General features: G+C 40.3%; 1 protein-coding gene and 1 long non-coding RNA gene across 3 annotated transcripts; one reads left to right on the plus strand and one right to left on the minus strand.

Moving 5' to 3' along the window:
* Window positions 1-14,455: 14,455 nt before the first annotated feature.
* Window positions 14,456-75,126, minus strand: grm3 (glutamate receptor, metabotropic 3). 2 transcript variants are annotated; one of them, XM_067420135.1, is made up of 6 exons: window positions 74,974-75,126; window positions 52,665-53,275; window positions 46,727-47,600; window positions 26,778-27,853; window positions 24,428-24,605; window positions 14,456-20,788 (listed from the first exon to the last, which is right to left on the minus strand). In XM_067420135.1, the coding sequence occupies exons 2-6, from the start codon at window positions 53,118-53,120 to the stop codon at window positions 20,712-20,714; spliced, it is 2,661 nt and encodes an 886-aa protein (XP_067276236.1). In that variant the 5' UTR covers window positions 53,121-53,275; window positions 74,974-75,126; the 3' UTR covers window positions 14,456-20,711. The 2 variants fall into 2 exon arrangements, with proteins under 2 accessions (XP_067276236.1, XP_067276235.1); XM_067420134.1 differs by having other exon boundaries at window positions 52,665-53,278.
* Window positions 24,594-57,397, plus strand: LOC137043734 (uncharacterized). The gene is made up of 4 exons (XR_010898565.1): window positions 24,594-24,730; window positions 24,843-25,008; window positions 38,123-38,288; window positions 56,704-57,397. It is a non-coding gene; the product is annotated as an uncharacterized lncRNA (long non-coding RNA).
* Window positions 75,127-144,179: the final 69,053 nt, after the last annotated feature.

Raw genomic sequence — 144,179 nt, forward strand, 5'->3', positions numbered from 1 at the left:
GCCTCAGAATAATTATTATATCGTTAAGATAAACGATAACTCCTGGTTTAAGTCTGGCTTAGCTAACCAAAGACTTGAGACCTAAAACATTTGAATCAGAGATGCTGAAAACCGTCAGCCATAGTGATAAATGTCTATTGGAGTCCATGTAAAATGCGTGAATAGGCAGACGGAAAATTCCTGCGTTCACCCGTTTTGTTACGCGTGCATCTAGAGCACCAGTCATTTGTAAATGATTTGCAAGAGCCAGTAAAGTGCAGAACGCGAGGGCGACTCAAGAATTGCAACGCCGCTTGCAAACCGCCAGAGGGCGACTCAAGAATTGCAACGCCGCTTGCAAACCGCCAGAGGGCGACTCAAGAATTGCAACGCCGCTTGCAGCACGCCGGAGGGCGACTCTAGAACCAGACAAAGCCATCTGGTGAGCATTTCCGCCTAACTAACTCTAGTCTAGGGCGGGCGCAACAGCGCCATCGTGTGGATAAATTCGGATAGTTTCACTCTCCGTTATTTGATTCTGCCTTAACAAAATAAGTTTGAGCCTATAAATTGTTTATTGCTTACTGTTGTACACAGTTTCATTTATACAATTTTTCTAGCAACAACCAAGTCTCCTTTCTCGCTGATTAAACACCCTTATTCGAATTTGAAGTTTAAAAAGAAACATAACTTCCTCTAACCCAAAGTGAAATTAGGTTTAAGTCACAGACAGTCAAATTGGAAGGAAGGACGCCACCGTGTGGCTATACCCTGTTAAGTCAGCGCAACACTAAATCCCTACTCCCTTTCTGATTAATTCTTTTATTTGGATAACTCCCACTTAGAGATTAATCATTATAGGATAAGATTTTTGATTGGCTTTCTTTTATTTGATTTTCCTTACAGGCTTATTTAAATTTCATTTAAACTTGCTTTGAATTTAATTTGAATTAAGATGAGCTTCTAATTTTTTTTTTTTTTTTTTAATTTTATTTATTTATTTATTTTTTTATAATTTTATTTTTAATTTTTAATTTTTAATTTTAATTAATTTTTTTAATTAAAAATTATTATTATTATTTTATTTTTATTTTATTTTATTTATTTTTATTTTTCTCTCTGCAAAAGTTTTCTTTTCCCCTCCCATTGGGAATAAAGCTCAGTCTGGTAATTACAAACGGTATCAAAAGTGCTTTTGTTTTATCATTACTTGACAGAAACTTTTGCCTTTTTCTAAATTGCTCTTGATATATAATCTTCCACTTAAGCGACCTCAATCCACCCCGGATGAGCTAAATGGGATAACCCATAGTACAAGCCGAATTTTAGTATATCTTGAGCATTTAGCCAATTAATTTCCCTAACACTCCCGGCGCGCACGCTGACATTCCTTTCATTACAGACCAATTCATCTTGTGTTTGTTTCCACTGTGCTCTTTCCTATCCTCACTGTTGGACTATCACGATTGTGTTTCTTTCAGTTCACCAAGAGACCCCAAGGAGAATTAGATAGTCCCGGGACAACCGAGCAGCAGTTCACCAAGTGACCCCCCAGGGCTACCGCCCACCTAATTGTCTAATTTGTCTAATTATCTAACTGTCTACATCAGTTAGCCAAAATTCCCAGCTATCCGTACAATAGCTCGTCAGCTTAGAACAAGCTTGCATTGGCTCTCTCTCTGTGTGTGTGTGTGTGCTGTGTTTCTCTCGTCCGCAGTAATGTCCCGTGCCCCCAGCCCTGCCGTCCCGTGGGACCGCCTAACGACATGGCTGGAAGCGCTAACGGCCACCAGTCAAGGAAGTCTGGAGCAGCCGAGCCAGGAGCAACTGGACACCGAGCTAGACCAGCTGATGACACACGACCCCACGCACAGCTACTCCAACAAGGAAGTGGCCAAGATCCTCGGAAGCCTCGCCCACGTCCTCATCGCACAGGCACGTCTAAGCAAAGGGAGCTACGACAACCTGGAACAGGAGGCAGCAACGCTAAAGCTTCAAGCCAAGGAGGCCCGGAGAGACCAAGCCCTCACCCAGCTTCGTCTAGATCAGCTTCTAGACACAGAGAAAGACGACGAAACAGACAAAGAACAAAGACAAGAAATAGAAAGACTTCAGGAGACCCTGAAGGAGCTCCGTCGTGACACCGACCGACGAGTACAGTCAGAGAAAGACGCCAGGAAAAACCTCAACGAAAAGCTTCGGCGTGGCGAATCCCTCCTGGAGAGAGCCACTGATGAACTTAAAGACAGAGACATTAAAGCTAAAGTCTATGCAAAACATTTGCAGTCGGCACAAGCCGAGATCGACGAGCTCATCCAGCAAAGACACGAGCTCAAAAATGAACTTGACATGGTGCAAAGAGAACTGAGACAATCATATATAGTGCAACGTTACCGGAAGGGGGAAACACACAACACACAGTTTCCCCTGACCAGTTACTCCGCACATTTTAGCCACGAAGCAAGAGCTACGAGGGGGGGCGACAGCCCCCTGTTTAAAAGATCACCCGCCAGTCTCCACGAATCCCCGTCAGCAGCAAAGGAAAGGACGCCCTTCCAGGAAGTCAAGGTCAACAGCCACGAAGCTTCAAAGAACCTTGACAAGCTGGCCAGAAATATTCCTACCTTCAGCCCAGACCCGGCAGGAGGACACGACGTCCACGCATACTTAAAAGACATAGACTTTTACTTGCAAACTGTCGCTCACGCGAACAACTGGGACAGACTGTACCTGCTCAGGGCCACGTCTAATCGTGACGTACGCAGCTTTCTGGATCGACAACCAGAGGCCATCAAAGCGGACTACTGGCATCTACGACAAGCTCTAATTCGTGAGTACTCCGACCCCGAGTCAGACCAGGGGTTCATCACTGCCATGGACCTTAAGCAAGCTCGACGTGAGACCTCACAGAACTTTTATAACAGACTGCGACGTGCCTACTTCGGGACACGTAACGACCCAGGCATGGAGGAGGACATCAACTTCAAAACTCTTTTCCTCCGAAACCTGCACCCTACCATCAGTTACCACCTGGGGGTGCTGGCGTGCCCGCGCAGCATGGACACGCAACAGTTAAGAGACTTGGCTCACAAAGCTTACGTCAAACAGAAAACCATTTCTGAAAAGACTGTAAAACAGCCCACCATCTGCCCTGTCTCTGTGCACCACCCAGAGCTAACCCTAGAGGGTGCCAAACAGAACCACAGGTACCGACCCCTCAACAGAGAGTCCAAACCACTCCAAGCCAGCAGAGGGCAGCGTGGTCATAAGGGTGACCGTCCATGGTACCAGAGCGATCGCTCTGAAGGATCCTGGGACCCGCCTCGCCCAGAAAGCCAGCGAAGAGGCCACTCTCGACGGGACAATGGTAGGCCCAGACCTGAACCCACGTCTGGCAAAGAAAGTGTAGCTGCTTCTGAAGTTACAGAGCTCATAAAGATCCTGAAAGAGCTCCTCCGACAGAAACCTCACAAGGAAGACAAGAAGGACGGACCAGGTACAGCACGACTAGACATGATACCTGAAATCAACCTTCCCGCCCTTCCTGCAACTGAATCATCCACCCTGAACAATGTCCCCCAACCACGGACTAGTGTAATAACTGTTGCACCCCCACACGTCAGCAGCACACCCACACGACAGCTGACAGCAACAGCCTCTAATCAAGACAGCAACATGGGGCAGCCCAGCGTACCAAAAAGCGCTGTTTTGATTGTTTGCACGCATAATGAGACACCTGACACATATCCAGACGGCTTATCAAGCAACACACAGGTCCCCACACCAAGACTCCTGGGAAACCTAATCGAGATGGGGATGGCTCGAAAACTCTATCTGACTATCACTATGGAAAGGGAATTTAAGCTCGAAGCCCTAGTTGACACTGGCTCTGACCTCACGCTTATATCCGCCCAACTGTTTGAAAGACTCAGATTTGAAGCACAGAGGAAAAATCGCACCCTTAACCTTCACACTTGTAAGCTAAATGTGCAGTCGTATAGCCAAAACGACATCCAGCTCAAGCACGTAGCTTCCATCCACCTGACAATTGGACCTATGAGGCTGATACACCCAGTCTATATCTCCCCTATGAACACTTATCCGTTTCTCATCGGAAAAGACCTGCTGGACCGCTTCGAACCCGTACTGGACTTCAAACAGCTGAAAGTCTGGGCTCAAGTGCGTGACCCTCTCCCCCTTCAGACACACACATCGTCTGAGCAAGACTGTCAAGTCACAGAGGTCACGAGAACTCCCACAGAGCCAGACTGCCATGTCACAAAGGCCACGGGACCCCCTGCAGCACACTGTGACAACACAGCCTCAGCCCCAAAACCAAGTTCAAGTCCGCTACTTTGCACATTTCAGCTATCCAAAGACTCTGATGCCTTCTGCCCCCAGGTCATGAATGACCTACAGCTGAATGACATTGTCACAACGAACAGTATCCCTGCACTGTGGGCAGACAACTCAACAAAAAGTCTACCACTGTGCAATACAATCAGTAAAAACACACCACACGGCAACATGTGGGCACCCCCGCACCCCACATCCAGCCCCATTGTTGCAGTGCTAACCCACAGCAAGCGATCGACACCGGCTACAATGCCGGCCTTGCAGCTGCTATCGCTAACTCCGCAAATTTCCAACAACGATATTGCGGATATACAAACCTCTGACACTGCAATAAAGACAATTCTTGACCACCTCTCAGACCCCTCCAACCACCCTATCACTGACTCTGAGCTCATTGATGACTCTAGCCACAAGCATCTACATAACTCCAGACACATGATGCGTATTATGGACAACATTCTCTGGTGTGCACCCGATGGCAGCACAGCGCCACAGCTTGTAGTGCCACGGTCGCAAAGGGGGGTGATGCTAATGTACGCCCACAGCACACCATGTGCTGGACACCACGGCACCAGAGCCACGTATGACACACTGAAACAGGTGGCATATGGGCCTGGGATGCATCAAGATGCGGCAGAGTATGTTAGAGAATGGCTAGTTCGCTGCCAGTTCCAACCAGCAAACCCGAACCACAGAGCCCCACTGCAACACAGAGGGACCACGTTCCCATGGTCAAACCTACAAATCGACCGGGTAGAACCCCTGCCCAGGTCCACAAAAGGCAAAAAGTACTTTCTCACAGTGGTGTGCCAGTTTACCAAGTGGGTGGAGTGTCAACCAGCACCCAACGACACCGCCCAGACCACGGCATACCACCTGATGAATCACATCTTTTTCCTGTCAAGATTGCCACTGAGAATCAACTCAGACAGAGGCATCCACTTCACTACTGAGGCCATGCAACAGATCTGGAAATGCCTAAGAAACGCGGCCGTGATCATGCTCCTGTGCCTCCAGACAATCAGAGGCCAGCCACCACCAGACATCATCACACCGGGTCCAGCCTCGGGCATCGTACTGAGAGAGCAACCTGGACTGCTGATCACCAACTGCAAATGAATCCTTAAAAGAAAGACGTACTCTCCTGAACTTCACATCAGCAGCGCAAGCTCCTCCAGCCCTGCACACAAACGCAAAAGGGGGGAGGAGCCCAAGCCCTCTGCCTAACCTTACACCAGCTTCAAGAACCTTCTCCTCCAACACCAGTTAGTCACCTTGTAGGCAATACTGCCAAGCCCCACACTATGTCATGCATGTGATTTGAGAAAGAAGGCCTTTAACGAACACAAGGCCGCCTCTGAAGGGATTCTCAAAACCCCAATGACTTTGAACTTTGAAACAGAGAAACCAAAGTGGATCACCAGAAGGCACCCAGCCTGGCCACAATGCGAGGCACGCTCTGGAAAAGTTCCTAGTCAGCATAAGACATAAAAGTGTCAAGATACACAGTCCATCTTCCTAGGCAGGAGACCTAAAGGACTGACTGGCCATTGCGAGGAACATGGTTCCACCCAGGGCTGCAGAAAGCCCACAGCACACCTGCACCACACAAACGGACTTCTGGATGACAGGTGACGCACCGTCAGGGCACCTGCTGCCTCGACACCTGCTGCACAAGCACAGAGACCTGAACTGGCTACTGTCTGCCTTATCTGCCGTGGAACGACCATCACTTCAGGAGACACAAACAACTGGAGCCTAACATGGCTATGGTGTGTCTGATCTTCCTGAATCTTTGATATCGCTCGTTGTTGTCCATAGGAGGGACAACAACTAGCGAAAGGGGGGATTATGTAGCGACTCAGGCGAATCAAACACACAATCGCCAGTTACATTTAACAAATATGTTTTGAAAGTTGTGCTCACTAGCAGACCTTCCCCCAACACAGCAGAGGGAGATTCTTCAGTCACCCTGGAAACCATCTGATAAGGTGTTTTATGGCCGGAAAGAATGTGGCCACATGAAGTCTTATACACAAAGAGTTTAAGACACAGAGCTTTTGCCTCAAATTATAGACAAACCATCTATAAATGAACATGCACCCCAGGACATTATATGTAAACACATAACTGTCTTGTAAAATGTTTATTCTGTATGGTATTTTGCATCTTTTTGTCTGTGTCTTAACAAAGTACTAGTTCAGATAACCTCATATATGTCATGTCTCCTATCAAATTAATGCTCACTTCACGACTTACACTTCCATGTATATCACTTATTCAGAAAATGCAGTGTGTGTTTGTTGCATTAATTATAGTATGAAGACTCAGAGACCCACTGAGTCAAACTTTCAGAAAAAAAGAGCTATAAATCTGCTGAGGAATTTCCCGCCGGGAAACCCCAACACTCTCATTGGTTAAGTCTAACCCTGGAGGGTGGGACTACGGCCAGACCATAAAAGGAGGACCTCGGATGCCCTCCCTCACTCTCTTACGCTCTTGTTCTCTTACTCCGCTCTCTTCACTTCTCCTCTATCTCCCTGTGGGAGCCAACACCCACAGGGGGGGGGGGCTGGCACTTAAGCCATGCCACCAATGCAGGCCCTCCAAGCAGGCCTCATCTCTTCCAAAAATCTTCTCTTCTACAATCCGATCTTCAAGAACACGAAGCCTCGCTAAAGCAAACAGCCGCTTCCCTCCCAACCTCGGAAAGGACCGCCGGACACGCAGGACATTTGAACTCGGAACGCACGCGCACACAAGCGAGAAGCCAAAACGAAACCAAAAAGAATGCAAGTATTCTTATTCTTACTGCTGTAAAGAGGGTGTGTTATTTTCCCGTTGGGATAAATTAACTCTGTGAAGGTCGTATTTGGTGAACTGAAGGAAAGTTGTTGCTTACCCTCCCCCCCTCACTCTCTTTGTCTCTCTCTCTCTCTCTTTTATCTCTCTCTAATTTCAGTCTATTCATTATTCTCTTTTATGTATTCTTTCGTTAATATCTATACTTCTACTCTCTTGATGCATATTTAGTATGTACTTTCTGTGTGAATTGTAGTGTTATTTTTAGTCTGTGTTTATTAAACCTTCAAAAGACATTTAATGAGTTGAATCTGTTATTCTGCCACATACACGAAGTCAATGAAACTTGCGATCTAAACGTTACCTAACTGCTTATGCTACTATGTTAGTAAAGTAAACTGTATGACCATTTGAAATATTGAACTTATCCTGATCAGTAAAGTTAATGTTTCTTATGCGCTCGTAAAGCAGTAATCCCTTTATTGAGAATTGATTTGAAAAGTCTATAACTAATTTGCAGGACAAACTTAGTAGGATAATTTCAAGAAATTTCATAAAGGGTTACTTGTATTTAATTAAACAATTTTCCCTATCGGAAAATTTTAATACGTAATGAACAACTGATAAATTATATTCATAAATTCATGAATATTGAATATTAAATCCCTTTTGAGTTAATTATTCCCCGAGACATTAAACTCATGAGTCGTTGTTGTTACAAGAACATGGATTGATCATGCCCTGTGCAGGCTGGTGGTGGCGGTGTAATGGTGTGGGGGATGTTTTCTTAGCACACTTTAGGCCCCTTAGTGCCAATTGGGCATTGTTTAAATGCCAGGGCCTACCTGAGCATTGTTTCTGACCATGTCCATCCCTTTATGACCACCATGTACCCATCCTCTGATGGCTACTTCCAGCAGGATAATGCACCATGTCACAAAGTCACGTCACCATGAATCATTTCAAATTGTTTTTTTTAACATGACAATGAGTTCACTGTACTAAAATGGCCCCCACAGTCACCAGTTCTCAACCCAATAGAGCATATTTGGGATGTGGTGGAACGGGAGCTTCATGTCCTGAATGTGCATCCCACAAATCTCCATCAACTGCAAGATGCTATCCTATCAATATGTGCCAACATTTCTAAAGAATGCTTTCAGCACCTTGTTGAATCAATGCCAGGTAGGGCAGTAATAAAGTAAAGGCAGTTCTGAAGGTTAAAGGGGGTCAATTACAGTATTAGTATGGTGTTCCTAATAATCTTTTGGTGAGTGTTTATTGTCTTTTTAGAGTTGATTTGAATACTGTTTGCATCACTGAATCATAATTTTCCTGTTTATCACTGTTAACTTGCTTAACAGTGAAACAATCTGTATCGTATAAAGCTGTATAGTAATAAAGGTGACTCGACTTTACTTAATTTTAGTATTTCACCGTATGTTCTCAACTTGAGTGTTTGTATATTTTAATATTTTGTAATAATCTTCTTATACAATTCAATGATTTATACATTCACAAGTTTTATATTGTGATGTCATGGCTGATTTGATTACATCATTTGCAGTGCTTCATGGGATGAGAAGTTCCCATGATGGGAAGTTTTTGTCTTATATCATGATATGAGTAATTTTATTTCACGATAACGACACTATATGCCAAAAGTTTTGGGACGCCTGCCTTTACATGCACATGAACTTTAATGACATCCTATTTTTAATCTGTAGGAAACAATATGGAGTTGGCCCACCCTTTTCAGTGATAACAGCTTCAACTCTGCTGGGAACAAGGTTTGCCATTCTTCTAGAAGCGCATTTGTGAGGTCAGGCACTGATGTTGGACGAGAAGTCCTGGTTCACAGTTTCCTCTCGAATTCATCCCAACGGTGTTCTATCGGGTTGAGGTCAGGACTCTGTGCAGGCCAGTCAAGTTCCTCCACACCAAACTCTTTCTCTTCTTTCTCAACTATTCATGTTCACTTAAGACATAACTGTCAGTTTACTTATACATGTGTGAAAAGTTACGTATATTTACGTGTATGTCTAAGAGTCCCATTAGGCGGCAAAAAGCACTCAGTTCAGTACTCACGCGCTCTATGAGCAGTGACTTCGTGTCGCGCGTTTCTCAGACAGCACTGAGCACTGAGAAACAGTCTCCCAGAGAGTGCATAAACTGAAATGAGTTGTCTTCCGCTGCTAATTGCATTTCAATGGGTTTAAATCACCTGTTTTTGAAATGCAGCGTTAAAAACTAATGGTTTTGTGAACGCACAGCATCGTCACATGAGCGTAACTGTGATAGACACCGCCGCTTGACACGTTTCTAGCAATATATCGCCCACCCCTATCGCCTTGTTTGATTGATTTATTTTTTTGCCATTCTATTGTAAATTTGGTTGTCTTTCAATTTTGCATTATTTTGGTTGATAAAAGGCAAGGAAAACGACAAAAAAGTGGTCCATACTGCATATGTTTTGTGCAATATTTTAATCGCCTTCTAGTCGAAAATATCGCCTTCAATCAAAATGTGGCCTTTTACAGGTCCTTCTAAAAAAAATTAGCATATAGTGATAAAGTTTATTATTTTTCATAATGTAATGATAAAAATGTAACTTTCATATATTTTAGATTTATTGCACTCCAACTGAAATATTTTTTGATCTTTAATTGTTTTAATACTGATGATTTTGGCATACAGCTCATGAAAACCCCAAATTCCTATCTCAAAAAATTAGCATATCATGAAAAGGTTCTCTAAACGCGCTATTAACCTACTCATCTGAATCAACTAATTAACTCTAAACACCTGCAAAAGATTCCTGAGGCTTTTAAAAACTCCCAGCCTGGTTCATTACTCAAAACCGCAATCATGGGTAAGACTGCCGACCCGACCCTGTCCAGAAGGCCATCATTGACACCCTCAAGCGAGAGGGTAAGACAAAGAAAGACATTTCTGAACAAATCGGCTGTTCCCAGAGTGCTGTATCATGGCACCTCAGTGGGAAGTCTGTGGGAAGGAAAAAGTGTGGCAAAAAACACCACAACGAGAAGAGGTGACCGGACCCTGAGGAACATTGTGGATAAAGGACCGATTCCAGACCTTGGGGGACCTGCGGAAGCAGTGGACTGAGTCTGGAGTAGAAACATCCAGAGCCACCGTGCACAGGCGTGTGCAGGAAATGGGCTACAGGTGCCGCATTCCCCAGGTCAAGCCACTTCGGGCTACAGAGAAGCAGCACTGGACTGTTGCTCAGTGGTTCCAAAGTACTTTTTTTGGATGAAAGCAAATTTTGCATGTCATTCAGAAATAAAGGTGCCAGAGTCTGGAGGAAGATTGGGGAGAAGGAAATGCCAAAATGCCTGAAGTCCAGTGTCAAGTACCCACAGTCAGTGATGGTCTGGGGTGCCATGTCAGCTGCTGGTGTTGGTCCACTGTGTTTTATCAAGGGCAGGGTCAATGCAGCTAGCTATCAGGAGATTTTGGAGCACTTCATGCTTCCATCTGCTGAAAAGCTTTATGGAGATGAAGATTTCGTTTTTCAGCACGACCTGGCACCTGCTCACAGTGCCAAAACCACTAAATGGTTTACTGACCATGGTATACTGTGCTCAATTGGCCTGCCAACTCTCCTAACCTGAACCCCATAGAGAATCTGTGGGATATTGTGAAGAGAAAGTTGAGAGACGCAAGACCCAACACTCTGGATGAGCTTAAGGCCGCTATCGAAGCATCCTGGGCCTCCATAACACCTCGGCAGTGCCACAGGCTGATCGCCTCCATGCCACGCCGCATTGAAGCAGTCATTTCTGCAAAAAGATTCCTGACCAAGTATTGAGTGCATAACTGCATATAATTAAATGAAGGTTGACTTTTTTTGTATTAAAAACACTTTTCTTTTATTGGTTGGATGAAATATGCTAATTTTTTGGAGATAGGGATTTGGGGTTTTCATGAGCTGTATGCCAAAATCATCAGTATTAAAACAATAAAAGACCTGAAATATTTCAGTTGGTGTGCAATGAATCTAAAATATATGAAAGTTTATTTTTTATCATTACATTATGGAAAATAATGAACTTTATCACAATATGCTAGTTTTTTTAGAAGGACCTGTATATCCAATTAAAATTTAATGGACTGGTCTACTTTTTAATTGTTTATTTATTTATTTATTTTAAAAAATGTATTGTGCTTAATATGAATATGACAAGCTAAGTAAAGATTGTTCTCTAACGATTCTGTTTCACAGAAAGAAAAAAAACAGCATACAGGTTTATCATGACAGAGAGAAGACGATCACAGAATTGTCATTTTTGGGTGAACTATCGCTTAAAGTAATGCTGCAGCGGTGCAGCAAACGCTTTGTACGCTCCTCATTAGTTCTCTCACTATATCCGAATGTCATCTCACTTTCTTTTATTCTGACTCTCACTCATTCCTGTGATTCCTCGTCTCCCAAGGCTTCAGAAATATTGTTGTAGGTGGAAGAGTTTGTGTCTAACCTGGAAAAGTGCAGCCGTTCTGATATCTCCCATAAAAGCCTTGACTCTGTGCCACAGCCATTAGAATTCCACTGAGGACAGAAGAAGGGTGATGTGTACAATTCACCAAAAAAACTCCCTCACTATCTCTATCCCTCAGCCATCACTTTACCTCTAGTTCTCATGCTCTCATTCATGCCGTTCTCTCTCTCTTTCTCTCACCTGTCCTCTCTCTCCTCAGGCGAACTTATGTGGCTGATAAAAGGAAGGGTTTTCAAAGGCTTCAGCACTTCAGCACTTCCGATGTATTATTCTGGCCAGAAAATCCCTGGCAAAAATTGCATTCCATTTTCCCTACTCATAATCTCTTCTACTTCATCCTCTTTAGAAAGCCAGAAGCCAGCTGATTGGATGTCAGCAGAATAATTTAGTAGAAGAGAGAACACACAGGGAAGTTTTTTTTATTGGGGAGGAAATGCTCGTCTTTGTGAGACATCTGAATCCATCACAGACACTGACACAGAAAGCGTTGAGAAGGTATGCCAATGTATGTGTGAAGTGCGATAGATTTACTGTTATCCCACAACCCCAAAATGAGGAAGAAAAACGACAATTCATCATTTAGTTGGTTTATTGTGATGTCATAATGTCCTTTTTTATTGCACAATGCACCATGGGTACTGTTCTATTGCTTTGTGTTCAAACCGAAAAAAGTTCAGTGAATTCCCGAAGTACGTTTCACACATTTATACTCTTTTACAGATTTTAAGGAGAGTTTTTAGTGAAAAAACTTGTTAACCTTTACACACAACTTTGAATTCACCCCAAATTGTTCTTGATACATCCAATGAACATGCCGTTTCAGAAAAACAGATTGAAAAATGTATATGGGATTGACAAATGTACTGTGTTTACTAACAGATGTGACTCTAAATTAGCCTGTACGTACAACGGAAAACAAAAATCAATCCCATTTTCAAACTAGCAGGCCTGTGTGGAATCAGTTCCAGAATTCACCGTATTGGAACGCATGTCCTTCACAAAGTAATAAACACCCTTTCTGTGTTCATTTATTGAATATTTTGGCTAATTTCAGAATGCTTTCCACGTCCAATAAAATGTAATCCGCAATACATCATCTCAGTGTAACACTTTATATATATTTTTTTTTGTTTAAAAAAAGTACTCTATTTGGGCCTGGTCTTGAGTTAACCTAGTAAACATCAAGACTTATTTGGATTATGTATGTATTATTTAGATTTAGTATTTATTCTAAATACACTAAACAAAATTATTAAAACAACACTTGTTTTTGCCCCTATTTTTCATGAGCTAAACACAACAATCTAAGACTTTTTCTATGTACGCAAAAGGCCTATTTCTCTCAAATATTGTTAACACATCTGTCTAAATCTGTGTTAGTGAGCACTTCTCCTTTGCCGAGATAAGCCATCCACCTCACAGGTATGGCATATCAAGATGCTGATTTGACCGCATGATTAATCGCACAGGCGTGCCTTGGGCTTGTCACAATAAAAGGCCACTCTAAAACCACTATTTTCCTCACACAGTGCAACACATCTCCTTCGCATAGAGTTGATCAGGTTGTTTATTGTGGCCTGTAGAATGTTGGTCCACATTCCTTTTTAATGGATGTCTGAAGTTGCTGGATATTGGCGGGAACTGGAACACGCTGTCATATACGCTGATCCAGAGTATCCCAAACATGTGCAATGGGCAAAGGAGAAGTGCTCACTAACACAGATTTAGACAGATTTGTGAACAATATTTCCTTTTGTGTACATAGAAAAAGTATTTTTGACTCATGAAAAATGAGGGCAAAAACAAAAGTGTTGCGTTTATAATTTTGTTCAGTGTATATTTTTTATTAAAATACTTTTGGCTACTACTGCTGCTCTCTCCCCCAGCCCAATTTCATCCTCTGCCCAGACACTTAAAAGGATAGTTCACCCAAAAATGAATATCGTCATCATGTTCTCATCCTCGTGTTAAATCTGTATGACTTTCTTATCTGCAAAACACAAAATAAGCTTGTTTGAAGAATGTTGCGGGGTGTTTCACAAAAGAAAGAAAAGTCATACAGGTTTGGAAAGACATGAGGGTGAGTAAATGATGACAGAACTAAAAATTTTGGGTGAACTATCCCTTTAACAGTGCTTTTATCTAGCACTTTGTTCAAATGCTACACTCTTTGCTAGTTACTGAGTCTGTAAAGTCTATAATTCACACATCAACCGAACTTGCTTTTAATATTTAGATGCCAATCCTGTAAGTGTAAAGTACCGTACTGTTTCCAATTATAAGACAATTTAAAAAATGGGTGCGTCTTATATTCAGGGTCTAGACTTTTACATGCCAATAATACACACACAAAAAGGTGTCACCAAATACGCGTAAAAAACAAATGTGCTAATACTGTCATAGTGTAATGTTAGACTTTTGCGAGCGCAAAAAGAGTTCTTTAAAAACGCAAAAGTCTGTGTGAATGTCATGTTTGCTTGCCTCGCTGATGGATCAAATCTTCCCCAGTACCTAATTTTTAAACGCAAGACGGTACCCAGATTTCAAAGATTTGACTTCTACTGTTAATGAAATTTTGGTTGGCTACATGGTTATCACTACTATGAGAAAGATAGCCTAAGGCCCCGATCAGACAGAACAAGTTTTTTGCCGTGAGAGGCACTTTTTAAAAATAGTTTTCTATTGGCAGTGAGCATTTTCCGTGCCATTTATGCATCCCGGGTGCCTAGCGTTTTAGCCCCCTGCTGCACCTAGTGTTTTTGTAGGAGTGCTCTGAGTGCCTGAAGTGGAAAAAATTAACTCTGAGCACAAAAGCGCCCAACGACATTCACTTTTTTAATCGAATTGGTCCAAAGTTGTCCAGTTGAATTGATGGAAAGGCAGGCCTTCCTAATTCTCCTACTAATACTATGTCCTAAATCTATGTACTCTTTTTGTCAAAAAGTACACACTTTTGAGTGTGTAGCAAAAAAGTAGACAAGCTTTGGGACATATACTTCGTCTTTAACGGACAGCTCTATCTTAGTTATGTGTATCCAGTCACTGTTTAAACTGCACTGCCAATCATCTTGTCACAGTTAAAATCCTCCACATTCAGTTTAATTTAATTTCCTACCGTATCGGATGGAATTGTAGTAGCACGTTAATCTGCCAGACTTGGATATTTCATGCAGAGACTCCCCTCATGTGTTTGCAATTTGAATATGATGTTGTGTTTAAAGTTAATGGCCAAATGTATCATTACAAAAGTTCTCAGTGCTGTTGCAGATGAACTGTAATGTGGATAACACTGAATAAATATCAGGTTCAGGTTAACCAAACGTTTAGCTGATAACAGTACAGACCATAGACCATTAAAAATATGGACGACTCGACATCATCCGTTTCCGCTTGGCAGATTTGAAGCTTTTAGGCAGCCTGCACGGCGCGGACATCTTGGGACCGAGTCTGCGCAGTAGCGATTTCGGGACCGGAGTTGCGCAGTAGAGCGCAGGAAGTAGAGCAGGAAGTACAGCTGCGATATCAAAAGCCCACCCACACTCTCGCAGATGCAGAACAATTAACTTGCATCTTCTTACACTCTTTCCATAAACTCTCATTGTGACCAAGCCTGTAGCACTCATGTAAAAAAACTGAAGCCAACACACCTCAAACGCCCCCAGGCGGTTGGTCCCAGTTTAGCTCATAACTAGCCTGACAAGCCAGACACACATCAAGATTTGGTCTGGAAACTCACCATTGACAGGGCTCAATCCGAGGGGCGGGATAAACGGTTGTCTTTCAAACTCCCTCTGCACGCGATAGGATAGCGCTACAACCAGCCAGAGCAACGTGAAGCAGAGCTCGCTGACAGATTAAACATTCGCCGTATCCGGTCGGCAAAACTCCGAACACATCTTCCCTTTTTAAGAATGACTTCAGTGCCGTTCTTTGTTCTTTTCTCAGAGAAAAGCTTAACTCCAAGTCTTCCAGAGTCGCGGTCAAAGCTGATTTGAAAGACCGCCGTTCGCCAGCTTCTGCGTTTACTAGAAGCACGCAAACGCAACTCTGCCATCATTATGTTAAGCCCCGCCCACCGACTATATACACAATGTGATTGGCCTGACCAGAGTTTGGCGTTTACAGCTCATAACTGTATTGAGAGTTGCTGGACGATACTTGCGGCAGATTAGATTTGCTGCCGCTAGGATGCGTCTAGATTTCTAGGCTAGCTCAAAACCCCAAAACTAAACAATCAAATTTCACATCATATATTTTTTTCCCCCCCAAAATATATGGTTTCTTTCCTTTTAGGCAGTTTTTATCACACTGATTTCATTTCAAGAGTTTGTTTTTTAATTAAGTGTACGTTTTAGTTATTTGATGCTATAAAACCGAAGGTGTGACATTATGACTGACAGCTGAGATCGACAGGCACTAACTGACTTTTTTCGGGAATTTCTGGAGGAGATTGGAGCTTTAGCTTTAATTTCTACATTCCCATGTTTATTTCACACCGACATAATGAATTGTTCTGCATCTGCGAGAGTGTAGACGGGCTTTTGTTATCAGGGATCTACTTCCTGCTCTCTACAGTGCATATTTTAGTCCCGAGATCACTACTGCGCAGACTCTGTCCCAAATCTGTGCAAGATGTCAGCGCCATATTTAGACCTTCGGAGGCCTTACCAGCGTATTTTCTTCAGCGTAAGAGAATTATGTTGCGTCGGTCATATTTTTTCATGGTCTATGGTTGTGACAGTGACAGTAAGACCCGCCTTCTTTGATTTGATTGGTCATTTCAATCATTTTGACATTGATGAGCGCAGAGTCCACTGAGGTAGAGCAGCCAAAAAAATTAATCAGCATACAAATTTTACTTTTTAAATTTGTGGTAACCCCCCCCCCCCAAGCTTTACTCATTCTACACTAAAAGGATAATATAAGACAAATAAAAGTAGAAAATATGAATTATGTTATTTGTATTTATTTATTCATAGCTCAGACAAAATCATTAGCTTTGGTCTGGGTGGTGTCTTATAATTAGGGTCGTCTTATATTTGGAACAATACGGTACTTGCTTTGGTTGCCTAACCTGATTTTCCAAGTGCAACTTTACAATCAGCCAATCAGATTTGAAGGGACAAGTTTACAGTTTATGTCCAGTTTAGGCTTACAGTAAGGGTTTGCTTCTGTATCAGTGTTATTTACCTAACAAATCCCTCTGAATTGAGGGATATCTTATGGGTACGGATAGGGTGAGGGAGAAATACATTTTCAGACAGGAATGTTTTTCCACAATCAACAAAATATGTTGAGCCAGGAAAGCGTCTAAAATTCAAGACATGCGACTTTGGTTATAGTCTCTATTTCACAACCAAACTGTTTATGAAACTCAGCGATTTTAGCACTTCAAACAGGACTGGAAACCGTATTCTGCTGTGGTGTGTGAAGATTTATGTCACACACGAACATTTCTATGAAAGTTATCTTTAAACTTTTCCATGCAGTGACACGTTTAGACACAGCTGGCTGATTCTGCAGTAAGACCCTCGATCCCCACTCTGACTTGAATGAAATTGCTGCAGTGGGTGAGGGAGGCTCGCTCTCGAGTTGTGTTTCTGCGCAGACTGCAGTCTCGCCTCCCTCCTAAACCATTTCTAAGCCACTCAGATGAAACCGCCACATTTGACTTTTTCTTCTTCTCTCAAAAACATTCTTAAAAGAGACTAAGGCTGGAATGAGGACCCCTAGCAACTTAACATGTGGAAAGGGGATGTGTGCAGATTTTGGTATAATGTTACCTCACCACAGCAGTTGCTGCGTATCGTGCTGGAGTTTATGGGGCAGCAAACTGCTTTACATAACCTCATGATGTTTTTCTCCCTACATTCACTACTTAACTTTCATTGTTTCAAATATAGACTGTATCTGCTGTCCTCATGTTGCCCTTTGTTTTGTAGGACCATTTCAAGTATAGTGAGCATTTATACTGTAGATCTCACCAGTGACCACCAGAGTACTGGTTTCCAGGGTGTCACTATGCAGTTGCTATGGCATTTCTACAGTGTCGTGGGTGGTTTTCAGTGTGTTGCTATGCAGTTGTTAAGGTGTTCTAAGTGATTTTAGCATTTTATTTACTATGCAGGTTCTAAGGTGTTCCGGGTGGTTTTTACAATGCCATTGTGCTAGGGTGTTGTAGGTGGTTTCCAGGGTGTTGCTATGCAGTTGCTAATGTGTTCTAAGTGATTTTTAGCATGTTACTTACTATGCAGGTTCTAAGGTGTTCCGGGTGGTTTTTAGAATGCTATTGTGCTAGGGTGTTGTAGGTGGTTTCCAGGGTGTTACTATGCAGCTGTTATGATGTTCTAAGGGGTTTTAAGCATGTTACTTACTATGCAGGATCTAGGGTGTTCTGTATGGTTTTTAGAATGGCTAGGGAATTTCTATGGTGTTGTAGTTGTTTCCACGGTGTTACTATGCAGCAGCTATATATGTTCTAGGTGTTTTGCTTGTAGTTGCAGTTGCAGTTGCTTGGGTGTTCGGGTGGTTTTTAACATTAACCTGCAGTTGCTAGGATATTTTGATCAGTTTCCAGGGCATTGCTATGAAGTTTCTAAGGTGGTCTGAGCATTGTTTACCATGTTACTAGGGTATTTTGGCTTGTTTCCAAGGATTTGCTGTCTGGGTATCTATTTTGATCCATAGATATGGCTTTAATTCTTACTTTAATGTTAGTCCAATGGATGTTTACACACTCTAAAAAATGATGGGTTAAAAACAACCCAAGTTGGGTTGAAAATGGAAAAACCCAGAAATTGGGTTGTTTGAATGGGTCCATTTACTAGGGTTCAAACAACCCAATTTCTGGGTTTGTCCCTTTCCAACCCAACTTGGGTTGTTTTTAACCCAGCAATTTTTATTTTTATTCATTTGCCAGGCACAAATTGTTAATTTTAAGTCTAATTAGGGGTTTGTTGAAAATCCTAACCCTACTTTTCAGCAGAAGTAATCACAAATATGTGGGTAAAAAAAAATAATCATGCATAGTTAAAAAAAAAGCATAAAGTTATATGGGCTTGGCTGCATTTTGATTTTATGTGTGTGTATAGTTTTACTACATCTCTTGTGCTTCTGTGAGCAAATCTGTCTCCATTGGAAGACTAAATCTGTCATTGATTGGTTGTCTTTCTGTTATCTGATTTTATCGCTCCTGCTGTGCATGTTCACCTCCTGTTAACTGACACAAATGATTTCCTTTGCTGCCATGCTGATGAATTATGAATGTTGAGAGCTTTAGCATTTCTAGGTTACTGTTACATGTTTGTTTACTATATCACTGTATGACGGGCCAAGAATGGATGATCCTTATATTACATGATACAGTTTGACACTTGCATTAGGTAACATGATATTGTACAGAATCCCTTGAGGCCAAGCGATGGCCGCAAGCTAAAAACAAACTTTTAACATTTTAGCTCTCCACAAACCGAGCGTCCCTCTTTCTTCCAAACAAACCAACGGAAAAACATAGAAATGTATAAAACTTCTGAAATGTAAAAAAAGATGTCTGTAAAAAAAAGGGCCTGGTCCCCCTCCCGCCAAAAGGCTCTGAGGAACCTCTCGTATTAAAACTATAGGACAAATGATAAGGCACAACAAGCCGATATTGAACAACAGAATACATTATACATTCACTGCATCACAAAGCATCTCCCACATCAGAAACGCAAGCGATTAAGCATTTTTCCACTAAAATGGTGCCGGTGCCAGAGTTGAGGTACACAAAAATTATAAAGCAGCACAACTGTGTTCAGGATTGATAATAATAGGAAATATATTTCTTTAGCAGCAAATCAGCATATTAGAATGATTTCTGAAGGATCATGTGACTCTGAAGACTGGAGTAATGATGCTGAAAATTCTATCACAGGAGTAAATTAGATTTAAAACAGTACTTTTAAATTATAATAATTTCAGTTTTTACTGTATTTTTGATCAAATAAAGACATGTATAAATATGTGTAATGCATATTGCAAATGTGTTTATTTTCAAATATATAGTGTGCATAAATATTTGCAGTAGTTTTTGTAGTTACCCTATTACCCTACTAAACATTACCCTATTTTCTGCTCTCTGACAGTACCGTTTCCTGGTTTGTCATAAGCCGGTTTAAGGTGTAGACGTGGACCCGTTATTTTTTTTTTTCCTTCGGAAAAATCAACTTTTACCCAGTAGAAAACTGCAGGGCGGCAACGGCACCATGATGGTGGAAAAGAGGTATGTGTCAACATTGTAAGATTCACAGTACCTCACACGCTCATCTTCCAGACTTTCCATCCCTGAAGGCTACTCGTCAGAGGCAGTGTAAACATATATAACGTCTCGAAACACTGCATATCTGTGCTGCAACATAAACATGCATCACAGCTATTAACATAATACTTATGAGATGCAGTTAATGTAATATGTTTTCAGATGTCATGACAGTTTACTAAAATGGTGTTGTAGCCTCTGGTATCAAGCCACTGCCTGTAATGAGACGACGTGAAGTTTGAGGCGCGAGCGCTCGCTCACTCGATGGTTTTCCTGCTCTGGACCTCATGACCAGCGTAGACTCTAACACTGTCGACGTGTGCTGTTAAAACCATCAGTTAAGATTCTGTACAAAATGTACAACATAGAAATACATACAGTTTAGATTATTACAATGAGGCCTACAAAAGAAAACGACCACAAATTGTGTCCAGTATTGCAGGCGGAGCCATTTCTGTCAGTCTCTACTGTGGCCCAAGTTTTACATCATCACATCATGGCCGTTTACAACATACATAATAAAACTATCAAAACAACAGTTTCCAAAATCTCTCTATAAAGGATTTTTTTGTTCTTTTGTTTCTCTACAACAATGTCAGTTAATATTTACAACGAGCCCTAAAAATAATTTAATAATAATCATAATCATACACACTTTCTACACATTGTAAGCAGACCTAGTTCTTGGGCAGAGCACAATGTGTGCTGATTGGCTAACAGTCGCTAAGGAGCAGGAGTCTGGAGGAGGGGCGGGGTCACAGAGAGGAAGTGGTGGAGTCAACGATCTCTCTTCCGTTGCACACCGTCGGAACGTACTGGGCAGTCACGGATGCTTAGGAAAGAAAGAGCCAAAAGAGAATTAGAAGGGATGGAAAAGCGTTATATCATGGTAAAAGCATACAGTAGTGGCTAAGAGTGATTTCTGGAGGGGACATTTGTCACAAGTTCGATTAATATTTAAATATGAGGGCAGAACAAAACCCTTAAATTAGCTAAGGTATTTATCAGTCAAAAATATTTGGGAAACTACAGGTACAGGGTTTATTTTGCTATGCAAAAATGCTTACAGTAAAAAGCATATAAAAAGTTATTACTATTTAGTTTGTTCATAATTTCTTTCTATGACAGCTTGGGAAATATAACAAATAAAACTCGAAGCACAACTATGCAATACGCTTAAAAAAATGTTAACACGGTTTTTATAGTATTTAAATGGATCAAAGGATGAAGATGTTCCTAAGCCGGACATTACTTTTGGCCACTGCTATATAATATATCATAAGCGTTATATAATAGTAGTTATATTAGCAAGAAAATAAATCCAAACATGTTTTATATACTATGGAACCATGCAGTAATGCATATTTTTTGATTATCCACTTCTTTTATTTATTTATTAATTTATTACATACTGCAGATTTTTGACATATGGTCGGTATCACTTATCAAGGTATTCCATGCATAATGCGCTAACACTTTATTTTAACGTTCAGGTATTAACGATTAACTAGTTGCTTATTAGCATGCATATTACTAGGATATTTTCTGTTTATTAGTACTTATAAAGCACATAATAATGCCTTATTCTTCAGGACCTTATTCTACATCCCTTAATCCTACCCAACATCTAAACTTAAACACTACAAAAAGTACCTTACTAACTATTAATAAGCAGTAAATTAGGAGTTTATTGAGGCAAAAGTCGTAGTTAATAGTGAATATGTGTTCCCCATACAAAAGTGTTACCAAATTTGCATACTATGTATGCATACTATGTAGACCTTATGTAGCCTCACACCTTTTCAGCACTGCACTTGTTGTGTTCGGTCTTCCAGTTTGTATTTCCACAGTATAAAGGTAAGATCTTACAGATTTATGAATGAACTGCTCATTTTAAAATCTTCTTGCTCTACAGGAATTTGTTATGACATCCGCTTCAAACATTACAATGCTCATGCTATCTTTTGTTAACTCTACAATAAGTAAATCTACTTGACCAGTTAATTAGTCTTCGACGCCATAGAAATATACAGAGCTACCGCAAGAATAATGGAAGTTCAAACACCACATTCTAAAGACGACTGAGCTTTTGTCTCTCTGGCACATAAGGTCTATAGTATAGACTATACCGCAGCAAGCGATAGCACGTTAGAATGCGACTTTGAACACAGTCAGCCACTGATGGCCAACTTCAAAAAGGCACCACAAACTTTTCACAAAGTATACAGAGAACTTCTCCCATTTGATTCTCCTCTCATCACCTCCCTCCCCCTCTCTTCCCTCCTAGTGCGTGACTGTATGTGATCTCTGCTCTGCACGCTGCAGTGTCTTCTCTTCTTTGCAGTGTGTGTCATGTTATTTATTAGACAGATGAAATGTAAATAAAGATGAAACTGTTTACCTGATCTGTTTTTGTGCTTGTGAATAATGCATTAGAGCAGAAACTGTTGTCTGTGCACACATGGGCTTATTACCCGCCATCAGGTGGCAGAACGGCCGATCCCTGCCGCACTTTTCCTCTGTGCTCTTACACAACTGCTCTGTGTGACAATGCTGACATTAAAATCCTCAGTGTAAATTGGCATATCAAAGGGCTATAATCACTACAAACCGCCTGTGTAAGCACTGCAGAAAGTTCAACATTGACAACCAGTTGGGCTTGCGCGTCACTTGTATTTAGAGAAAAAATAAATAGCTTTGAGGCATTTTCTCAACGTATGCCATTTCTATGTTTTTTTGTGTGTGTGTATGTTATAATCACATTAGATCCGCAATGCCATAACCATGATGATGAAATCAACAATAACAAGTCTGGTTGATAACGTTTCTGAGAGGTTGCTATGTTATTGCTGGGTGGTTGCTAGGGTGTTTCAAATTATTACCAGGCCATTGTTAAAGTGTTCTAAGCATAGATATGTATGCATAGAACCCACATTCGACCGCTCTAGACACATCGGCACATCCGCCATCTTGGAACGGTCCAGTGTGTCGTCACTCACAGTAAAGGCCAAAGTATACTTCATTTTTTACACATACGTGAGTCAACGTACAGTGCGCGTGACTTGAATTTCGTCATCAGAAGAGTATGCACGTACTCGCAGTACTTTGTATGCGCAGGTTGCACATGCACATTTAATTTTTTCCCCCAAGCGAAGTATACTTCGCCGAAACAGCCGAGATTCGAAGTCCCGAAGAAATTAGATAACCTTTCACAGGTGAGAATGTTGTTTTGTGTTTTTATATGTATTAACTCAATATATAGAAATTCATTCATGCGTCCAGCTATATAGGTTGCAGACATACAGTCGACTTGCTCTTGAGTGTTCACAGACCGCCTTTGACCCTTCCAATATGGTGGGTGGCTCACATATAGCAAAGACTTATAGACATATACAGAAAGGCGGTTCACATACTACAATGAATGGGAGAGAGTGCAATGCCGAATAAGTTTAAATAAGTCCCTCCTTCTATAGAAAAGAGCTAATCGCCAATTGGTACAGTCATCGCGTCAATGCACCTGCCATCAGAAGCTCCGGTTCCTGTAGAAACAAGTTTGTTTTTTTGAGACGCACTCTTAAGGACTCTGCATGAGTATTAGCTTTGTCCAGCCTGAAAAATGCAGTATTTTGTCATGATTTGAGTGTTTAAAAACAACATTTATGAGACAGTTGTTGTCAAAATAGCATTGGGGATTTTTCAAATATGAAATTTAATCATAAGTCTGCTGAACAGTTTTGGAGAATTTGATGGTTCCCTATTCAAAGAAATAAGACCTGCACTTACATGCCCGAGTGGCATTTCAAACATTGGCCACCGATTGAAATTACTTGTCTTAAAGGGACTTTGCGTATAGTGGCCCAAAGAAACAGCCGCTAATGAGGCGTCTATGTGTATATACACCTATGGTTCTAAGTGAGTTGAAGCCAGTGTCTACTTTATAAATTAACAATATTGGCTTCCTAGACAATTTTTTTTATAGCATCAACACTTCCAATGTCCAGGGCATTATTTGTTTTTCTTTTATGCCCTGGGCCCTTCTCTTGACCCTGGTTTAAGCACTTTGCTAGGGTGTCTAGAGTAGTTTCCAGGCCAGGTGAAAATTTTATGTCTGATTGCTTAGAACAGTAATAAGTAGGTATAAATAATAAACAGTTACTCTGAGAAATAAAAGATAAGACCAATGATGATAGCAGTTTACAGAATTCTGAATAAATCTTTTTTCTCTAAATAGTGGCATGATTTAGAAATATTGTTTTTGGAAGTTTAGTTGAAAAAAAAATGTATTTAGTTAGTTAATTTATTTTTTATCAAAATCCCAATAAGACACTACTGGAGGGGGGGAAAGTATGGATAAATAAAGAAATGTATAAATGAGAGAATACTCTCCTCAGTGTCACACAATTATCTGTATTCTTTGTGTAAATGTTAATATCTAATATACAGTATCTGTCTGTTTGTGTATAGATCTCACCATTGGACGCGTAGCTAGTGGCCGGCCCGCTTACACTGAACCGGTTCATGTTTAACCGATGACTGGTGACGTTCTTCTGAGGCTGGAACATGATGATGTGGACTTTGGGGGCAAACATGCAGCCCAACACCACAAATCCACTCAGACTGACAGATATACACATGGTTGTGGTTTGGACCTGAAAGAAAGAGGACAAAAGCAATTAATTTCTCACCTATCATTGTCTCTATGGTGACTCCCGTTTATTCCAATAATCAGAAGCTATTAGTTGTGACTATCAAGAACCCCTTGGCTAATAAAGAGGTAGGGCACGGGGGTATAATAACAGTGACATTTAGCAAAGTGCTGCGTAAATAGCATTTGATTAGAAGTAGTTGAACGTCTCCCATTAGCAACATAATTTTCCTCTCTCCAGTTTTAGATCTTCGCGTTGTTCCCCGCAGTCCCCCGTCAAGGCGCACCGCTGTGAGTGAAGGGAAGGAGGACGGATATAACGCTAAACTGAACAGGAATCTCTCAACCCCAGGGGAACACAACTCCGTTCCGCTTAAAGAACAATTTCACAGGGAGCTAAATGAACGGTACGATCTGTTTCTGTTAGACCTTTATCTCAATAGGAATTATCAGTGGGTTTAAATAAGTTCCCTACTGCATACATTCGTTTCCTGCTAAAAATACCCAAACCGATTAGCTGTTCCATTAGTCTTGCTCATATTTTCTGCAGTGTAATCAGCGTGAGCAATCTACAAAGATGCCCTTATTCCGTTGTGTTCTCTACGGTTGGTTGGTAGCTCTGATCTCGCGGCTGCATGCATTTGCACTCGGGTTTGATCCTGCCCTTCCACAGGCATCAGCATTGTGGGCGAGCGGTCTCTGAGGGCCGCGTCTCTTGAGCAAAGAGCCTCTCTTCGCACTTCATTGACTGCGGCCTAGTAAGACCCATTTTTGTCCTGCTCCCTGCAAGAATTTCTCCTTGCGTCAGCAGGACATCTACGTCTGGCAATGCTCTTTGTGTACTTCAAGTTTCCAATGGATTCACTCGGTGTGGTGAATGACAGGCTCGGTTATAGACGCGATCAGACACTGTCACATGGAATCACTGAATGTTATATATTTGTTGCATCAACTAGCTATTGAGTTGTCTTTTGAGGCTACGTGTTTGCTGAAGATTTAAATTTGTCAACAGATTTCTATCTGACAGTTCTGCTTACTTGGTGTAATTCCTAATACACGGAACAGCTATCCGAACAGCAGGCATCTTGCAGTCCCACAAGCATGAATACAAGACAACACTGTCTGTTTTGCATGTTAATGGCTTTTTTTCTGGTTCCGCTTTTCAGCACAGATCAGTTTGATTCATTCTCACTAAAGTAGATTAAATCTAGCTGTGTTCAGTTAGCTTCAGGTAATTTAATTTGATTTGAGCAGTTTTTCTGCTTATGTCAGACAGGACTGGGCAAAATACCGTTGTGTTAAAAATGGGTTACTTTTAAATTCATGAGTTGGAATTTTAATTGATTTGCAAGGAAGTTGAATTCATTTTCATCTGTACAGTTACAATTATAGTTGTAATTTAAGTGAAAAGTTAAAGAAAGATGTCCCCTACCCTCAGAATTGGGGCAGAAGTTCCCCAGTCGTATGTTGGTGCTGGTGTTTTTATTAATATAATAATCATTATCAGTAACATTAATCGTTATTATTTAACAATTCCAAAAATTAGATTTGTCATTAAATGATTAATAATGACATTAAATGATATATATATATATAGTATTAAATGAGCACTGTTCCAACAAAGGGTAAGCTATATGTATTTTAAGTCAAGTCAAATAAATCTTATTTAAAATCGTTTAGATCTCTGTAAACCTTTTGTTTTTTGTTTTGTTTTGTTCTTTACTTTCAGACAAGGCTTTGTCAAGCTTTCATTTAAGCTTTATCTTAACGCAACTTAATTTTCTACTTAAAGGGATAGTTCACCCAAAGATGAAAATTAGCCCATGATTTACTCACTCTCAAGTCATATAGGTATGCATGACATTCTTTGTTCAGACTAAGCTCTTCCAGGCTTTATAATGGAAGGGACCAGTTAAGCTAGTCAGATGTAGCATAAGCACGTTATATGACGGACAGATGCACTTTTATGGACTTAAAATACAGAGCAACAATCACTGCTATTATAATGCTTGCAATAACCTTTTAAGGGAAAGATACTTTGACGTTGGTGTCTAAACAACCTAGGAGGCCACTGTCTTTTATTGTATGGGCTTTTGTGCTTTGCAGAAGAAAATAAGTCATACAAGTTTGACAAAACGTGAGTAAATGATAACAGAATTTCACATTTCAAACGCACCCTGTAGTCACTGGAGGTGACGTAGAAGATGGGCAGAAAGGCCAGCCAGATGATGCAGGTGGTGTACATAGTGAATCCGATGAACTTGGCCTCATTGAAGTTCTCCGGACATTTGCGGGTCTTGAATGCGTAGACCGTGCAGAGGACCACCAGAACCACGTTGTAGCTTAGCGAGAGCAGCATGCTAGAGTCCCGTACGTTACACTTCAAAATGACAGTCTGACGTTTCTCTGGCGTGGTGAACCGCCGCGTACCGGGAACTTCCAGCAGTAACCAGACGGACACTAACAAAAGCTGCACTGAGATCAACGACAGACAGATGAACACCTGTGAGCTGGGACTGATGAAGCGCGGTCGCTGAGCCCCGCCTTCCTTCACGCCGCTGAAGATGCGAGCGATGCGATTGGTCTTCGTGAGCAAGGCGGAGTAGCACACAGCGAACGAGGTACCGAGGCCTAACCGCCGCAGCGTGCACACGATAGGCGACGGTTTTGCGATGAATATGAAAGTCATGACGTACGACATGAAGACACCGAGCAGCAGGATGTAACACAGCTCTCGACCGGACGCTTTGACCAGCGGTGTGTCGTTGTGCCGAATGAAAACGATGAAGACCATTAAGGTACAGATGAAGCCAACGCATGCAATTGAGATGGGCCCGATGGCCCAAGCGTCCTCCCACATGATGTAGTCCTCAGGAAGGTCGTAGCATCCGGTAAGGTCAGGACGGGGCCACTGGCCAGGTGCGCAGGGCATGCATGTGAACTCATCTGGCAGGTATTCATAGGGCTCGCAGGGAGTGCAAATCCAGCAGCAGTATTCACCCGCTTGCATCTTCTTCATCTCATTAGGAGCACAAGGGTCGCTGCATTGAGACGTGGGTACGTCCGCTCCTCTTGGCCAGCCGATCAAGCCCTCGTTTAGAGAAAGATTCTCCGCCCACTCTCCGATCTGGATATAAGTGAACTTGTCACTGCCTGGAACTCTCTGGTAGTTGAAGATGTTGTAGCGGCCCATCCCGTCGCCATATGCATCAAATTTTACTTGATTCTCCAAGCCGACAGGGGAAAAGGGAGCTAGAGAGAGAGAGCACAAGAAAGAGGGGGAGAAGTTAATTCACACATATTAAGTGGGATGAAACACATTAACTCAAGAACAGATAGTTTCCCTTTATGAATGTCTTTGGTTATTATCAGTAAGTACATAAACGGCTGCAGGCTCATGAAGCAGGCGAAGAAAAGTATCATCAAATCTCTAAAAAAAAATTATTACACAATGCTCTCCGACTTGCGTGTTTGAGGAGGAATCGGGCTGTATTCTGTCAGGGTTTATGTGCTAGGTATTGGGTTTATCGCTCATATGAAGTCTCCCACACACCTCTGTAGTGTAGCTCGGGGCTCTGGGAGAAAGCGTCCTTGGTCAGCACATTGCAAAATAAGACATGGGCAAATGAGCAGAGAGGAGCTGATGCTTCTGTCTCGAGTTTTTGCCTCAGGGAGAATGATATATTGTGAACCGAGAGAAAAGACGAGAAGAAAATGTCCCTCAAGGGATGATGGTGAAACTGTCACTACTGTTTGTACAAGAGATTATTTTTCAATAGTGGCAAAAGAGAAAAATGAGAATTGAAATTGTGGATTTCTATCTATCTATCTATCTATCTATCTATCTATCTATCTATCTATCTATCTATCTATCTATCTATCTATCTATCTATCTATCTATCTATCTATCTATCTATCTATCTATCTATCTATCTATCTATCTATCTATCTATCTATCTATCTATCTATCTATCTATCTGTCTGTCTGTCTGTCTGTCTGTCTGTCTGTCTGTCAATTTATTTTTTTTATCTTTTGCTCTATCGCTCTGTCCATCTAAAAAGTAATAGTAATAACATGTTATTTCTTTCTTTATGTTATCATTTTTGTCATTTTAATCATATGCAAGTACACAAATAGTTGGCTACAGCCAAACCTGGTGCAGTATGTTTTCTCTGCATGGTGTAATTGCTCAGAGGGTCTCTGGAAGCTTGCTGCTGGATGATGATTCATCAGATAAGGAAAGCAGGTTAGAAGTTATGAACCCCATCATTCAAAAAGATAATGTCAATGTCAACACCCATGCGCTCACAGACCCCCTCACACACATGCAGCTGAGGTGCAATGAAATCCACAAACATCTTGCTGTATTCGAGAACTTCATCGTGCGCTGGATCAAATTAACCTTCTGTGGCCCATAGTTCATTTCTTTGTTGCTCATCTGTTCATTCCACGATTTGATGGCAGGCGACCGACCTCCATAATGTGTAATCATCCCTCATTGGCGGCAGATGCCGAGCACACCCCTGTATTAAATAATCAACATATGGTAACAGGATAACTGTAATATAATTACCCGTTACAAGCACTAATTGCAGCTAATTAGTTTGCGCTGAGCCTCCAAGGATGTGGACACCGTTTGTGGAACAAATATTTTTAATATAGCATTCATAGAAACAATCTGATATATCTGTCTGTCCTTTCCATCGTCCGTCCGTCTGTCTGTCTGTCTCTCTATAGGCCTATCCCTACATCTATCCATCTCATTCATTGATCTTTATACCTATTTTTCTGTCTATCACAAGTCCAGTGATGGATGGATATATATGGGGTTATGATTGAGGGTGAAATAACAGTGATAAATCAATGGGTAGATAGATACCCATTAAATTACTAAAGACTAAATTAATAATATTAGATAATGTATGAATTAGGGGTGTGGCAATTTACCAGTATCGACGATAACCGTGATATTCAAAGCACGAAATATCGACATTGTATTAATTTAGGGAATGGCGATATACCATATTGGTGATAACCACGCTATTTAAAATGAATAGGACTCTTATGATTACATGACAATTTAATAATCCCGAGTCTGATTGGAGCCTGTGTTTCTTTTTCTTTCTCCCTATTACCTGACTGCTGCATAAAAACAGTTGAATGTATAAATGTATTTTTTAATTGGTCATACAATATGATCTGGTCCTCAATTCATTCTCAAAATCTTCTATTCTATGGCAGGATACAAATAAAAATGTAAGAGTTTTTTATTGTACATCGAGCCTTTGATGCCTTGTTTCACTTTTAACTAAAGTTTAACACAAACTTTTAACTAAAAAAGCAACTAAAACTTTTAATGAAAAAAAAAATACACAAAAAACAGTAGGGTTATACATTTATCGGCCATCATATTGTAAGTCTGTCACAACATTAAATAACTGCAGCTTATCAGTGTCGATCACGATATCTCTGTGCATCCCTGACAGATGTTGGCATGTTTTGTCATGGGATGGTTTAGACACAGATGGAGTAAATCAACAAATCAGGCTTGCAGTCTTGACGGTGCCTTAAAATAGCTCAATTGATCTAAACAGATTGCACAAGACCGGCAAGAGCAGTTTAACCTGTGTGAGGAGAGCGTTTCTGTATTACTGCTCGACAAATCACTCAGACTGCTCATGGAGTGGAGGGACATAAACTTACAAACCGACTGAGAGTAAACAAGAATTTATAATGTACATCAAATTCACTGTAGAGAATTCACAGTTGTTTACGGTTGTTTTGACATTTTAAGGCATACAGATCATCAAAGGCATACCTGTAACCAATCAATGTAGCTCAAATCAATGTTGATATCGGGTGTCATGAATACATTTTTTTGAAAGAGAAAAAAAACATTGTAATACCTTAATGGTCCTATATGTAAGACATTGTTCTGCTTGATGAATGCTGATTATTCAATGCCTGTTTCAGCAGGTTATGCCAGTATAGGCGGCGACAAGTGACTGAGTGATCTTTATGAGTGAATCACTGATTCATTTATTCCACCGGTTCTTTTAAAGTTGAAATACATTAAGAGCCTGCTCTCAATGGCGCACTTCATGTGCACTTGTCTTGTGGTCTTAGTACGACTGTCGTGTGCATGTGTCAGTTCCATCCATCTGTGGTCTCCCAATGGTTTACATTATGCCTAGTTCATTATTATGTGATACATTGACCCCCCAAAAAATCCCTGAAACATAATGCAAAGTGAAAATTGGATGAGCTCAGTGCAGATTAATTTCCCAACAATTATTTTTCTTGAATTGGAATGTGTGCAAAGTAATACTGGGCGATTGGAGGATGTCAAGGATGCACTTGATGTATCCTTCAAAATAAGCCAAAACCTTCCAACTGCCTTTCAAGGATTCTTTAAAGTCCCAGTGAACCGGATGTAGCACGTTAGTTTTCTTCATTGCTGTGATGTATTTCCAAGTGAAACAGAATATTGAATAGAGGGCAGGATTTAACTTCAGAGCTCCTCCTCTCCACCTCGCGCTCATAGCTGACTAAAGCTTGGAACATGCTCTGCAAGAACAAATACATTTGTTTGTTTTCTCAGGGTGGCAAGAAAACTGTCAAACTGCCGTCATCTGAGAAGGAAAGCCGTTTCCAGACCGGAAGTTACTTTTCAGATTTTGTTTTAAGATTACAGCAACACATTTTTTTTTCTTCTGTGTATTAACTTTACAGATAAATTGTTCACACTAAGACATGTAACATATGCTAACAAAGTAAATAGGGTCAATTCTGATTTCATGAGAACTTTAAATTGAGACATCCATTGGCAACCAATATATGCAGCCTTTCTACGACGCAGCCTAAATTCATTCAGCAATGGAACTAGTGACATATGTTTATGAGTCATTAAATCATGTACTCTAATGATTCGTTAAAAAACACTGATACATAAAAAAATTGTGTAATGTATAATTGAAATCACACTTAAACATTTTGGAAACACTGTTGCATTCAGCAGAAATCTGCTAGTTTTAACTTGTGCTCTGTCTTTCTGTCACTCTCTCGGGTAATATACACTTGCCAGTTATTCTTTAAGCTCTATGGTGACATTATTTTCCATTTTGACAAAGACACAGAGAACTGGCAATGTGACATCATCTCTGAGCATGAGCCGCTTGACTCTTAGGTATTACAACATGTCAGTCTGGCATCTAAGATGTTTCTAAATTTCAGGTTTTAAAAACAACGTATCTCTGCCGTGCATACCTCTGCAACTGACAGTCGCCATTCAGATACAGCATCCCCGTCAAGCACACACATACACGCATACATGTACATCCGCAAACACAGCGCACAGCTGAGTATGACAGTTTGAATGGCTTGTTCACAGAGAAAGAGAGAGCAGAAAGAAATGATAACAGAGTTGATAGCAGAGGTAGGAGACTACAGTTACTTGACTCGAGTTGCTCATTTAAGGATTTGTGAATTGCTTGACTAAATGAACAAAATGACTTGGACAAATGACTCAGCACTGTACGTGGACTTGTAAATAAATCAACATGACAAATTATTTTACAAAATGATAGTGACAGAACCACTAGCACCGCTCATCAGAGTCTACAAAGTGCACAAACATGCAGATAGATTCCATTTATCGAGTTTCGTTTTCCCTCAGAGTATCTGTTAACAAAATTAAATGTAATTTTAAATACATTTTTGTATTTTTCTTCTTCTTTTTCTTTCGGCTGTTCCCTTAAGGGGTCACCACAGTGAATCATCTGCCTCCATCTATTCGTATCCTCTGTATCCTCTTCTCTCAGACTGACCTGACCTATCACACAACAGACCTGACACTTTTCTCCACCCATTCCAACCTGCCTGCACAAGCTTCTTCACCTCTTTTCCACACTCCCCGTTGCTCTGGACTGTTGACCCTAAGAACTTAAAATCCTGCACATTTTTGTATTTTTATGTACTTCTATTAGTTTATGCTCACCAAGACAGCATTTAAAAATAAAAAAATACATTTGATCATTTTAATACATCCTTTTTTTATAAATTTGGATTTCTTTGCATCATGAGTACTTTCTAAATTGTTATTAATTTAAACATCAAATATTTTTTGTTATATACTTATACTATATATACTATATGTATATGTAAATATATGTTCCCTTTCAGTCGGTCACGTTCAACGTACGTCGGATGTCACCGACGAATTGGGATCACTTCTGGGAGCCCCTATCAGCTTCGAGATGTAGAGAACTGGCCAATGACTATTGGCATGCGTGCTTCGCATATCGCACCCCACCCTGCAGCGCAGGCATAAAGCGGAAGCGATCACAACGCGCTATTGTCATTCACTTTGAAGCCAAACACGGTGTTGATGAAGAAGACTGTTCCTGCTTCAGCAGAGAGAGAAAGAGCGAGAACAACAGAAGATGCTTCTTTGAGTGCTTGGTGAGATGGCACGATCAGCGACGACCGCGAGGTCACTGAGACAGTGATAAACTGCTGTTTTCACAGCACTGTTTGGTATGTTGGTTCGGTGAGTGCATACACAGGGTTGCACTAATCTACTGTGTTTTGCCGCGGTCGTTCCTGGGTGCTTTAGCCCATTTAAAAGAGCAGCGCGTGTGGCACTGCGTCTTTTTCAAGACGTCATTCCACTCGCACTTTTATGGTCCTGACGCAACGAGCCCTCTCGCATAACAATGTTGAGATTGCGTTCATGGGTGATCCATGTTCTCTCAGGAGAACAGGATCACGTCAGCGTTTAGTAACTTACAAATTCATACTTTTTTTCAAATATACTTTTTTATACCGAATTTAAGATTGCACGCAATGAAAAAGTCTCCATCATAATTTGAATCAGCAACAGATGAGGCGAAAAGGACACCTTTTGTAAATGTCCTCCAATCAGTGAATTAGTTCTCTTGTTGCCAGACAGAACTCCTTGCATGGCCAATCACATCAAAGCATGACCAGAGTGAGCTATTTTAATTAATTATGATTTTGAGTTCATACAACTTGAAATCTTAAAGGGGGGGTGAAATGCTGTTTCATGCATACTGAGCTTTTTACACTGTTAAACACTTGGATTCCCATCCTAAACATAGTCAAAGTTTCAAAAACTAATGTTGGACGTTTGATAGAGTATTTCTGTGTCAAAAATACTCCTTCCGGTTTCTCACAAGTTTCGGGGAGTTTTTTTCGAGTATGGGTCTACTTGACGTTAAAAGAACGGAAGGTCCTTGTATGGGCCGTACGGGCTCTTCTCCCGGTAGGGTGCGCGCGCGCGTCACTAGCGCGAGAGAGGAAATGCACGCTGTAAACAGTCTCTCAGCTGCAGATCCAGTCGTCCGTGAACACTAATGTCGGTTATAGTCCGCGCCGCGCTCCACTTCATTCCTCCACTTTGACATTAAGGCGACTTCAACGATTCAGCACAGCATTCCGGGAAGGCAGCGATGCATTTGAACCGATTTGAATGCAGAAATGCTTCAGTCGCATCGCAAAGTGGATCTCCACACTCCAAGAAGTGTGTTTTTGACGGAGCCGTCCCAGCGATAAAGGTTCGGTCCTGGAAGCAGCCGGTAAGTAAAACTGCTTCAAATGTCTGTGCTGTGCTTATCGTCGCGTATGTAAACATCAGTAAACGACACGATCGCGTGCTTCGTCATTCAAATGCACTAACGGACTTCATCGCTGTTCTATGTAACTTATAACGTTACACTACTCTGACGTGCAAAACCGTTTTGCTTGCTACTAAGGTTTGGTCGCATACAATAGTCCATAAACCGAATCATGTCATGTTGACAGGCCTCTAAATACAGTACTTACCACAGAGACGGACGTCCTGCTGTTGCTGCTTCTATTTCAGCCTCCGAATTAGATTCTGGATCATATCTATTAGCTGAGATGGGTTTCTCCACGCTTGAGGACGTCACCGCTTTGCGCATATGTCATTCTTTAGCTCCGCCCACATGATACGCCTCCGGGCGCTCGGTTTTTTCCGGAAAGACTCGGTACAGCCCATATTTCTTTTACAAATATAATAAAACGAAAGACTTTTCGGAGATATGAAGGATGCAATACTACTCTATAGGTACTCAAGATTGACATGAGATGGACTGAAACTGAGTGTTTCACCCCCCCTTTAAGTTTATGTATTTTGTACAATACATAAAAATTCAGGTCTCCAAATGAAAATTTTCAAGTGACTGATCACATCTAAATTTTTCAGTTGGCCGAATTGACTTTCTGTAAATTAAATTGCACCAATTCACAGAATTTAAATTCGGCCAACTGAAAAATGTATAAAGACACAGAATTTAAATTCCGCCAACTGAAAAATTTGTGTGCAATTACTTATTCACAAAAAAGTTCAATTTAATCAAAAATATTTGCTAAAATTACTCAAAAGGAAGACCATGTTAGACCAACTTGAAATTATTAAGTTAGTAGAACTTTTTCTAAAACCTTGAGTATACACTACTTAATCAATTTAATTAATTTGAACGTTCGGGAACAGAGATGCTATCAATGCTTTCCAACATTGCTGTTTACATGACAATAAATCTTCCACAGAACAACAAATACACAAGCTCTTCTTTCTCTTGTGCCTGTTCAATGTGTGTGTGTGTGTGTGTGCGTGTGTGTGTGCGTGTGTGTGTATGTATGTGTTTGTATCTGTGTTAATGGTGGGTGGATGAGCGATGGCTTTGTTTCATAGTGTATTATGTTGTTGTTGTGTGTGTGTGTGTGTGTGTGTGTGTGTGTGTGTGTGTGTGTGTGTGGGGGGGGGGGGTTAAGAATATAAGCAAGGTGAAAACTCTTCTGTATCTTTTTAGTGTCAAAGTGTTTGCTGCTCTGAAAATACACCATTGCTAAAATAATAATCTATTGTCACGAGTAAATATTTACTCCAGATCTGTGAATTTTAGAGGCGGCTAATTAGTTGTGAGTGATCTAGTGGCTACAGATGGAGGTGATGGTTAAATTTCAGCATTCAGTGTGTGTGTTTGGCAATGGTGGGCGGACGAGCAATTGTTTTGTTTCATGGTGTGTGGGTTGAAAGTGTCTGAGAATAGGAAAAACACAAATATCCCATATTGTCTCCCTCTCTCTCTCTCTCTCTCTCTCTCTCTCTCTCTCTCTCTCTCTCTCTCTCTCTCTCTCTCTCTCTCTCTCTCTCTCTCTCTCTCTCTCTCTCACTCTCTCACTCTCTCTAAGGGGTTTGTTCAACCAAAAATGCTCACCCTCATGTCGTTCCAAACCCTTAAGACCTTTAATAATCTTCGGAACACAAATTAAGATTTTTTGATAAAATTCATGAGCTCTTTGACCCCTCCATAGACAGCAATGTAATTAACACGTTCAAGGTCCAGAAAGGTAGTAAAGACATTGTTAAAATAGTCCATGTGACTCCAGTGGTTCAACCTTCATTTTATGAAGCACTAAGAACACTTTTGTCTGCAAAAAAAACTAACAAAAATAACCACTTTTATTCAACAATGTCTTCACGTCTGTGTCAGTCTTCTAAGCTGTTGACGTAGTAAATATAGTCGTGCAGTCTTTCCGAGTTACGTCAGAGCAGCATGCCGGCTTACCATTGGCCGAAGTTGTTCATGTCAGCACCACAACGGCCAACAAACGGCCTAGAAAACACTGACACACACTGACGAGAAGAAATCGTTGAATAAAATCATTATTTTTTGCCCACAAAAGGTATTCTCGTCGCTTCATAAAATGAAAGTTGAACCATAAGAGTCACATGGACTATTTTAAAAATGTCTTTACTACCTTTCTGGGCCTTGAAAGTGTTAAAGGGCTCATGTGTCTAAATGAAAACTATGTAAAATACTTTAATTAAAAATTCACATTAGTATTGTAAGAAAATATCAATTTTACTTGCTCGAAAACAGCTCTGTTTTCACCAAATCATTTCAGTGCATACAGCTTTAAATGATAAATGACCCCGCCCCTCTGTTCTGTGGGCCAGTACGTGGAGTCGTTGCCCTTCACAACAGGAGATGCGAAAGAATGGCTACACGAATCTCCGAGGACACATCTGTGCAACTTAATATCAATTTTAACCGGAGTCAGACCCAGGACAAAATGACAGCACTAACGAAATTCAGCAATTAAGGCTAAACAGGATGTTTCTGATTGGTTGGTTAATGTAATGTTTCTTTGATCTATCTTGATGTACTGGCAGGGTAACGTTAGTGCAGTGAGATACAAATGCTATGTGTTTATTGATTTATTTGTTAGTTCATTGACAGATTGATGTTACACCTAATGCCAATAAAACCTTTTTTTTCTGTAATTTTTTTTTGTGAAAAAGTTTGAAAGTTTGTCAGTTATGCGTTATCTATGCATTGTAATAACTGTTACAACACAATTTTTTTTTTGACAGTAACAGACACAGTTATGAACCATCTACATAATTAAGCTTAGTGTAGTGTTACCACGTCCACATTAACGTTAACAGTTTCCACAATGGCGGACTGTGATGACGACAGCTTGAGCTCACTCAGGGCGGGTCTGAGGTGAAACACGGCTGTCAATCAACAGTCGTGGGAGGGGTGTCCGACCGTGTGAGGCCACACCGTTGAACAGCTCGATTTGAGACAGGAGAAAACATATAAAGAGATTTAAAAAATTCAGTCTCTCGATGTGCAAAACTGATAGAGACATACTCCAAGCGATTTACAGCTGTAATCGCAGCAAAAGGTGGCGCTACAAAGTATTACGTTTTTGGTATTAACAGTATTAACAATTTTTCAGTTTTTGATTTGTTAAAAAAGTTTGAAATATCCAATAAATTTCGTTCCACTTCATGATTGTGTCCCACTTGTTGTTGATTCTTCACAAAAAAAAAAAAAACAGTTTCATTATGTTTGAAGCCTGAAATGTGGCAAAAGGTCGCACAGTTCAAGGGGGCCGAATACTGTCGCAAGGCACTGTGTATATATATATATATATATATATATATATATATATATATATATATATATATATATATATATATATATATATATATATATATATAGATATAGATATAGATATAGATATAGAGAGAGAGAGAGAGAGAGAGAGAGAGAGAGAGAGAGAGAGATTTAGTGTTCACAATCTGTGATGTAATACACCATTCTATCCACATTAATTTTGTGATTGGTAGTTTGGTTGTATATGCCTTTTGTTTTTTAAAATCATTACAAAACCATGCACAAGCCAATATAAGCAAAATCTCCAGCCCGCAGAGCGCTATTTCTGTGCTGCATACAGTTTCTTTAGTGTCTGTCAGATATATTACTTATTAGATAACATTTTGGATAGGATGTTATTAGAAGGTAATAGAAACTTACAAAGCAAGGCAGGTCATACGTTTTTTTTTGAAGGCTAATATCTACAAGTGTTTGTGCTTAGTGTCTCAAAGAGTGTTACTCAATAGAATCCCTGTATTTCTCGATCTTACTTGTTTTTTGTTTTATTCTCCTTCTCTCTGTTGACAGAACACCCCCATGTAACCCTACTGGATTACCTCACCACTTGATGCCATGTGGCGACCTAATTGCTATAGCAACGGCATGTTGCCACAGTGTGTTAGGGTATTCGAGGAGTCAGGCTCTTGGAGATGTGACAGGCTCTTCGCAGCACAGAAACGCTCTGACACAGACGGTAAGGTTTTTACGCAACACCACTGACAAGAGGAGCTGTCTGTGAATAGCACTTTGTGACATCCAGCTAACCGCTTCTAACACTTTTAACATGCAATAAACCATAAACAGTTCCTCCTGGAGGAACATTCAAGGAGGTGGTGGAATAATCTTCAGGGTTGTGGAGTAAATGGTACACCTGATATTAACATCTGTCTTTAAGTGATTCAATCGCAAATGATCAGCTGAGATAGTTGCCATTTACACACTGAGGCATTTCTCAAAATACCTTCTTTTATGTTGCACAGAAAAGTGTTATTTTAGGCTTACAGTTTAATGTCATCATAGTTGGATTATCCTGCTTATACCATGGTCGCTTGCCAGCATTGACAACTCAAAGCTGTTATTGATGTTTGAATTGCAATATTTGACCGGAAGGATAAAACTGATGGATATTTTTGCTTAAAAAGTTGAAACGTTTTCAACTTCTGGCACGAGCAATGGCAGAGATGCGCAACGGAACCCCAATTCTGTTCGGCAACTCATGACGTCACCGATTCAAAGTAAATGACAAGAGTTAACGCCGACGCCCCGTGTGAAAGCACAATTAGACAAAGTAGTGCCTAAAGCCTTGTTCACACCGGGACAATTATTGTATGTTTATCACTGACAACATTTCCATTAAAGGTGCACTATGTAGGATTTTTGCAGTAAAATATCCAAAAACCACTAGGCCAGTGTTCATTTTTTTAATTTAGATTTCTTACAATATCCCAGATGTTTCCAACTAGTTGTAAATTGTGATAAAATTGCTATTTTAACCAAGGAAACAGGACGTCTGAGGGAGTCGCCTGTCAATTAAATCATATCTGTGTTACCCTCTGTTTCCGGATTTATTTGGCAGAAATGCTTTACTCTTAGCAGTGTGAACAAGTGACACAGCAGCTGCTAAGCGAACGCACAGAGTAACGTCATAACATCATTTTAAACACACTTAAATGTATCTAACATGATAAATAGAGCTGAGCTACCATGACCGGAAAAGCGAAAATGGCGCCCGCGACTGTGTCCCGTCTAGACATGTGCCGATTTTCGATAATGCGATTTATCACGATAATGAATATGCACGATATTGTTATCGTGGGCACTTTAAAATATCGTAAATAATAATTTATTAACAATTTATAATTTTTTTATAATGCACTCAAGAATATTTTGCCCCTCAACCGTATAAATGCTCAACACCGCTGTATTCTGCGTCAAAGGGACACGCGCTCAGATATAAACAAGCCCAACGTGCGTTTGCACATGACTGAACCGGTGAAGGAGACGCGCTGCTGAAGTGCCGCTCAGTGACAGCAGAGGGCGCTGACGAACTGCAGAATGCAGCCGGTTACCCCGGAAACCAGCAAACAAAACAAAAAACGCGTGTAGTTTTTAAAACAGCCATTCGTTTTTGTAATCTCAATGTTGTTCATCACAGCACCAAATACTCAATACTTAAAGACTTAATAGGCTATTTATTTTCAAATTTAAACATTTTTATGTTTTAATCTGGACTACAACCCTAATAATTAGAACTGTTCTAATTATTTGTTATTGTTCAGTATAACTTTGAGATACGACTTCATTACTTAACATGTTAATTCATTATTACCAAACTGACAATGAAAAATACTTATAAAGAATTAATCATTCTATGTTAATTTCTTAGTTACTTTTTAATAACATTAAAATCAAAATAACTTTTAATGGACCTAAGATAAAACTAACAATGATCAGTATTTCTTAACTAACATTAACAAAAACATTATACTTTCTGTACCAAATGTAGCTATTGCTCAATCTTAGTGAATGCATTAACTAATGAGACCTTATTGTAATTTGTAAGCCTACCTGTTGTTCTTTATAGCCTAATTCTTTTGCACTTTAATCTGTTCGAAATTTTTACTTTTACAGCTCTGAAAAAAATCAAGAGACCACTTAACATTGATTTCTCAATGAGGGGTCTCTTAATTTTTTTCCAGAGCTGTATATATTTTTGGTGTATTATTGTATTTATTATTTAAACATTCAGTTATTTTTGTTCTTACAAAAATAGTTCTTAAAGCTTTTATGCTATGGCAACACTTTTTTTTGCAACTTATTTAAATATCGTGATAATATCGTATATCGTGATAAAACTTCATCAATTAATCGCAGCATGAAAAATTGATATCGGCACATGCCTAGTCCCGTCATAATAAAATTCCCGTTGCCCGAAAGCCGTGTGTTGCGTAACAATCGGCCCAGTGGCCTTGCTCAGCTCCACAACACTCAGTCCTGCTCTGCTTCAAACTACAGTAATTTTAATGTCCAGAAATCATGTTGATGGATGTGGTTGAGTCCTTTCCTGATTCTTTTCCACCGGCTGTGAGGTGAAGACCACATGTCCCAAGATTCTGAGCTCATTGGCGTCATATAACTACGCCTTTTGTTTTAAAACTTTTTTTTTCCTCTTGCGATAAGTCATTAAAAAAAATGATGCCACGGATGTTGGTAGGTTATTGTATATCCCAGGCACCGAACTAGCCATTATTTTTAATCGGAGATGTAGGCGTTATCCAAGCATTAATGGCAAAGAAAGAACTTGTGTTCTGTCTGACATATGCCGTCATCTTAAAAGAATGGTTGTTTTTACGTATGCCAGGTGACCTGTAAATGCGGAAAAAAATATTTCCTTTGCAATTTTGCAAAAATCTCCTTTTCCGAATTGCCTGAAAAAACACTTCATGTGAGCGTAAAAACTTTTTTGTGATATATGGGGTTTTTGCAAAATTGATGTGGACATATTTTCATAATTCCAGTGGACATATTTTCAATTCGCAATTTCAATTTGGAAACACGGCTAGTGTTAATGTGCACACCGACCAGTGTTGCCACAGTTACTTTGAAAAAGTAATCTGATTACTGATTACTCCTTTAAAAAGTAACTTAGTTACTTTACAGATTACTTGATTTTAAAAGTAACTAAGTTAGATTACAAGTTACTTTATTAGTTGCATTCAGCAGTTGCCGACAACACCGCAGCCGCCTCAACATAGAAATGACAACCGTTTTTGGCAACACACTTTATTGCATTTATGCCTGAGCCTGACGGCCCGACTTTTTTACCCCCCCTTTTTTAGGCTTCTCCTTCGTTTTATATTTATTTTAATAATTAAAATGAACAATGAGATGTGCTTGTGGAAACAACATGAGACCATGATAGCTTGCGCCACTGTCAAGATATGGCTCGCGCAGGGTTAAAGAGTCCGTTTCTTCAGTGCAGCTGCTAGAGTTATGGCGACTAAATGATCTTACCAGTGCTTAGGTCGCTCTCTCTCATATTGCGATCTTTGAATTTGAAATGGGCTGCTGAATAAAATGCTGGAATCTTTTGCTTTGATGTGAACTCCGTTAAATGAGCATATACCGCGGGAATTAAAGATCGGATTTATATTAATTTTGCTGAAGTGTAAGGTAGGCTATTAAACAACCTGCATGTACTTTTTTTTTTTTTTTTTAGATTGTGTAGCCCGTTTCGTTTTTTTGAGCGCCATTGCGAGCAGTAGGATAGCCTATCAGCCTGCCTCAGCTCGTCAAAAATGCCTTTGTGGTGGTATAATTACTAGCCTACTTTGTTTTTAATGTCAAAGTAGTTATATTTCGTTTCGTTTCTTTATTAAGTTCATTTAGAAAAATGTTTAGAGCAATTTTTTGTTTGTTAAATTAAAGTTTTAATTTTTTTATGTGACGACCCAGTGAGTTAACCGCATGTTTAATAGCATAGTCTCTCAAACCAACTCTTGAATTGTCTTGCCTATATAAACTTTAATTTAACAAACAAAAAATTGCTCTGAACATTTTTCTAAATTAGGTTAATAAAGAAACGAAACGAAAAATAACTACTTTGACATTAAAAACAAAACTGAACTATTTTAATGGCTGCAACAATGTAAAAAAATAAAATAAATAAATAAAAAACAGGCTCCAGCCGAACTCGGGCTGAGAATTTTGATAAGCTGTCGGTTTTTACTAAGGAAAATGACTAAAATAGTAACTCACAGTGACTTGGATAATTGTGACTCTGATTACTGGTTTGGAAATAGTAACGCGTTAGATTACTCGTTACTGGAAAAAAGTAGTCAGATTAGAGTAACGCGTTACTATGTAACGCGTTACTGGCATCACTGACACCGACACACAAAACGGCAGGCGTGAATGCATAATTTCGTATGCGCCTTATTCTTTTAATGCCTCGGGTTCGTGTTAAAAACTGCCTGACCATTGAGATTGGTTCCTTTGTTTACATGTGCCTGGAGCTGCTGAAGTTACAGTAAAACATGACTTGGTGGTGGTCTTGCCAAGCACACACTGACGAAGAAGAAGATGCAATGAGGCAAGACGAACGTAGATCTGCTGGTCTCTTTTGTGTCTGAATAAGAGGGAGTTGTTATAGAGAGCAATTGCACATCAAATAGGATTCAATGGTGAGTGTCCACTGAGTCCTATTTGATCTGCAATCAAATCAAAAGCACCATCTATTGTCAGGGAGTGAATCTGCACATTCACTTGGTGCATCGCCGGAGAAAATCACTTGGGTATGAACACAAAGAAGAAAAATGTCTTAAAATGCTGGTGATAAGCGTGCGATAATCGTCCTAGTGTGCACAAGACGTAAAGTTTTAGTAAAAATGTTTTTTTTTTTTTATGTCGTTCGACACCCGTAAGACCTCCGTTCATCTTCGGAACACAAATGAAGATATTTTTGTTGAAATCTGATGGCTCAGACAGGCCTTTATTGACAACTGTGTCATTTCCTCTCTCACCATTCGAACCGCTATAAATCAGCGTATTGATTCATGATGCGGATCGCGTGTCAAACCGCCAAACTCCTGAAATCAAGTGACATTGCCGATCCGAATCCTGAATCGATATGCTAATTCATAACCGTTCAAATCTTTGTTTTGAAATTAGCCCATCACTATATAAGTTGTTCGTTTTTTTTGCACACAAAAACTGTTCTCGTCGCTTCATAAAATTATTGGAGAGCCACTGAATGAGATGGGCTTTGTGACAATGTCTTTAATGCCTTTTATGGGTCTTGAGAGAGGAAATGACATTGGTGTCAAGAAGACCTTTCTGAGCCATCGGATTTCAACAAAAATATCTTAATTTGTGTTCCAAAGATGAACGGAGGTCTTATGGATGTCGAACGACATTAGAGTAAGTAATTAATGACAGAATTTTCATTTTTGGGTAAACTAACCCTTTAAGATTACATTTATTTGAATTAATTATCGAGAGAGAGAGAGAGAGAGAGAGAGAGAGAGAGAGAGAGAGAGAGAGAGAGAGAGAGAGAGAGAGAGAGAGAGAGAGAGAGAGAGATTTGTACCTGTGTCTGTTCAGCACCTTTTTCTCTATTAACAATAAAGCTGTGTTAAATTACTTCACAATAGTGATGTAACCCCCTTGTTGCTGAGAAATATAATGTAGCGATTCCTTAGTGAAGCTATTTTATTACTAAAAGTCCCAGGACAGCATTGATTCGTTTCTGTGCTTCTGCATGTTTGTGTGTGTGATCTCCTCTCTCTGTGTGCGAGTGACGTATATGTGTGTGCGTTTCAATGAAAACAGGGCATTAATATAGAATGGTTATTTAAGTCTAAGGTAGTCTTTGAACTACCTGTGCATTAAATAGTTTTATTGCACAACATCCAGTCATTCAGAAGCGAATATCCAGTCAGACCACGTTATATGTACTTGTATGTGTGTACTAAAATAACAAACTAAAACTGAAATAAAAAAATAAAAAAATGGAAAGAAAAACAATTATTGAGTGCAATTATCCATTTGAATGTCTTACTCAATATATGTGTATGTTACGCATACTGATGCTTAAGAGTACAGTGCCATTAAAAATATTCCACAGAAGAAAGTCAATGGCATGAGGATGAATAAATGCCATTTATCAACTATCCCTTTAATTAACAGACTTTATTCCAAGCTCCCAAATCAATAGGTTTTGGCACAGAGCAAATGTTAATATCAAGTATAAAGGCCTGCCAATAGAGAAAAAGCCTCCTCGTTCTGAAAACCACCAAACCAATGACAAACAGAATCGGGGTTGCACCAAAAGCTGTAGTGTGAAAGCCCCCCTTCTAATGATAGACTCTCCAAAGAAAGCTAGAGAAAGGCCAGCTGTGTGAACTTTGTGAGTCCGAATGCTGGGAAGCGCAGAGGGACTTAATTCTTAACCATAGGGAGGAGAATGTGGACTGTAAATCCTTTTGGGCTCCTCTTCTCATCGCTTCCATCCATCCATCCATCCATCCATCCATCCATCCATCCATCCATCCATCCATCCATCCATCCATCCATCCATCCATCCATCCATCCATCCATCCCAACATCCTTCTTTTGTCTCCAAGCACATCTACAATCATTCTCACTCCACAAGCTCCTCCATTCTGTCTTTTCTGTCTCTCTCTCTACCTCCATCTCCTCTGTCTGTATGATGTTGACAACGGTTTTTCCTCCTTTTCTCCTGCATGGCTTGCCTCCTGCCTCCCTCTCAATCGCCCCAGACAGCAAACCCCACACGTCTTTGATTCTGCGCTTGAAAAATGAAGATGGTGAACTTCAAAGAGAATGTTCTTCTGCTGATGCGTACCAGCCCACTCACCCTCTCTCCCATCATTTTATCTTCCCGATCTTTCTCTCTCTCTCACTCACTCTTTCCATCTGTCTTTGTGTGTTTCTCTCTGTTCTGTGTGTGAAACTAGCATTACATCCTTTTTATACATACACATGCACACGCATGCTGTGGTGGTATAGAGATAGCATCGGATGGTAATACCATGGTATTTTGATATATTCTGTACTATGCAGGTTTTGTGGGGCTATTGTACATGTCGTTTTTTAAATGTAATTTCAGCACGCTGCTAATAAAGCAATTCAGTTTGACAGGTTTAGTATAAAGGGATAGTTCGTCCCCCATATTTATTCAAAGCCATCCTAGGTGTATATGACATTCTTCTTTCAGATGAACACAATTTAAATTATATTAAAATATGTCCTGGGTCTTCCAAGCATTATAATGGCAGTCAATGGCAGCTCAAATTTTGAGTAAGTGTATGAAATCCATCCCAAACTTACTCCACACAACTCTGGGGGATTAATGAAGGTCTTCTGAATCTGAAAAAAATTCCAAATTTTAAAATGTATAAAGTAAATGTCTAGTTTCCGGCGGACCACCTTCAGTATACAACTTACAAAGAAAGTTTAAACGCGTAGGCTTTCACTACGTCCAATGGCAACGCTTTTGCTGTAAGTTGAATACAGAAAGCGACCCGCTTGAGGCTTGATATTTTACTTTAAAACATGTTAAATATGGATATTTTGTTTACAAAACCCCATCGATTCACTTTAAAAGACCTTTATTAACCCCCGGAGCTGTGTGTGAGGAAGGGATTGGGGTTGGGATTGAGGAAGGGATTGAGTACTGTGTGAGTACTCCACACAGCTCCGGGGGTTAATAAAGGCCTTTTAAAGTGAATCGATGGGGTTTTGTAAACAAAATATCCATATTTAACACGTTTTAAAGTAAAATATCAAGCCTCAAGGTTTATGAAGGATGGATGAACTTTTTTGAGCTTCACATTTTGAGCTGCCATTATAATGCTTGGATTAGCCAGGACATTTTTTAATACAACTCCGATTGAGTTTGTCTGAAAGCAGAATGTCATATACACTTAGGATGGCATAAGGGTGTGTAAATTATGGGAAAAAAATGTGTCTATTTATTTATTTGGTCCGTAGTCTTGTAATCAACAAAATATGTACTGGTAATTATTGCAAAATAAGCCCCTTCGTCATGCTATAAGAACACTCTTCTTTAAGTGAGGGTCCTGATTACCCTATCAAGGTTTATTTAGCATCTCTACATTATCCCTCATGTATTTGTTATGCGCCGCGCATGTATAATGTAACTTTGCGGTTTTGCCTATCTTCTCTGTTTGGCGTAGTCACATTCTCTGCATCTTTTCCTCCCCAAACTTCTAGCTAGCGTTTGCTCTCTCCCTCTGTGAGTTTGTCTTTAAATGCGTTTGTGCACAGCCACAGATAAGTGTGGCATAATCCCATCTACTTGCCACGCCAACCTGAGCATGCTGAGCACTTTTACATAGTTTATTTTTACCTGCCTCTCTCTCCTTCAGCTGTCAGTCAAAGCCGAGCTCTCAGCGACGCTGACAGAAGACGCTCGACTCCTGCCTCATTCTTCCAGTCGCAATCAAGACACACAGTGTCTCTAATTACAGAGCCTGTAAACCTGTCGTTTCAGAACCACAGTGTGACACAGATATGCGGCGAATACCGTAAACTCTTACAGTACTAGTCAGAGAGAAACCGCTAAGAGAAAAATAAAACTTTGTTTACCTCTGAAGTTGACGTGAAGCAGAAAGTCCCGGTAGAGTTTCCTGCCATCGAGACTGCGCATGGCATCGCACAAGCGCGTGGTGTTGGTGCAAAGAGTACGTTGCATGCGGTGCAATGCGTGCGCCATGGCGTACACAGCATTTACAACAAACATGATCTTTGATTCTGGCTCAAAATTTGAGCTGTCCACAGCTAATTCTGGGTCACAAGGTGGCTTTGGGGTTCCCGCCCCTGCTGCCGAAGCCCCACCCAATGAACACTGAAACTTTTGCTCCCAGAAGTCTCTGAACCATGGGTTACGATGATTATTAAGGGGCGTGAGGCTCTGGAAGTAGCGGTTGAAATCTGGTAAAGGATGAGCCGCTAACTCCAGAGTGATCGCCCCGTCCGCCGAGAATTCATTCCCTTTGACGATGCTCTCTTGCGCCCCCCATCCGTCGCTTGCTACCCAGAGGAAAGATGCATTGAGGCGGGCAGCGGCCGCGATGAGTTCTCGAGCGTCATCGCTACGCAGAAAAAGCACGGCCACGCGGGCTGTGGGCTTCTGTAGGAGCTGACGAACCACCGCCTCGTACGAAGACCGTTTCGCGCTTGATCGCCCTACTTTTTCCGAAGTAGCGATGCAGATGTTTCTCAAACGGGCTTGTTGCTCAAAAGCTTCGATTCCTGTCTCTCCGTAGTCACCCTCGGAGGCAACAGTGGAAACGTAGGTCCAGTTGAAGGCACGCAGGATCTCCGCCATGGCCTTGGCCTGGTAGAAGTCTGGAGGGACGGTGCGTGCAAAGTAGTCGTAGCGGGATTTGTCGCTGAGTTTGGCACTGGTACTGGCGTAGCTGATCTGAGGGATCTGAAATAGCCGCAGCAGGTTGGCAACCTGGGAGAAACACACACACAAACATACAGCATTGCATTACAAACACTTGCAATCAATAAGTCAGCACCTTATGAATTAGTTATCCAAAGTCTATGATACATAAATATTCTTTTTTTAGTCTTTTGATTGGATCAAGCCACATTAGCCCAATTAAGAGGACGCAGACAGTCTCAGCAGGGCTAAGCAGCGTGGAAATGTTTTTTTTTTGGTGAAATGCAGCTTGGCTCCTCCATATCACACACCCCACTCATTTTCAGAAATGCACAGAATAATATCGCCTTTCCTGCACAGCACTGACACTGGATTGCTCAATGACGTCAAAGCTAGAACAACACTTGCAGTTCAGTCCTGCATGCAATGATTTTTGAGATTCTAACAGATATGCTGTACATATGAACAGACTGGTAATGAATGTTTGCTAAATGTTGCTGTCACTTTGTTGTTTTTTAGGTGTAAGTAGAGATTAATGTCAACATGAAATCAATATTGATTAATAAATCACGTTTCATGTCCGCATGATTTGATACATTTTTAAAGCATGTTTTTCTTCTTATTTTGAATAAGAAAATAAGTTATTCATTAAGAAAAAAAATGTATTTGTAATCAGAAATCAAAATGTAATAACTTGCTTTTCCTCTGAAACAAATGTCTTTTATTCATGTGTGCTATTTGCTCAGGATAACCAGTAGCCAAATTGCTATCTAGATATTATTTTTAGCAAATTTGCATTCCGTCTTCACACTTATATGTAACACCTATTTTTAGTGTTATTCAATGGAAATTAAAAAAATTAAAATTAAAAAAACATTTCTGCGCAAGAAACATTTCTTATTATTATCAATGTTGAAAAAAGTTGTGCTGCTTATTATTTTTGTGGATAATGTGATGCATTTTTTCAGGATTCTTTACTTATTTTTTACTTATTTTACCCTTAGACTTTATTTTACTTTTAGACTTTTGAATGTCACATTAGGAAATAAAATGAAATGTGACCAGTAATTAATTTTCACAAAATGTCAAGGCCCCCAGAATATTTTGTTATATGAATATCTGAACATGCAATATATCAAAATAAAGAACAGAGCTTCTGATTTCAAAACTAAATCAACATTTTGAACGAAAAGCTGAGAAAATTGTTTTTTCTTTCTTTTCAAAGATGTGCATAAGCAATGTTTTATCACTTGTTTCTGCTTATTTTTTCATGTGTTTTAATCTTGATGTTCTGTACTTTTTCAGAAGAGTACAGTGCATTAGCAACGTCTACATCAGCTTTTGACATTTAATGAAAACATGGAAAGCCGAAAATTTGGGGAAGCGCTCTGTCATAAATTAGGGGAAATTCCGTCATTGGTGGTAAAAGAGTTAATGGGGAAAAAAGAAACCAAATAACTTGGAATGTAGAGAAAAAGCAATGTCTGAACTTTGTTTACTGAGAGGAGTCCCCTCAAACAAAAAAATATGCAGTTTTTTTCAGTTCAATGGAAAGTAACCTTACTTTATCCCTTTGAACTCTAAAAAATGATGTAACTTAAAAGAATAGGGAAGAATAAGGAAGTGTATACAGAATCTCAAGAGAGTGTCTGCCAGAGATAGGGAGGCGGGATTGTCAAACAGCCAGTGTCGTGAGAGAAAAACAATGCCCAGTCGTTGGCGATGAAAGGAGAGCAATGGATAACAATGGTTATCTAAAGCGAGACCACTGTGAGGTCACAATTCTCCTAGCTCTTTGCCAGAAACAGAGCAATATTGCTAAATAAAACTGCAGGGAGACAGGGGTAAAAGAGTGACAGAGAACAAGAAAAAAACAGAGAGAGAGAGAGGGAACAAGAAGAAAGGAGGGTTAGACAGATTACGGATTTTGGAACTGATAGAGGAAGTCAGCTTTTGCTGAGCCACAAATGGGGAGAGGGTTATGCAAAATTATGCAAATTCCCATGGCTCTGTCACCAGTGATACTAGAAAGCAACAACGCACAACACACACAATAGCATAGCCGCAGTGCTAATCCGTGCACGTACATGAGGAAAGGAAAGAGCAAACTGGATTTACAGGGGAGAAGAATGGAAACGGGGGTGGCGCAGAGTTTTATTTGAGGGCGGCCCTCTAAATAATGGATTGGGTTCTTCATAGTTAGTCAGGAAAAAGAGCTGTGTTGTTTTGCCAAGTGGGTTTCTGGAGGGTAAAGAACAAATGTGTGATTCACAAAGCCAAACCTGCAAATAATTCAGTAAAAGTAATGAATTCATCCAAACTGTACACAAATAAAAGAGGTTTATTTAGGTGACTGTGCTCAAAAAGTGAACTTGAAGATCTTAAGGGAGGTTATGCTACAAACACTGGATTTTCTGCAATTAAAATTAACTAATTAAACATTTTGTTGCTATCATTTTAAATTTTAAATTGTCGAAATGTATTTAAAACATTTGTTTTGGGACAATATGGAAAGCAATACAAATCATTTGAGTACAAATGTATTACATTTTTAAATCATGATCTGTATTTTTATTTAGTTTAATTCTATTTAAATTGAAAGGTGTTGTGAACTGAGAAATCAAAATTTCCTTGAGCTTTTGGTCATAATACTATAAGTTTCAAAATCCTGTAAGTTTCAAAACTAAAAACTTCCTTGTAAATACAAAAACAGCTTTTATTGTAACCAAGCCTAGAGAACAACTCATTGTGAAATGTGCCCATCTATAGACAGGTGAAACAGCACCTCTGCAGAAGAAAATCAATGCCTACTTCATCATTGCAACTTTGGCCCCGCCCACTGGTGTGTTAGTGAGATGACGAGAAGACAAGAGCAATACAGGATCACTGGACTAAAAATAACATTACCTAACAAAGAATCGTAATGTAAGGAATATGGTTATTTATTTTCGACAATGTGCATGTCTCAGTTGAAAATTATTTATTTGAATTCGGTACATTTTGATACATTTCACTGTGAATTCTTGGGTAAATCAGTCACAAATTTGGCGCAGGCTTTGGAAACAGACTTTTAGAAATGGACTCGACAGTAATGCCACAACATGGAAGTAACCATATTAATTCTAATGCTTGATCTGTGATTAGTGATTCATGTACAGGCAGATGTTCTTTGTCTATGTGTCAGTAAATCAAACCAGTGACACATTGTTTCTCTTATTAGGATGAAAGTTATGTTATTTAAACTGTGATTAAATGATATAGAGAAAGCAATCAAAGAACGCTCCCACAATCGCTGGAGCTGTCAATCAAACAGTGACTGAGTTCTGGACTGGCCAAAACTCCCGTAATAATCTCACATCTCTTATTTACATCGTGTTTGAACTGTAAGTTAAAGGGGTGATGAATTGAGGAATCAACTTTCCCTTGAGCTTTTGATATATAAAAAGGTCATGGTAATATAAGAATATCCTGTAAGTTTCAGAGCTGAAAACTTCCTTGTTGGTCAAATAAAAGCTTTTATAAACACCAGGCTCAGCAAACGGTTCTGTGCTTTATAATGACGTCAGTGCGCGACGAAACACACCTCTACAGAATAATGAGCATGTGTATTTCAGTAGCCTCGCCCACCGACTCATGGAGGTCTCGTGCTAGCTGGTCAACAACAATTTCATGCCGAGGAAGATTCAGATATTGCGCTATTCCTAGTTGTGGTAGAACACAGTCGCTGCATAAGCTTCCTTCTGATCCTAATATTAGTTGAACTTTATTTTTAATGAAGTTTCAGCTCACGTGGGAAGACATATTCACTTCAGTTCACTGCGGGTTCGTTTGTAAACAAATCTCCGGTCAGTGCTGGATTTGGATCCAACAGGAATGGTGCAACACACCGACGTGAGTAAAACATGTTTTATTTGTAATAGTACTGCATTGTTATAGATCGTTTTGCTTATGTGTACGTGTCTATAACAGAGCATACCTTTAGCACGCTGGACTCAGACACGTATGGGCCAGGGCTCGCAAAGCCTGGCAGGCCGATGAATCTCATTATATTTCGTTCTTGTTCTGCTATTCTTTCTCTCTCTCTTTTTGACAACTGAAGGGCGGTGTGCGCGCCGAACGTGTATGTGTCTGCTCGCGCATATATCGAGCGATCTAGTGGACTGTGTAATATAAAAATAATAGTCCAATCAATCTTGTGTCGATGAGAAATAAAAACATTGTGTTTGTTTGATAAAGACGTTTGTTTAATCGCTGCAACCTTTCATGCCATGATTGTAATGCCATAGATCTAAATATAATGGTATAATGAACCCCTTTTTTTAACAATTAGTTACCCATGAGAACTGTAATAGTAAAAACATGTTAAATTATTTTGAGAGAGTTTGAAATTGGTATTCCATGCCTAATTTATTTATTCAGTAAACAATTAATCATTTTGAATTTATTAAAGTACACTCGTATAAAAAAATGCTGTTAAATTGTATAGTAAAATGCCTTCAAATTGCATTAAATAATCCTTACATATGATTCATATTAGGCATTAAAGGGTTAGTTCTCCCGAAAATGAAAATTCTGTCAATAATTACTCACCCTCATGTCATTCTAAATCTGTAAGACCTTCTGCCATCTTCGGAACACAAATTAAGAATACAATTTTGGGGTGAACTAACCCTTTAAGAATTTGAATTAGTAAAAAAAACTAGAGCTTAAAAAAAAAACATGCTGTATAAATCATAATGGAACAAGGCAATGGACCATTTAGTTTGTTAATTTATATTCATAAATTAAAATAATTAAAATATATTGATTATGTTGATTTCGATGAGTTAAAGTAATGTAAAACATATGTTGTCAAAGCATATGTTGACATTTTAAAATTGTTTAGGTCTAATGTAGAAGTATATTATACTAATATTATAATAATTTTAATATTATGTTAAAATAGGCTAATGCATGTGGTCTGATATGGATGTGCAAAAACTCTAAAGTTCTCTATATAGATCAGTGGTTCCAACTAATGATATTTTTGTTTTAGTTAAATTTAGCAAAGGTTTTCCATTACCTCATTAATTATTTGTATAACTTTTTGTGTATTCTTCATTAATATTTTAGAAAACATTTACTGGTTCTAACCTGTATGGAGACGCTGCTAAAAGATCCCCCAATGACACCAGTGATGGCCAGCGGACTGTCTTCCTGAAGTGCGTAGGAACCATCGGGACAGATGAACTCCGTATCATCCACTTTTGTAAGCGAGGCCCTGACGAACTCCAGCGCCTGTTCCAGAGCATAGGTGTCCCTTGAGCACGTGTCCAAGATGTGGACGCCCAAAACCACACCCGGCAGCAGACCTACGTCCTGGTTGATCTGATCTATGGCAAAGAGCATTGCCTCAAGCCGCTGGATGCCACGGTCTTCGTTGATCCGGCCACATTCATCCATGCCCATGCCCTTCTCGTGGATGGGGAAGAGTCCTCCCAGAACCAGGTCCCCGTCGATCTTAATTTCTTTGCGGGGAGAGTCTCCGCTGGAAAGCAGGATCTCGGCACCCAGCATCACCAGGAGCAGAGCACGGACCGTGGACCACATCGTTTAAGGGAAGAAGATTGAGGAGGTGTTACGGTCAGGTGGGGAGATAGAGGGTGAAAGGTGGGCGTCAAGGAACTGACAGAGGCATGAAGGGGCAGCAGGGAGCTCTGTCTGGTTACTCATGGAGATCCACAACACTGGGTTCAGCCTTTGAACTGCTGACAAAAAGACAGAGAGAAGGAGACACTATAAGGCAAGGAGAAAGCGTTGAAATATAAATGTGAGAAAGCATAACTCTCGATATGGCTACTGTAAGACATCTCTGTTAAAACAAAGACAGTTTCTAGTTTGTTCACTGAAAGCACATTAACTGGACCAGACTGAAAAATATAGGTTGTTCTTAGCCTAATTTGAGCTAAAGAAGCAAAAAAAAAAAGGTGTTGTTGAAAGTGACGTAATTATGACAAACAGTTTTGGAGATTTCAGTCTTTGCCCATTCAATTTGGTTTTAAAGGAATTACAAAAAAAAAAGTGATTTAAAGGGTTAGTTTACCCAAAAATGAAATTGATGTCATTAATGACTCATCCTAATGTCGTTCCACACCTGTAAGACCTCCGTTCATCTTCAGAACACAGTTTAAGATATTTTATATTTAGTCTGGAAGTGTATCTAAGTGTATGCACACTATACTGTCCATGTCCAGAAAGGAAATAAAAACATCATCAAAGTAGTCCATATGTGACATCAGTTAGTTCATTAGGATCTCTTAAAGCATCAAAAATACATTTTGGTCCAAAAATAACAAAAATTACGACTTTATTCAGCATTGTCTTCTCTTCCGCATCTGTTTTCAAACCTCAAATAAAGATTCAAACGGTTATGAATCAGAATATTGATTCATGATTTGGATCGCGTGTCAAACTGCCAAACTGCTGAAATCACATGACATTGGCGATTCGATTCATTCATCGATTCACTGATTCATAACTGTTTGAATCTTTATTTGAGGTTTGAACACAAACAAAGAAGAGAAGACGATGCTGAATAAAGTCGTACTTTTTGTTATTTTTGGACCACAATTAATTTGCGATGCTTCAAGAGATTCTAATGAACTAACTGATGTCACATAGGGACGACTTTGATGATGTTTTTATTCCCTTTCTGGACATGGACAGTATAGTGTGCCTACGCTTGAATACGCTCGACTAAATATAAAATATCTTAAACTGTGTTCTGAAGATGAACGGAGGTCTTATGGGTGTGGAACAACATTAGGGTGAGTAAAATCAATGACATAAAATTAATGACATAAATGACAAAAATTAATGACATTAATTTCATTTTTGGGTGACCTAACCCTTTATGACTTTTTTCTTCACATAAATTATCAACAAGTTTCTACAAAAGAACTGCAGTAGTTGTCCAATTCGTCGAACATTTAGTTATTTTTTTAAAATATGCATTTTCTAGTAATGTTTACCAAAAACCTTATTTTACTTGTAAATCTAAAGCGGCCAATATAAAAGCCCTCAGGAAAATCCAGAGGGAACCCATGAGTCAAAAATGCTAATTTTCTTCTGGGTAATTGGACCATCACCTGAACATCTTTACCTGTATAGAAAACATCTACCCAAGACTTTAACGTAATAGACATTTGAGTGCTCTCCTACGCTTTGCAGGGTCAGTTAGTTCTCTGTAATCACAGTGTTCCGTTCATAGTTGAAAGAAGATTGTCTGCAATACAAACTTGCCAAATATACAACAGGCACACACACAAACGAATCTCAACAAATCCACCAAACGCCAACTCCTCCGCGCACAGATTTGTCAAAACAGATTCTCACTGATGGAAAACACATGAGTAACATAAATTAATCATCACAGAAGCTCAGACAGAAGATGCAACTGTTGAGCTGATTAAAGTAGAAAAAGTGTCCACTGATAACGCTGTTTATTTTTTAACATTGGTTTATATATTGTTTTTAACCCTCGTCTCACTAAAAGAATTATGCAACTCAGCTAACAATGTTAAGATTCTCTATTTGTGATTTTGTATAAAAAATTACATAATCAAACATACACATGCATCTGTTTTGAACAGATTTCCAAATAGTAAATTGCACCCAAAAATAGGGATGGGTATCGCTAAGGTTTTAACGGTATTACTACTCTTAACGATACTGCTTATCGATCCGGTACTTTAACGGTATTCTTATCGGTTCTTTTTGTTGTTTATTATAATAAAAAGAAATAATAAGAAAATAATTAACATTGCTTTATAATCTGAACATGTAAAATATCTATAGCAAAATAAACAGCAATAAATATAAAGAAAATAAAACATATATCACCAGTGCATTTACAGGCATTTTTTATGATATATGGAATATATAAAATAAAATATATTTTATATATGGATGCACCATTCCTGTCGGAACAAATACAGAAGGCACAGCGTTGTCTTTTAATATCAATATGTCTGCAAATTCAGTGCCGACCTATGTCTTGTTTACAAACGATTCCGCTGTGATATGAAGCTAACACGTATAATGTCTTCCCCATGTGAGCTGGAACTTCATTAAAAATAAAGTTCAACCACTCATTCCTAATATCAGGATCTGAAGGAAGCTTATGCAGCGACTGTGTCCTTCCATAACCTGGAATAGCGCAACATCTTGCTATCTTCTTTGGCATGTTTATTGCTGCTGGCTAATGCGATCCAAAACAGCTCCAACAGTCGGTGGGCAGGGCTACTGTATTAGATGTGTTTAATATTCTGTAGAGGCTGTGTTTTGCCACACAATGATGTCAAGCTGTGGCATATTCTGAGATCGATCATTTTCTGGGCCTAGGGTTAATACAATTTTCTTTGACTAACAAGGAAGTTTTCAGCTCTGAAATGTACAGGGCATATTCTTATATTACCATGACCTTTTTATACATCAAAAGCTCAAGGGAAAGTTGATTTCTCAATTTTTAAATTTACCAAAAATGCAGGAATTGTAATGCTTTAATAATTAATTAACAGTCAGATACAAATTTATGTAATCTAAATAAAGATAATTTTTCCTCTCAGTCCACCCAGATTAAGTTAAAGTAAATCCATTTCAACAGTGTGGAATAATATGATGTGTAAAACTGAGTTGACAGCGAATAAGATTACGTTTTTTTGTGTGCTGAAATGCCACAAAAGTGGTGCGGCAGTGAACCTGGCTGAGAAAATCATTTTGGGTGAGAAACTGTTGTAATGCTAAACCTATTATGTCCTATTATGTAGTATCTCTTCCTCTTTCTCAAATGAGCACACCATTTTTTCTTTGTTAGTATGGAGTTGAACCCAGACCCCCCCAGACCCCCCACCGTTAATGGAGCTCAGATGACAAAATATAAAATCTTAATTAAATCCTAATCCCACAACTTTTAGAAATCGCTACAAATTTAGTCGCCCAATAAATAGCTGCTCCGAGAGCTAAGAGAAAAGCACTAATTGTCAAATCTGATGCCGGGGATGTGCGTCTCTCTGAAGTAAAGTTCTGAAACTGTGCAAAAGGCAGCCTTGATATCTAAGCCTGGGTTTTGATCTTAGAGCTTGGGAAAAAAAAACATCCCTAATCTGATTTCCTCTTCCACTTTTCTTTGCAGAAGGGTGGGCGAGGGAGCGCAGGCGGCGGCGGCTGCGACGGGGGGCGGATTTATGAGGTGTGCGAGATGGCTTGCTGGGTTTCCACGGCTCTGGCAGCTACACAAAGGCTTACAGCCTGGCCAGGAGATGGCTCAAAGGCTGGATAACACTCAACTGCAATGATGGTATCTCCACCGTGCAATGCAACACAAAGCAAAACACGCAGGCCTCTGGCAGCATAGCACTAACGGCAGCTTTCCTCATTATCTTCTTCCACCGTGATTCAGTCTGCCAGCCAAACAGCAACAATGGTGCTCTCGCTGCGCGGCCGCCACCGGTTTAACGCTTCTCCACTTGCTTGAGTTCTTCCTCTCTCTCCTGAGAGGTCAGTGGGAGATCTGGAGGGCCAGAGGAGAGGGGAGGGAGAGTGCTTTCTGCTTTGATGACAGACTCTTGGACTCTTCAGAAGTAGACTGGTGTTGTTTTAGCACACTGAGTCTCTGTGGCCACACCGGGTGAGAGGAAATTCAGGGCTGCTTCCCCCCTCACACCCTGACGCCGAGCATAACTGAGTGAGAATGCGAGGAGAATGTGTGAGCGGCCCTGTCAGACATCATACACTAGTTGAAATGTGGCGAACGGCATGTACTGCGTATCCAGCAGGGCTGCTCTGTCTGTCTGTCTGTCTGTCTGTCTGTCTGTCTGTCTGTCTCTCTCTCTCTCTCTCTCTCTCTCTCTCTCTCTCTCTCTCTCTCTCTCTCTCTCTCTCTCTCTCTCTACCTACCTACCTACCTGTCTGTCTGTCTGTCTGTCCATTCAGCCATCTCATAAATCCTTAAACTTAGGTTTTAAACTTGCCAAAATGTTAAAACAAGGCTGTCATGTGTACATTTAAAGTTTGTCAAACTTTTCTAGTTAAATATTACAGTTACATTCCTTTGCATTTTAATTGATATTTATTACATTCACTAATAATTGTAATTTAAAGGCATCTATCTGAAAACACTTAAGAAATAATGGGGAATTTTATTTTATTTTTAGAATGCAGTCACATAGAACAAAGACGCTTGAAGTTATGCACGATTCATCAGTGCTCATTATTTCAAAGAAAAACATCAACATTTAATAACTTTCTCTGCCTCTGAAAAGATTTTTCTTTTTGTTTGACGTCACTCTTTTTTCCAGCCTCTTTCCTCTGACCACCTGTCATATAGAGAGCAGTTTTTATGTTCCAATTAATTCCCGATGGATAAAAGACAACTGCATTATTTTTGTTGTTGAATATCCTTCTTCTTTTAGAAATGAGGTATGGGTTGGAACCCTTGCTTTGTGATGATTTTAAACATGACACACATATAATATAAACATGTAATAACAAATTTAACCATGATTATCCACTTCTCTGTAAATACATCTGTCTTAAATCAGTGGAAATATAATAACCAGCTGTACATTATTTTACACAAAGGGAGCCCATGTGCATAATTTGAGCTTATTAATTATTTACATTCTCCGAAAAGCTGGAATCTAATTTTAAGAACAGGTGTTGGCATGTGAAAAAAAAGTTCTCAGAGTGCGCTAATTAATTGCATTTCATAACCATCTGAATTTCAGATAGATACTCACTTTAAATTTGCAGTTTTAAAAACTTGCAGTTTTAATTTTGCTAATTAAAAAACACATTTTATATACTGTACATATAGTGCATCACTTGGGTCATATTCTCATGAGTTCCATAAGTCAGTTCAGAGGGAGAAAAAGTGAACCACAACAAAATCTGCGCTCTGACTAATCCTTGAACATCTTAAAATTAGTCATGAAATTCATCTAGATGCTCAATATCAAACAGGTCTGATTTGGAAACAGTTCCCCCGAATGCATTAACTGCATTGGGAAGTCGCAGGCATTTTTGTTCCTTCCCTCAACCACCTATCTTTAAGCAGTTCCTCTTGGCTAATCATGTTAATTAGTTAAGAGGGGTAGGACAGAAGAGCGGTACGGGGCGTTTTTTTAGGGGTACAGAGAGGCTCAGGAATTAATTGGATTTTGCTTGCAGGCAGTTCCTTAACAGCATGCTTAAATCAAACAGTCAGTTCGAAAAAATCAATTCCTGTGCCCAAAAAAAAAAAAAAAAAAAAAAAAAACTAAAGTTATCCTTTTTTTAAACAACAATGCTCATCTTCATCCGTGAAAACTATAAAATTTGTTTTGCCTGCTTCAAGGGCCCCAGCGAATATAGTGTGTTGCAAAATGTTTTAAAGTACTCTTTTGTCGTGGTGCAATTATTTGGAAATAGTCTTTATTGGAGAGAGTCTGGATCCTCCTGGGAGAGTATACTTTCTATTAAATTGCATACTTGTGCTTTTATAAGAATTCAGAAATAATAGCAGGGCTCGACAGTAAGGATAACCTGGGGCGAGTGTGAGAGCGTTTCAGACCAGTTGACAGAATTGTCACTTGCTTGAGTTTTAAGTTTGTTGCATGTGTTTTTATTTGGTTTTCTGTGATGTATTCAAGCATTGTTCTTGCAAATTAAATATGCCACCAAAGTAACATTATGTAGCTGGCTTACAGATGAGGCTTTGTTAAAATTGTAAGAATGATTTATGGTACCATGATAGTGAAAGCAGAACAAGTTAGAATGGGTTGAAAATTATAAAGTATATATTTGTAAGCAATTGTTTTCCAGCAAAGTGGTGTTTATAAATATAAAAATGTCAAAAAAAAAAAAAAATTGTATGCGTCTGCTAAATGCATAAATGTAAATGTAAATGTAAAATGTTTACTTTCTAAGAGTTAGTAACCCCCTGGGGTCTGAGGGGGGTTTGGGCCCTGGAGATGTTTTGACATTCCCTGACATTTGTGCTTAATGAGCTCAGACAGGAAAGATTGTACCTCTTACCAGTTTCATACAGATTACATAACCAGGGAATATTTGAATTGGTTTATTGAAAAGTAGACATAATTCAAGCTTTCTATAGAAGGTATCCATGTGATGTCACTGTCAGCTGGAGTTGCTGTGGTTACGCCCTATGAGTGGCAAAAAGACTTAGAGGCAACATTGGTTTTCAGAGTGAACGCTGCGAAAAACACACAAAACACATCTAAAATAGGAAAGAGCTTTGAGATTGGCAGTACAAACAGATTTGATAAGAATCTTTACAGACTTTCGAAAGCAGAAATCACTGCAATTCACAGAAACATCTGGACTGCAGGCAGAGAAACGTGGATTTGCAGTTTTCATTTTGTCTCAATATGTTGAATTTTAGGGTAAAATCATACCCTATAAATGGTATTGTTATATGGTATTATTGTAAAAACATATAAACTGAAAATCGTGTTTACTAATCGTGTTTCCCCAGTTTCCCCTACTAACTCCAGTCATGCAATGGTTTTTTTGCCACTCAGTCCGTCTGAGGGGGTGTGTTTCAGTCGGAAAGTGATACTGAGTTTCGGTTCTTTTTTGTGACGCGTTTTAGAAAGAATTTAATGGAGACTGAAATGTTTTCTTTATTTTACAAAAGCACATTGTTTTGTTGTTAGTATGAGTGTACATATATAAAAATAGACAGTTTCGAATTATGTATTATTCTTTTCTGTATAATGAATAATGGCGTAGCATTTGACGTTTTTTCTAATACATTTCTCAAACAAAATATTTTTTAAATTAACAATTATAATTTAGTTTTAGTTTTACATGTTATATTTTTTTTAAATATATATACTACAATTTTTATATACACACACACATACACTCACCTAAAGGATTATTAGGAACACCTGTTCAATTTCTCATTAATGCAATTATCTAATCAACCAATCATATGGCAGTTGATTCAATGCATTTAGGGGTGTGGTTCTGGTCAAGACAATCTCCTGAACTCCAAACTGAATGTCAGAATGGGAAAGAAAGGTGATTTAAGCAATTTTGAGCATGGCATGGTTGTTGGTGCCAGACGGGCCGGTCTGAGTATTTTACAATCTGCTCAGTTACTGGGATTTTCACGCACAACCATTTCTAGGGTTTACAAAGAATGGTGTGAAAAGGGAAAAACATCCAGTATGCGGCAGTCCTGTGGGCGAAAATGCCTTGTTGATGCTAGAGGTCAGAGGAGAATGAGCCGACTGATTCAAGCTGATAGAAGAGCAACTTTGACTGAAATAACCACACGTTACAACCAAGGTATGCAGCAAAGCATCTGTGAAGCCACAACATGCACAGCCTTGAGGCGGATGGGCTACAACAGCAGAAGCAGAATCTAGACGCAGCCTAGCCTAATCTGCCCGCGAGTGTCGTCTAGCAACTCTCAATACCCTTCTGAGCTGTATTCCCCTAACTCTTGCCGGGCCAATCACATTGTGTATAGAGTCGGTGGGTGGGGCCATAATGACGATGGCTGAGTTGCGTTTGCGTGCTTCTAGTAAACACAGAAACTGGCGAACGGCGGCAGTCTTTCGAATCAGCTTTGACCGCGACTCTGGAAGACTTGGAGTTAAGCTTTTCTCTGACAAAAGAACAAAGAACGGCACTGAAGTCATTCTTAAAAAGGGAAGATGTGTTCGGAGTTTTGCCGACTGGATACGGCGAATGTTTAATCTATCAACAAGCTCTGTTTCACCTTCGTTGCTCTGGTTGGTTGTAGCGCTATCCTATCGCGTGCAGAGGGAGTTTGAAAGACAACCGTTTATCCCGCCCCTCGGATTGAGCCCTGTCTATGGTGAAACATCTTGATGTGGGTCTGGCTTGTCAGGCTAATGTTCTGGTGGATCTGATGGTAATGGTGTGGGGATGTTTTCTTGGCACACTTTAGGCCCCATAGTGCCAATTGGCCATTGCTTAAATTCCACGGCCTACCTGAGCATTGTTTCTGACTATGTCCATCCCTTTATGACAACCACGTACCCATCCTCTGATGGCTACTTCCAGCAGGATAATGCACCATGTCACAAAGCTTGATTCATTTCAAATTGGTTTCTTGAACATGACAATGAGTTCACTGTACTAAAATGGCCCGACAGTCACCAGATCTCAACCCAATAGAGCATCTTTGGGATGTGGTGGAACGGGAGCTTTGTGCCCTGGATGTGCATCCCACAAATCTCCATCAACTGCAAGATGCTATCCTATCAATATGGGCCAACATTTCTAAAGAATGCTTTCAGCACCTTGTTGAATCAATGCCACATAGAATTAAGGCAGTTCTGAAGGTGAAAGGGGGTCAAACACAGTATTAGTATGGTGTTCCGAATAATCCTTTAGTTAAGTGTATAAATAAAGTGTTTCCACTACATTCATTCGGCCGTGACACCAAAAATCAGTTTCTTCTCAGTGACGCCGATATTATGTGTACTATTCTGTGTTACTGCTAAGCACCACTAAACGCATAACAGTTAAAAGAGCCAACCATAAGGTTTTGGTGCACTATATTCCAAGACTTCTGAAGCCATTCGATAGCTTAATTTGAGGTACAAATGAATTTTTAAGTCGTTAAGTTAAAGTTAATGCAAACTCCGGTTGGGACAGTAACACGATGAAACTCACTCCAAGATCAACGTTCACATTATTATACATTATTTGTAGATAAAGGTTTTGCATTAAAGTAATTTATCTTGCTAGAGTTTATTGCTGTTCTAAATCCTTTTAGTTTCTCCCGGGTGTCTGTTAGATCACAACACTGGAGTAGAGAGCACTAGAATTCTTCTCCATGCGCACGGTAACTGAAATTTAAAACTGTTAAAGAAAAGGCTTATAAACTATTGTATAGAAATAATATATTACGTGCTGTGACTCTGTGTTGCTTCAAGCACATCATTCTGCACACAGGCTGTGCATAAGCATTCTGTCGGTCTACAATATATTGGAGCCTTTCATATTATAATACTTACGCGCAATAAAAGCCTATCTAGTTCTGTCAAATCTGTCATATGTTTTTGCCTCATAAATTTTTTTACATTTAAAATAAATGTCTTTTCATTTTATAGTGTGTATATATATATATATATATATATATATATATATATATATATATATTTATATATATTTATAGATATATACACACACACACACACACACACACACACACACACACACACACACACACACACACACACACACACACACACACACACACACACACACACACACACACACACACACACACACACACACACACACACACACATGTTCTTGTTTTTCATCAGTGTATTTTATAATAATACAAAGAGCATTGTTGTAACATTTTACCTTTTATTTGTTCCCCACTAAATTTTTTTTGACAGATGGTTGGTTGTTTTCATTTTTCAGTTACTCAGAAAGTATATATTGCCATGCGATTGTGTTGGAATTGCAGCAAAAAGGAAAAAGATTTTAGGGGAAAAGATAAAATAAAAGTTATAGGGTAGGTACAAATTACTGGCCTGACTTGGCCATACAGGGAAACAAATCCTTATTTATGATACCTAGAATGTCAAATGACCAAACCAGATGACTTTCCCATCTTTAGAATCACACATTTTTACACATTCAGCTAAGCATCTAGCGCACACAATACCGTTTTACTGCAGCAAAATGAGAGCTCTTGATTGGCCGAGACATTTGACATCATCCAATCTTCTGTCAGAACTCGCATTTGCAATGTTGTAATGTGCACCAGAGCCTTTGATGACTCGTCCTTTCTGTGAGTAACTCCTCTGATGATGAAACGCACCAAAAGAGGCACCGGAGAGTCTTAACCAGCACGCCAATCGATTCATCTGCCAATCAGTAAAGCAGATCAAGGGAGGACATTACCACAGTGCACTACATTAAGCCAGCGCATGGTTTTAGAAAGGGAGTAGAAGACAAATTTCGCATGGAGGACATATCACTCACTGATGTGTCTGATGTCAGATACAGCTCATTAAGAACCTCTGTTGTCATCTAAATCTCTTTAAAGTCACTGTGTGTTGATCTAGTTGGGGTCATGTACAATTTGTCTGTTAAGTCTGTGCTTTTTAGAAAGGATCAGGGTTGATTATGAATTGTAACTGTTATGGCAGACCCTTGACTTCAGGCTCACCTTTGACCTTTACTGGGGTGAGTAGTGCTTGCTCATGCACTTGCTGCTACAATGTTAGGATTTTCTGGTTGGTTGCCAAGGTATTGCTATGCAGTATTCTGCAGTTAGTGATTTTTTTCTCTCAAAGCGACATTATATTTTCCTAGCATTAGTCCCTCTCAATTATCCGCGCACACACATTGAATTTGGTACAGGTTTTTATGCCGGATGCCCTTCCTGACTAGGAGTGCTGGGATACACTCACACACACTCCTACAGACAATTTTGACATAACCAATCCACCTAACCTGCATGTCTTTGGACTGTGTGGGGTAAACCGGACCACCTGGAGGAAACTCCACACAGAAAGGACTCCTGGCTCAGCCGGGACTCAAACTGTGGACTCAAAAATGAGTCACAATACCACACTTCTGCTAAGACTGCTAAGCGTTTACTATGGTGTAAGTGGTTGTTAGGGTGCTGCTATACAGTTATTAAGTCATTTTTCGCTGGTTGCTATAGGGTTGTCTGTTATTGCTACAACATAGTTGGTGGCTCCTAGGGTTTTATGGGTGGTTTCTAGGATGTTGCTAGAGTTCATGATATGTCGTGAGACTTTTTTGCCAAATGTTTTGGAGATTTCTCTTTTGTTGTATGTATATATATATATATATATATATATATATATATATATATATATATATATATATATATATATATATATATATATATATATATATATATATATATATCATATGTAGACACCAGAAAATCATAGACTGTTGCTAGGGTGCTGCTATGAAGTTACCAAGGTGTCCTGTCATTTTTAGCACATTGCTATATGGTTACTAGGGTGTTTCTATGCAGTTGCTACTGTGTTTTGAGACCTTTTTGACAAAAGAATTTACAATTTTCACCTTGTGTAACACAAGGTCAGATAAAATAATAAGTAAATAAATAAAAATAAAAAAGCTAGAGTGTTGCTGTGTGGTTGCTAATATGTTCTGAGAATATATATATTCTCAAGCAAAAAAATAAATAATAATAATAATAAAATATATATATATATATATATATATATATATATATATATATATATATATATATATATATATATATATATATATATATATATATATATATTTTTGCTAATGCATTTATTGAATGGTTTGTCTATTTCAAACATTAAAAATGTTGGTGTTCTGTGTCTCTGCATGTATGTTATGAGAGTGCCTGTGGGAATGCTTTCCCACTATTGAAACAAATCTTTAAGAAGGACTAAAGGATCCACTTGAGTTCTTCATAGAGGGGGGTGGTACTAAGCTTGAAACCTGGCACCACAACACACTCACATGCCCGATGGACCATGACCATCAACCCCCGCTAAAGGAAGTAGCTATTCAGAGCTAGAGAGCTCTTCATTTGTTTCCCAAGCTTTAAAACAATCACTGTTGTGTTTAGGATGTTTGTAGCTTAATGGTTCTGGGCTGATTATTTAAAGACTGTATGTATGTATGTATAATCTCAAATCATTTGAAGATGCTGCATAAATTGTTCTGCGAAAAGGTCTCTGAAATGTATAGTAAATTGTTTGAGGTTTGTATAGTATTTCTAAAAGCTATAGTGCTAAAGCAATTTTAGGGTGAAGGGTTTGTTAAAATCCCTAACCAGTATGACCAATAGTGATGCTTGCTTTAGCAAATTACAATTTGGAGTGTAAATAGTCCTGCTTTGTTCATACAGAGTAAGCTACATGAATGATACCTCAAATTGTGTGGCTTGTTGAGCATAAGTGTGCTATTATTTTCTGAGTGGTCATACTTATGATTTTCACCAGGTGGACATTTAAAACAGATGAAAAAATAATAATATAGACTTGCACTGAAGGAGGAAACACTGCAATGGATCCTTTTTTTGTCTTGTTTTCCTTGTCTGGCTATCACCTGACCAAGCTCAATTTAAGATTGAACATTGGTTTGGGGAGTCTGCTATGTATTTTCTACTGCACAAGAGGTGTGATCGACGAGCATAATTCAAATGACTCTGTACACAATTGGATAGTTCTTCAACCAATCAGTCCACAAGAGGTGTGATAAACAAGCATAATTAAAATGACTCTGTACGCAATTGGATAGTTCTTCAACCAATCAGACCACAAGAGGGGTGAACACCGGACAACAATGTTTAAGCATTGTGCATGCTAACACTGACCTTTTTTTTGTTGTTGAAATGGATGTCAATGGAGGAGAGACTTCACTACACAAAATAAACTGCTTTTGTGAGGAAATATTTTAGTATTTGAATTGACAGCCCATCAGCTAATCGTCAACAAGTATGCTCTTAAATATTCATTTTGGATTGATCTATTTTATAAGACAAGTCAACTGCGCAACAGGTATGATTCAGTTTATGGCACTTCTCATTCATTTCTATGGTATCCAAACAACTCCTAACAAAATTAAATGACGCCAAGGCTGTAATGTGATTATTTAAAGCAGTATTATTATTTTTAAATGGTAGAGCCACGAACCCTCATAACTCCCAATAATAAGACTCTCTGCTACTGTTCTTGTGTTACTTTTCTGAAACTGCTGGCTTTCACTAGGGCCTAGCACTGCTTGGTTAAAGCAAAAATCCAGATTATTTTTGGTCAAATCACGATTATGTAACACAGTTATTGGTGAGCGATATGATCAAAGTCTTATTTTATGATATGAGACGAGTTCACAGTTATTGATACTTCAGAAAAAAACTCATACTAGGTTAACTAATGTAAGAAAAAATGTATTCAAAATAATTACATAAAGCAAGGAAACAGTCAGCAATACAATAAGAACAAAGAAACTAATTACAAACAAAGCGGACAAATAAATACAACAGAATCAGGATAGTATTCAGATAAGTATAGCCTACACTCTTAGAAGAAAAGGTTCTGTCAGCGCTACCTATTTGGAACCCTTAAAATGTAATAAATAAAAGTATAGTTGAGTATACTCCAAAGACCCTTTTATGCTAAAATGGTTCTATAATGACAAGAAAGACCTTTTGGCACTTTAAAAGGGTTCTATATAGAACACTGCCAAAAAAAAAATGCATTTCTTATCAAAGAAAAAAATGCATTTCTTATCTTAGCAAAAACTCTCTTAAAGGGTTACTTCAGCGATTAGCATATGGCTTTGTATCAGTAGAAACCCTGGAGTATATTCAAATGATTGTGCTTTCCCCCCTCATATCCCCCTGAGACAAGAGGTTATTGCATTTTATTTCTGGAAAAATTCCTCATATGATGCAAAATGACGATATTTGCATCTTAGGAGGAATGTTTGGCCAAAGGCTAAAGACTACAGCCAGCAGAGGGAGCCATTTCCGCATGTTTTGAACCCGCACATGGGGGATGGGAGATCACACCCAGAGCTCAACTCGCAGCTACAGGCACTAATTTAAATGGAGCTATGGTGAGAAATGTAAGTCTTTTAACTTCTCAAATTAATTTCTATGAAATTTAAGCTTGCAAAGGCATGAACTGAAATGCGGCAGACTGAACTCGCGTTGTGAATGTATGCCGCGAGTGTAGTCGCGATTACCTCAGCTCTCATCACGAGAGCTCATCAGCTCATTTCTCTCACTCCTGCAGTTAGTGCTCAGTGCTGTGATACTCGCATGGTGACTCACTCATTATATTGAGCAGACACATTCAGTTTTTAATTGTAGTGTCTTCTCCAACTAAGTCACAGTAAACCAGTAGGTGGCTTTGGGAATGGCCTCACAGGGCAGCGAGGCATTCTGGGAATTGTAGTCTTTCATCCCCATGAGACAAAAATACATTTTCTGTCTTTTCTCAGTAGAAGGCACCAAATTTAAAAATAATTTTACATTTATACTACATTGATGACCCAGTTTAAATACAGATTCATCTTCCCAGCGCTGAAGTACCCCTTTATTTTTTATTTATTTTCTCCCAAAATAAGACAATTAATTTTGCTTGTCTAGTAAATACTTCTTGTTTTGAGAATGTTTAGATGTTTGGACTAGAAACAAGACAAAAATACTAAGTAAGAAAAGCATTTTTTGCAGTGAACCTTTTAGGGGTTCCAACTACGTAGTGCCGATAGAACCTTTTAAGGTTCTATATGGAACCTTTTCTTCTAAGAGTGTACTACATCAAAACATATAATAATTGTAAAATAACAATGCACATAACACTGCATAGTCTTACTAAACACATTACATCTATATAAATTAATCCTTATTAAAGCTACTTAAAGGCCAGCTGAAGTGCCTTGAAACGCGCTGCATTTTTCAATGGGTTGACGTGATATATTATATTATATTATATTATATTATATTATATTATATTATATTATATTATATTATATTATATTTTCTTTATAATCTTTGGAAGCCAAAAACGAAAATCAATTGACCATATGCACAGTTAATTTGATAGCTTTCATTCTGTACTCACTATATAGACACAAAAATATTAATGTTTGAATTTTTAATGTAATGTTTGTATTTTAATACACTTATCACACTTACCTAATTTGCCAATAAACCATTTTTATTGATTGCAATAATGACGAAGCCAATGGGAACATTGTAATAATGCTGCCTTCATGTGCTTTCGGAATTATCGTAAACACAAGTTTCCTAGGCAAAAATTGCACATAACTGCCCTCACATTTTTAAACTTGAATGTAATAACATCTTCAGACGTCGTAATGATCAAATTTCGCGATATCATGGTAAGGCAGCATTAGAAACAGTGTCTGTAATTGGAAACAACATTTTTTTTCTTCTATTTTCAATTTGATGATAACCAAAAAACATTATTTGTTCAACCTTCTGAGATTGTAGCCATTTGTAAAACTACGTTTTCAAATTATGTCATTTTTATCAAATAATGTATATCATAAATACCGTTTTGGCTCCTTGGTGTGTCATGACTCGTGACGTGGTGACGGATCGCTGTGCCTCAGTTCAAGCAACATACAGCACGGAGTGCACGTGCACAGATCGCCACTTCCACTTTACTGCTAGAAGTTATCCTTACCTATAGCACGAAATAGCCTACACATCAATGCACATCAGAACAGAAGGTATGTTGAAACTGATACAGTACAGCTAACTGAAATGTATCATCTCTCACGTAGCCTATTCACGTTTCAACCACGGAAAGTCAACAGCTTGTAAAAACATGTCACATAATATTTAAATGGGGATAACACGTGCCGTTTCTGACAATCTCATGTTAATCTTGAATACCTATAGATTAGAATTGCATCTTTCATATGTCCGAATTGTCTGTATACCCCCAGATTTAATGTTAATGCTATAGACCCCCCATTTAATGTTAATGTTACCTCAGAAAAGCCATTCATTGTCAGTTAATTAGCTATTGGAGAGAGAGAGAGAGAGAGAGAGAGAGAGAGAGAGAGAGAGAGAGAGAGAGAGAGAGAGAGAGAGAGAGAGAGAGCATCTGTTAAGGTATTATATTTGTGCACAAATCTGTCATAAATTTTTTTTTTGACAGCCACCATTCAAATGTTGAAAGCTGCTTTATGCACGTTTAAAAGCTGAATTATGTGCAAATTTAAATGTTTGTATAAGGGACAACTTTAAGTGCTCATTATTAAATCAATTATATTATATTTATAGTAATACTAAATGTAATATACGCTAGCAATTGAATTATGTTTGGGTTCTGTTAATTTTAACATTTAATATTAGAGTAATGTAAGTGAGATGGTTCCCTGTATAGTTAGCTAATGAGTATGTTCCCTTAGAAATATTGACATAAACTTAATGTTTCCATTTGAACTATTTCCAAATGAATCTATATGAATCAAATAGTGAAATCTGTCTCAAAAGTGCAAGTATTCCTCACAGCTGCTTGTGACATCAAAACAATATGTATTGTATAAAACACAATATAAATAAAAGTGACTTGCCTGAACATTTTCTTTATACATTTTTAAATTCCAGTTTAGTATTTTGATTGTTTTGATGACACGGTATTAAATGCACTCGTTGCTGAATCATTTTGTTAGATGCCATAGTGGAGGGACACAATTAAATATTAAAAGTGCTCTTCTAACAGCTGTAAGGCCACTGATCCATAAACCCGACACTTGGGTATAGCCGGGAAAAACTCCAAACGCAGCAAATCCAGAGAGCCGTGCGTGGGGACGAGTCCTGCAGGCAAAGTGACCTACACAACGTGTTTTATTATGACTTTTGCATTATCTGAAAGTAAGCCGCGTTTCCTGAGATTCTGAGTTGAGTGAGTTCGCTATTAATCGCATTCTATGGATTAAGATATTCAGAGAAGCCGGAGAGAGAAGAGAGATAAAGTGTATGTCAGGATGTTGTGACTCAGCGGGGAAAGTGGCCCTGCAGTGGCGACTTAGAGAAGCGCTGTCAGGAGCCATAGACTAAAGCTGATAAAACACATCATTTATTTAGACACACACACACAAAATAGATCAATCTTCTAAAACAATCAGCAGAATACTCCTGAAAAAGTAGTTTCATTTTGGGCTACGTGCCCAAACTTTTCCAGTCAAACTGTGATCCCTCCTGCCAAGCTGTCGCTGTCAGTAATTACTATCATTAGAAAGTCTTCATTCCAGTCTAGGAGAGATGTGTGTTACACTATGTTTAACATCTCAGTCGTTTCAGATGTATATGCTTCAGTCACTCAACATGAGCTGAAAGGGAATTTTAAGGCAGATTCCGAATCCCCTGTTGGTTGCTACCGCAAAACGAACTATATGCTAAGGGCTTTTCCGGTAAATAAGTTAGCATACAGGAAGACCTCTCCACCAATTTTCATTACTTGTAACATTTTGTTTTACGTTTGATTCTATTTATTTTTGTTGTCTTTAATCTCAGTGTTGAATCTCATTTCCATTATTGTAATACAGTATTTTTGTACAATGATTGTTTGATGATCTGCATAAATGGAGTAAAGCACTACTATGAATTATACACTTTTTAGTTTTTTTAAACTTTAATACCTTACAATAAAAAATATGTATTCATATATTTTAAATGAACTAATTTGATGTTTTCTTTTGCGTTTCACAGAAGACAGAAGATCAGGTGAGGGTGAGTAAATAATTGAAGACTTCAGATACAAAAGCCTCTAAGTCCGTCTGACGGTTTTATTTAAAATAAGCATTTTTTGTCAGGCTCCTATGTATAGGTCTACCCAAGTACCGGTACTTCTGAATGGGCTGAGGCTGGGATTTAGTGGGTTTGAAGTGAAAGTGTTTGATGAACGTATACTATATGTAGAGAGCATTCACTCAGTATTGTTGTCTCGTTTTTTGACCAAAGTGGCTTTCGGAGGCTTTTGCATCTGAACTTTTCAATTGCAGATTCAAATAGTATGAATTGCAACTTTAATGGTGCTAAAAATAAGATTACATTTCTTTTTAGAAAAATATGCATTGTTTTTCATTTTTTGAAATGTGATCTGGATATTTCAGCATTGGAAAATGACATGAGCCACCTACGCAAATTTGGATGTCCAATTAAGTGCCACAATGAAATGTGTCAGAGCAGGTGTTCTTTGGTCATGTAAGTATATTTCCAATATATATTCTAGGACATAATGTTGTATCCGCCATCCATACACCTCCATGAGTTGACAATGAATATCAGCTGGAAGAGCCGTTTACATGCAGAAACCACATCACCCTGCATATCTTAGTGTTTTCATTTCCATTGTTTCAGCCTCTGAAATTTCCAATATATATTTTATATAATGTACCGGTAACAGTTTTTTTTTTAGCTGATTTATAAAAAGGCAAGGATACAAGTCCAATGGGACACTTTTATGGTATTTATTTGTCGATTTTGGCGATCAACAGCTTGACACTTTCATTATATTCAAAAGAGTTGGCAGAATATTCTTCAAAATGACATATTGTGTTTTGCGTAAGAAAGAAAGTCATACCGGTTTGGAACAATACAGGATGAGTGTACCTGGAGGAAGAATGAAATGTTCTCTCACGAAAGGTTTTGTATTTCCCTTGTATCTTTTTTCCACTGAAATAATCTGTGGCTGAATTTAAGCCTAAACCTAATTGACATAATTGACACCCCCTACTGTTGAGCTGCACTAGGAAAAAACATTCAGTGCTTGAATATTTGAATATTTTTATCATAATAATGTGTTAGCATCTAGTTTGAGACTCAGTTTGCTTTGTAAATGTGAGATGGCAGAGCTCTGTAGAGTGTAGAAGCGTTATGCAGCAGCGCTGCTCCTCCAAAACAGAAAAAAAAAACTACAAAGCTGTTCTTTTTTGCTCAGAAATGGATTCACTTGGCAGCGAGCGGGACTGCCAGACTGCTGAAATCTCTGCATATCACTATCACTTTCTCTCTGCATGCACACAGACAGACATACTCAAACATCTCTTCATTGATTTGATGCATGACTTATGCAACAGAATTGTTGTTTTGAAGGAGTCTGAAGAGGCTAGCCTACTTTATGAAATCACTTTCGGCAGGAGCGCCACACTCTGGCACACACACACACTACATTTGCTCATTCCTCTCATTATGATCTAACGCTGCTCTTTTACGCTTTCGCATTGATGCCTTTTAATGCAAATGTCATATTTTAGCATGCAGAGAAGAGGGAGACACTTTGGATTTGTGTGTTTGCTTGCAGGCATGTGCAACGTTGCAGCATATACCTGTGCTGCATATGTACGAATATTACAGCGCAGTGATGGCATCTTTAGTTTTCAGCTCCATACTCTTTCCATATTAATGAATATGAAGGCAAGGCTTTTGAAAGCTTGATGGGGCCTTGGAGTCTCTTACTAAAGCAGAATTTCTAACAGAGCTCTGCACCCATGGGCTTCGTCGCAGGGTAAAACGCAGTCTAACAAAGGTAGACTTCCTAAGCGGAGAGAGAACACATGCGTAGGAGGAAGAAAAATATAAGCACTCAGGATGCTTTAACGCTTATGGAGATAAACAGCTTCTGCATCACTGAACTCACAAATACTTTAGTTGTGTTCGCAGTGGTTTACATGGCTGCCATTTCTGGCTTGTCATTTGTTGCATGTTTTGGGTTCGAAAATGAATGTTTTTTGGGGACATGGTCCAAAATGTGATCGCCCCCCCAAAAGCAAAAAAAAATCCATAGCTACTTCATGTTAACTTCATATCATCATCTGGGAGTGATGTTAATGCGTTTATAATAGAGTGAGATCTTCGTCTCATTTAACGCTCATCTGACTGACAGATAGCCAGCATATGTGCTAGTCTAGTTATGGCGTACTGAGCCGTGGAGGAACTTCTTTAAATGCGCTGAGAGGACCACACTTGAAAAGCTAATTATTATCTCACAGCACTCTACAGCATCATATTCCATAAATGTAGCACCGTCAGGTCTTATACAAGGCCTTCCCGCATCTTAGGCTACTTATTCAAACTCCCACACATGGACACGCGTGTACAAAACGGGCCAATGCACAAACACGCATGCCGATGGAAAGAAGCTGGCTTGTGCACGCATGCATAAAATCACACAAATCCCAGCAGACATTTAGAATAACAACTTTGACGCATGATAATTAGCAAACGCTATTGTTTGCACGTGAACGTGCAGTTTTATTATATGCTGTAAATTCCATGCACACGTGCATTGTAATCTATACACACAATACACTCTCAGGCATCAACAAAGTGATCCGGGGTATTCAAGGCCAGCTCCTCCAGTCCAAACACAATGATTTCTTTAGCACACCCACATTAACACAAAGCCACACATCCTCAACTAATTTTCAGTCGACACAAAATAGGTTGCAATGGTCTTGGTCAGTCAAAAGTAGAGACCAAATATATATATATAAAATTGTAAATTATAAAAATTGTAAATATTAAGTACTAAAGTATTTAAATGCATTTTCCATTTATTTAAATACTTCATTACCCTTCTAGAAATGCATCTACAAAACATATGTGCATGAAATAAGTGCATCATCACATTTATTGACCTTTAATGACACACTCTCCAGTGCAACCCTGGACGACACAGACATTCTTTGCTTTTATCAGTGGTTGAGTTTGAAGTGAAAGTCCCTCCACTCTATCCTTTTCTATTCTGTAGTGTTCTCCAGTTTAACTACTTGTGCTAATTATCATTCCAAACGAGTAAAAGCCACACCTGTGTTGCGTGCAGAATATCAGATCATCATTAGGCTTTACAACCTCACATCTCACTATAACATTCATTGCTCCAACCTAACGCAACAGAGATATTAAAATTCAACGCAGACCCCCGACGCAATAAATTATGAATCATCCTGGTCTTTTCTCTGGTTATCTTACAGATCCAGGTGAAGTCTAAAGCACAGCTGCCACACCGCTGCTGAAGCTAACTGCAAGGATGCAAAAAAGAGAATAATTGTAAGTGAGTCTATTATTTGATGTTTATTATCCAAAGTGAGTTACAGGTAAAGGGATGGGGACAGTCCTCCTGATGATACCAGAAATGATGTACAATGATTCATGTTCAAACCTGCAACAACAAACCTCTTAAGTTAAGAAAACCCTCACAATGAAAGGGTTTTAACTGGGATATTTAACTACAAGGCAACGGCATCACTATTTTGTCAGATTTCCTAAACAACCACATGTAAATAAATATTGTTGCACAAAAATAAATGCAAGACCCAGACGTCCTACAAAACTTCTAGACTTCTTTTTTCAGGAGTATCCCCATCAGTTTCAACCTGCAATCTGCCATGCTTTGGAACACTGTGATGTTTTCTTGATCAATTTGTGGCAGGCCATTTCATTGAATTCATGACATTTTATGCATTAGATTAAACAGTTATATACCTATAAAACATTTTACCCAGTGAGTTTTGATTCACTTTGGAGTCCAACGTGGTTAAACACTTCTAAGCGTATTAAACGCGGTTGGGATGCGCTTAAGAGCATGCAAAGTTTTCTCTTGCAATCCTGGTGCTAGGAAATGTAATTTTAAACCTTTTAAACCCCATTTGTAAGTTTGAAACATGCGCAAATATTGTTTATGCGTTACCATATGACCATAAATAACTGATGTCACATCAGCTCTGATTTATGAAGCCCGACTCTGCACTTTAGCTTATCTACAGCATCATTTCTTTTTAGTTTTTGTATTCATTCCCATTCCATCTCGTCAGTGTTATAAAACAGCAGCAAAGCTCATTTAAAATTCTATGCAGGGAAAACATGCGTTACCTCTGTTAAATATTCCTTTTGTTGGCAGTCTTGCATTTTTCCTCTTCTTTGCCGTATTTCAAACTGTTCCTTAACTCTGTTTGTGTGGGTCCGCACGCGGGAAGCGCAGCAGAGAGGCTGACAACACTGCCCTCACTCATCAGAGAGTGAGCGAGCGAGCGAGAGAGTGAGCGCTAGAGAGAGGGAAAGCGAGAGGGAGGGAGAGAGAGAAATAGTGCCGTTGCTGTAGTAGAAAACACACACGTCTGGCGTTCGGGATGCTGCCTTGCCTCAGGATGCTTCTGTCTCCTAGCAACAACAATCGATCTGGAGAGGATGCAGTTTTTATTGGCCAAAGAGAGAAAACTCACCTTTAAACAATTAATACGAGTTGCACGCTCAAACGGATAAAGATCAGCTACCTAGATAATGCATTTGGGAGGGTGGGCGGTAGAGAGAGAGAGAGAGGGAGAGAGGGAGAGAGGGGGAGAGAGAGAGAGAGAGAGAGAGAGAGAGAGAGAGAGAGAGAGAGAGAGAGAGAGAGAGAGAGAGAGAGAGAGAGAGAGAGAGAGAGAGAGAGAGAGAGAGAGAGAGAGAGAGAGAGAGAGAGAGATCAACAAGCATTACCTACAGGAGCACATGGTCAGGGTCTCAGGTGTGCTATGATTCTGTCTGCCATCATATCAGTCATAATTGGGCATTAGTTTTATTAATGCATAGATCAACATGAATTGCATATGTACACTTTGCATATCTACGATCTATTAAAAACATGTTTAAACACTGATGGGTTTTGAGTGGGGGTGTCAGCGGCTCTGTGTGAATTGAGCTCAGCCCACCGACAGCAGTGCGCAGTGATGTTAGATATGCATCCAGATCATTTTCATTCCGCATACAAACACATCTCCGAGAGTATTAATTATGCGCGGAGAGAGACCATGGTCATTTCAATTTAAGGTAATTGTTTGGATAACCAATTTAACATCCACAATCCGTCATCCTTATTGTGTGTGGCTACACTCCTGTCTCATTATGCTGACCCTATTGAGACTTCCGGACACTTGTGGACACTTGAGCATGTTGCGCTTTACAGTCGTGCAGTTAGATTCCTGTCCTTCAATACTAATCCATTCCGTCTGACGTGATGTCAACGAGGTCTGTCGGGTGTCATTAAAATGCAAGTATTTAAGCCTGTGGTTCCCCTCGAATGGGCCGCAATTGGACAGGGCAAAGGCGCATGCATGGCTGCACTTGTGTGTGTGTGGCACTCTGCTTTGTCCACACTTAACGGCATTATACAAAATGTTTGTGTGTTGTGGAAAATTGTAATTGATTCACTCCTAATTATTTATGCCTATTTTTAACCGGTTAAGTATAGAATGGCATTCAGAAATGTGGATGTTTCATTTCTGTATTGTAAGAAACCATGTACTGATTGTGTTTGTGTGTGTGAGCGATTAACTAGTTGGCATGCACAATGTGGTGTTTAGCTGTTGTACAAGCGCTGATGTGAGCTATTAATGCACACGGATCACAGAAAAAAAAAAAAGAAAAAAAAAAAAAAGAAAAAAAAAAAAAAAATATATATATATATATATGTATATATGTGTGTGTGTGTGTGTGTGTGTGTGTTACTTAGCTACATGTGGACATATGACAGACTTCTAAATAAATTAAAGATTAAAAGATATTACTGTTTTTAACTGAAGAATTTATTCTAAATAACATTTTTTTATACTCATTATTTATATAAATATATTCTTTGTCTCTCTCTTAAAGGTCCCATTCTTCACGTGTTTTCGAAGCTTTGATTGTGTTTACAGTGTGCAATATAACATGAGTTCATGTTTCAGGTGTAAAAAAACACTGTATTTTTCACACAATTTACTTATCTGTACAGCGCTGTTTTCTCCGTCCTAAAAACGGCCTGATGATTTCCTGGTTATATGAAGTCCCTCCTTCAGAAACAGGTAACGAGTTCTGATTGGGCCAGCGCTTCAAGACCACTCCCCCTATTTTGCTTGTACTTGTGGGGGAAGGGTTAGTCAACAAACGGTTCTAGTGACGTCATTACATCCCTGCACTTCCTGCTGTAGTCCAAACCGGCCGTTTGCTGTAGGCTTTGAAAGGGAACTTCTGTTAAATAAATATCTCGCTTGGCATTGAATTTGAGCTTTATAATTTTACAGGTATTATTTATGCTCTAACAGCAACATTTCACACTAACTAAAGTTTGAAAGATGGAATTGTGAAGAACAGGACCTTTAACCCTAATCAAAAGTCCTGTGTATTTTTTGTAGATATAAAAATGTTTTTTTTAACATGTAAATTCATATTTCTCTTGACAGGACATCCTGATTGTTAGATATTATTTAACTTTTGAGTAAAAGGTTGCCCCTAAACCACACACACACACACACACACACACACACACACACACACACACACACACACACACACACACACACACACACACACACACACACACACACACACACACACTTTCCATAGGCGTAATGGATTTTACACTGTACATTCTACACCCTACACTGCCTCTGCCTCTAAACCTTTTATGGGACCCCCTTCCTAAAATCCATCTATATGTGACCCTGGACGACAAAACCAGTCATAAGGGTCACTTTTTTAAATAAAAATGTGTATATATATCTTCATGGCACATTATATTTACCTAATATCCTAATGATTTTTGCCATATAAGAAAAATGTATAATTTTTACCCACACAGTGTACTGTTAGCTATTGCCACTTATGATTTGTGGTCCAGGGTCACACATTTGTATGAAAAAACATTTAAACTGTTAGACATGTATGAAAAAACATTTAAACTGTTAGATAAATAGTAAGTGTGACAATATAAATACAACATATTGTTTCAAAACTTAAATTGACTTTACTTAATGTTGGATGTATAAACCTGAAGAAATGTTTTTTTTTTTTTTAATTAAAAATTATTTGTATAAGCAATTTTCACAATTTCAGGTTTCACTGTCCTTATGGGGACATTTAGAACCCACAATGTAATACAGTGCCTTGCAAAAGTATTCAGCCCCCTTGAACTTTGCAACCTTTTGCCACATTCCAGGCTTCAAACATAATGATATAAAACTGTAATTTTTTTGTGAAGAATCAACAACAAGTGGGACATAATCATGAAGTGGAACGGAATTTATTGGATATTTCAAACTTTTTTAACAAATCAAAAACTGAAAAATTGGGCATGCAAAATTATTCGGCCCCCTTAAGTTAATACTTTGTTGCGCCACCTTTTGCTGCGATTACAGCTGTAAGTCGCTTAGGGTATGTCTCTATCAGTTTTGCACATCGAGAGACTGAAATTTCTGCCCATTCCTCTTTGCAGAACAGCTCGAGCTCAGTGAGGTTGGATAGAGAGCGTTTGTGAACAACAGTTTTCAGTTCTTTCCACAGATTCTCGATTGGATTTAGGTCTGGACTTTGACTTGGCCATTCTAACACCTGGATATGTTTATTTTTGAACCATTCCATTGTAGATTTTGCTTTATGTTTTGGATCATTGTCTTGTTGGAGGACAAATCTCCGTCCCAGTCTCAGGTCGTCTGCAGACTCCATCAGGTTTTCTTCCAGAATGGTCCTGTATTTGGCTCCATCCATCTTCCCATCAATTTTAACCATCTTCCCTGTCCCTGCTGAAGAAAAGCAGGCCCAAACCATGATGCTGCCACCACCATGTTTGACAGTGGGGATGGTGTGTTCAGGATGATGAGCTGTGTTGCTTTTACACCAAACATAACGTTTTGCATTGTTGCCAAATGTTCAGTTTTGGTTTCATCTGACCAGAGCACCTTCTTCCACATGTTCAGGTGTGTCTTCCAGGTGGCTTGTGGCAAACTTTAAACAACACTTTTTATGGATATCTTTAAGAAATGGCTTTCTTCTTGCCACTCTTCCATAAAGACAAGATTTGTGCAGTATACGACTGATTGTTGTCCTTTGGACAGAGTCTTCCACCTCAGCTGTAGATCTCGGCAGTTCATCCAGAGTGATCATGGGGCTCTTTGCTGCATCTCTGATCAGTCTTCTCCTTGTATGAGCTAAAAGTTTAGAGGGACGGCCAGGTCTTGGTAGATTTGCAGTTGTCTGATACTCCTTCCATTTCAATATTATCGCTTGCACAGTGCTCCTTGGGATGTTTAAAGCTTGAGAAATCTTTTTGGATCCAAATTTCGGCTTTAAACTTCTCCACAACAGTATCTCGGACCTGCCTGGTGTGTTCCTTGTTCTTCATGATGCTCTCTGCACTTTAAATGGACCTCTGAGACTATCACAGTGCAGGTGCATTTATACAGAGACTTGATTACACACAGGTGGATTCTATTTATCATCATTAGTCATTTAGGTCAACATTGGATCATTCAGAGATCCTCACTGAACTTCTGGAGAGAGTTTGCTGCACTGAAAGTAAAGGGGCCGAATAATTTTGCACGCCCAATTTTTCAGTTTTTGTCAAACTTTAAAAAAAAAAAAAAACAGTTTCACAAAAAATTACAGTTTATATCATTATGTTTGAAGCCTGAAATGTGGCAAAAGGTCGCAAAGTTCAAGGGGGCCGAATACTTTCGCAAGGCACTGTATAAACCTGTAAACACACGCATGCACACACACCCGCCCACACACACACACACACACACACACACACACACACACACACACACACACACACACACACACACACACACACACACACACACACACACACACACACACACACACACACACAGTCCATGTGATATTTTAAATGAGTATGTCTTTATGTGAAGGTTTGATTTTTTTTTACATTGGTGACATGATTTAGATTTTTATATGTGTTCATAAATTATATTTTACATTAGAGTTAATATTATGCATTTTTCGTCATAAAAATAGGGAAAGTGGTGCGACCCAGTCTTGAAACAATGTTTATGCCATTTTTATGGTGACCTCCAATAGTTTTTTTTTTGTGATGATTAATGTGCATCAAGGGAAAGGGGATAGGCAGCATTTATTAATACCACGCCGGGTCTGCCACTAAACAAATAAGACTTGAGAGGAATTATTTGAGCAAGGACCCTCCGGGGTGTGCTGTTAGACCCCCTCCCCTCCCCTCCTCTTTCTATCCTTCTTTCTCACTTTCTCTCTTGTTCTGTCCTCTAAAAGTGACAGATAATCTAACAGACCGTTTACAGCCACATATGAGATTTACAAATGTCCCAGTGATATTGCATGGGGAAACATGTTGTTGGGAATGAGTAGTGACTTCCAGATGGAAGACTTTTATTAGTCGCTACCGATGTGAATTATGTAACCTCTCTGTCATTGCTTAATATCTCTATTGAGGCATGTAATCGTCAATTTCATAAGTCCTTTCTGGGTGTTCTGAGGTGGAATATGTTGTGTTTATACAAATGAATATGTGGATACATGTATACTGATCTATAAATAGTTTTTTGAGCAAAGCTTTACTAATAATACAGTGCATATTACTGTGACTAATTAACATGTTTCATCTAAGACCCCATTATATCAAAACTGGAGTTTTTTTTTTTTTGTTGCTTTTTAGTTAAAGGGGGGGTGAAACACTCAGTTTCAGTCAGTGTCATGTCAATCTTGAGTACCTATAGAGTAGCATTGCATCCTGCATATCTCCGAAAAGTCTTTATTTTTTTAATAATTATATAAGAAAGATGCGCTGTTCCGAGTCTTTCCGAAAAAAGCCGAGCGGGTGGGGGCGTGTCGTGTGAGCGGAGCTAAATAATGACGTGTGCAGCAGCGCGCTGTGTGTTGAGTCGAGTCCGTCATCCCTAACAGCGGGAAAAAAAACTTTATTCAAAATAAAAATATGGCTTTTAATCAGATACAGCCATACATCTATGATCCGGAATCAGACCCAGAGGCTGCAGTTGAACAGGAGCAGCAGCAAAAACGACTAGAGCAGGACGTCTGTATGTGGTACAAGTTATACACTAACTATATAATATGCTTAGCGGCTTGTGTTATTTACATATTTATACTTGAATTATATCGTCGTATTTTTGTCTTTGAAGGTGTACATGTGGGAAGTGCAGTTGTGCACGTGTGTTTGTGTGTTTACGCGTGGTTTGTGTAGACAGTATGCGGACTAAAAAACACAGACATTTGAAGCAGTCTCACTCACCCTTCTAACGTTGGGACTGCTCCATCCTTCAGCATTAGGCGATTGGGAAAATGCGGCGTCGAGCTGGGCCTTGTGAAACAGTCGGCACCGAAATGCAGCGAACAGATATAAACATTCGCGCAACTCAGTTGCTGATCCGGAAAAGCAAATTACATCCACTGTTGCCTTAACGCGGGGTTTTGGAGAATCTGTGCAAGACTGTCTTGGTCTGGCAACCAAAAACGCACTTTTTTGGTGACATTATGTGTAATTGTCACCTGTCCAGCAATCTACAAACCAGCGCTTTGATGGGCGTAGGCTGTTGCTTTCGCTCTCTCCCTCTCTCTCTCTCTCTCACGCGCTTCCGGTAGAATTGTCCGTAAGGCCCATACAAGGAAATTCCGCCCCCACTAACGTCAATGGGAACGCATGATCTCAAAAAACTTGCCGAAACTTATGACTAACCGGAAGTAGTATTTTTGACAAAGAAATACTCCCATCAAACGTCCACCTTAACTTTTGAAACTTTGTCTATGTTTAGTATGGGATTCCAAGTCTTTAACAGTGTAAAAAGATCAGTATGCATGAAACAGCATTTCACCCCCCCTTTAATGAATGTCTGTTAGTTTTGAGGTCTATAGTGTACTTCTTAAAGTTAATAAAATGTATAAATTGTACCTCCGATTTCACAGACAAGGCTTAAGCTGCTATGTAACCGCCGCTGGAGCGATTGACATACAAAAACACGGTTTGCGAGCGCTGGGACTTTTATCATGACGGGACGGGACACATTCGCCAGGCGCCTGCACTGATCCGCTCTTCCGGTTATAATTATCAGGTAATGCAGCTCTGTTTATCATATTAGATACATTTATTTGTGTTTAAAATTATGTTATGACGTTACTCCGTGCGTTCACTTGTTCACACTGCTAAGAGTAAAGCGCTCATGCCAAATAAAACCCAAAACCGAGGGTAGCGCAGATATGACGCAATTAACAGGCGACTTCCTCAGATGCTATGCTGAAACATCCCGGCCCTTAGTTAAAATAGCAATTTTCTCACAATTTACAAATAGTTGGAAACATTTGGGATATTGTAGGTACTCAATTGAACAAAATATATAACATCGGCCTAGTGGTTTTTGGATATTTAGCAAAAATACTACATAGTGCACCTTTAATATATATATCAAGATAAAAGGCATGTTGATACTACAGCTAAATGTGACCCAAATGTAGACATATCAGAATAATAGTGTAGAGCAAAAATTACATTGAGTCTGAAAATAGAAATTAATTGGATCAATATTTTTGCTATGTAATGTCAGTAATTTTTTATTTTTTTTAACAGTCAGGAAAGAGGAATGGCCACTTTGGTTTATTGTGTATATTTAGACGAAGAATGTAAACAACACAGAGAGAGAGAGAGAGAGAGAGAGAGAGAGAGGTCGTTGTTGCGGTCGGTGTGGGAAGTATCTGAACATCTCAACAAAGCGCAACAATCAGTGCTTAACTGGATTGCCCTTGACCTCCTCTCGCTTCATTTGAATAAAAGGGAGTGTTATGATCAGCCTGTCAATCAAAGCTGTTTCCCAGTGTAGTTTCTCAGAGCCCTGCTGCTGGTACCGCAGCTTTGATGGATGCCTCTAAAGCAACAGCCTCCTCTCCACACTGGGCCTCTGAAGAAAAGAGGCTTTGTACGTTTGCATGCATGTATGCTGGACAGAACTGCTTTGTTTGGTCAAATGCCTCTCTCTCTTTCTCTCACACACACACGCACAAATGTACACACAAACACTCATACGCTGTAGGGCCAGATCTTTCGTGCCAGGTGCATATCCATACTGTCCATCTGAGTTGTTGGTAAATGACAGGTGGGAAAAGGAAGTAAAAAGTGATTTTTTGGAAGATACATAGGGAGGAGAGAAACGAGCAGAAACAAGGAGGTTGGAAAAGTGGAAATTTGGTTTAAAAAAAAAACAAGGAGAAAAGGAAATGAAGAGAAACTACATAAAAGGTTGGGGCAGGAAGGAAAAGGGAGGATCGGGAGAGAAAAAAGTGAGAGGAGGGAAACAGAGGAAGGAGTAGAAAAAAGGAAGTTGGTAATGAAAAGTGAAAATTTGGTAAGAAAAGGAATATACATTGAATAAAAAGGAAGTAAGAATTGGAATGTAAAGGAAAGGAAGGAAAACAGGATATAAAAAGGAAGGAAGGAAGGAAGGAAGGAAGGAAGGAAGGAAGGAAGGAAGGAAGGAAGGAAGGATGGAAGGAAGGAAGGAAGGAAGGAAGGAAGGAAGGAAGGAAGGAAGGAAGGAAGGAAGGAAGGAAGGAAGGAAGGAAAAAAAGGGGGAAATAAGAGGAAGGAAGTAGGAAATAGAGGAAAGTTGGAAAAGAGGAAAAGAGATGGGGAAGGAAAGAATAATTGAAGGAAGGATTTGAAAAGATGAGGAGGAAGGAAAGCAAAGTTATGTAAAAAAAAGTAATGAATGACAGACGAAAAAAAGGAAGGAAATAAAAATTAATGTTCATTGTTTTTAGAAAATAATGACAGAAATAAATAAATGAAGGAGACAAAAAAGGATCAGAAAGGAAAGCATAGTTATGAAGAATAATGGAAATAAATGCCAGAGAAGGAAAAATATAAGGCAAAAAGGAGAAGGAAAAGTAAAGAAGGATATAAAAGTAAAGCAATAAATGAAGGAAATAAAAAAGTATGAGGAAGGAAAGCAAAGTTATGTAAAAGAAAGGATGGGAAGACAGGAAAAGAAAAGGGAGGAAGCAAAAAGGGAGGAAAAGGGGAAGGAAGGAAGAAAGCAAGAGAGAAATTAAGAAAGTACATGAAAAAAGGATAAAGCAAAGTTATGTAAGAGGAAGGAAGAAATTACGGGAATTTAGGCAGCAAAAAGGGATGAGGAAAAAGAAGGAATGAAGGATGAAATAAATAAATGAAGGAAATAAAGGATGAGTAAGGAAAACAAAGTTATGTAAAAGAAAGGAAAGAAGCATAAGGGGAGGAAAAGAAAGGAGGAAAGAAAGAAATGAAGCAAGGAATTAAACAATGAAGGAGAGCAAAGTTAAGCCTGTATTGTAAAGTTATATACAAGAAAGGAAGGACTTGTGCATATGTAGATAGCAAGTAAATAAAAGAAAGAAAGACATTAGTAAAAAACTGGAAATTAAATGGAAAGGAAAATGGAAAGAAAGGGGAAGGAGAAGCCATCCCTCTTACATGTCTCCCCACAGACGTTTTCATGCGCAGAATTGGAGTCTGAGAGAGAGAGAGAGAGAGAGAGAGAGAGAGAGAGAGAGAGAGAGAGAGAGAGAGAGAGAGAGAGAGAGAGAGAGAGAGAGAGAGAGAGAGAGAGAGAGAGAGAGAGAGAGAGAGAGAGAGAGAGAGAGAGAGAGAGCGAGAGAGAGAGAAAGAGAGCAAGAGCAAGACAGTGAAAAAGAGTTTAACACTTCCCCCACATAGGGTGAGTCCATCTGTTCCCCCTCTGTAGACATGCATGGCCTTAATGTTCAGCGCAGTCCATGTATTAATACGATTATCAATGGCTCATTTATCAACTGCACAATGGCAGCTATGCTCCACTGATTGATTACTGTTCAGTGTATGCACACGCATACACAGCCACTGAGGCCTTTCAGAGCATCAGATCCACCAGAAATAACCTATCAATAGAAACCTAGAAGCTAAACCTAAAAGCTTTTGAACATGTTGACGAAACATTTAACCATATGCAGCTTATTTTCAGAGATAGTTCGTTACATGCCACCACTGACTGAAGAAATGACAAGATTAAGAGTCACCTTGACAAGATATATGAAGTGCTATTTTTGAAAACGTACACTGTTTCAGCATTGACTAATCTAATGTGTCTAATGTTCACAAAAGAACAACTTAACAACTGAGTGGACTAGATCTCTCCATAAGCTTCAAACCTGTTGCTTGTTGTCTGTAGCCGGGACGTGTGAAGGTGAGATGTCATGTGTCTGCTAATTTAGGGACTTTTTATGGCAGTGACTGCGGGGCTGAATGATAATTAGTTTTTGTAACGGAGGCATGGACACCAGACTGAGGCAGTAAAACTCAACAGCTCTCAAATTATGTCAATGACCTTAAAGAAAAGTCTAGATCTTAAGCTTGTTTCCTGTTTCACGTGTCACATCAAACTTTTTTTTGCTCTGCGTTGCGTGTAACTGTCGCAGGCCAGTAAGAGCTGTGCTTGTAAACCTCAAACCCCTGATCTTAAGATGTGCTCTAGCGACTGACACTAGAGGCAGGGGTTTTAGCAACCTTGTTAGAGGTTTCCACATAAGGCTGTAACATAACAGCCTTATACAGGCTTTGTCTTGACACTTAAAATTGAGCTCAGGTGCATCCTGTTTCCACTTATTATCCTTAAGATGTTTCTACAACTTTGACTTGTGGTGAATTTACTTAATTAGACATGATTTGGAAAGACCCACTGTAATAAAGCTCATAGAACTGGGAAGGAAGGAGGCGGGAACCGGAGATCGCTCAACAACTTTAATTTAATAAATAAATAAAACAAAAGTAAACCGCGGGCAGCCCCTCTCGGACGACTGCCCGCACACACATAACAAAACACAAACAAAACTCAACGTAAAGTCCAGGCCTGGTCCTCTCTCGTTTTCCACCTTTTATACTCGCGTCACTCAGGCAGCTGGCGCTCATTATCACTCCCCACCACCCCCTCGCCTCGCTGCTTGCCACATACCCCCATCGCCCCTCGCAGGCCGAGGGGTACTCCCGAGACTGCGCTCTACTCCCCTCCTCCCCTCTCCCGGGGGGGGCCCGATCACGGCCGCCGCGGCACCTGGGGAGCCGGGAGCACGAGGAGTGACAGAACGAGAGAGGGGAGAGAGAAAAAAAAAAATCTGGTCCGGTTCCCCCGACTCACTGCCGCTCGGTCCTCACAAGCCGAGAGGCTCTTCCTCGTGGTGCCATGCGATGGTGCTGGACACCCGGGGCCGGCAGTGGCTCCTCCAATTGAGGGCAGTAGGCAGCAAACCCCGTGCTCCCTGCTCCTCCCCATCATGGCGGACGGCAGCAGGCTCCAGCCCACGGCGAACACCGGGACTCCTCCGCTCCCTCCAGGACGGCCTCCACCCCACCTCGACCCAGGGGCATGTCAGGGAGCTCTCCGTCCCACCGGTCTTCACTCGCTCTAGCACCACCGCCTCGGCAGCCACTCACGGCCCTTCTCCATTCGTGCTGCCCAAACTCATAACATCATAACGATGCATAACATTAGTTGTCAAATGTCAACAGAACTCAAATGCACTGTGTTGCCAAGTCTGCGGTTTTCCATGTCAGCGGGTTGAAGCGACCTCAATGATGTGATATATAGACCCAGGAATGCGAATTTAGCAGGCAACCTTGCCAAAATAACACATTTTACCCCCCAAATGCCATTTTTTCAAAAATGATTTTTGTAGTTGGCAGGTTTTGTTGTAAAAACTTGGCAACCCTGTCGGTACGCACGCTGGAACGTAACAAGAAAAAGATGAGTGTAAACAATCTTTGCCGGTGTTGTAAAAAAATAACTTAAGGATACACAGAGTACTTACCAACACGATCATCATTCCTGAGAGAAACAGTAAAGGTGAATGCATATACCAACAAGTTTTCCGTCTAGGATTAGAACAAATTCAACCAAGCGCCTTTGTTGACGTGAAATTAATACAATACTGTTGATCATCTGTCCATTATCGTCTAAAGCCCGCCCTGACAATTTCATTGGTCCGAACAATTTCTGTTCGGGCATAATTACTCCTCTATGGATCAAGTCCAGACCGAACTTCCCGAGCTCAAATGTTGTGGGCAGGGCTGAGTTCAGCTGGCATCCAGGCTAATATAATATAGTATCAACATTAAAAACAAGAACTCACACAGTGTTTTTGTATCGAAAAGTTTTTGAGTCTTAAATCGATCTCTATGCACATGTCTATGTCTGTCTATATTTGTGCTTCGTGCTAGTAAGTGCTAAAACCCTACTTTTACAAAGGTACGTTGTTGAGAATGGCACATGTAGTGTGGTTTGGTAAGGCAGCATAATCTGCATGCAAACTATCATATGCACACTGTTTGTGTGGATGCATTCACTGTTGATCGCGAAAGGGTTTTATGGGTTCAGAAAACACCTTAGCAACCACATAGCAATGCCTTGGCATCCACAAAACACTTGGTAGTGGTTGCTAGGGCAAACCTCCCCACACCTTAGCAACATTTAGAAAGGGCCTGGCAATCACTCACAAAACCTGATTGCTAGAGTTTTGTTGGTGATTGCCAGACCATTGCAATAGGTTTTGTGAACACCTTAGTAACCATATAGTAACAGCCATATAGCATATATAGAGTATAGAGTGTTGTTAGTGTGTGGTTATATGCAGTCGCTTGGGTTCAAAATCATAATGGTATGACTTGCAATCATACTGAAAGTTGTCATTGTCAAGCCTTAAATAAAAAACTTGTTTATCAAAATTGGCTCTGGTTGCTTTTTTCATAGCAAAGAGAGCAACATCCTTTTTGTGTGTCACTGGCCATCCGTACGGCTGCCTTTTAATAAAAGAACATCTGAAACTAGTGTCCCAAAATCCTTCAAGAGTTGGATTAGGATTATTTAAAGAATGTTGTTCCCTTTTTAATGAAGGTGATTCCAGTGTTTCTCAAAATGGGGAAGTGGAGTGTGAAGGGCCTCATTTAAACAGAGCCACCAGACACGCTTCAATGAGTGTTAATATGGTCTTTCATGCCACAGCATCTCTCTCTCTCTCTCTCTCTCTCTCTCTCTCTCTCTCTCTCTCTCTCTCTCTCTCTCTCTCTCTCTCTCTCTCTCTCTCTCTCTCTCTGCCATAAGCTAAGAAGATGTCAGCTTAACTGTGCTGTCTGATACTATGCATCTCTCAGACAAACACTGGCAAAAATTCATAAAACAAGTTCATGCAATATAATTTATGCAATTCTCACAGGTTAAAGGTACAAAAGGTACAAAAGTTTTGCATTAAAATATCCAAAAACCACTAGAACATTGTTATATATTTTGTTAACTTGCGTATTTGCATAATCTCACATATTTGTAACAGTTTAAATCCAGAGAAATCAGCAAATGTAGTACTAGTATGATAATGACAACATGGTGAATGTAGTCTTAATGCTGATAGGTCACATGATAATGACAACATGGTGGATGTAGTACTGACGCTGATAGGTCACATGATAATGACAACATGGCGACTGTAGTACTGATGCTGATAGGTCACATGATAATGACAACATGGTGGATGTAGTACTGACGCTGATAGGTCACATGATAATGACAACATGGTGAATGTAGTACTGACGCTGATAGGTCACATGATAATGACAACATGGCGAACATAGTACTGATGCTGATAGGTCACATGATAATGACAACATGGTGAATGTAGTACTGATGCTGATAGGTCACATGATAATGACAACATGGCGACTGTAGTACTGATGCTGATAGGCCACATGATAATGACAACATGGTGAATGTAGTACTGACGCTGATAGGTCACATGATAATGACAACATGGTGAATGTAGTACTGACGCTGATAGGTCACATGATAATGACAACATGGCGAACATAGTACTGATGCTGATAGGTCACATGATAATGACAACATGGCGACTGTAGTACTGATGCTGATAGGTCACATGATAATGACAACATGGTGGATGTAGTACTGACGCTGATAGGTCACATGATAATGACAACATGGTGAATGTAGTACTGACGCTGATAGGTCACATGATAATGACAACATGGCGAACATAGTACTGATGCTGATAGGTCACATGATAATGACAACATGGCGAATGTAGTGTTAATGCTGATAGGTCACATGATAATGACAACATGGCGAACATAGTACTGATGCTGATAGGTCACATCATAATGACAACATGGCGAATGTAGTGTTAATGCTGATAGGTCACATGATAATGACAACATGGCGAACATAGTACTGATGCTGATAGGTCACATCATAATGACAACATGGTGAATGTAGTGTTAATGCTGATAGGTCACATGATAATGACAACATGGCGAACATAGTACTGATGCTGATAGGTCACATCATAATGACAACATGGTGAATGTAGTACTGATGCTGATAGGTCACATGATAATGACAACATGGCGACTGTAGTACTGATGCTGATAGGTCACATGATAATGACAACATGGTGAATGTAGTACTGATGCTGATAGGTCACATGATCATGACAACATGGTGAATGTAGTACTGACGCTGATAGGTCACATGATAATGACAACATGGTGAATGACGTACTGACGCTGATAGGTCACATGATCATGACAACATGGTGAATGTAGTACTGATGCTGAAAGGTCACATGAAAAAATAGTTGTTTTTAATTATTGTATTCACTATGAAAAATTGAAGTAACTACTTTTAATTAACTAACTAACTATGAATAAAAATAAACACTGTTCAGATAATAGCCATAAGGCTGATACAATGTTGGAGAATATCCTTTTGAAATGCTGTAAACATTAAACAAAAGTAATAAATTATGTTTTACTGTTAAAAATAGGCCAACAGAGTGTGTTTTACTGTACATCTCAATAGCCAAGAGCATCATGCTGAAGAAAAGATGTATATTTGCTCCAACCATACCTTGCACTTCATCTATGCTGCACAAGGCAGGTTAGTGCGCAGATTTCAGGAGTGTGTCAGTCTGTGTCTGCAGTCCGTGTGCTTTCTTCCTCTTTATCCCGATCGAAACAATCGTTCCTAGCTAACCGGCACGGCCACCATTCATTAGTGCTTGACCACAGGAGCTCTGCTCATCAAACATTAACTCTCCATACTGAATTATTGATTAATCAGCGGCTCTGATGCAGCAGCTGTGCAGTGCTACAATTAGAAGCATAGAGAGGATAGTATACACAAAGAAATTTAGAGAATTTCTTTGATTTGTCGCCACCACTTGGATGCGACTTTGTGATTTCTGTGGGAATGTGAGCGTGTTTACCTGTCTGCAGGTAACAGTTACAGATGTGCTGACTGGTATAACATGCACTGAGGGATCGTGGCTGAATTGAGGAGATTTGTCTAGCTGTCCAAGTTGTCGATGTTCTTTGCTCACACAGATCTGATAAATTTGTCCTCATGCTGTGAGGAGTTTACAGGCCACTTCTTCCGTGCCGCAGGGTTAATGTGCCACCTGTGGTGGAGCGGTTCAGACCCAGAGAGGGTCATTAACTTCTGGAGGTGACCCACAGTGTGGAGGCCTGAGCTGGATGCTCAAGCCTGGAGAGAGTGTGCTGTCCTGGGCTTGCACGGCTGCCTCCGTTCCTCTGATGCCCATGGAGGAGACATCTGCCACCCCGGCTGTCTTCTCTTTGCTCTCTTTATCACTTTACCTGGATTTTGATTGTTAACTCGATCTGTCTGTCTATATCTATCTATCTATCTATCTATCTATCTATCTATCTATCTATCTATCTATCTATCTATCTATCTATCTATCTATCTATCTATCTATCTATCTATCTATCTATCTATCATGTATTCAATTGATCAGTAAGAGTTTCTATCTATCTACAGTGGGGCAAAAAAGTATTTAGTCAGCCACTTATTGTGCAAGTTCTCCCACTTAAAAAGAAAGATGACAGAGGCCTGTAATTTTCATCATAAAAACATTTAAACTATGAAAGACAGAATGAGAAAAAAAAAAATTCAGAAAATCACATTGTGGTGGAAAAAAAGTATTTGGTCACATACAGAAAAAAAATTGTGGCACTCACAGACCTGTAAATTCTTCTTTAAGAGACTCCTCTGTCCTCCACTCGTTATTTGTATTAATGGGACCTGTTTGAACTTGTAATCAGTATAAAAGACACCAAATGCAACTATGGCCAAGACCAGAGAGCTGTCAAAAGAACACCTGCAACAAAATTGTAGACCTGCACCTGGGAAGACTGGGAAGATCTGCAATAGGTAAGTTGCTAGGTGTGAAGAAATCAAATTGCTGTGGGAGCAATTATTAGAAAATGGAAGACATACAAGACTAATGATAATTTCCCTCGATCTGGGGCTCCATACAAGATGTTACCCCAGAGGGTCAAAATGATCACAAGAACAGTGAGCGAAAATCCCAGAACCACACAGGTCCTACAAATCCGGCAGTGCCAGACGTGTCCTCCTGCTTAAGCCAGTACATGTCTGTGCCCGTCTGAAGTTTGTTAGAGAGCATTTGGCTGATCTAGAAGAGGACTGGGAGAATGTCATATGGTCAGATGAAACCAAAATGAAACTTTGGTAAAAACTCAACTTGTCATGTTTGGAGGAGAAAGAATGCTGAGTTGCACCATACCTACTGTGAAGCATGGGGGTGGAAACATCATGCTTTTGAGTAAAAACTTCCTTCCATTAGCAAGGGCATTGAAGATGAAACATGACTGGGTCTTTCAGCATGACAATGATCCCAAACACACCGCCCGGGCAATGAAGGAGTTGCTTCGTAAGAAGCATTTCCAGGTCCTGGAGTGGCCTATAGCCAGTCTCAGATCTCAACCCCAAAGAAAATCTTTGAAGGGTGTTGATAATTTGTGTTGCTCAGCGTCAGCCCCAAAACAGCACTGCTCTAGAGGAGATCTGCATAGAGGAATGGGCCAAACTACCAGCAACAGTGTGTAAAAACCTTGTGGCGACTTACAAAAAATGTTTGACCTCTGTCATTGCCAACAAAGGTTATATAACAAAGTGTTGAGATGAACTTTTGTTGTTGACCAAATACTTATTTTCCACCATAATTTGCAAATCAATTCTTAAAAAATCAGACAATGTGATTTTCTGGATTTTTTTCTCATTCTGTCTCTTATAGTTGTAATAGTAAGTGTACCTATATGAAAATTACAGGCCTCTCTCATCTTTTTAAGTGGCAGAACTTGCACAATTGGTGGCTGACTAAATACTTTGTTGCCCCTCTGTATGTATGTATGTATGTATGTATGTATGTATGTATGTATGTATGTATGTATGTATGCTGTCTATCTATCTATCTATCTATCTATCTATCTATCTATCTATCTATCTATCTATCTATCTATCTATCTATCTATCTATCTATCTATCTATCTATCTATCTATCTATCTATCTATCTATCTATCTATCTATCTATCTATCTATCTATCTATCTATCTATCTATCTTTGTAGCACTCTTTCCATCATTCTTTCTTTCATTCTACCATTCTTTCTTTCTGTCATTATTTAGTGAGGAACGTACATACAAATATTTTCATGCACAAATAATTTTTTGGCCATGTTCCATGCTAAAATCTTGGTTTTCTTAAAATTCTATTTTATTACTGTTACTTTAGTATTTATATAAATATGGTAATCATTTAGTATCATAGTACTATATGGCATTACTATCTGATACTATCACTGTACTATGGTACCGTACATTTCTATAAATGACACATGAGCAGAATCTTAAAGCTGTAGGTGTACATTTACCTCAGTGTTATGAAACAGTCTCTGAATGTGTGTGTTTGAGTGGGTGTAGTATGTCTCTTGAGTTCTCCTGTAGGTCAGAAAGAGGAAGTTAATTCCCCAGGTTGGGCTCCTGACTGCCTCGTCTCTTTGATAGTGTCACTCTTCTCTCTTTCTGTGAGCACTGCCTAAGATCTGTGCCACAGATACATCCTCAATAGCACATCACAATCACAACTGTAATGGGGAAAATGTCACACAGGAGAAGAAGCTTCTAGACTCTTTTCAGCTCCTCTACCGAGCCTTTGTTAGCAACAAAAAAGAGCTGCTGACATATTTTATAATATAAGCTTAAAGCTCTGCCTGAAATAACTGAAACTTCTCATTCAACTTTGCAAACATAAAGATTTGTTGGAGTTTACGAAATGGCGGTCCTCACCAGCAAAAAAATATGAGAATAAGGAATGTTGACATAGTTAGGGTTGTAGGTTTGTAGCCAGGATTATTGTGGGCCGCTCTATTGTGCCACTGTGTCTTGCTGTCTGTCAGAAGTGTTGAAAATTGTTCTGGGCTGAGAACAGGGGAGAGCACAGTTCATTATCCATCCTTTTAATATTTAATTGTGAGATTTGATAAAAAATGATCTAACATTTATGATGTGATCTATCTCATTGTAACATAGTCACATTCATTTCATCTGTGGTGGCTTCCCTCGGGTCAGAGAGACTCTTTTCTCACTGTCCAACCACAAGTTTTTTTTTGTTCCTAATCATACAGTCTTGTTCAAAATAATAGCAGTACAATGTGACTAACCAGAATAATCAAGGTTTTTCGTATATTTTTTTATTGCTACGTGGCAAACAAGTTACCAGTAGGTTCAGTAGATTCTCAGAAAACAAATGAGACCCAGCATTCATGATATGCACGCTCTTAAGGCTGTGCAATTGGGCAATTAGTTGAATTAGTTGAAAGGGGTGTGTTCAAAAAAATAGCAGTGTGGCATTCAATCACTGAGGTCATCAATTTTGTGAAGAAACAGGTGTGAATCAGGTGGCCCCTATTTAAGGATGAAGCCAACACTTGTTGAACATGCATTTGAAAGCTGAGGAAAATGGGTCGTTCAAGACATTGTTCAGAAGAACAGCGTACTTTGATTAAAAAGTTGATTAGAGAGGGGAAAACCTATAAAGAGGTGCAAAAAATGATAGGCTGTTCAGCTAAAATGATCTCCAATGCCTTAAAATGGAGAGCAAAACCAGAGAGACGTGGAAGAAAACGGAAGACAACCATCAAAATGGATAGAAGAATAACCAGAATGGCAAAGGCTCAGCCAATGATCACCTCCAGGATGATCAAAGTTACCTGTAAGTACTGTGACAGTTAGAAGACGTCTGTGTGAAGCTAATCTATTTTCAAGAATCCCCCGCAAAGTCCCTCTGTTAAAAAAAAGGCATGTGCAGAAGAGGTTACAATTTGCCAAAGAACACATCAACTGGCCTAAAGAGAAATGGAGGAACATTTTGTGGACTGATGAGAGTAAAATTGTTCTTTTTGGGTCCAAGGGCCACAGGCAGTTTGTGAGACGACCCCCAAACTCTGAATTCAAGCCACAGTACACAGTGAAGACAGTGAAGCATGGAGGTGCAAGCATCATGATATGGGCATGTTTCTCCTACTATGGTGTTGGGCCTATTTATCGCATACCAGGGATCATGGATCAGTTTGCATATGTTAAAATACTTGAAGAGGTCATGTTGCCCTATGCTGAAGAGGACATGCCCTTGAAACAGTTGTTTCAACAAGACAATGACCCAAAACACACTAGTAAACGGGCAAAGTCTTGGTTCCAAACCAACAAAATTAATGTTATGGAGTGGCCAGCCCAATCTCCAGACCTTAATCCAATTGAGAACTTGTGGGGTGATATCAAAAATGCTGTTTCTGAAGCAAAACCAAGAAATGTGAATGAATTGTGGAATGTTGTTAAAGAATCATGGAGTGGAATAACAGCTGAGAGGTGCCACAAGTTGGTTGACTCCATGCCACACAGATGTCAAGCAGTTTTAAAAAACTGTGGTCATACAACTAAATTTTAGTTTAGTGATTCACAGGATTGCTAAATCCCAGAAAAAAAAAAAAATGTTTGTACAAAATAGTTTTGAGTTTGTACAGTCAAAGGTAGACACTGCTATTTTTTTGAACACACCCCTTTCAACTAATTGCCCAATTGCACAGCCTTAAGAGCGTGCATATCATGAATGCTGGGTCTTGTTTGTTTTCTGACAATCTACTGAACCTACTGGTAACTTGTTTGCCACGTAGCAATAAAAAATATACTAAAAACCTTGATTATTCTGGTTAGTCACATTGTACTGCTATTATTTTGAACAAGACTGTATCTATTCATATAAATTCATGTAATATATACTGTATATAGGGCACAACAGGGTTAAAGGCACTACTCCCAATATTTATTGATGGGGCAATTATAATAAAAAACAAAATTATAAAAAAAGTAAAGATTCTGAAAGCATTGAGTGAGATCCCATAATAGTGATTCTAGTAGTAACAAATAAATGCATTTTTTATATGATATTATTAATATAACTTTTTTTAATATGAGGATTTCATTATAAATATGGTGATTATGTCAATCACCATATTTGGTGATTATGTGGACACCCATTTTGATATGTGATATTTACAGTCTAAATATCAGCCAGTTATTTAATATCATGTTTATTATTGTGCCTTTTAGACCCAACAGCAGGGGTGCCTTTTACCCCAAATACCATTCTTTACATATTCTTCCATTATTGAAAAACTGATGATTTATTTACCTTGAAAAAAAAAAAAATCACTAACAAGTTTGTCTGAAAGACTTTGTCTGAGACTTTGTCTCAAAATATAGTCAATAATTTTATCGATTATCATTTGCTACATAAATCTACAATGTTTAAAAACGAATATTAAGGAACCTGTTTTAATTATCGAAGCACATGGTTAAAGCTACACTGTGTGATATTTCCCCCCATCTAGTGGTGTAAAGGTATATGACCACCCAGTAAATATTAGTTTCTGTTCCTCTCAATTCCGATTTCGTTTTAACTCCTACGGTGGCCGATTTAGTCCAAGATTAAGATGGCTTCCAGTTCGACCGTGTTCATGACTGCCATCAAGTGTTAAAACGCGAAAAGCGAAGCTTGAATGTACGGGTATGTTCCTTTTTTAGCTAATGTACTTTCAAGATGAAGGGGCAACATGGCGACCAGCATTCGAACCCCTCACCCGTATGTATTTTCAATGGGATATTATAAACTTACGAAAATACTTTATTACTTGAAAGAAGTAAATATACATTAATGAGCACATATATTTTTGAAAGAACTAAGTGTTTTTAGCTAAGAACAAACTAAAAAAGTTACACAGTGTAGCTTTAAAAGTGCACTTAGGGTCGTGGTCTTTAGCATATGGCGATGGATCAGTAGAAACCCCGAAGTATATTTGAATGATCGTGAAAGTTCCTATGAAAGTTAAGCTTCCAAAGGTATGACCTGAAAACGCGCCAGACTGAACACGCACTGTGAATGTATGCTGCGGTCGCGATTACCTCAGCTCTAGAGATGAATGTAATCTGGCTCCTGCAGCGTTTGTGCCGTGACTCGTTCGGCGGCTCACTCACATTATATTGAACAGACATGTTCAGTTTTTTATTGTTGTGTCTTTTCTCTAACTGAACTGATTTTATGAAAATGAACGTGGTGGAAAAAAGAAGTGATCCAGTGATCCAGTAGCGGTGGCATAGGTAGTGGCCTCTTAGGGCAGCAAAGCAAGTGCATTTTGGAAGTTGTTGTCTTTTATCCGCATGAGACAAAAATAATTATGTCTTTTCTCGGTCTAGAAGGTACCAAATTCAAAAATAATTTCACATTTTTACTACATTAATGACCCAGTTTAAATATAAAGCTTAATGCTAAATCACTGAAATAACCCTTTAAATGACAACTCCGGCAACATTTTAAGTTTATCTTGATCGTTATATCTTTGTGAGTACAGTCTATAGAAAAACAAAAACAAACGGATTGGTCCTTGCAACACGGAACTGTTATAGTAAATGCCCAGAGCCCCCACTCAGCTAAAACGACAGTTATGAGGGCATAAACGTAAAAGGTGTCTTTTGTACCTCTTAACAGACATAAAATTAAAATGTCTGTCCAACATGAACAGGGCCCTTACATGACAACAAGATGAGTTTAGCCACTGAGTGAGGAACACTCACTTTGCTCCGCCGGCCACCGTTTACATGAATGCCTGCAGCTGCGAGCTGAGCTGTGAGTGTGATCTCCCCATCTCTTGCACAGGTTGAAAACATGCGGAAATTGCTCCCTGTGCTGGCTGTAGCCTTTAGCCTCTGGCCAAAAATTTCTCAGATCAAGTAACCCTTTAAGTTCACCCATACTTTAAATAAATAAAAAGGTTTACAGTGCAAATAGTTAATTGTCTTTTTACTGTTAACAAACAATTAAATTATAATGAAATATTTACCCATTATTAGTAGTGTAAATTAACAGTTTATTGTAATACACATATCTATCATATAATATATTAGGTATCGGGTAATGTTTAAACATTTTTTGTAAAACTTTAAGAAACCATTTTTAAAACATCTATAAACATTACATAGATAGACAGACCAAATATTCCTAACACTTTGTTAAGGGTTACTAGTTGGTTTGTAAACTGTCTATAAACATTATCTGGATGGTTATTATAAAGTTGCAACAGATGACTATAATACCTTGTTAAATTGGTAATAAACAGTACCAGTAAAACATGTGGGTTGTCCTTATACTGTACTTCAAAATGCAACAGTGTAAAAATTGCCACACAGAATAAAGTAACTGTTCAAGATCTATTGGTAACTTATAAAAATAATGTCATATTTGCATAAACTGTCACTACCGAATATCCCGACATTATAGCACATTAAGATAAGCTATGAACAAAAATCATGTTCCTCTGAACCTTTCTGGTTAAATAATGTTTATAATAATAGTTAATATAGCATGCTATATATTGCAGGTTATTTATGCATAGCATAAATAATAGTTAGTATAGCATGCTATGCCACTTTCATCAAAACCTATTACAAAGCTATAGCAATTTTATGGCATTAAAGGTCCACTATGCAACTTTCCGTCCACTGGAGGGCGCCTATTCTAAACAAAGGTGTAGTTTGATGACGCCAAGTGTGAGCGCATTATCTTGGGACATGTGGTCTTCACCGCCACTCTTCACTTAAAACCGAGGGTAACGCAGATATGACGCAATTGACAGGCAACCCCCTCAAACGCTATGCTGTAAAAAACATATTACAGTATATAACCATATTCCGTCAGTTCGAAAAAAAAAAGTTGCACTAACTGTTCGTTACAAGCAGCATTTGCCGTCAGGCAGGTAGCTAACATTAGCATATTTTTTCTAGCCTACCTGCTGCAAAATTACACCATTTTTGTGCAAGTAGAGCTATTTTATATACAGGTCCTTCTCAAAAAATTAGCATATCATGAAAAGGTTCTCTAAACGCGCTATTAACCTAATCATCTGAATCAACTAATTAACTCTAAACACCTGCAAAAGATTCCTGAGGCTTTTAAAAACTCCCAGCCTGGTTCATTTTTTTCAAAACCGCAATCATGGGTAAGACTGCTGACCTGACCCTGTCCAGAAGGCCATCAGTGACACCCTCAAGCGAGAGGGTAAGACACAGAAATAAATTTCTGAATTAATAGGCTGTTCCCAGAGTGCTGTATCAAGGCACCTCAGTGGGAAGTCTGTGGGAAGGAAAAAGTGTGGCAGGAGCCTGAGGAAGATTGTGGAGAAGGACCGATTCCAGATCTTGGGGGACCTGCGGAAGCAGTGGACTGAGTCTGGAGTAAAAACATCCAGAGCCGCCGTGCACAGGCGTGTGCAGGAAATGGGCCGCATTCCCCAGGTCAAGCCACTTTTGGGCTACAGAGAAGCAGCACTGGACTGTTACTCAGTGGTCCAAAGTACTTTTTTGGGATGAAAGCAAATTTTGCATGTCATTCGGAAATCAAGGAGCCAGAGTCTGGAGGAAGACTGGGGAGAACGAAATGCCAAAATGCCTGAAGTCCAGTGTCAAGTACCCACAGTCAGTGATGGTCTGGGGTGCCATGTCAGCTGCTGGTGTTGGTCCACTGTGTTTTATCAAGGGCAGGGTCAATGCAACTAGCTATCAGGAGATTTTGGAGCACTTCATGCTTCCATCTGCTGAAAAGCTTTATGGAGAAGATTTCGTTTTTCAGCACGACCTGGCACCTGCTCACAGTGCAAAAACCACTGGTAAATGGTTTACTGACCATGGTATTACTGTGCTCAATTGGCCTGCCAACTCTTCTGACCTGAACCCCATAGAGAATCTGTGGGATATTGTGAAAAGAAAGTTGAGAGACGTAAGACCCAACACTCTGGATGAGCTTAAGGCCGCTATCGAAGCATCCTGGGCCTCCATAACACCTCAGCAGTGCCACAGGCTGATCGCCTCCATGACACGGCGCATTGAAGCAGTCATTTCTGCAAAAGGATTCCCGACCAAGTATTGAGTGCATAACTTAACATAATTATTTGAAGGTTGACTTTTTTTGTATTAAAAAATTTGTTTACATGTTGATTCATTATTACCAAACTGACAATGAAAAATTAATTATTCTAAGTAATATTAATTTCTTAGTTACTGTTTAATAACATTAAAATCAAAATAACTTTTTAATGGACCTAAGATAAAACTAACAATGATCAGTATTTCTTAACTAACATTACAAAAAAAACAGTATGCTTTCTGTAACAAATGTATCTTAGTTATCTGATAACTAAATGAATCTTAGTTAATGCATTAAATAATGAGACCTTATTGTAATTTGTTCCCTGTTGTTCTTTATAGCCTAATTCTTTTGCACTTTAAACTGTTTGATAATTTTACTTTTACAGCTCTGGAAAAAATTAAGAGACCACACAATGATTTCACAATGTTAAGTGGTCTCTTATTTTTTTCCAGGGCTGTATATATGTATTATTGTATTTAAACATTCAGCAGAGGTGGACAAAATACACAACTCAATTACTTGAGTAAAAGTAAAAGTACTACTGGTCAAATATCACTCCGTTACAAGTGAAAGTTGTAAAAACAGATTTTTACTCAAGTAAAAGTACAGAAGTATTTGTTTTCAAAAGTAATTAAGTATCAAAGTAAATTTCCTTTTTTATGCCAATGCATTATTTTATTATTGTTGTATAAATGCACACTGTCATCATGGTTTAAGATAGTCAGTGATGCTCCATCTGACATACTAGCATATGACTAACTTAAACTCATTTAAATACTTGTATATAAGTTACAAAGCTCTTTACAAAGCTGATGTCACTTTAAGGCCAAATGCACGGATCCAATACACTGATACATATCTGATATTCTCCCAACTTTCCTCTTCTCTTTCTCCCAGATGTTTTTATTGTTAATATTTTGTAAGACATGCACCAAATGTATGCCTAACCTAAATGTATGCTAAACTAATCTTGATTTTTTTTTAAAAACTGAAACATACTTTCAAAGTATGGCTATGGGTGCACACACTTGTGCCTAAGAACCATCTTCTTCCATTTTGCTATGAACTGATCAGTGTTCAAAAAAAGTTGGGAAAATGTATATGACCCTATAAGAGTGATTCCTGACAGACTGTCTGAAACAACAACACCAAAAAAAAAAGTAAAGATGGAAAAATTCATCCTCCGACTTTTTAGAGCTGCTGCAGAAACGACTTTCGACCTAGATAGAAATGTAGTGGAGTAAAAAGTATGATATTTGTCTTTCAAATGTAGTGAAGTAAAAGTAAAATTATCCAGAAAAAATTATACTCCAGTAAAGTACAGATACTCAAAAAGTGTACTTAAGTACAGTACTCAAGTAAATGTACTTAGTTACTGTCCACCTCTGACATTCAGTTATTTTTGTTATTACAAAAATAGTTCTTAAAGCTGTTATACTATGAAAACACTTTTTTTGCAACTTATTTCAATATCGTGATAATATCGTATACCGTGATAAAAGATCAGCAATTAATCGCAACATGAAAAATTGATATTGGCACATGCCTACATCTTATGCACCCCAAATGTTAAAATGGTAGTGTATGTGTTTGTGTAAATATTAGGGCTGTTCATAGATTAAACATTTGAATTGTGATTAATCGCACCCTTTTTGTGGAACTTATTTACTTCATTCAAACATGGACATCACAAGATGTTATTTTTAAAATTATACAAGATATATGAATAGTTTCAGTCTTGAATCTTGAAATATCTGTTAATATACTTGTTAATACGTTTGTTTGTTTCTGTGTGTGTGCTACAAATTGGAGTCATGACCAAAGAAGTGTTAATGTGTGTGTGGTAAAGCATATGGCTGAGCTGATGAGCTTTTTTTTGGATGGCTCATTCTCAGCAAGGGTGCGTGTGTCCTTGTATGTGAGAGTCAGTAAGCGTGTGGTGCTGTTTTCATGGTTTCAGATGTCCACTCTGTGGTCGTCTTTAGCATCAATGCCGCTTACTGTCATTTGGAACAGTTGCTCAGTCCGACGCAGACGAGTAATTAAATGGGCTAATTATTATACACCTTACCCTCCAATATATGCCGGCCAACGTTTTATGTTCTCTCCTTCTTTTTCTTCATCTCTCCTGCAAGAGAAAAGTGGTCAACTCACTCACTCTTTTGACAAAGTTTTGACTTGTTCCCCTTTGAAAAGGCTCTCCACTGATCTGGAGCTTGGAACGGAGTCATCTGAGTATACCTCATCTCGCTCCAGCTTGGCTTGTTCTCTCCTCTTTATGTCATTACGAGCCCTGCTGTTACGGATTCAGGTTTTAGGAAATCTTCGGGCATCTTTATCAGTCGGATGGCATCCAAATTAAGACGTGCCAAGCCTGTCTTTGGTGTAAACATTATTTGGCATTGTACTCTCCAAAGTAAGCAATGTACAGTTTAAGAGTGCAGCAGTTATTTAGCTAAACTATCACATGTGATGTTATGTCATTTTTTTGGTTGTCCATGTTCTGATGTGGAGGGATCGAGTTTGGAGAAAGGATTGTCTGTAAATACCTCACTATTTGCTCCATTGAGCCTTTCTGCATCTGTTTGTTAGTATGTGTGCATGTTTTTATTTACTGCTGTCCTGCTGTGATCCAAAGAATAATTTAAAGAAATAGTTCATCCCAAAATAAAAATTCTGTCATTATTTACTTAACCTTATGTTGTTCAGAATGCTGTTATGTAAAAGGGTCCCCGCGGAGTCTTAAAAAGTCTTAAATTTCAAAATCAAAATATAAGGCCTTAAAAGTCTTAAATTTGCGGAAGCTTTGGGTTCTAGGTCTTAAATCATGTTAAACGGGTCTTAATTTTCCTACGTCCATGTAACGCTACCTCATTCAAATGCACTCGCCTCCCGCAGCACGCGCGCACGTGTGTATGTGTGTGTGTGTGTGTGTGTGTGTGTGTGTTTGTTCCGTGGTGTTTGTACTTCTTTCTTTCGCTAGACCAACTATTGTTCGCTCTATTACAACTACAAATTAGACAAGCATGCCACTTATATTGCAGCCAATCAGCTTTCGTGTTATTGGCACGAGCCTCTTTCTGATCGTACCCCACAGATGCATAACACAGATTTTATTCTTCAGCTGAGTCTGACAGTTCTTGCAGTTCCGCGATTGTGAGCGCGAATCTTTCTCACCATCTTGCTTATTGACCAAATAAAAGTATAATATACCCGATTGCACTAAAATAGTTAATAACAGTGATGTAAACTCCGAACTCTGATGTCAGACTGCGTGTGTTTGCTGTCAGCGCTCGCGCGAGTGTATTGAATGTGTTATTTCTATGCTCATTAGCCTAACGTTACTCTTGAATGATCAAATATATACATTATGCATATGTCTATATCCTGATTTGAGTTAAAAAGTTTGGGACGTGTCAGTAAGCACTGGGTCTGTGCATTAGTAAGTTCTCAAAGTGAAAGCAAACTAATATAGCTTAACAACAACACAAACGGGGAAAACAGCACTTACACTTAAAGGAACACTACAACATTTTTAGAAATAGGGCTTATTCAACTATGCTACTGTAACCCCTACTGTTCGGACCGGGACTCGAACCCGGGTCCGCCGGCATGGGAGTCGGACGCTCTAACAAGGAGGCTAAAGGCTGCAACCTCTAGCGTCAGTCGCTAGAGCGTCTCGAGGTCAGAGGAGTGAGGTTTACTCGCACAGCAACTTCTACTAGCTGGCCTCTGTTACACTCACCCCCCAAACCTCACTCCCATCCGGGTCACGGCACCAATGTAACCCCTACTGTTCGGACCGGGACTCGAACCCGGGTCTGCCGGCATGGGAGTCGGACGCTCTAACAAGGAGGCTAAAGGCTGCAACCTTTAGCGTCAGTCGCTAGAGCGTCTCTTGAGGTCAGAGGAGTGAGGTTTACTCGCACAGCAACTTCTACTAGCTGGCCTCCGTTACACTACTTTGCTACATTTCGATATGTGGGGAAATGCATTTTAAGCTAAGCTAGCGGCGACCCTGCCAAACTAAAACAATGCATGCACTGAGACAAATGCATTTGCACACATATCTAAATGTCTAAAGAAGTTGAATAAGCCCTATTTCTAAAAACGCTGGAGTGTTCCTCTTTGTAGATATGCATCTTTATGTTGTATTTATTTGTCCTATTGTCATTTGTTTATAAGTATATTTTATTACTGACCGATTACTTGATTACGTAATTACTTGAAAACTTTTTACTTATATTAAGCAATTATTGCTGTGGTTTACTTTTAAGATGTTGGTCATATTTCCCACCCCAAGCGATCGTGTTATTAAAGATAGATAGCACACCACTGAACCAGCCTTTGTTTTTGTAATACCAAACAAGATTCATGCATTTTGTCAGTTTTATTGCCATGTGTGACTATTGTGCATCTAACATAATAATATGGTTAATTATTGCATCCTAATTATATAAAATAAATACAAATATTTGCAAATTTATGGAAGTGACCACCACAAAATAAAAACTAATTTTGGTCAAAATTGTATATATATATATGCTAATCCTGGTGGGATTGAGCTATGAATAATAAGTTTACTAATACTTTGTTCACTTTAAATAAATTAAATAATATACGTTTAAGTAATTGAGTGATTCTGCATTTCCAATGCATGCTTTTTATTTTTTATTGCGTGATATAGGTCTTAAATTTTATTCATAATAGTCTTAAAAAGGTCTTAAAAAGTCTTAAATTTGACTGAAACCTGCAGATACCGTGTGTAAGAAACAATGGCGTTAGACATTGTTAGTGATATTGAACTTGCTGTAACACATTGTTTTAATATGCACAAATGCATATTTGAAAGCTATAATGGCTTCATATTTAGTCTTAAATTTCATAAATAAAACCTAATTTTATTTTACCTTCCTGTACTTTTCATAGTTTTTTGATTCTTTTGAAAATATCTGCCTGAACCTGTGCATCTTTTGTGATGAACACATCTTTTGTGATGAGTGTTTTGCCACAGTTACTTTGAAAAAGTATTTGGATTACTGATTACTCCTTTAAAATGTTACTTGGTTACTTTACAGATTACTTGATTTTAAAAGTAACTCCGCTACCGCCTCAACTTAGACAACTGTTTTTGCCAACACTCACTTTATTGGAAGTGCTTTTTTAACAGTAACATCAACTATGTATCTCCTGACATTTTAAATTGAAATTAAAAAATATTTCCTGAAAAATACTCTCCTTAAGATGCAAGAAGAAAGCAAAAATTTATATTTGTTATTTTTTACTAATGAAAATGACTAAAATAGTAACTCACAGTGACTTGGATAAATTACTTTAATCTGATTATTGGTTTGGAAATAGTAACACGTTAGATTACTCGTTACTGGAAAAAAAGTAGTCAGATTAGAGTAATGTGTTACTAATTAACAGGTTACTGGCATTATATGAATTTTAATCTTGAGGTGCACATTCCAGGGCCCAGTTTATGGCTGTCTGTCACAGAGTACCAATGGTTTGCTACATTTTGATTGGATCTTGGTGGACTAACACAAACAAACTTTCCAACTCCATCAGATAAAGATGCTAGCCCTCTCAAAAAATAAATGTTAATTTTATTAAATATACTTAAAGGGTTAGTTCACCCAAAAATGAAATTTCTTTCATTAATGACTCACCCCAAAGTCGTTCCACACCTGTAAGACCTCTGTTCATCCTCGGAACACAGTTTAAGAACACCGGTAGATTCAAACAAGAAACTGCATGTTTGCTCAAAGCATTTGGGACCAGATGACTATTTAGAAAACATGGACAGTGTTACCACGGTAACGTTACGGTGTGGATATGGCCAGACAGGGTGAAGTGTATCATCCCCCATGGCTGTAAGTATTACCATATTTTTGTAATTTTTTTTTTGTCAGCTTGAACGACCAGATTGATAAGCACGGCTGTTGTCTTTAGCTAAGGTTACCTGTGAATGAAATCACTAAGCATGGGGGTTTGCGCTGCCATTTGGTTTATACAGTATATAACGTTGGTAGTTTTGTTGTAGAATTCTGGTGGAGTAGTGTATAGTTTGATTAAAATAGAATGTGGAATTGCTGGTATTGTTTATCTACAGTTTCTATGGTACAAAAAATACTATGATAGTGATGTTACGGTGTGTGCTGAGGCTGTGGAGCGCGTCTCCTGCATTGAAAATTATTTGGCGGCCTCCAAAAAAAACGTTTGTCCCATTAAAGCCTTATTTGATCAGTTATTGTGATTTATGAGTGATTTGGATGACAGGGCGCATGTTAACGAGTGACAGAGAGAAACAACGGAGTGCGTGCACTCTCTATCTTCATAAAAAGCAGCACTGTCTTAGCATATTTCATTCATATATTACGTTAGTCAAAATCAAAAGGTCAGAAGACCGAATCCATGTCGGACCATTTTTCCTTGAATTTTGACTCTTCTCTGACTCACCAGTTTAAATCTGCTTTCCTCGTCCCTTCTGCCCAATCTGTTCAGCCACACTTTCTCTTTCACATTTTAAAAGCTTGTCTTCAGTGTAACTGTTATTCTGGTTCAAATAGATACGGTTCGGGATCTGCACCAAAGTAAATATCTTCTGAAGTGTCTCTCACAAACTTCTCCATGGTTACAAGGCACGCTCTCTGCAAGCAGATCGTCACGCTGGTTATGTTGACAGAAGTTTGCCTATTTTCAGGCGCTGTGTAATATCATTGCGCCGCTGCACCCATGACGGCCGCAAAGTTCCTACGCAGGAATGAGAAAGTAGTTCCTAGCTATAAAGGTCTAAAAAATAGCAACTTTAAATTTTTCGTTGGTCTTCATACACAATGTAACTGTAGAAGTGTCAAGTTTTAAATAGGAAAAATATTGAAAGTCTTTGGTCATTTTTTTGAGCACTGATGCTAATGGACTCATATGATTCAATTATGTATGCTAAGCTATGCTAAAAGTGCTACCGTCAAATACAGAGATCGGCTGAATGGATTCAAAAACGGTAAAACTCAAATGTTTAACTCTAAGGGACATGGAAAATGAGAATATTTTCAAAAAAGTGGAGTGTTCCTTTAAGCAGCAATTCAGCATTATAATGATTTCTGAAGGATCATTCTGGTAAAAATCTTTAGTGTCTCATGGAATAAAAACATTCTTATAGGCTTCAAATGACACAAGGGTGAGTAAAAATATTTTATTTTAGGGTAAACAGTTTGTTTAAAAGAGATGGCAGTGAACAAAACAGTCAGACATTTCTCACATTGTTAGTTGGCTTTATTTTGTCTGAGAAAAAAAGTTTTGCCCAAAGCCATGGTAGCACTAACTTTCTGTTTGCACTAGAACACACACACACACACACACACACACACACACACACACACACACACACACACACACACACACACACACACACACACACACACACACACACACACACACACACACACACACACACACACACACACACACACACACACACACACACACGCGCGTTTGCACAAGCAGATTTCTCCTGGCTGAGCCCCTCTAGATGGACACTGGCCTCTCATGTCTTTGTGAGGACTCAAGCTGCTCCCCATGAAAAGAGGCTCTCCACGGCGGAAGAGAGGTGGAGGAAAAAAGCTGATTCCCTCCTTCCCTCTTTGCCTCCCAAATTCAGAGTGCTGGACTCTTGCATTGCCCTGCGGAAGTTCACAGAAGAGAAAGCAGTATTGTTTCTCAGGAGATGTCTCTTCGATGTTCCACTTACACTCTGCATGGCCACGTCAAATGCATACAGACACACACACTGAGGCGTAATGGGTTTAAAATAGTAAACCGACCCTCAAAAATGGGTGAAATCCTAAATGGATGATGGATTACTATGAGATGCCATTCAAGACATTTTCAAACTTTAAATACACACACTATCAGACTCTCTCTCACACACCATTATACTGTCTCTCACACACTATAAAACCTTTCACACACTCAGATTATGAAACTCTCTCGGGCAAACTACAAAATTCATTCACACACGCACATAAACAATAATGGTCCTCTCGCGCACATTATTAAAATCTCTCGCACGCACTATCAGTCTCTCTCTCCTGAGTGATTAGTGATGGGAAGCCCGATTATTTTCCATGAACTGGCTCTTTAGGATGGTTCGTTGCAACTGACCGAAAAGCTGATTTGAATGGTTCATTTTGAAAAGGTTCTTTGACACACTCTAGCTCGTCATTATCGTTGTTGATACATACATCCTGTTTCTTCAAATGTCCATCACAGCAACAGAATCCACAAATTAATCCTTTTGTTTATTTTTAAATTTAAAGGTGCCCTAGAATGAGTTAAATTTTTTAATTGTTCTCTGATATCTACATAGAAGGTATATGGCTTATTTAAAGGCGCACTATGCAACTTTCTGTCCACTTGAGGGCGCCTATTTCAAAACAAAGGGGTAGTTTGATGACGCCAAGTTTGAGCGCAGTATCTTGGGACATGTGGTCTTCACCTCACAGCCGGTGGAAAATAGGACATGGGCAGAAATCATGTTTATGGATGCGGTTATTAACGTTACTGTAGTGTAAAGCAGAGCAGGACCGAGTGTTGTGGAGCTGAGCACGACCGCTGGAGTGATTGTTATACAAACACACGGCTCGCGAACACCGGGACTTTTATTATGACGGGACGGGACACAGTCACAGGGCGCGCACACTATTTCCGCTTTTCTGGTCATGAGTATAAGGTAAAGCAGCTCTGTTTATCATATTAGATACATTTGAGTGTATTTAAAATGATGTTATGACGTTACTCTATGTGTTCGCTCGGCGCTGCTGTGACATGTTCACACTGCTAAGAGTAAAGCACTTCTGCCCAACAAAACCAAGGGAAACGTAGATATGACGCAATTGACAGGCGACTCCCTCAACCGCTATGCTGAAACGTCCCGGTTCATTGGTTAAAATAGCATTTTCTCACAATTTACAAATAGTTGGAAACATTTGGGATATTGTAAGTACTCAACTGAACAAAATATTTAACACTGGCTTAGTGGTTTCTGGATATTTTACTGCAAAAATACTACATAGTGCATCTTTAAAGGTGGGGTAAGTGCTATCTGGTAACCGTTGTTGATATTTCAAATCACCAAAACAAACACGCCCCTACCCCCCAAAAAGGGTCTCGGCCCTATTTAGATAGCTCCGCCCCACAAATGCTTAACCCAGGCAATGACTATGGCAGAATCTGTGTAACTAATCCAAGTCAAATATTCAATGAAAAAGTCACCTTCACAAAAACACAAACCATTCTCATGAACAACTTAATAGAACACGCTCACTACAATCCAGCTAATGACATATTACAATTATGACCAGAGAGTTATTATAGCGATCACAAAAACACAAACCCTTATCATGAACAACTCGATAGAACATGAGCCGACAGTCCAGCTCACGACATATTACAAGTATGACCGGATGGGTTATATAGATCACGAAAAGAGGAAACAAACATATATTAGGAGTATAGTACCTTACCTGTCGGACACATTTTGTGAGCTGACACTTGAAACCTTGAAACACTGAGGGGTTTTAGATGCTCCATACGGTGTGGAAATGAACGGGTCTTTATCATCGTTGAAGTGAGCCACAATACGATCGCAAATAGACAAAACAAACGAACATGACACACGAGCATATTCAAGCAAAAGCCAGCATATATTAATTCTTTCTTGGCTAATGTCCGTCCTGTGTGACTCGTGTGTTTTGAATAATGTTGTGCACTGGGTCTCTCTTCTCACCATCAATATTAGACACGCCCCTTACCTGCTGATTGGCTACAAGTTTGTTATTCCACTCAGCCCGAGTCCTTTTTCTAAAGGGGTTTTGAAAAAACACTTACCCCACCTTTAAGGGAAAAATTGTTTTACATGTCCATTTACAACCCTAAGAATTGTCTTAAGAATTAAATGGTCTGTTTTTGCCTTATTTGGAAGGGTCGTGAATAATAATGTTGAGCTCTACTGTGGTTGACTCATTTCAATAGCTCAAACAGCACAAGCGGCTCGTAAATCCTGACAGACCACAGTCCAAATTAATGACACTTTAAGCTGAAAATCTCAAATGGAGATGCTGAAATGTAGCTTACTTTATTGGACTTTATTGTAGTTTATTGGTGGCTTCAGATCATCTGCACGCGTGAGAGAGAGCTTGCTTGCATATGGTTGCCAGATTGCAAATGTTTAAGTAAAACACCTTATAGAATATGTGTTCTTTTAGCAGAAAAGCTCTAATTGGGGAATTTATATTATTGAAATTTGGTAACCACATGCACAAACACTCGAATGCTCCTCTTCCCCAACAAAGAGCGCTTTTTGTTTTTATTTTTTAAACTAATTTAATCTCATTTTTTTATGTTTATATAGTCACAATAATTTAAAGGGGTGGTTCTGTGTTTTATGGGTCTTAATACTTTCTTATATTTGACCTTTATTCCACACCGCTGTCTCCACTGTCCTTTGAACGACTAATCTGCTTCTATGGAGCCCATTCCTCCAAAAAACGCAATGGTCTTAGATTGGTTATGGTAAATGGAATGGACTGCATTTATATAGCGCTTTTATCCAAAGCGCTTTACATTTTTTGCCTCACATTCACCTTGCATTCCTTGCACCACATTCACCACCTTGCACCACATTCACATTCATACACCGACGGCGATGTCAGCCATGTAAGGCGCCATCCAGCTCGTCGGGAGCAGCTGGGGTTAGGTGTCTTGCTCATGGACACTTCGACACTTGGTCAGGTGGAACCGGGGATTGAACCACCAACCTTCTGGTTTGTAGACAACCTACATGAACCACTGAGCCACTGCCGCCCCTATGGCCAAATGTAGTTTCATGTATTTTCATTGGCTGAAGTTTTAAGCACAGGTTGTCCAGAAACGCCGCACCCCTTACTATTATGGGCAGAAGTCACATCTGCGGTGACTAGCAAGGGTTTATGATGTCACCAACCCGGGAAGAAGCTTGTTGTAGTCCAAAACGGATGTTTTTGTAGGAATATATCCGTTTGCATTGAACTTTCAGCGCTATTGTTGTTGATTGTTTTAATTCTGTAGCACTTTAAGATTTTGTTTAATATAAAGTGCTTAACAAAATAAAAGTATTATTATTAATATTATTATTATTATTATTATAACTTTGCAGATACTGTTTATGCTCAAGCAGCAACATTACACACTAACTAAAGTTAAAAAAGTGAAATCGCATGCAACCACCCCTTTAAAGATATTTGTGTCATCTCGTCTCGTCTAATTAATGAAGAAAAAAAAACATGAAAAAGGTTTTGTGGGAATGCTATGAAAAGTTCTCACATCTCGTTCACAGCCTGGATCATAACATTTATATCCATGATCTGCCGTTTTCATTTAATCGTCCTCATCTTCACAATACCTGAAGAACTTCTGTTGATTCGGTGCAGGTCCACGTTAATGCTGTCTGGCATTGAACATGGGCTAGTTATTTGCAAATTTGGAGAGGCATAAATATGAATATCATTAATGATTCTGACTTTTACGTCAGACTTTTACGTCAGAGTCAGGTTATGTTTTTCAGTGGTCTTTTTCAAGCAAAAGATTTACATATGAAGGAGGAAACTGGAGTTTGAGGCTCATGGTATGTTAGGTCCATGTACAAAACTAACTCTTATTATACAACTATTCCAAGTTAAATAGAGTTTTTCATTCTAGGGCACCTTTAAAAATAACACAGAAGAAAAAATCTGTAGGTTTATAAATATTTTATTCTGCCACAGCCATTAACATCACAACACAGAATGTCCTTGATTATCCTCAAAAAACTTCGACAGTAGTTGAACCTGCTCATCTGTTCTTTATGAGTCGGACATGACCAAAAAGATTGAGTGTTTGATAGTGCATGTGTTAATGAGTTTGGTTGTGTATATGAGAGAGTTTGATAGTGTGTGTGTGTGTGTGTGTGTGTGTGTGTGTGTGTGTGTGTGTGTGTGTGTGTAAAAGCTTTGATAATGGATAAGAGAGAGTTTGAAGGTTTGTGTGAAATATGTTTGAAATATATTTTGAATGGCCTCTCATATATTTAGGGTTGGGTCGTTTAGTTACCCAAACTGGTACTTTTAAAACAGTTCTGGTGCCTTTTAAAACAGTTCCTCAACCATGAGGTGGTTGAAAACACTGAATTGTTGTGATATGTGACGAGCGCTGAGCGCGTCTGTCTCTGGCTCAGCGCCAGCCAACGCGCGAAAGCACGTTTGATGGCACCAAAATGAGGAACCAAAATCTGCGTTCTGATTCGGTCCGGTAGATACCGATTGTATAGGTACTGGTGCCATTTTAGCGGGTTTGTGCCCAACCCTACATAGATTACTGCTTGTTCACATATTTTTTCACTTATTTGTTATAATACATGGACACACTCAAAAGCACATGAGTTTAAAACTGTGCACAGTTGTGTGGTCAGCATTCTTAGTACACACACGCACACATTCACACTGAGATTTTTCGGCTTGTAAAATTGATTCATTTTCAATTTGACAATGATTGATTTCTAATAAAATTTAGCCAAGTCTCATTATCGGTTTATCATGTGATATGAAAGCTTTCATTTCCTGTGAAGATGGGAAGTGGATGCCAGCTCTGCTGCTTTTTATGAATTTCATGGGTGGTTGGGTTAAGCCTGGTTTTGAATTTGATGTTTAGGATAAATATAATATATGATACTGAGCTAGATTTCTCATTTTATGTGCAGAGTATTCGCAACCCTTATGTGCAAAGGGTTTTAGGTGGTTGCCAGTGTTTTTTTTTAATTATTTTTTTTGTTTCTAGGACATTTCTAGGACATTGGGGTGTTAATATATGTTTATTTTTTTATTTTGTCAGTTTCTATTTTGTTAAAATATTTTATATTATTTTCTTTAAATTATTTTTCTTAAAATGTATTTTGCCCCTTTTTACAAGATGTATTATACATCTCAGGTGTCCCCAGAGTGTGCCTGTGAAGTTTCAGATAAAAATTCCTAACACATCATTTAATATACAATTTCGAAAATGGCAATTTTGGGGATGAAGAAAAACGAGCTGATTTGTGTTTGGCTCCTTTATGCAAATGAGCTGCTGCACACGAGAGGGCGGAGCCTGCACAACTCGTTCACAGCTCATTCACAGCAGTGAACACGTAAATGAAAACTGAAACATATCTGTTTGTTTTAATGATCATCTCTATCGCAGACACGTTCATGTGACATTAAAGTTCTTCATTATCATCAAAATCTGGTTTGGGGTCAGTTTGGTGGTTTTCAAACATCAAAAATGTATAGTTTAATATAGTTTCATTCATATTGATATACACTGGCTCTGCGTAGAGTCAGCTGGCATTGGTGTTGACTTCGCAGACAAGCACGCACTTTTAGCCAATCAGTGATCAGCAGGGAGACGCGCTCATTCATATCAAGTGATCGCTATGCCAAAAGTGGCATTAATATACAGTAATGAGTGGGAAAGTGAACCAACTCTCAAAACGTGGATTACCTCTGCGATTCAAAGACTGTTTAGAAATATAACTAACTCTTAAGTGCACTGTTGAATGACTTGAATTGAAATCGAGTATGGGATTATGACTCCTGTCCATCATCATGTGCACACTGGCCTGATCAGTCTGCATCTTTTAAACCGTCTAGTCTGCGCTCTACTCATCCTGACAGCTGCTGAAAGAGGTTTGAATCAATGATTCATCAGATTTGACTTTGTTAAGTTCTGCGTTATGTTCTATAAATATGTACTTCACGAAAGATAATGTTACTGTAGTTCTGTCTGAAGTTAAAGCACAAAACAAAGGTAAATGCATTCTTGTTAATTTTTTGTTGTAGGACTATGCATGTTTTTTTTCAATGGGTTAAAGTCATCGGGTAAATTCATGATTTTGAGTTTCCACTTGGACATTTTAGTCATGCATGCATGTATTTTCCCTGTTTTGATAAATTTTCCTAGGAAATGTATTTATTTTTATTTTATTTTATTTTGTTTTAAGGAGATAAAATGCTGCACCTTAATTGACATTGCAAAAAATATATATATTTCGGCAGTTCAAATTTTGGGCGGTTTATTCTTGGAGGGGGCAGGTTTTAGTGGGGTTTTGGCCTGGAAATTGTCGACCCAATCTGGCAACACTGATTTCAGCATCTTTATTTTGGATTTCTGGCTTACAATGTCATTCAGTCGGTATGTGTTCTGTCAGGATTCCCAAGCCACTTGTGTTTTTTGCGATTGTGTTTGCTGAATAACTGAACTTTTGTGAGCTACTGAAATGAGCCAATCAGAGTAGAGCTCAACATTATTATTCATGACCCTTCAAAATAAGACAAAAACAGACCATTTCATTTATAGGGACAATTTCTAGGGTTGTAAATGGAACTATAAAACCGCTTCTGGACCATTTTTGCCCTTAATAAGCCACATAGATATCGTACTCGGTTACTTTCGTAACCTCGGTTCCCTGAGAGAGAGGAACGAGTATTACGTATGGGAAAAACTCCTTTTCTCGAGAATGTGAAGCAAAACTTTTAATAAAGGTATCTATGTAAAGCGCAGTGAGCTGCACGGCCATAGCCCAGCGCGAGGAGCGCTCTGATTGGCCGGGCTGCGGCAACTGCAGGAACCTATGGTGAGGCGGCTGAGAGGAACGAACCAATGGGGGGCGTTCCAGAAGCCCGCCGAAAAAGGTGCTTATATTTGCATACAGGAGGCTATATAAGACCCTAATTCGCCATAGGTGTCAGGTTTTAAGATCGACTGAAGCGATACCTGAGAAGCATAAACACGGCACGGAACGTAATACTCGTTCCTCTCTCTCAGGGAACCGAGGTTACGAAAGTAACCGAGTACGTTCCCTTTCGAGAGAGGTTCCTCGTATTACGTATGGGAACACAATGTAAAGCGCCGTGTGTGCTGACTGACCCAGTATACCCAAAGCACATGTTATAAACCCCCGAGACACCGACAGAGGCGGCTTATAAGGGGAATGAAGAACCGGAAGAGTCGGTTCGTTTGAACAGCTGATCGGACATAGTCGGATCTTATGATGAATGAATAGTGCTTAAGGACTAATGTGTACAGGCCAAAATGTAAGGCAATCTGTTTGCCAGGGTCAAGATAGAGCCTAGATGGAGAGAAGCCCTGCTTGCAGAGCTGGAACCTCCAACTTGTAGAATCTGATAAAAGTGGACGGAGAGGCCCAGCCTGCCGCCGCACAGATATCTTCCAAAGAAATGTCACACGACCAAGCCCAAGATGAGGCCATGCCTCTAGAGGAGTGGGCTTAAATGCCTGTAGGACAGGTTAGGTCCTGGACCTATATGCTAGTGGGACTGCATCCACTATCCAGTGTGAGAGACTGTTTCATGACAGCACAAACTTTAGTGCGGCCACCGAAGCAATGAAGAGCTGATCCGACTGCCTGAAGGGGGCGGCGCGCTCTAGATACAATCTCAATGCTCTGACTGGGCAGAATAGGTTTGCGTCTTATTCTCTCTGAGACGCGGGTTAAGCAGTGAAAAGACCTGCATACTGAAGGGGTTGATAGCACTTTCAGCATAAAACCATGCCTCGGTTTGAGCACAACCTTGAAGTTGCTGGACCCAAACTCAAGACAGGAAGGGCTCACGGAGAGTGCAGGTAAGCCACCCACTCGGTTAACCGAGGCCACAGCCAGCAGAAAAACGGTTTTGAGTGATATGTGCTTCAAGCTCGTGTTCTGAAGTGGTTAGGAGGGGGAACCCTTCACGGCCTCCAAAACCATGGCGAGGTCCCAAATAGGGACCGAGGTAGGGGCAAGGCGGGCTGAATCTCCTGGCCCCTTTAAGAAAACACACAATAAGATCACTTTTCCCTAGTGAATGTGCCGCGATCGGAGCGTGGCTAGCTGCTATGGCGGAGACACACACCCCGAGTATGGAGGGGGGACGACCCGCACCCATTAGCTCTTGGAGAAAGCGAGCGGTTCCGCCAGTTCGCATGAGTGCGCGTCGATGTTTCGCGTAGCACATTGGTTAGAAAACCACTGACCACTTCAAAGCAGAGCTGCCAGATAGCAGGGGCTCTAGCTTCCGAAATAGTGTTCATAACTTGTCAGAGAGGTTCCCGGATACCGTTGATGGGCCATACGTGGAGGGCCCACAGCTCGGGATTGGGATGCCAGACCTTCCCTTTCATTGGCAGAATAGGCATGGGGCTGTGTCTGACAGCTGAAACAGTATGGAGAACCATGTGCGGTTCTTCCAAAGTGGGGCTATTAAAAAGCACAGGCTGCAGCTGGATCGCGATCGGAGGGAACATATAGAGGGAGTCTGGGCCAACATGGGCCAGGGCATCCCTGCGTTTGCAGAAAAAATATTGGGCAGCGTGTGCTGTGCGAGCTGAATTGTTTGCGGGTAAAGGGACCATCCCCCTGGGGACATGGGTCCTCTGGATAACATGTCCGGACCCTGATTCAGAATACCTGGCACGTAAGCCGCCCTTAGGGAGCTCAGATTGTGCTCTGCCCATAAAAGGAGATGCTTAGCCATGCAGTGAACAGAGTCTGATCTCGGCTGCCCTAGCGATTTTATGTACATTATCAAGACGTGGTGGTTCTTATGCCGTAAGTCTTGAGTCTATGACAATGACTGTACTGATAAGCCTGCCCCTCGAAGGCGAATCTCAAGAATGGCCTGTAGTGGGGGTGGGGGGTTATCGTAACGTGAAGTATGCGTTTTTCAGATCTATTGAGAAAACCCAATCCCCGGGGCGAATGTGCGCGAGGATTTGTTTCACCGTCAGCACCTTGAAACGAGCGTGTCATAAGTGCTTTGTTCAGATGCCTGGAAAATGGGCCTGAGACCGCCACCCATTTTCGGCATGAGGAATTAGCGACAGTAAAAACCTGACTCGCTAGCGTCGGGTGTACTGTTTTCGCCGCTCTCTCCTTTAACAGTCTCAATGCCTCAGCGAGAAGCACGTGACTGACACTGCTTCTTACAGAGGGCTCGACCACGGCTTGAATCGCGGGGTCTGCGAGCAAAACTGTAGCGAGAACCTCGTTTTATATGTTCAACACCCAATATTATATACCAGGAATGGCCTGCCAGGCCTGGGCTCGTAAAGCCAGGGGTTGAATTAGATTCGGGGGCTGGCCGCTTAGTAATAGGGGCCTGTTAGCCGGGTTGCTTGTGCTGTAACACTGCTTGTAACACTGTGGGGATAGTGTTAGTTTTGGCGGTGCAGGCTTTGCAGTGGGCGCACGCCTCACATTTATATTGTGTGTGCGAGAGTGAACTTTGTGAAAAGTGCTTGGGTGCAGGAGTGCAGACTGTAAAGTGGGCACATTTCCTACATAGAAAGCTCTTTTGTGTGTAGTGTAAACAATGTGCAGTGGCGCACAACCTACGTAGAATACCCACGGTGCAAACCAGTGAGCAAATCCACAGGGGTAAACGCACACAGCATTAGTGTGCAGACGAGCGTGTTTAACACAGGCTAGTTGACTGCAATATTTCATCTCCAGTCACTTAACTTAAGGGAACTGGGAGAATGTAAGGAAGTGCGGGTGGTATGTGAGCCATTCCACAATGCCGTTATGCTCTAGTCTAGACTGAAAGCGCGCATGCAGACAAGCGTGTTTGACCACAGGCTAGTTGACTGCAATAAGGCTAGTTGACTTTATATGGTGTAATCCGGCCGCGGCGGGATTTATTTGTGATTTTGTGAGGCTGAATTAACAGTGCTTATGTAGGGGTGCACACTGTGTAGTGGACACTTTGTCTACAGTGTAAAAACCTTTCCAGCCGCCTGAGTAAAGGGGACTGGAAGTGATAGAGTGAAAAAAGGGCTTAGCTTGGCAGCCATTTTCCGACGCCCTTATGCTCTGACAGTGAGCGCGTGCTATGACGTAAGCCGCGCTCTAGTCAGCAACGCGCTGTGGAAGGGGCGCGCGCTATCATGACAAGGCAGCCATTACAACTTCCTTGGCAGTAAGCGCGCGCTGCAGCGACATTGTTCTTGACATACCCAACAGCCCGAGCTCGCTCGTCTAACTTACTCTAGTATTCTCTGTCCGCAGCGCTTCAGCACGGCGGCGGTAGAATGAGCACGGCGAGAGCTTCGGCTCGAGTTTGTTTATTCACTCTAGTATTCTCTGTCCGCGGCGACAGCGCGACTGAACGAGAATTGGAAGCGTGAGGAAAAACTCTGTCCGCGGCGCTTCTAGCACGGCGAGAGCTTCGGCTCGAGTTAGTTTATTCACTCTAGTATTCTCTGTCCGCGGCGATAGAGCGACAGGACGAGAGAATTGGAAGCGTGAGGTAAAACTCTGTCCGCGGCGCTTCTAGCACGGCGAGAGCTTCGGCTCGAGTTTGTTTATTCACTCTAGTATTCTCTGTCCGCGGCGATATCGCGACAGAACGAGAATTGGAAGCGTGAGGAAAAACTCTGTCCGCGGCGCTTCTAGCACGGCGAGAGCTTCGGCTCGAGTTAGTTAATTCACTCTAGTATTCTCTGTCCGCGGCGATAGAGCGACAGGACGAGAGAATTGGAAGCGTGAGGTAAAACTCTGTCCGCGGCGCTTCTAGCACGGCGAGAGCTTCGGCTCGAGTTAGTTAATTCACTCTAGTATTCTCTGTCCGCGGCGATAGAGCGACAGGACGAGAGAATTGGAAGCGTGAGGTAAAACTCTGTCCGCGGCGCTTCTAGCACGGCGAGAGCTTCGGCTCGAGTTAGTTAATTCACTCTAGTATTCTCTGTCCGCGGCGATAGAGCGACAGGACGAGAGAATTGGAAGCGTGAGGTAAAACTCTGTCCGCGGCGCTTCTAGCACGGCGAGAGCTTCGGCTCGAGTTTGTTTATTCACTCTATTATTCTCTGTCCGCGGCGATAGAGCGACAGGACGAGAGAATTGGAAGCGTGAGGTAAAACTCTGTCCGCGGCGCTTCTAGCACGGCGAGAGCTTCGGCTCGAGTTTGTTTATTCACTCTAGTATTCTCTGTCCGCGGCGATAGAGCGACAGGACGAGAGAATTGGAAGCGTGAGGTAAAACTCTGTCCGCGGCGCTTCTAGCACGGCGAGAGCTTCGGCTCGAGTTTGTTTATTCACTCTAGTATTCTCTGTCCGCGGCGATAGAGCGACAGGACGAGAGAATTGGAAGCGTGAGGAAAAACTCTGTCCGCGGCGCTTCTAGCACGGCGAGAGCTTCGGCTCGAGTTTGTTTATTCACTCTAGTATTCTCTGTCCGCGGCGATATCGCGACTGAACCAGAGAAGAGGAAGACTGAGGAAAAACTCTGTCTGTCCGCGGCGCCTCCTCAGCGCGACGGTATAGTGACGAGAGCTTCGGCTCGAGTTCGCCTATTCACTCTAGTATTCTCTGTTCGCGGCTGTAGCGCGACGGAATGAGAGAAGAGTGGGAACAACTCTGTGGCAGCGGCGGAAGAAGAGCCGCGGCGGCGGCAGAGTGAAGAGAGCTTCGGCTTGAGTGTGCTCATGTCCTCTAACATTCTCTCTTTCCGCGGCGCTATTCAGCGCGACGGGACGAGAGCAGAGGGAGAGTGAGAAGAGCTCCGTCTTTCCGCGGCGCTTAACGACGCGGCGGAACGAGAGAGTCCTCGAGTAGAACAAGCCTGTAAGCTCTAGAAGTGGCGTTGCAGCGGCAACACACACACCAACACATATAACACTCAACATAGACACAGTTTAAAGGATATATAACGCCGGATGGCGTAGCTGGAACGGCAGAGAAGGCGGAGAGGGAGTCCGTCGTCCTCAGCTGCAGGTTCCGCTGGTGCCTTTTCAACGGCGGTGCTTCTTCCGGAGACCAGCGAAGGTATCGCTGAAGGAGATAAAATCTGACACCTATGGCGAATTAGGGTCTTATATAGCCTCCTGTATGCAAATATAAGCACCTTTTTCGGCGGGCTTCTGGAACGCCCCCCATTGGTTCGTTCCTCTCAGCCGCCTCACCATAGGTTCCTGCAGTTGCCGCAGCCCGACCAATCAGAGCGCTCCTCGCGCTGGGCTATGGCCGTGCAGCTCACTGCGCTTTACATAGATACCTTTATTAAAAGTTTTGCTTCACATTCTCGAGAAAAGGAGTTTTTCCCATACGTAATACGAGGAACCTCTCTCGAAAGGGAACAGATATCATTTCAATAGATATCATTTTAACTCATCGTAGGGCACCTTTAGTATTGTATTTGTAGGCAGTTGTTTTTTCATATTTTTATTTATTCTTTTATACTTTTTTTTACCATTTATTATATAAAATATGGATATCAATTTATTTTACAGTACTGTTCCATGTGTACATACAATGTAAAGTGATTATAATAGGTACCCTGAACCTAACCTTAAGCCATGCAGTTGCCTTATATTACCCTGTACTTTCTTAGGTAAGAATGCTGTTATACACGCAAGTGCACATAATGTTAAATAAAGTGCAAACAAAATCATTTTCCTTATATATTTCCTTATGTGTCTGATATTCTGGTTTCATATGACTCAAGTTCTTCCTCCAGTCTAAGGATTTGTTTTGCCTTTATTGTCCGTCAGGCCAAAATCATTAAACAAGCACATTAAAAAGTAATGGCATACCTCTTCTCAGCAAACAACATGATTTGAGGTATCATTCACATTGTTTGCAATATTAAAAATATAGTGCACCTTATTAAAAAACAGTACACTGACTGCAGTGTAAGAGTCTATAGATCAGTATTATAATAGCATTGCAAAGTGGTCTTCCAAGCCTTGTAAAGGTTTAGGAAATGTTACACTAAGTATAATTATTGTTTGCCACATTAAACTTTGAAATCATAAGAAACAGAGGCACGGATCACGATGCCGCTGCTGTTTTCCAAGTGCTCCGGATTCACTTGAAACCGTGGGCTGTGTGTTCTGTGCTGGCAGATTGAGACGCCAAAGGCACACACTGTCTCCTTTGGCAGTCAGTTCAATAGCACTGACATAAAAGCATTTAATAACATTCTAATCACACGCTCTCGGCCTTGCCAGAAAAACATTTCACAGCTGAAATTAGCGCAAAATAACAAGAGAGTCCTCCAGAATCTGTTTAGCAAATCTGTTGTGATGCGGAAGAAATCTTCATTAGCGTTATCTCATTTGAAGATATCCGAAAAAACCATAAATAGGTCAGGTATTAAAGCTAGCGCAGATAAGCTCTATACGTGATTAAAAAAAAACAGGTGTACCAGACAGAACTCTCTATAAGCTAAAAAGACAGTTTAGGGTCAAAGTTATTACCCCAACCAACAGTTAAGGCATCTAATTGTTACGATGGAGTTGTTTTAATCTCCCAGACTGGATTAGAGCTGCAATTCTTTAACTGCTTCTGTTTCAGACACATATTGATCCACAGAAGTGAGATAAGTTAATCTTACACGGGATTAGATGCAATGGGCTGCACAGACACTTTAAACATACAGAAGAGGCGGGGAAATCTCAGATATAATGCAAGCGTTTGTTCCGCAGTGGCTTCAATTGCGATACGGCCACACGCCAAGGGCAAAACAAGAATTCATGTGTCTGTGTGAACAGAGTACAGCGCTCTTGAGTGCCTTTAAACGGCCTTCCTCCGGCTTATCGTCTTAGCTGTTTATCTAGTCGGCCTCGGAAATGGTTTCACCTTTAGATTGTGTGGTGCACTGCATCTATCAGGCTGCATTTGTTCCTTTGTTTATCATGTTTTTGTCCTGGCTTAAAGTTGAATATGTTTCTGAATTAGACTATCAAAGCATGCTGTCGTGTCCAATCAGCCCAGTGTTTCCCTGTCATCCTAGTTCATGTTTAATTCCGTTTCCGCTGCTGGCTACGCGAGGCACACAGTGGGCATTAAGTCTCTCCGTGATGTTATCTGGGACGTCATACATTAATAATCTCAGCATTCAACTGTGGAACGGTACATTTCCCTCATGAGCTGATCATTTACATAAATAAATGGGATGCACGGCCAATAAGATCAAAACTCAATGTCCCATTAATAAAGCAAGTTAATGTGATCATCGGGAGTGTTTATGATGGCTTTGCTCAGCCTCTATTTTGGAGTTTATTGCAAATGCTTTCCTGATTAATGCGTTGGCTTTAGATTTATGAGCATTTCACACCACTGTTGTTCATTAATCTTGGCTTGATGTACAGTGTTCTCTATAAACTTTAAGCTTTAAGTCCATTTGCTCATCAGTTGTATAAGTGGCATTCGTTTATGAATATGCCACTCGAAAAGATGAAGTGGGTGAAAGACAACTTTTGTAAGTTGTGAGTGGATTTTTTCACAGGATGTTTTTTTGGATCAATTCCTGGTAATTCTAGATAGATAGATACATAGAAAGACATACAGACATATAGAAACTGGTATGCCACAAAAGGTTAGGTGTGCCGTTAAAAATGATCCAATTCCAAAAAATAAGTACAAATAAATTAAATTTTGTAGGGCCAAAGACTTGTATTGCAATATTTTGTCATTGTTTTATCAAATTAATGCTATTGGACATTCTTTATGTCTGTATGTAGGGTTTACAAATATTTAACCAATAAAAAGCATTTAAAAGAGGTTGTGACTAAACCAATGGGTCCTCAAACTGTCTGTCAAACCTCATAACTCCACCCTTTGCTTTTGGCTCACTATGGGCTTCTCCCAATTCTTCTCCCTTGACTTTATCAGACTTTATGGGCCCTATCTTGCACCCAGCGCAATTGACTTTGTACACCGACGCATTTGTCATTCCTATTTTGCACCCGAGCAAAGCGCGCTTTTCCCTCCACAGAAGCACGTCGCTAAACTAGTGAATGAACTTGCGCTCCCTGGGCGGATCAGCGCAAAAAAGGAGGCGTGTTCCGGCGCAAACAATCCCTGGTGCTATTTTGCTGTTCCATTAAACAATTGCGCCACTGACCAGAAAAAAACCTAGTCTAAAGTCAGTGGCGCGTTGCGCGTTGTTCATTATGCTATTTTAAGGGCGCATGCTTGACCATAATGTATAGCGTGCACAACGCACATACACTTTGCTCATGTAATCTACACAGATGCAACAGCTATTTTTGCAAATCATTAATTGTTACACTAAAAAATATTAACACATGAGATGACGGAAATCATTGTGGTGTGCCATGAAGATGTGAAAAAATAGGCATAAATCTAGCTTACAAATTATTCAGGCTGTGAACCGCTCCTGGCGTGCGCCTGGTAAATACGCCATAACAATAGCAATCCATAATGGAACTTGCACATCTGCTTTTAAAGGGAATGTTGGATGACGCTCTGATTGGTTTATTCACGTTACGCCCAAACCACACCTATGAATAATGAAGCTACTTCAGACCAACCCATTTTAGATTTGTGCCGGGAGCAAGAGCCATTTATCCCGCCGGGAAAATAGCAACAGCGCCGAGACCCGCCCACAAAGTTACTTGCGCTTCACGCTTTGACACTTGCATTTCAGATCGTTAAAATAGGGCCCTATGTCTCCACGTCACCCCAACTGCCTCATAGACAGTAAAAGATTGCCTGCGAGTGTCTCCTCCTGTCTATACGGTAATTTCTCAACTGTGCGACAGAGTCGCGTTGGTTATGACGAAATCGTTAGCCTATTTTTACAAAAAACTGCTTCTGCGGGGCGATAGTGTAAGATACAAGGTAACGGAGCCTTTTATGCATTGTCGTGTTTCTTTAGAAATAAACAATGGACAAATGGAGTCTTCAAATGCCTCAGCTGTAAAGTTATTCACTGTCAAAGTGACTCAAAAATGAATGGGAGTCAATGGGATGCTAACAGCAGGTGATGGCTTGGTTAGCAATGGCCGCCCCTATGGGTGGAACGCTTTCCGAGTGCTAGATTACCCCCTTGATGTTTATGTATGATGTTTTTTTATTTGAAGAGTGGAGAATAATCTTAGTCTTTGCCGTTTCGTTGAAGCAAATAAAGTTTTTAAAAAGTTTTAAATATCCTGTGCATAGCGCTTTATTTTTTTGTCATCATATTTTGAACATGAGATTTCAACATCAAGAAATCTGAGCTCCCAAATAGCTATAATTAACTGTATATCCTGTACGTTGATGAAAACGTAATATGCGAGATGCACTTCATGGCTGTTCCAGTGACAGACAAAATATGTCGTCCGCTGATCAAAAACCCTGTAACTCAATTTGAGATTGATTTTGATAAAATATTAATATTATAATAACACATGGAAGTGTCTGACCATAGATATATAAAGTCACAATACCAATACCAGTGTTTAATTAAATATTCTCACCCAACAGCAACGATATGTAAATCTGTTGTTTTATGTTTTATCATCACCAACATTATATATATATATATATATATATATATATATATATATATATATATATATATATATATATATATATATATATATATATATATACATAAGATTAAATATACTAGGCAGAAAATTTACATTTTGTCCTCGTTGTTGATGTGTTAGAAACAGGAAAAATTATTGATATAAAACTGTGTCTCCACAACTGCAGCTCTTGTGAGGTGTTACTGGTCTGAATTGGTCATTATCTATCAAAAGTGGTCCAAGGAAGGAGCCGTGGTAAACTGGCAACAGGGTCATGGGCGGCCAAGGCTCATTGATGCACATGGGGAGTGAATGCAGACCAGTGCGGTCTGATCAAACAGACAAGCTACTGTATACAAACTTCATGGAAACGGTATTCTCTGGTGGCTGTGGCCTCTTTCAGCAGGATAATCTGCCATGCACCAAAGCTAAAATGTTTTAGGAATGGTTTAAGGCGCACATCAATGAGTTTAAGGTGTTGACATGGCCTCCAAATTCCCCAGATCTCAATCCAATCGAGCATTTGTGGGATAAATTGTAAATTGTGATAACTGTACTGAATAAACAAGACCGATCCATGGAGGCCCAACCACACAACTTACAAGACTTAAAGGAACTGCTGCTAACATCTTGGTGCCAGATACCATAACACACCTTCAGGGGTTTAGTGGAGTCAATGCCTTTGGCAGGGTTGTTTTGGAAGCAAAAGGGGGGAAAATCACAATATTAGGAGATTCAAAAAACACAACCATGTTTGACCATGTGTTATATATATAACGGACAGACAGACAGACAGACAGACAGACAGACAAACAGACAGACAGATCAATAGAATGTTGACGTCAAAAAGACCAGTAAGGATCCAGGATTGTTGATCCAGGAACCATGTCCAGCTTTTCAAAATGTCTTTTTACCACATGTATGCGATTTTCTGTTTTGTTCCTGAATGAGTCAAATTCAGCTCTGCATCCAAGTTTTGACAGCCATGTGAATAGATTTGACTCACGTAGATGTGCGCTCCCTGATTCACTAGTCATTCTGACTCTGAAATGAGTTGGAAAATACTGTTCTGCAGAGCCTTGAGTAAAATCAGTCATGCGTTTACACAAATAAAATGGAGAATATGGGATAGGGGGAGGAGTATGTGTGTGTGTGGGTGTATAACTAATCAATACACCATGGGGGCTATCGCCAGGCTTGAGTGTATAAAACAACAAATCTCTTCATGGCCCTACACACTTTAAGTCTCTATCTATTCATGTGCCTGTAGAGGGTGCCTTGAAGCTTACTAAACCTCTGATAAGCAGACATGTGTGTGTTTGTGTAATCGCCCACAGGAGAGCCGGTCTAACAGCTCTTAAAGTCTGCAGTGGGCGAGAATGAATAGTATGAAAATAAAGCAAGACTGTGAATACTGGCTCACTGTATGTCACATACATGCGCACACATCACCTTTTTGAGTCAGCTCACTTTCTTTTCTTATCTTACTGTAAGCCGCTCACTTGCCTCTTTTTACTGTCCAGTACAGTACATAACTTACTCTCTCACTCTATCTTCTCTCTCTCTCTCTCTCTCTCTCTCTCTCTCTCTCTCTCTCTCTCTCTCTCTCTCTCTCTCTCTCAAATGATCCACATTTGAATTATACTACTCAGTATTTTAACTGCATATTGCCATAGTCTTTGCAATATAGAAGTGTACGATGAGAAATGGTGCAAAAATAAGTAAAACAATGATAGTGCAAATGTAGTAATCTTTATATATATATATATATATATATATATATATATATATATATATACATACAGGGAGTGCAGAATTATTAGGCAAGTTGTATTTTTGAGGATTAATTTTATTATTGAACAACAACCATGTTCTCAATGAACACAAAAAACTCATTAATATCAAAGCTGAATATTTTTGGAAGTTTTAATTTTTAGTTTTAGCTATTTTAGGGGGATATCTGTGTGTGCAGGTGACTATTACTGTGCATAATTATTAGGCAACTTAACAAAAAACAAATTTATACCCATTTCAATTATTTATTTTTACCAGTGAAACCAATATAACATCTCAACATTCACAAATATACATTTCTGACATTCAAAAACCAAACAAAAACTAATCAGTGACCAATATAGCCACCTTTCTTTGCAAGGACACTCAAAAGCCTGCCATCCATGGATTCTGTCAGTGTTTTGATCTGTTCACCATCAAAATTGCGTGCAGCAGCAACCACAGCCTCCCAGACACATTTCAGAGAGGTGTACTGTTTTCCCTCCTTGTAAATCGCACATTTGATGATGGACCACAGGTTCTCAATGGGGTTCAGATCAGGTGAACAAGGAGGCCATATCATTAGATTTTCTTCTTTTATACCCTTTCTTGCCAGCCACGCTGTGGAGTACTTGGACGCGTGTGATGGAGCATTGTCCTGCATGAAAATCATGTTTTTCTTGAAGGATGCAGACTTCTTCCTGTACCACTGCTTGAAGAAGGTGTCTTCCAGAAACTGGCAGTAGGACTGGGAGTTGAGCTTGACTCCATCCTCAACCCGAAAAGGCCGCACAAGCTCATCTTTGATGATACCAGCCCAAACCAGTACTCCACCTCCACCTTGTTGGCGTCTGAGTCGGACTGGAGCTCTCTGCCCTTTACCAATCCAGCCACGGGCCCATCCATCTGGCCCATCAAGACTCACTCTCATTTCATCAGTCCATAAAACCTTAGAAAAATCAGTCTTGAGATATTTCTTGGCCCAGTCTTGACGTTTCAGCTTGTGTGTCTTGTTCAGTGGTGGTCGACTTTCTGCCTTTCTTACCTTGGCCATGTCTCTGAGTATTGCACACCTTGTGCTTTTGGGCACTCCAGTGATGTTGCAGCTCTGAAATATGGCCAAACTGGTGGCAAGTGACATCTTGGCAGCTGCACGCTTGACTTTTCTCAGTTCACGGGCAGTTATTTTGCGCCTTGGTTTTTCCACACGCTTCTTGCGACCCTTTTGACTATTTTGAATGAAACGCTTGATTGTTCGATGATCACGCTTCAGAAGCTTGGCTATTTTAAGACTGCTGCATCCCTCTGCAATATATCTCACTATTTTTGACTTTTCTGAGCCTGTCAAGTCCTTCTTTTGACCCATTTTGCCAAAGGAAAGGAAGTTGCCTAATAATTATGCACACCTGATATAGGGTGTTGATGTCATTAGACCACACCCCTTCTCATTACAGAGATGCACATCACCTAATATGCTTAATTGGTAGTAGGCTTTCCAGCCTATACAGCTTGGAGTAAGACAACATGCATAACGAGGATGATGTGGTCAAAATACTTATTTGCCTAATAATTCTGCACTCCCTGTATATATATATATATATATATATATATATATATATATATATATATATATATATATATATATATATATATATATATATATATATATATATATAATAGAATAGAACAGAACAGAACAGAACAGAACAGAACAGAACAGAACAGAACAGAATAGAATAGTAAGATGCTCGCCCTTGCAAGATGACCAACCCCCCCCACCCCGCAATGGCTACACCATTTTTTTTGTAATTTCATTTGAATATCAACATTTGAGATATCGTAAGCTGAAAGTGAGGTATTTGTTGACACAATAATGTTTTTAGCTTTGTGGAGTAAAAGTTATAGTTTTAATTTTGAAGTAAAAAAGACCCTCGGGGTAAGATGACATGCTAAACTTCTCTGTGTAAAGTTATGTAATATCAATTTCAATCTCACAACCACTGTAATAAACAGCCACGGCTCGTCTGTATGGGCAGGTGGAGCAGAGCCTCACCAAAATATATAAACTGATGAATTGTAAATATATTTAGAATTCTGCAATAAATATTTTTTGGGGGGTTTTCTAGACATTCTAGAAGTAGTAAAGTAAGCAGGATATATTAAAATTAATTCGACATGCATGTATTCGTGATACAAGCAAGGTGGGGTGGCCGGTCTCCTTAGCTCTACAGCGCCCTACAAATTTCCAATGTAAATCTTTGGTGAAAAATGGAACAGCAGCAAGCTCTCATAGAAGGCCTATTTTTATGTGACCTCACCTAAACCTAGCTCCAGAACAATATGATATCAGTCCATTTCAGCTGTGTGTCTGGACTTGGGGCTGGATTCACGGAAATTTTCTTAAGAAAAAAGTTTAAAAATTATTAAGATAAATTCTAAGAAGTTCATAAGAATGTTCCTAAGTGCAATTCTTGAAAAATTCTTAAGAAGTTCTTAAATATTTTCTTAAGAACATCTTAATTTTTTACTTAAGAAGAAAATTAATGGTGTTATTTTATTGAAAGGTATTACTGAAGACTCGCTGAATGAAAAACACCCCAAAAGCCTGTCTTTTTGCGCTTCCAGCAGATTACCGTAGATATCATAACAAGTGTGCAGCCTATTTTCGTTGTGACTGACTTGACAGGAGTAAATAACTAAATGTTGTGTTTTTTATGTGCCGTGTCAGTAAAATCTGTTTTTATAAGAGCCTAGCGTTTATCAAGAACGCTGCTCGGGTACCAAGGATCGACGGTTAGATCTACACAAGACAAATCATATCTCTCAGGGACATCCGAGCCCGCGGCAGACGCCAGAAGAACTAGCTGAGGAAAGGCTGCTCTCGCTGAGGTTAACGAGTGCTGAGCACCCGCTGAATGCCTGGCTCTCACAACTGTGAAAACGCCCAATGAAATTGTCAAATAGGCCCTCTCTTTATAAATAAACCACAGATTTAATCTTTAAACAAGTACATTCTCGCCTGAAAAAGTCTTAAACTACTGTTTGTGACACAATTACAGTAGTATTTTTAAATTATGTGGAGTTTCTCGTCCGCTATTGTCTTGCCGGTTGGTGCGTGCTTTGCTGGTTTTATACTCTTCCATATGGTACTATTAGTTATAAATATTATATTTAACTAACTACTGTTATGGTATAATGCTTAATATTTAAAACAACCCAATAAATCTGTTAAACATCTTACATTTGGGTATTTAAGATAGGTTGGAGGTTATCCTAACTTTAAGGGGGGGGGGGTGAAACACTCAGTTTCAGTCAATCTCATGTCAATCTTGAGTACCTATAGAGTAGTATTGCATCCTTCATATCTCTGAAAAGTCTTTAGTTTTATTATATTTATAAAAGAAATATAGGCTGTACCGAGTCTTTCCGGAAAAAAACGAGTGCCTGGAGGCGTATCGTGTGGGCGGAGCTAAAGAATGACGAGCGCGCAAAGCGGTGATGTCCTCAAGCGTGGAGAAACCCATGACTATCGATCAGATTCAACTAATACAGATAATGATCCAGAATCAGATTCGAAGGCTGAAATAAATTGAACAGGAGAAACAGCAACAGCAGGATGTCCGTCTCTGTGGTATGTACTGTATTTAGTGGCCTGTCAACATTTGTGTGTGTTTACTCGCAGTTTATGAGGACATGATTCGGTTTATGGACTATTGTACTAAACCTTAGCAGTAGCAAGCAAAACGGTTTTGCACGTCAGACTAGTGTAACGTTATACATAAAACAACAATAGAGTCCGTTAGCGCATTTGAATGATGAAGCACGCGATCGTGTCGTGTACTGATGTTTACTCACGCGACGATAGCCAACAGCACAGACATTTGAAGCAGTTTTACTCACCGCCTGCTTCCAAAGCAGGACCGAACCTTTATCGCTGGGACCACTCTGTCAAAGACACACTTCTTTGGTATGATTTGGTGAAGTCCTTTGACAGCAGTGACCGTGGAGATCCACTTTGCGACGCGACTGAAGCGATGTTGTGAAGCTTCCCGTCATTTCTGCGTTCAAATCAGTTCAAATGCAGTGCTGCCTTTCCGGAATGCTGGGCTGAAGCGTTGAAGTCACTTAATGTCACCCATAGGAATAAAGTGGAGCGCGGCGCGGACTATAAAGACATAAGTGTTCACGGACAAGTGGATCTGCAGCTGAGAGTGTTTATGGGCGTGCATTTCCTCTCTCGCTCTAGTCACGCGCGTGCACACCCTTCCGGGAGAAGAGCCCGTACGGCCCATACAAGGACCTTCCGCTCTACCGACGTCATGCGGACCCATACTCGAAAAAACTTTCCCGAAACTTGTGAGAAACTGGAAGGAGTATTTTTGACACAAAAATACTCCATCAAATGTCCAACATTAGTTTTTGGAACTTTGTCTATGTTTAGGATGGGAATCCAAGTCTTTAACAGTGTAAAAAGCTCAGTATGCATGAAACAGCATTTCACCCCCCCTTTAAGAAGTTATTTACGATGATTTTTAAGAACATTCTTTTTGTGAATATGAATACTTCTTAAATTTTATATTCAGAACAATCATAAGAAAAAAGATAAGAACATTTTTAAGAAAAGTTTTTGGGAATACAAAATATTCTTATATATTTTCTTAAGTTAGAAAATAAGAAGAAATTGGCAGTTCAGAATAATTTTATTCTTAAGAATGTTTTGTGAATCCGGCCCCTGGTCAGTGACTAGTTGGCATGTCTGTTCTTCCTATGTGGATTAGCGTATCAAATAAATGAAAGTATAATTCCCTTATTTTAAACATGCTCATGTGAATAGCCATTATATACAGTAGTTCTGTTGTGTTTGTTTTATGTTTGTCCTAAGAATAGACATGACATTCCTCATTGGAATTCCTACACAACTTTCAATTTTTTCATTAGAGCACGATTTTGCTGGCTCCCAAAGATAAGTACTTAATATTTTGTTTTTACTTGCGCACAAGTGCCTCCTCCATCCTCTCTCCTCAGGGTACTGTTAACTCTATGAGCACCACCTGCTTTGTACCTCTGGACCAGAGGACAATATCTGAGGTGTGTGCTATCTCCTAAAGGAATTTGAGCCACTTCTTTAGTTCTGCCCACATCTCCCAGTCATTTGCAGAGGGCGGGACCCCTCTACACCTCTGTCCTGCTGCAGTGCTCTCTCCTGATGAAATGGATAAAGTGTTACCCGTAAGAAACTTGTTTACCCTTCTTCCACACCATCCGCCAACCGAGACAGGATTTTATCAAGATGCCACTGAAATTTCCCATCTACCAAGCTTGACTGGCATGCAGAAAGGACATGCTCAAGATTGGCTAGCTTTTCACACAGCATGCAGCTGGGGCTCTCTGCCATCCCCCAAATATGGAGGTTTGATGGAGTAGACAGGACATCATAGACCGGTAGCCGTTCCATAGTCCTGATGTCCTACCACGTCAGGGCCCTTTCTCGTACGCTCTCCCACTTTGTCTAGCTTCCCTGTTTTTTTTTCATGCAACAGCCTTAACGTGGCGGGTTTCCTCCTGCTTTGCGGACCTCCCTTTTCACCATGCCACGATGTTTCTTTAGGTCAGCTTTTTCCCAGATTATTCTAGTGGAGCCACCCAGTCCAAGCCTGCCCTGCGCTATACTGTCCCAACGATGTCAGCTTTCACTGGTCTCTCTTGGAACGTTGGGATGATTGTACCTTTGACCCTGAAGTGGATCTGGTCCTGGATGTGCCCCTTTTTCGATACCAGGCTTCTGGACGTCCATACTTGCCAAATCAGTGAGCTCAATCAGATTCTCCAAGATCCATCTCCCTTCAGGTGCGGATTTTGCCATGATGGTGAGGTCTTCCATAAATGCTCTTATAGGCAGGCTTGTGCAAAATTCAGAATTTCAGAATTGGCCTCCATTCAATTCATGAATTGAAATTTGAATTAAATTGACAGGAAGGGGAATTAAATTCATGACAATTCCAAGAAATTCCACATACACTCAGTGTTAGGAAGGTTACTTTGGAAATGTAATTGCTATGTAAATGTAAAAGTTACTCATTATAAATGTGGTTTGGATTACTTTATCAATGCAAACCAATTACCTTTTAATATGATTAGTAACTAATTAAATTACACATTTTACCTCAGTAATAGAACAATTACATTCATTTTATAATTTAACACAATTTCATTATACCTATCTACACTGTTAAATATTACACAGTATCTACTTAAAACAAATATGGTAAGAATATTACACATAATATTTAAGTCGTTTTATGATGAATTTAATATTATTAGTGTAATGTACTTTTTTAATTTAAGTTGTCTTTGAAAAAGAATGTATATATTAGAGTAAATGGATATGACCTGTTTATATTTGACTTTGTTATGTTATTCAATTAATAGTCTGTTTGATGCTGGCACAAGAAACAAACGTGTTATTGCACTAGCATTAGCAAAGTTATTGCTCATTGAACAAAGCAACATTCTTCATAACAATAATAAGTTATTCACATCACAACCTAACCATAAGCTCTACTCTTCTGCACATTGGTAACGTTCAAAACTTCAACATAACAGAAATTCTTTCAAATGTCAAACATAAATTAACATACATTAACAGATGTTTCCCTTCACTCAAAAACACATTAAACAACACTTCATTTCAATAGTAATCTCCATTCCCAGCCACATGCAAAGCATGCTGGGAACTAACAATGGTGTCTTTCTTATTTATTTTGGTATTTGGTTTAATATGGTATTTTCCTTAATTATATAAGCTTAATCATTTCCTCAATTCAAGCATCAAAATTGCTTGCATTTCCTTAAAAAAAAATTAAGAAAGTGTATATCTTGGTTTTATTTCTATACAACACTGAACCACACTTTTCTTATTAATAATATATAATAATAATATATAAAAATATACAGACTATTTTTTATTGTCACCTTAATTTTGAAAATTACAAGAGTTATTATTCATTTTTAACAGTGTTACTCCTCAACCCTGCACACATTTTGTTCTAAAATATAGATAATCAATTGAAACAAATGACCCCCTCCATTTTGTTTAATTCGTTGTTTTTTTTCAAATGTTATTTTCATTTCAAAGTAATCAAATAACACAAAGTTGTTGTAAATGCAGTTATCATTTATTCCAATGCAAAATTCACTGATCAACACTGATGCATCTAATTCTCAATCGCTCCTCAAATGTTTTATCATTGAGTCTGCAACGTTCTGGTCTGAAGATCTTTCCTGCAACACTATAAATTACTTAGACTTTTTCTTGAATTTAAATTCTGCTTCTTTAATTCAAATTCGAATTGTAATTCTATATCCTGTTTTTGACATAAATTCAAGAATTGCACAAGCCTGCTTATAGGTATCTGCTGGATGTCACTTGCCAACACTGCACCTCAACGCAACTTCTCTGCTGACTTAACGAGAAGGTTCATCGCTGCTGAAAACAAAATCACTGAAATGATTGCAGCCAGTGAAAATACCCACATCTAGTCTCTTCCATTTGGTGGTAAAGTAAAAAAAAAAAGTAGCTAATTTCCTTCATAATTACTGCAAAAAGGTAATTCTGAGACATGCAATGACTATCCATCATGACATGGATGCATTTTTATCTTTATTTTCACAATAATAATCTTTTACATTGTAAATTATTTATTATATTTGGCATGTTTGTGTGCTGCTGCGCCTCCCTGTGTGTATAAAAAGCAGAGTTTACATGCGTTGTGCACCCGCCTATAGGCACATATTACTAACGTGCCTTTTAAATAACACAAAACATACTGCACTATTGACTTTAGACCAGGTTTTTGTGCTGCCTCAAAATAGCAACACGTCAACAATGCGCTGGAACACACATAGTTTTTAGACCAGCATGCCCATTGGTGCACAAATGGGAGCAAATACTTTTTCTATTTAAACAACGTGGTGCAGGACATGAAAATGACACTTTATTAGCTCGTAGCTGTGATAAAGTGACAATTTACATAAAAGCAGACCAGAATCAACTCGTAAAAATGTGCACAAACTTAATTTATGAAAAAAAAAAAACTAAAACCTGGGAGAACCATAAAATAAGCACCTTTGTTAGAACTTCTTGATAGTTCGGTCCGATGGTGTTGCAGTTGCAATCGATTCCTTCCGTGTTAAGCGAAGAAGCGACGGTGAACTTTCAGAGACTGTTATGCTTGAAGAAGGTACACATGGCTTGATGTGTTTGGGTCTGGGACACCGGATGAAGTCTCACATGAACAGTGTTCGGGAATGGATTGCGAGCACTACGACTAAAGCTCTATTCGGACTGGATTAGATTAACATGGTGACATGGGGTAAAGTAATTATTACCAGAGGTTCTGTGTGATTTTAGTCCCATCTGAATGTTCAAAGTTCAAAGTTCAAAGTTCAAAGTTGAAAGTGTGTTTATTGTCATATGTACAGACAGAAAGCATGTTTCCCTGTGCAATGAAATTCTTACTTTGCCGTCCATGGAAAATGTCACAAAAAAAAGATAAATATATAAATATAAAAGAGCAAATAAATAAAACATTTAAAAGTACTTAAGAGTAAAGTAGTAAAGAGAGGTAGTGCAGTCCTGATAATGTAAAGTGGGGTAATGCAGTCCTGATAGTGTAAAGTGCGGTAGTGCAGTATGTAGACAATTGTTCATGTGATGTTGTGATAGTAGACTCCTATTTGCTGTTTAGTAGTCTTATGGCAGAGGGAAAGAAAGAGTTCTTCATTCTTGAAGTCCTGCATTTCACACTTCTGTACCTCCGTCCTGAGGGTAGAAGTGTGAACAGTCCATGTTGGGGATGGGAGGGGTCTTTGATAATGGAAGCAGCACTTCTGTGGACTCTGCGGTGGTAAATGCTCTGCAGAGAGGGTAGTGGAGCCCTGATAATCTTCTGCGCCGTCTTCACCACTCTCTGCAGGCGTTTGCGGTCCTTGACAGAGGTGCTGCCATACCACACAGTGATGCAGCTGGTCAGGACACTCTCAACGGTGCAGCTGTAGAAGTTGCTGAGGATCCTGGGCGACATGCCAAACCTTTTCAGCCTCCTCAGAAAATACAGCCGCTGTTGAGCCTTCCTGACCAGCTGTGTGATGTGAGGTGTCCAATTGAGGTCCTCCCTGATGTGGACACCTAAGTATTTAAAGTTGCACACCCTCTCCACTTCAAGCTCCCGGATGAACAGTGGCAGAGGCGTACTCCTCTCCTTCCTCATGTCCACTATCATCTCCTTCGTCTTGTCTGTGTTGAGGGTGAGGTTGTTCCCTTTCGAGAGAGGTTCCTCGTATTACGTATGGGAAAAAACTCCTTTTCTCGAGAATGTGAAGCAAAACTTTTAATAAAGGTATCTATGTAAAGCGCAGTGAGCTGCACGGCCATAGCCCAGCGCGAGGAGCGCTCTGATTGGCCGGGCTGCGGCAACTGCAGGAACCTATGGTGAGGCGGCTGAGAGGAACGAACCAATGGGGGGCGTTCCAGAAGCCCGCCGAAAAAGGTGCTTATATTTGCATACAGGAGGCTATATAAGACCCTAATTCGCCATAGGTGTCAGATTTTATCTCCTTCAGCGATACCTTCGCTGGTCTCCGGAAGAAGCACCGCCGTTGAAAAGGCACCAGCGGAACCTGCAGCTGAGGACGACGGACTCCCTCTCCGCCTTCTCTGCCGTTCCAGCTACGCCATCCGGCGTTATATATCCTTTAAACTGTGTCTATGTTGAGTGTTATATGTGTTTGTGTTGCCGCTGCAACGCCACTTCTAGAGCTTACAGGCTTGTTCTACTCGAGGACTCTCTAGCTCGTTCCGCCGCGTCGTTAAGCGCCGCGGAAAGACGGAGCTCTTCTCACTCTCCCTCTGCTCTCGTCCCGTCGCGCTGAATAGCGCCGCGGAAAGAGAGAATGTTAGAGGACATGAGCACACTCAAGCCGAAGCTCTCTTCACTCTGCCGCCGCCGCGGCTCTTCTTCCGCCGCTGCCACAGAGTTGTTCCCACTCTTCTCTCATTCCGTCGCGCTACAGCCGCGGACAGAGAATACTAGAGTGAATAGGCGAACTCGAGCCGAAGCTCTCGTCACTATACCGTCGCGCTGAGGAGGCGCCGCGGACAGACGGAGTTTTTCCTCAGTCTTCCTCTTCTCTGGTTCAGTCGCGATATCGCCGCGGACAGAGAATACTAGAGTGAATAAACAAACTCGAGCCGAAGCTCTCGCCGTGCTAGAAGCGCCGCGGACAGAGTTTTTCCTCACGCTTCCAATTCTCTCGTCCTGTCGCTCTATCGCCGCGGACAGAGAATACTAGAGTGAATAAACAAACTCGAGCCGAAGCTCTCGCCGTGCTAGAAGCGCCGCGGACAGAGTTTTACCTCACGCTTCCAATTCTCTCGTCCTGTCGCTCTATCGCCGCGGACAGAGAATACTAGAGTGAATAAACAAACTCGAGCCGAAGCTCTCGCCGTGCTAGAAGCGCCGCGGACAGAGTTTTACCTCACGCTTCCAATTCTCTCGTCCTGTCGCTCTATCGCCGCGGACAGAGAATAATAGAGTGAATAAACAAACTCGAGCCGAAGCTCTCGCCGTGCTAGAAGCGCCGCGGACAGGGTTTTACCTCACGCTTCCAATTCTCTCGTCCTGTCGCTCTATCGCCGCGGACAGAGAATACTAGAGTGAATAAACAAACTCGAGCCGAAGCTCTCGCCGTGCTAGAAGCGCCGCGGACAGAGTTTTACCTCACGCTTCCAATTCTCTCGTCCTGTCGCTCTATCGCCGCGGACAGAGAATACTAGAGTGAATAAACAAACTCGAGCTGAAGCTCTCGCCGTGCTAGAAGCGCCGCGGACAGAGTTTTACCTCACGCTTCCAATTCTCTCGTCCTGTCGCTCTATCGCCGCGGACAGAGAATACTAGAGTGAATAAACTAACTCGAGCCGAAGCTCTCGCCGTGCTAGAAGCGCCGCGGACAGAGTTTTACCTCACGCTTCCAATTCTCTCGTCCTGTCGCTCTATCGCCGCGGACAGAGAATACTAGAGTGAATAAACAAACTCGAGCCGAAGCTCTCGCCGTGCTCATTCTACCGCCGCCGTGCTGAAGCGCTGCGGACAGAGAATACTAGAGTAAGTTAGACGAGCGAGCTCGGGCTGTTGGGTATGTCAAGAACAATGTCGCTGCAGCGCGCGCTTACTGCCAAGGAAGTTGTAATGGCTGCCTTGTCATGATAGCGCGCGCCCCTTCCACAGCGCGTTGCTGACTAGAGCGCGGCTTACGTCATAGCACGCGCTCACTGTCAGAGCATAAGGGCGTCGGAAAATGGCTGCCAAGCTAAGCCCTTTTTTCACTCTATCACTTCCAGTCCCCTTTATTCAGGCGGCTGGAAAGGTTTTTACACTGTAGACAAAGTGTCCACTACACAGTGTGCACCCCTACATAAGCACTGTTAATTCAGCCTCACAAAATCACAAATAAATCCCGCCGCGGCCGGATTACACCATATAAAGTCAACTAGCCTTATTGCAGTCAACTAGCCTGTGGTCAAACACGCTTGTCTGCATGCGCGCTTTCAGTCTAGACTAGAGCATAACGGCATTGTGGAATGGCTCACATACCACCCGCACTTCCTTACATTCTCCCAGTTCCCTTAAGTTAAGTGACTGGAGATGAAATATTGCAGTCAACTAGCCTGTGTTAAACACGCTCGTCTGCACACTAATGCTGTGTGCGTTTACCCCTGTGGATTTGCTCACTGGTTTGCACCGTGGGTATTCTACGTAGGTTGTGCGCCACTGCACATTGTTTACACTACACACAAAAGAGCTTTCTATGTAGGAAATGTGCCCACTTTACAGTCTGCACTCCTGCACCCAAGCACTTTTCACAAAGTTCACTCTCGCACACACAATATAAATGTGAGGCGTGCGCCCACTGCAAAGCCTGCACCGCCAAAACTAACACTATCCCCACAGTGTTACAAGCAGTGTTACAGCACAAGCAACCCGGCTAACAGGCCCCTATTACTAAGCGGCCAGCCCCCGAATCTAATTCAACCCCTGGCTTTACGAGCCCAGGCCTGGCAGGCCATTCCTGGTATATAATATTGGGTGTTGAACATATAAAACGAGGTTCTCGCTACAGTTTTGCTCGCAGACCCCGCGATTCAAGCCGTGGTCGAGCCCTCTGTAAGAAGCAGTGTCAGTCACGTGCTTCTCGCTGAGGCATTGAGACTGTTAAAGTAGAGAGCGGCGAAAACAGTACACCCGACGCTAGCGAGTCAGGTTTTTACTGTCGCTAATTCCTCATGCCGAAAATGGGTGGCGGTCTCAGGCCCATTTTCCAGGCATCTGAACAAAGCACTTATGACACGCTCGTTTCAAGGTGCTGACGGTGAAACAAATCCTCGCGCACATTCGCCCCGGGGATTGGGTTTTCTCAATAGATCTGAAAAACGCATACTTCACGTTACGATAACCCCCCACCCCCACTACAGGCCATTCTTGAGATTCGCCTTCGAGGGGCAGGCTTATCAGTACAGTCATTGTCATAGACTCAAGACTTACGGCATAAGAACCACCACGTCTTGATAATGTACATAAAATCGCTAGGGCAGCCGAGATCAGACTCTGTTCACTGCATGGCTAAGCATCTCCTTTTATGGGCAGAGCACAATCTGAGCTCCCTAAGGGCGGCTTACGTGCCAGGTATTCTGAATCAGGGTCCGGACATGTTATCCAGAGGACCCATGTCCCCAGGGGGATGGTCCCTTTACCCGCAAACAATTCAGCTTGCACAGCACACGCTGCCCAATATTTTTTCTGCAAACGCAGGGATGCCCTGGCCCATGTTGGCCCAGACTCCCTCTATATGTTCCCTCCGATCGCGATCCAGCTGCAGCCTGTGCTTTTTAATAGCCCCACTTTGGAAGAACCGCACATGGTTCTCCATACTGTTTCAGCTGTCAGACACAGCCCCATGCCTATTCTGCCAATGAAAGGGAAGGTCTGGCATCCCAATCCCGAGCTGTGGGCCCTCCACGTATGGCCCATCAACGGTATCCGGGAACCTCTCTGACAAGTTATGAACACTATTTCGGAAGCTAGAGCCCCTGCTATCTGGCAGCTCTGCTTGAAGTGGTCAGTGGTTTTCTAACCAATGTGCTACGCGAAACATCGACGCACACTCATGCGAACTGGCGGAACCGCTCGCTTTCTCCAAGAGCTAATGGATGCGGGTCGTCCCCCCTCCATACTCGGGGTGTGTGTCTCCGCCATAGCAGCTAGCCACGCTCCTATCGCGGCACATTCACTAGGGAAAAGTGATCTTATTGTGTGTTTTCTTAAAGGGGCCAGGAGATTCAGCTCGCCTTGCCCCTACCTCGGTCCCTATTTGGGACCTCGCCATGGTTTTGGAGGCCGTGAAGGGTTCCCCCTCCTAACCACTTCAGAACACGAGCTTGAAGCACATATCACTCAAAACCGTTTTTCTGCTGGCTGTGGCCTCGGTTAACCGAGTGGGTGGCTTACCTGCACTCTCCGTGAGCCCTTCCTGTCTTGAGTTTGGGTCCAGCAACTTCAAGGTTGTGCTCAAACCGAGGCATGGTTTTATGCTGAAAGTGCTATCAACCCCTTCAGTATGCAGGTCTTTGCACTGCTTAACCCGCGTCTCAGAGAGAATAAGACGCAAACCTATTCTGCCCAGTCAGAGCATTGAGATTGTATCTAGAGCGCTCCGCCCCCTTCAGGCAGTCGGATCAGCTCTTCATTGCTTCGGTGGCCGCACTAAAGTTTGTGCTGTCATGAAACAGTCTCTCACACTGGATAGTGGATGCAGTCCCACTAGCATATAGGTCCAGGACCTAACCTGTCCTACAGGCATTTAAGCCCACTCCTCTAGAGGCATGGCCTCATCTTGGGCTTGGTCGTGTGACATTTCTTTGGAAGATATCTGTGCGGCGGCAGGCTGGGCCTCTCCGTCCACTTTTATCAGATTCTACAAGTTGGAGGTTCCAGCTCTACAAGCAGGGCTTCTCTCCATCTAGGCTCTATCTTGACCCTGGCAAACAGATTGCCTTACATTTTGGCCTGTACACATCAGTCCTTAAGCACTATTCATTCATCATAAGATCCGACTATGTCCGATCAGCTGTTCAAACGAACCGACTCTTCCGGTTCTTCATTCCCCTTATAAGCCGCCTCTGTCGGTGTCTCGGGGGTTTATAACATGTGCTTTGGGTATACTGGGTCAGTCAGCACACACGGCGCTTTACATTGTGTTCCCATACGTAATACGAGGAACCTCTCTCGAAAGGGAACGTACTCGGTTACTTTCGTAACCTCGGTTCCCTGAGAGAGAGGAACGAGTATTACGTTCCGTGCCGTGTTTATGCTTCTCAGGTATCGCTTCAGTCGATCTTAAAACCTGACACCTATGGCGAATTAGGGTCTTATATAGCCTCCTGTATGCAAATATAAGCACCTTTTTCGGCGGGCTTCTGGAACGCCCCCCATTGGTTCGTTCCTCTCAGCCGCCTCACCATAGGTTCCTGCAGTTGCCGCAGCCCGGCCAATCAGAGCGCTCCTCGCGCTGGGCTATGGCCGTGCAGCTCACTGCGCTTTACATAGATACCTTTATTAAAAGTTTTGCTTCACATTCTCGAGAAAAGGAGTTTTTTCCCATACGTAATACTCGTTCCTCTCTCTCAGGGAACCGAGGTTACGAAAGTAACCGAGTACGTTTTCTTCACACCATGACACCAGACTGGCCACCTCTCTCCTGTAAGCTGCCTCGTTACCGGCACTGATGCGTCCTATCACTGCAGTGTCGTCCGCGAACTTCAGGATGATGTTGTCCTTGTGGGAGGCGACACAGTCGTAGGTGTACAGGGTGTAGAGGATGGGGCTGAGTACACAGCCTTGTGGAGTGCCAATGTTGGTTATGGTGCTGGCTGAAGTCCTATTACCAATCCTAACAGACTGAGGCCTGGCAGTCAGGAAATCTAGGAGCCAGTCACAGAGGGTGGGGTGCAAACCAAGTATGGACAGTTTGTGGGTGAGTTTGTGTGGGATAACCGTGTTGAAGGCGGAGCTGTAATCTATGAATAATATCCGTAGGTATGAGTCCTTGTTTTCCAGGTGAGAGAGGGAATAGTGAACTGCAGCAGCGATGGCATCCGAGGTGGACCTGTTTGGCCGGTAGGCATACTGCAGGGGGTCGATGGTGTCCGGTATGCTGCTCTGAATGTGGGCCAGCACCACTCTCTCAAAACACTTCATTATGATTGGAGTGAGTGCCACTGGCCTATAATCATTCAGGCAGGTGGGTGGATTTTTCTTAGGCAAGGGGATGATGGTCGTTTTCTTGAAACACAAGGGTACAATGCGCTGGCTGAGGGAGAGGTTGAAGATGGAGGTGAGAACTTCAACCAGCTCTTTGGCACATGCTCTGAGGGCCCGCCCAGGAATGTTGTCTGGTCCTGCTGCTTTGCGGGGTTGATCTTCCTCAGAGCTTTGTGTACCTGAGTTATTGAGATGGTGGGTGGAGGGGAGGGGGGTTGGGTGATCCAGGTGTGTGCGAGCCCCCTCTCTGCAGTGTTGCTGGGGGCCTCAAAGCGGGCGTAGAAAGTGTTGAGGTCATCCGGTAGGCTGTCTGTTGAGGTGATGTTGTTGGTGATGGTCCTGTATTCTGTGATGTGCTGCATGCCTTGCCACATCCGCCCTGAATCAGCATTAGAGTAGAAGCTGTCCAGCTTCTCTCTGTACTGCCTCTTGGCCGCTGTGATGGCTTTTCTCAGTCCATACTTGGCAGCTTTGTACTCGTTCACATTGCCTGATCTAAATGCAAGAGAGCGGGCACGCAGCATGTGACGTACCTGACTGTTTATCCAGGGCTTCTGGTTGGGAAACTTCCTGATTCGTATGGTGGGCACGATGTTATCAACACAGGTGCTGATGTACCCAGTCACATGCTCAGCATAGTCATGTACGCTGACGGAGGAGTCCTCCACAGTGGCTCCAGCTTTAAACACATCCCAGTCTGTCAGAGCAAAACAGTCCTGCAGGGTGGTCTCGCTTTCCGGGGTCCAGAGTTTGATCTGTTTTGTGACAGGGTGTGCTTGTTTCAGTCTTTGTCTGTAAGCAGGGTACAGAAACAAAGAAATGTGGTCCGAGTGTCCGAAGTGGGGGCGGGGTGCAGCCCTGTATGCACCACGTATGTTGCTATAGACATGGTCAAGAGTGTTTTTACCACAGGTGGGAATGTCCACATGCTGGTGGTATTTGGGGAATACAGTCCTTAAACTACACTGGTTGAAGTCACCAGCAACAATAAAAACAGCGTCAGGATGAGCCGTTTCTAACGCGCTGATGACTTCATGGAGTTTGCCGAGTGCTGCTGAGGAGTTGGCACGCGGGGGGATGTAAACAGCGGCCAAAAACACAGCAGTAAATTCCCTCGGCAGATAATAAGGACGGCACCGCAGCAGTAAAAACTCCACATCTGGTGAACAGTGTTTGTCAACAGTCCGTATATCTTCACACCACGAGTTGTTTACAAACACACACACGCCTCCCCCTTTCGTCTTACCGGACGCGGCCGTTCGATCGCCTCGGTGAACCGAGTGAGTCTGTAGCTGAATGGCGTTCTCTGGGACTTTGTCTGAGAGCCAGGTCTCGGTGAAAATCAGGGCGCAGCAGTCTCTGATTTCCCGATGGGTTGTAATCCTGCCTTGTAGCTCGTCCAGTTTGTTTTCTAGAGACCGCACATTCGCTAGCAGGAGGCTAGGTAGCGGTGGTCGGCTAGCGCGAGCTTTTAGTCTAGCATGAAGCCCTCCCCTCTTGCCTCGCTTGCGTCGCCGTCTCCGAAGCACTCTCCCAGGATCAGCGAACTCACTCGAGACCGGTGCTTCGTGGTCCTCGGGGAAGTTTCGGTGGTGACTCTGTGGGCGAACAATGAGTTGCAGCTCCAGCGGAATAGAACTACTAAAATCAAAGTTTTGTGAGTTGGCGATGTCCAATAATGCCTGTCTGTTGTATGTTAGCAGTGCATGGCATTTGTGCACTGCAGAAAAAACGAAAAGCACACAAAAAATAAGAAAAGTCCGACATTTAAGTGTGGAGCGAGCAAACACGTCTGCCGCGAAGGGCGCCATTTCCCAGACTGAGCAAAACATCTCGGTAATCATTATGGACAATGTCAGAAAAGATTACCGAGACTTTTACCTTCTGTAAAAAGGTCCGGAAAAATTACCTCGGGTAATACTAATCCCGTTCGAATAGACCTGCTGTAAAAAAAATATGGTAAATTTCTGTCATTTCCTGTTTAAAAGTTTTTAAAAAAAAAGCACATTTTGCGAACTTGGAGGCGCTTGAAGCATTCGGTTGCGTTGTAGGTCGTGGGACAACTCTGTGGCAAACGTCCAGTATTTTCCGCATATCGTTTAAAGCAAAAGTACTTATTAGAGGCACGACACTTATTAACTCTAGGAAAGTGTCTATTGCCAACACAATCCAATCAGAATCATTAGACTGGATGTAACTGTTTATTAAAACACACATATTATATAGGAGACGGAGTTCAGACTGGCGCTCATGTTGTGTGTTTGCCCACGTGACAACGGCAACGTTATATACACATGACGACACAGGGGTTACCGTGGTGCGTAAAGCAAGTTACTCCTCTCACTTCTGCTAGTTTTACTGAGATGTCTTATCCCGTGCGAATTGGCCATTAATATTACAGATGTCCTGAGGTAAAATTACTTTACCCCCACGTCCCCATGTTAATCTATATAGGGCTTTACTCAGGGAACTTTGTGTTGGCTTTTTAAAGGGTCATGAAACCCCCCTGCTGCAGCGGTGTTTTTTCACACCTTCGATTTGAAAAGGCTTGTTAAAAGGGGAGTGGTCGACTGTGAAAAGGTGGTATGGGTATTGTGTGGAAAGAGGGAATGGTTTGCATAAATAAGGGAGTGTCATTAGGCGCATTAAGATTAGCGATACCAACAGCAGCAGTTAGAGTGATTCTGAGACATGTTCTTGGTTCTCGTTGGCATTGTTTACAACAGTGAGATTAAATGAGGGATGAGTACAGCGAAGGAGAGAGCTCTGAGACATTAAGTGGCGTGCAGCGGATCGCAAGTTTTTCAGCTCTTCAAATCAGCATTCAGTGAGAAATGAAAATAAATGTTATTCTGTATGACGACATATTTTGCAAACGTGATAATTAAACTATATTTGTCCAAATATGCACGCTGTTTGGCAAGATGAACAAAGCGCAGACGTGATAAGACTAAGAGAACATGAACCACTCACGAACATGCTAGCAAATGCGATAGAGGTGTAATGCTGCCTTCAGGTGCTCTCAGAATTATCGTAAATACGAGTTTCCTAGGTAAAAAATGCACATGAACGCTCTCACATTTTGAAACTTGAATGCAATGACTTCGTAATCACGACTTCAGAAGTCGGAATGATCAAATTTTCGATGGCACGTGAAGGCAGCATAATTTTAGATCGGGGTAAAAGCGAAGGGGTTTGAGGTTTCATTGTCTTGACCGCGCATCTGAAGCACAGAGCGATGCGCTCGGTTGCCATGACGATCCGCACTGTCTATCACTCGGCAGCTAAATCTATATTTGTCCAAATATGCAGAACGCTGTTCACTAAGAGCCCGAACACATGCGGTTTAGTGCATGTCTATGACAACAAATAAAACGAAAAGGTGGCTTTT

The sequence above is a fragment of the Pseudorasbora parva genome, chromosome 16 (assembly GCF_024679245.1).
Source record: "Pseudorasbora parva isolate DD20220531a chromosome 16, ASM2467924v1, whole genome shotgun sequence".
Classification (NCBI taxonomy): domain Eukaryota; kingdom Metazoa; phylum Chordata; class Actinopteri; order Cypriniformes; family Gobionidae; genus Pseudorasbora; species Pseudorasbora parva.

Coding starts and splice junctions, on each gene's coding strand:
- grm3 (XM_067420135.1), bottom strand. CDS start 53,120: ATGTGGTCCACGGTCCGTGCTCTGCTCCTGGTGATGCTGGGTGCCGAG. Junction 47,601..52,664: donor TTAGCAGCGTCTCCATACAG/GTTAGAACCAGT, acceptor TGTTTCTCCCAG/GTTGCCAACCTGCTGCGGCT. Junction 20,789..24,427: donor CACTAGCTACGCGTCCAATG/GTGAGATCTATA, acceptor TTCTTTCCTAAG/CATCCGTGACTGCCCAGTAC.